This window comes from Nyctibius grandis, chromosome 5, assembly GCF_013368605.1.
Source record: "Nyctibius grandis isolate bNycGra1 chromosome 5, bNycGra1.pri, whole genome shotgun sequence".
Taxonomy (NCBI): domain Eukaryota; kingdom Metazoa; phylum Chordata; class Aves; order Nyctibiiformes; family Nyctibiidae; genus Nyctibius; species Nyctibius grandis.
Window position 1 is genome coordinate 38,180,425 of NC_090662.1, and position 144,179 is coordinate 38,324,603.

The following is a 144,179-nucleotide window of genomic DNA, read 5'->3' on the forward strand; positions in this document are numbered from 1 at the left end:
AAGCCAAATGTGCTCATTACCAGAACTTTGAAAATTTTATTACACACAAATGTAGATCTATCATTATGCCTGTTTAATCTAGTGCTCCTGACATTCATACAAAATTTGGCAGTCCCTGCTTAAATTCCCAACTTTCTCCCAGATCCTAGGTTAGCATCCTAACTTCAGAGTACAAAGCAGAAATGGGAGATCATATTTACCTTTTACTGAGCTGGTTTGTATTAGTGCTTTTAAATCCAATGGCTCTTGAAAGGTTTTCTGAACCCAATACTATCAAGCTGTTGCTCTCTGACTCAGTGGTGATGTCTTACACAAAATGGAGTACCTCCAACATACAGATATACTATCCATAAATTTCCCAGCCTTCACATGCTCCACATCCCGCTTGTTACAGTGCTTGTCTGAACTCAGATCTGTTCTCTTGGGGGGTTGGCCTGATGGAAAGCAGCTCTGCGGAGAAGTACCTGGGAGTTCTGGTGGACAACAAACTCATGATGAGCCAGCAATGTGCGCTTGTGGACAAGAAGGCCAATGGTATCCTAGGGTGCATTAGGAAGAGTGTGGCCAGCAGGTCAAGGGAAGTTATCCTCCCCCTCTACACTGCCCTGGTGAGGCCACATCTGGAGTACTCTGTGCAATTCTGGGCCCCCTGTTCAAGAAAGACATGGAACTACTGGAGAGTCCAGCGGAGGGCTACAATGATGATCAGAGGACTGGAGCATCTCTCTTATGAGGAAATGTTGAGGGTGCTGGGCCTGTTTAGTTTGGAGAAGAGAAGACTGAGGGGGCATCTTAGCAATACTTACAAATACCTTAGGGGTGGGTGTCAAGAGGATGGGGCCAGACTCTTCTCAGTAGCGCCCAGCGACAGGACAAGGGGCAATGGGCACAAACTGAAACATGGGAAGTTCCATCTCAATATGAGGAAAAACTTCTTTACTTTGAGGGTGACAGAGCACTGGAACAGGATGCCCAGGGAGGCTGTGGAGTCTCCTTCTCTGGAAATACTCAAAATCCTCCTGGACGTGACCCTGTGCAACATGCCCTACTCTAGGGGAACCTGCTTCGGCAGGGGGTTGGAGTAGATGATCTCCAGAGGTCCCTTCCAACCCGAACCATTCTGTGATTCTCTTTCCGATTGAGGGTAGGAATCTGAAACTGTTTATTTCATAGGTTAAATTAATACCTTCTCCCAAGTATATAGATATTCTGAGGGTAATGCAGAGAAGAGAGACTTCTCTTACTTCTGCTAGAATTGTTCTTCTCTTTACAAAACCATTCACAGCTTGGCAGTTAGGGTTAGAGGAGTTTAAGATTGAATTCCCCTAAGGTGAACTGAAAACTAAACCTAGGCTGCACAATGCAGGTGGACGTTCTAATATTCCAGCAGAAAGAAATATGTGGCTTTCTCAAGCAGCTTCATCCGGATCTGGTCCCTCTTCTCCTTTGTTTTTTCTTACCTGTGTTCCAAGAAAATTGTTTGTACAAGGCCACACAATACTTGATCTCAAAGTAATTGATTTTTTTTCCATCGGTCTGGGACCTAAAGTGAAAAAAAAAAAGAAACACAAAATACTGGCCTCTCAGAATAAAAATTATTTCTATTGCTTAATTCAGAAGCTAAATTGAAAAATCAATTCTTTGCACAGCCCTAAAACATAATCATTCTCATTGACATAAATGTGCTGAAGTACACAAGTGAATTGAAAACTATATTCCTCTTTTATTGCTGAGATCTGTCACAAGTAATTTTAGAACTGCTTATTGATCTTTCATTATTAAGATTTAGAAAAGCACTCATTTGCTAATCTGGGCACTTCTGACTTCATTCACAATAAAAACATTAACATAACACCACCAAAATGAAACACTCAAACAAACACCAATAAATTACCCCAAATATTAACCCTATATAGAGAGAAATTTTCCTCATCGGAACATTTGTTGGGATTTTTTTGGGGAGGGGGGGGTTGTTTGGGGGTTTTTTGTACTTTTTTTAATCCTGTCTAGCTTCACCCCTTTTGTTCAGGGTATTGACAGGAATATATGATAAAGAACTAAACAAACACAGTTCTCTAAAATGCAAAATTAATTGCATAGTCATATATGCATAACAAAACATGAGCATTGGTTTATGAACAACAAATCAGTCTCATTGTGCTTGCTTAAAACAAATGTCTATAATTTTTTCCATCTTTCTGTCCTTTAAAAATTCTCACTGAGAAATAAATGGAAATTGAATTCATTATATATACATATCCAGTTTGGTCGCCTTTGAAAATCATGCCTTATTTTATTTGGTAATTCTAAATGATCAGTATCACTACAAGAAGACTGGTAGCTAGGGTTTTTTAGTGAATATTACTCCTTTTACCATATTTTTGCAACCATAGTTAGCTAAGTATTTGATGAAGGCTGTAAGAAATAGAGAATATAGCCTTCATATGTGGGAGAAAAAACTCACCAAACACCAATATTTCCTATAAAAGCAGGAAAAAGCTGAGCATCAAATATGTCTACCTGTGACACTTGGCAAAGAGATGTTGCATGCAGGAGAAAAATACGTTCTCCACGAGTATCACAGATCAGCTGCCAGCTATGGGCAGGTCTATGGTAGCTGCATCTCTGGCCTGGGTTCATTAGCCATAGCTTTGGACTTGTCAATGCATAAAACACTCCTGCTCCTGCAGAATTTTATGGGGATTCAAGCCATCTGTAAGTAGATTCTTTATACCTTACACAAAATACGAGAGCAGCAAAATTGTGCTAGTTTTTCACTTCTAATGGATATTACATCTGCACTACAAGTCTATCCAAAGCATACCCCCTCTACTCTGCCCTGGTGAAGCCGCATCTGGAATATTGTGTCCAGTTCTGGGCCCCTCAATTCAAGAAGGACAGGGAACTGCTAGAGAGAGTCCAGCGCAGAGCCACAAAGATGATTAAGGGGGTGGAGCATCTCCCTTATGAGGAGAGGCTGAGGGAGCTGGGACTCTTTAGCTTAGAGAACAGGAGACTGAGGGGTGACCTCACTAATGTTTATAAATATGTAAAGGGCAAGTGTCATGAGGATGGAGCCAGGCTCTTCTCAGTGACATCCCTTGACAGGACAAGGGGCAATGGGTGCAAGCTGGAACACAGGAGGTTCCGCATGAATATGAGGAAAAACTTCTTTACGGTGAGGGTAACTGAACACTGGAACAGGCTGCCCAGAGAGGTTGTGGAGTCTCCTTCTCTGGAGACATTCAAAACCCGCCTGGATGCGTTCCTGTGTGATATGGTCTAGGTAATCCTGCTCCGGCAGGGGGATTCCTTCCAATCCCTAACATTCTGTGATTCTGTGATTCTGTGATTCTGTGATTCTGTGATTGGACTAGATGATCTTTCGAGGTCCCTTCCAATCCCTAACATTCTGTGATTCTGTGATTCTGTGATACTTTCCAAGTAATAGTCCGTACGGAGTACGTAAAAGTAGTTAAAGTATAGTGAACTGACCAATAAAGTTTTAAGTCTTTATGTTTAGGGGCATACACTGATGGGCAGGCAGAATGAGGATGAAATTTCTCTTACGCAAAATCAGGAAAGAAAACACAATCCATGTCTTCTCCATCCTTGTCATTGTTCAGTGTTGGATTCTATAGGAGAAAGTCCATTAGTCTGGATATTATTCATAAGTTCTCTTCCATAACTTAATTGCTTTTTGTTTTTATTTTCTTTGGCTTAAATAACAATGTGCTTATCCAGTGCAGAACTATCAGCCAAAATTGGAAGCCTGTGATAAGTCGTTGTACTACAGGACACAAATAGAGTGGATATAATGAACTAATGAGCAGTCAAAAAACAGCTAAAGGCAGTATGATAAATATGCTTTGAGTCCACTGATCAATTTTTCCCTGAAAAAGGATGGTAATATGCAAACAAGGGAAAAGTTAGGATGGAAGTCTTTTCACTTAACTTTGGATTTTCAAACTGCAGATGTTTATATCTGTTCTAACACCCTGGGTTGTCTTTGTAGTCAACAGAGACAAATGGGCTGTTCCAGAACACAATTCCTCTGACCCATTTTAGATCTTTTCGATGAAATTAACTCTGTCCTTCAGATGCCTACTTCCAGCTACTGAGAATAAGCGTAGCCTAGATGCTTAGCTCTGATGTAGCCACTACATTGCAAAAGTTCCATTTGGTCATATGTATCTCACATAAAGTAACTGAAATTCAAAATGTGCCTGGCAGAGGCCCCCCCCTGAAACTGAACTCTTTAATGTGCAGTGTTTGGGCCTTGCTGACCTTTCCTGTGACCTTCCTGCACACACAGAACACTGCAAGCCCTTTGGAAGGGACTGCTATATCTCACTGTATCTGTCATCACAACTGATGTCTCTTTGAAAGATAAAGCATAGGAACAGTGGGTTGCAATCACAGATGACTGGTCATCTTACCCATTCTTTTGCCCTCAGCCAAGATCAGGCATATTTTCTATGAGATATATCAAAACATATTTTTATATGAAAGTTGTTATCTGGTTTTACGAATTGTTACTGAGAAAAAAATAACGATATTAGGAAATCTAACTCCGTATTATTCAGTTGCCTCAGATTTGTGAAAAGGTAGGCTCTTGAGAATAAAAATCCTGACAAAGCTGTATTCAAAAGCTTTGGCTATTCTAACTGCAGTAATTTTAAAATGTTCCTACATTCCATTTTATGGCCATGCTGATTTTTTATAAAAATTATATCCATTGTTCCAGTGATTTGTCTGAGACAGAAATATCTGTAGATCTATCTGGCTAACGTGAAGGCTAATGGGAGCTACAGGGTAACAGTCTGCCCTTAATTCACTGACTTCTTTCAAAGATTCAGCTCTCGTGCATCTACTAATGAGTCAAACAATTTCTGAAGTATACAGGCACCACTTCCAGACTTGCTTGAATTTGTTTGCATCTCCTTGGTTTTCTTCAATGTCAAAGTGCTATCCACAGCATCAAGCTATTCTATTTTAAGAAGTACTTTGAGAAAGGTTGCCCTTATCAGGAAAGATATTTGCATTTAATAGAAAAAAATATACATAGTACACTGCACACATGACAATGAAAAATAATTCCATTGACATTAAAAAAACATGTAAGGGATTGTTTCATATCTGATACTGTAATTCTATAGCATACTTTCATAATGGAAAATTGAAAAGATTTAGGAGACTGGTTCTGATCACCTGTATCCATGGCTAATCCAACCTACCTGAGTATGTCCTACACAGAATAATGGGAAGGGTCACAGTCAGCTACAGGTTCTCTGCAATGATCTTTTTGTAGTGCATTTCTTCTTTTCCTTTTTGAGCTGTTTAATTGTCTGCTTTTCAATTGCCAGGCCTTTGTGTCAGGATCTGCAACTATTTTGTAAAACATTAATATGCTTTATAAATAGGACAGGAAAAGTAACCTTTCCAGACAGTGGAGATGAACACAACTTACAGATTATATCTGAAAAATGTACTTTCAGAGAGAAACAGGGCTTTCATAAATAGTTTTTGTTTGTCAAAGAACAATTAAAGTACACAAGACAGTATACCATCATGAAGTGTGGGCTAGTTGGGATACTAAAAACAATATACCTGGGCTCACAGATCCTAATTCCCAGCTAAAGAAGGATAGCTAGGATAATCTGCGCATAAACTGAATGCCTGTGAAGTCATGGCCTTTCTTTAATTACTCAGTATATGATGTATTTGAGGGCAAAGTTTGTTTATGATGTATTTGGCGTATATAATTTTTAGAACTAAATATATCTGAAAAGCTAATCTTTTTTAAATACTTTGGTTATGAGAATTCCTATTTGAAAAGTTGCACAAGAAGCTTCAAGGACTTTGTTACCAACTAGCTGTTGTGATTCTTGTCAAAGTATGTAAGGTTCTTATATAGCTTGTTCATTCTGTGTTAGAGCAGCTAATATCTGAGATTTAAGTCCTTTTGGCCTCATCTTCATCTGTTCAGGAACACTGGCTGGCTGCCACTGCTCTGCAGCTGTCTAGGCTCTGTCTCTGTAGCTGTCCTGCGTCAGTAGCCACTCTGTGTAACCTTAGTCCAACCATAACTTGGATTGTGTCCTTTGCTATTGCTTTCTGTTTTTATTTGGTGGTTGAATTCAAACCTTCTCTCTGGTTTATTAGCTACTCATCTTCAGATTAACCCAATGCTCTAAACCAAAACAGGTTGTTGGTGCTATGAGAAGAAAAATCTTTAGGCTAAGGGACAAATTACTTCCCTTCCATGATATATACAATCACTACAAAGGGCATGGAAAGCTATGTTTACAGGAAAGTATTTTATTTACATGGAACAGGTAAGTAAAACACTCAGACACCGAATTTAGAGTAACTTTCTGCATCAACAAACACAGTCTCCCATTATTACGGGCTACTAACTCAAATAATCCTGTTAATAACTTAAATGTATTGAATAAGCCTGAGAGATTCAAGAACTGACATCATTACATTGATACACATTTTCAGGATAAAGGAACACAAAGGTTACCCAAGATTGCTTTTACTTGGCCAAATAAGTGTTACCAGTTTAGAGTATAGAGATATATGATGTGCACAAGTCACAGCAAATGACAAGATTTGACAATTTCATGGAATCCTAATTTATCTTTGGGAGAGACTCATGAAAATTCTTTTTACTATTTGTTGTCAGAAACTTAAATGATTACATCAGAACATTTTTCCAGTTTCTGGGAGTTGCACCCTTTAGAGAACTGCAAGACACAGAAACTGACAGTATGTTTTACAAGATGCCATACTTTTTCTCTGTGTTCAGCTGGAGTCTAGAGATAACCCAGCTCACTCTGAAACATATACAAACCAGTTGTTCAGCTGACAAGGCACTGAGTAGGCTCCACGGATTGCATTGACTCTGCTGTCTAGAGCAGGAATTTACACATATAGTGTTGCCGCTTGTCTGCGGCAAGCTCCGTTCGGTTGCTGGCTGGCCTGAGGCTATTCGCACCCCAGGGCCATTGAGCACTGACACCAATGTGAGGATGCAACAAATGGCGTTTATTTAACTGCGCAACAGCCTTATATAGTCGTCTTGTCCCGTACAAACTCGCACGATACTTGCACTTCCTGCTCCTTTCGCCACGCCTACCTGCCATTACAGCCCGAGATTTTCCGGTCGCCGTACCCTAATCTACCTACATTTCCCCCTCCCCATGCTTTAAGTCATGCGTATCGCTGATTCTGGAGCCTTGCGTCAAAGCGTAAGCGTAGCTGGCGGATACAACATCCCGAGCCCAGGTTCTCCAGTAAGATTCCCCTGCAACTCCTGAGATGCAAAGCAAAAGCAAGCTAATCATAAGCGCATTGTTTAAAGCTTTTGTTTCACTCAGCAACGGTTGCCGTTCCTCATCTTTCTTGGCGCCCCGCCGCTTTACCAGGCTCTCTGTACTGTCATGACTCCTCATGTCTGAAGGTCGAGGCTGGTGCTGTTTCGGCTTCCCCCACAGGTACTTTTGAACCTGGTTCCCTGTGTTTCGCAGAGCCCGGTCAGAGAATCCCAGCCTTGGTTACCCATAAATCCTGCTCTCTGTTGTTGTGCCAAAAAGGCTGTATTGACCATTCGTTGCACAGTTCTCTGCAAACATGCAAACAAACAGGGTAACACAAGTAGGATAATGCCTATTATAAACATTCCCATAAGTAAACTCTATCTACAAAACATGCAGTTTGCTTCAGAACATACTGTTATTCTCTATTATTCTAGCTGAAAGGAAAATTACTGACAGGAAAGCTGATTCTGTTTAAAGGTAACATAGAGCAGGCCTTTTAGAGCCTACTTTGAGGCCTACTCTTGCTAAACCGTTGCTAAACCATCCGGTATCAATTTCCCCCTTTGGAAGTAGTTAGATTTATTATCTCACTACTTCCATATACTATTCTCAATGATTGTCTTAACACTACCCACGCAGATCCCTATGATAACTATAATCACAACTATATAAACTATTCCCTCTAATAATGTGGCTAACCATACTTTTAGAGACAATCCACCGTACTCCTGCGCCTGTAGAGACAGAAGTATAACCTCAACCCATTAGTAATAGTTCCCCTGGTCCCAACCTTTCGTTAGTACCTGGTTCCCTATACCACACTTCGCCTTTGTTTTTCACATAGCTTGCTCCCTGCCAAACTGCCTCCCAATGTATTACAATTGGGGGTCGCTCCTTATCTCCTGCTAAAGTTAAATGGTTAAGTACACAAACAGCTTTTGCAAGTCTCTCAGAAGGTTCAGTCTCCTTTCCCCCTTTTTGTTTTTGCAGAAGCTGTTTCAATGTACTATGAGCATGTTCCACAATCGCCTGACCCGTAGGCGAATGAGGAATCCCAGTGACGTGTAATATCCCATAGTTGACAAAATTGACGAAAAATCTGTGAACAGTATGCTGGTCCATTATCAGTCTTAAGTTGTTGTTTTAGGATGAAAAGGTGGAAAACCCCATTCTATGATTTGCTGTTTAATGTCCGGCACCTGCACAGTCATTGCAGTAGAATTTGAGGGGTCAGAAACCAAAGAGTCCACTCGAGCATTGCCTTCTGCAATAAACCCAGGCAAATTAGTATGATTTCTTACATATAAAACATAAAACAATGCAGTTCGGATTTGAATTTCTTGCCACAGAGCTTGCAGCAATTCAAAAACACACTGATTACATATATGCTCTATAACAGATCTATCCAATTGCTTTATAATGCCAGCTACATATGCTGAATCAGTAATCAAATTAAAGGGAATGGGAAAATTCTGAAATATTTTTAATACAGCTCGTAATTCTACCACCTGAGGTGAACCCTTTTCTTGTACTACCATAGATTCCCCACTTGCCGCCAGAACACCAGACAAGGCCTGCCTTGCCTGTGTTCCCAGATCCATCCGTAAAAATGGTAATTCCATCCACAGGAGTGTCTGCGCACCACACTCCTGTGGCAATTGGAAGTTCTGCACTCAATTTTATAACAGGATGGGAGGGCAAGTGGTAAACAACCTGTCCCGAGAAATTCTCCATAGCTGTTTGCAAAGCAAAGCTATTAGCCATACACCACTCAAAATATTGAGCTGCAATAGGAACGGTTAGTGATGCAGGGATCTCTGGCCACAAGCTCCCAACATCGCATCCGTCCTTTGATGAATAATCTGTGCCAATAGCTCTGTAACGAATCTGATCATTCTGAATTCCATTGACCATTTATTGCATACGGAATTTGCCTATCAAACAAAGCGATAATTTGTATTTCCTCATTCAAATCAATACGATGTACAAATTTGGAATGTAGCCTGCTTTCTACTTCTGTAATCAGTTGCTGTACCTCTGAAGTAGTGTGTCGTGGTGCTGTTAAAGTTGTGTCCCCTGCTAACAATTGGAATAGAGACTGCAATTGTGACGACGTAAGCCCCAAGTACGGCCGCAGCCATAACTTGAGCCTTATGTTCCACAGTACCCACTTTTGCACATGCCTTTATCATAGCATTCAAATCTGTTTTTCCAGGTAAAGCTTCAATGATCTTTTGACAATCAGCATTAGCATTATCCCTGTTTGCCACAGGTCCAAGGCTTGGCAGCCGCGCAGGTTAACCCTGCGTGGAAACACCAGTCCTGCGCTCCCTGCGGTTCGGGCTGCGAGTTAACTGTTTAGGCCTGGAACTGGTTGGGAAGATTCATTTGTGTCAGCACACAGTTCCCCCCCCGTTTTTCTCCAGTTTTCCCTGTACTCTGCAGCTGGTTGTTATCAGCTGACCTTGAGCATTATACTGAGACCTGCACAGCTTCACAAAATGCCCTAGCTTCCCACAGCAATGACACATCAAAACAGTTATCTCTCCCACTCAGCTTCAACTTCTTAAGGCAGTTTTTCTTAAAGTGACCTTCCTGTTCGTATGTATAACAACGATGAACTACCTTAATTGCCGCCGCAAAAGTTTTTGCTAAATACTCCATCTGAAATGTGGTGGTTCCTACTTTCTCACAAGCATCCATTAGCTCAGTTAAGGTGGGGTTACGATTTGCCATCCCCGCAACAACCCCTCTGCAGTCCTCACCTGTGTTGTCCCTCGCCAACTATAGTGGCAATGCTTCTCCCACAACCCTCCAATCCAACAGTTGCCAAATTTTTCCTCCCTCAGGACCCGCACCCACAATCACCGGATATGCCCGTGGAATCACAACTCCTTCTAATAACGCATCTCGAATGACCCCTTTCCATTTCACTCCTCCCTCACCTCCCCCCCCTTCCCCTGTATACGCGGGCGGAAGCTGACCCTCTCCCTCACCTCCCACATTACCAGATGGACTCAAACCTCCCCCCCGGCCCTGATCTAAAGGTGGAGTAGGGAGTTGTAAAGGAGGTTGAGGTGGCCCTAATACTTGTCCCGAACACAGAGGGGGGTTTTGGGGGAGACATAGTCACGTGTCCCGAGGCGTTGGCTGAACGGTGCTGCTGCAATTCCGTCTTTAATTCTTCCAGTCGTCTACCAAGCTCTGTCATGTCAAGTTCGTGTCCATTTCGTGATGGTAACAGTCCTTTAAGTCCTTGTGACTCTGGTACTGCTGACTCCGTAAATGGCGAATCCGGTAAAGGTGGGTACAAAGCATGTTTACCCTCCTTCTTGTCCTCCTGCTCAGCCTCATCCGTAGAGAGATCAATGAGAGGGAGGGGGTTTCGGAGGGGGTTTTGGCCAAGTCTCCTGTTCAGCGTCTGAATCAATTAGTCCAAACTGAGTTCGTGTTTTAGGGCGCACTACCGGTTCTGATGGATCTGTATCTATTTTTCTCGCTCCCCTCTCCTTGGCTTTTTTCGGAGCCGTCCGTACCAACGGTGATAAAGGAGCTGCCACCGGTACAGCCACTGGGGCCGTGGGAGGTTTTGATCCCGCAAACCGTGAGGGGGTAGTAGACATCTGCGGTCCTAAAGCCATAAAAGCTGTATGTGTGACTTCTCTCTCTGCTTTTATTCCTTTTAACGTTTCACTAACCAGCCTCCATGTAGCAGACAATTTAAAGGCTTCCTTATCACCACTTGACACCGCATTCCAGAGAGAGTCACCAATCTTCTCCCATAAAGGCACTTCAAAGACATCATTAAAGGTTGTAAAATGTCCTTTATCTTTTGCCCAAAACAGTAACTGCTTTAATGCAGCTTCGTCATATTTAATTCCTCTCTCAGAGAGTATATGTTGGAGGAGTTTCACCACTGCCACTTCTGTCTTGGTCAGGGTAGACCCCATGTAAACACGTCCGAGCCGCATCCCATGTCGCCCAGTCCTCCCGCGCAGCCCGTAGCAACCGCAAGATAACTCCCCATGTTTTTAATTCTTTGGCAGAACCCGCTGCCATAGCTCGCTCAGCGAGCTTCATCGAGCACTGCTCCCAGGTATTCGGCTGTAAACAATCAGCCGGTCCTGCCACTGCCCCCCCCCTTTAACGAGACGGTCCACACACTGGGCTAGGTCTTTCGATTTCACAGAAATCTTAAATTCCCTGCCCAGTAACGAAATCACCTTTATCAAGGTTTCCATGGTTTGCGAACCCACTCCGACCGCCTGCGGTCCGCCAGTCCAGCAATCACGTCGGGGTCACCATTTGTTGCCGCTTGTCTGCGGCAAGCTCCGTTCGGTTGCTGGCTGGCCTGAGGCTATTCGCACCCCAGGGCCATTGAGCACTGACACCAATGTGAGGATGCAACAAATGGCGTCTATTTAACTGCGCAACAGCCTTATATAGTCGTCTTGTCCCGTACGAACTCGCACGATACTTGCACTTCCTGCTCCTTTCGCCACGCCTACCTTCCGTTACAGCCCGAGATTTTCCGGTCGCCGTACTCTAATCTACCGTCAATATAGCTTACACTTGAGTACTTCCATACAGATGCCTAAGATGTCTTAATCTCCATTGAAGTCTCACCCTAGACCACAATAACTGCTGCAGAATTCAAGCCATTTGATAAGAAGTGGTTATTTCAATACAAGATATCATACTTGTGTATCCAAAGACATTACTGGCAATGAGACAATGACTGACAATAAAATGGAAACATGAAGAAAGAAATTTTTATTACTGACTTTGTGGAATAACCGAAACAGAATAGTGTTATCCCAGGGCAAGAGCAGAAGCTCCAGAAGGCCTAATTGTTACAGGATAAGAGAGTCACCAAAAAGAAGTAAGAATGCAAACACCTGCAAACGCATAGCTGCCATACCACATATCTGTTGGGGAAAACAGGGTTTGGTTTAGCTGTCTGAGGCCTTCTACAAAAAGAGAGTTGACTTCTGCTTCCTCATACTTCCCTGTAGAACCACACGCATAAGTATCATGTGATTTCTTCTTCAAAAATCTCCCAGTGTTGATTTGTGTGTTGGGAGAAGGACCTGTTGGGTATGTAGCCCCCAAAACTTAAACATATCCCTACATTTGAAATCTTTTATAATACCTTTGTCTTGCAAAACCACTTTTTTGACCTAATCAGTAAAGAAAGCAAACACATGACACACTGAGGATTTTTACAGTTTTGAAGCATGCAAAGCACTAGTAATCCAAACACACGTCTATTTCTTAGGTTTTATCCAGTTTGGGAAAATGTGACTATGCCAGAGGACTGTTGCGAAGTAAACCATGATTTTAATAAGACATAATGGCAAGAAGTAAAAGCTCTTCATGTATGATTTTGATCATACAGACCAGTACTTTCAAAACAACAAGTAACAAATGAAAGAACTGAAGATTAATTGTGCATTCAGTATGCTCATGATATTCAAGATGTTCATGATATTCTGTAGACCAACTCAGGAGTTGGGTTTTCATGTTACTCGGAGCGAAGAATATGATCCCATCAGAGTATGCTCACTGATGCTTAAGGTTTCTACAAACCAATCTACTCTCAAGGGCTGTATTCAGACTATTATAGCTGCCAGTGTTGTAACATCTGCCTGGCAGGATGATTCGGATTTAGTCTCTTCGGTATCCCAGCTCTCATACAGTCAGTGGGTTAAGTGCCTCCATGAGGAAATTCAGAAACCTTAAGGAGGAAGCCTTTCCCTTTCCACTGGCGGTACAGCAAGTATCTTTGATATTTGCTGGGAGGCCTACTCAGCCAGCCATCCTCAGTCCAGGAGGTTCCTCCAGTGCATTGATGATAACTTTCTGATGCAAATGGTGGATGAGCCAACTAGGAGAGGAGCGTTGCTGGATCTTATCCTCACTAACAAGGAGGGTCTGGTTGAAGAGGTGAAGGTTGAGGGCAGCCTTGGTTGTAGTGACCATGAGATGGTAGAGTTCAGGATCTCATGTGGCAGAAACAGAATAGCTAGCAGAATCACAACCCTGGACTTCAGGAGGGCCAACTTTGGCCTTTTCAAGCAATTGCTAGGGGAAATCCCATGGGACAGGGTACTAGAAGGTAAGGGGGCCCAAGATAGTTGGTTAGCATTCAAGGACTGCTTCTTCCGAGCTCAAGATCAGAGCATCCCAGCAGGTAGGAAGTCAAGGAAGGGTACCAGGAGACCTGCATGGTTAAACAGGGAACTGCTGGGCAAACTCAAGTGGAAGAAGAGGGTGTACAGATCGTGGAAGGAGGGGCTGGCCACTTGGGAGGAATGTAAGTCTGTTGTCAGAGGATGTAGGGAGGCAACTAGGAAAGCTAAGGCCTCCTTGGAATTAAACCTTGCAAGAGAGGTCAAGGACAACAGAAAGGGCTTCTTCAAATACATTGCAGGTAAAACCAACACTAGAGGCAATGTAGGCCCACTGATGAATGAGGTGGGGGCCCTGGAGACAGAGGATAAAAAGAAGGCGGAGTTACTGAATGCCTTCTTTGCCTCTGTCTATACTGCTGGAGGCTGTCCTGAGGAGCCCCGGACCCCTGAGGCCCCAGAAGAAGTCAGGATAGAGGAGGAATCTGTCTTGGTAGATGAGGGCTGTGTCAGGGACCAATTAAGCAATCTGGATGTCCATAAATCCATGGGCCCTGATGGGATGCACCCGCGGGTGCTGAGGGAGCTGGCGGAAGTCATTGCTAGGCCACTCTCCATCATCTTTGCTAAGTCGTGGGCAACGGGAGAGGTGCCTGAGGACTGGAGGAAAGCGAATGTCACTCCAGTCTTCAAAAAGGGCAAGAAGGAGGACCCGGGTAACTATAGACCGGTCAGCCTCACCTCCATCCCCGGAAAGGTGATGGAACAACTTGTCCTTGGTGCTGTCTCTAGGCACATCAAGGATAGGGGGATCATTAGGGGCACTCAGCATGGCTTCACCAAGGGGAAGTCATGCTTAACCAACTTGATAGCCTTTTATGAGGACGTAACCCGGTGGATAGATGATGGTAAAGCTGTGGATGTGGTCTATCTCGATTTCAGCAAAGCGTTTGACACGGTCTCCCACAGCATCCTCGCAGCTAAACTGAGGAAGCATGGTCTGGATGATCGCGTAGTGAGGTGGATTGTGAACTGGCTGAAGGAAAGAAGCCAGAGAGTGGTGGTCAATGGGACAGAGTCCAGTTGGAGGCCTGTGTCTAGCGGAGTCCCTCAAGGGTCGGTACTGGGACCAGTACTATTCAATATATTCATTAATGACTTGGATGAGGGAATAGAGTGCACTGTCAGCAAGTTCGCTGATGACACAAAACTGGGAGGAATGGCTGACACACCGGAAGGCTGCGCAGCCATTCAGAGAGACCTGGACAGGCTGGAGAGTTGGGCGGGGAGAAATTTAATGAAATATAACAAGGGCAAGTGTAGAGTCCTGCATCCGGGCAAGAACAACCCCATGTACCAGTACAAGTTGGGGGCAGACCTGTTGGAGAGCAGCGTAGGGGAAAGGGACCTGGGGGTCCTAGTGGACAGCAGGATGACCATGAGCCAGCAGTGTGCCCTTGTGGCCAAGAAGGCCAATGGCATCCTGGGGTGTATTAGAAGGGGCGTGGTTAGCAGGTCGAGAGAGGTTCTCCTCCCCCTCTACTCTGCCCTGGTGAGGCTGCATCTGGAATATTGTGTCCAGTTCTGGGCCCCTCAGTTTCAAGAAGGACAGGGAACTGCTAGAGAGAGTCCAGCGCAGAGCCACGAAGATGATTAAGGGAGTGGAACATCTCCCTTATGAGGAGAGGCTGAGGGAGCTGGGTCTCTTTAGCTTAGAGAACAGGAGACTGAGGGGTGACTGTAGAGGTTTGGTTAAGTGAGAAGGGGCACGATCTTGTGCCACTGAGCAGTCTGAGCAACTCAGGCTTTGAGCAAGGGTTAAGCCCAGAGCTAGCGACCTTGGACTCCCCTTGAACGGTGCAAAACAAAGAACCCCGTGGTGCCTGCTTCGGCGGGAAGCAGAGCTGCGTCCGGGAGCGGGGGGGCGGTCACGGCTCTGGGTATGTAAACCTATGGACCAATCACAAGTGCGATCGGGGCGCGTGATTAACATATACATAGTCTATATAACCGCTGCTTTCTTTGTTAATAAACGAGAAGCTTCCATACTCACATTGAGAGTGTGTAGATTACTCCGGACCGTCCCCCAGCACCTGTGAGCGCGCCCCCCGTTTTTCCCCTTACTTCAGGTGACCTCATTAATGTTTATAAATATGTAAAGGGCAAGTGTCATGAGGATGGAGCCAGGCTCTTCTCAGTGACATCCCTTGACAGGACAAGGGGCAATGGGTGCAAGCTGGAACACAGGAGGTTCCGCATGAATATGAGGAAAAACTTCTTTACGGTGAGGGTGACCGAACACTGGAACAGGCTGCCCAGAGAGGTTGTGGAGTCTCCTTCTCTGAAGACATTCAAAACCCGCCTGGATGCGTTCCTGTGTGATATGGTCTAGGTAATCCTGCTCCGGCAGGGGGATTGGACTAGATGATCTTTCGAGGTCCCTTCCAATCCCTAACATTCTGTGATTCTGTGATTCTGTGATTTGGGAATGCTCAATCATGACGTTTGTCTGAACAGTTACCTAACTCATGTACCTACACAGAACAGACACCTTCATCCCCTGAGATTCAGAGCACTTAATTAACTTTTGAGCACAACCAGGTAATGAAGGATGCCTCCTTTTATGCAGAATTAACTAACTTGACCAGAAAGAAAAGCTAAGACCTCCCTCTGTTTACACCTCTTATGGGAGTACCTGAATCTCAGAGGGTATGTAGCCCTAGACTGAGTTGAACTATTTATTCTTCACTTTTGCTATTGAATCTGGATGACAGTGTAGAAAAAGACCAAAACTATCAAAGGATTCATGGGAGAGAGAAAAAAGTTAAAAAAGACATTTTTCTATCCTAATGCTAAGGATGCTTCCCTGGGATAGATGAATCCTTACTTGTCACTGCATATATACCCTATGTATTATTTGCACTGTTTAGGACAACATGTTGTCAATATCTTGTTGGCTAATAATTACTGATATACAGGAATCATATATAAGAATATTTAGGCACATTCTATAATTTTATCTTTTTTTTTCTATTTCTCTTTCATCTTCTTTTAAAACCAAATAAAAATATGTAAGTCAAAAAGAAAATTCTGCTGCTACCTAAAAAATTGTGTAACCTAATGAAGTTAGGCGTATCTTATAACACAATGGTAGTAATTCGCAGTTGTATTACATCTGAACTGAGAAATTGATGTAAAAAAAGGATCTTGACCGGTCCAGGGTCTATCACTAGGATTATACTGGCACAATGGAAAGACAAATCAGGCCTCAAAATAGCATAAGGTCATTTTAAACTTCTAACTGTAAACTTCAAACTTCTAACTTGAAATTTTGGCCTTTTCTTATATTAGCTGCCATAGAATGAGACATGAAAGGAAAAACATCCTCAGCAATCACTACTTAGAGGCAGAATTTACAGAGGCACACAATTAATTCGTGTCCAGTAGCATAGTACAACAAGTATTAAAACAATACACAAAAAATAAAAACATGTATAACAGTTACTGTTTAAGAATTACAGAGAGGACTGTTCAAAGGACGCGCATTATTTATGCAACCAGTGACATGGACACATCTAAATTTTGTTAGTGGGTTTTGTGAACATAATATGTTGCTTTCCTGATTAGGACTTTCTTTAATAGGGGTAGCTAATACTCTAAAAATATCTGATGCATGTGTCTTGGTTTATGCTCTTTCAGTGTAAGTGCACAGAATGATTTACAGCTCTCGTGGTACAGATAGACTTTTTTTTAAAGCATCTTTCAAAGCAAATTGAGCAGCAGAAGCCTTTTTTTTGTCTTTTTCTTGTTGTTCAGCTCCACAAGAATTCACATTTCACTGACATCAGCTACTTTGTATGGTCGACCTGAGTGGGTTAGCAAAATAAAGACAGATGTCAGTGGAGTAACTAGCACTTTGGTGGAAAGATGCCAGTGATAGACTTTTCTGTGCCCACTCTCACAAAAATATCTCCCTACCATTAATATAGTCCTACAACATCTCAGAACCCAGCAAGAAGAGTTATCAAATGGTATCAGTTTCCTTGTATGTTCATGCAAGATTTCACACTTTCCATAGACAGGAATTTGAGAAGTATAAGAGTGACTTGAAGAGAAAGATGTTTTGTAGGACCTTTTTAATATACAGATACTAAGAACAACACTTTCTTTTAGTCATACACATGGGCCTTTCTCCTCTGTGCTCACGGTAAGGAAAACAGAATGGTTCGGTTATTTTAATACAAGTAGAAATCAGAGGCCCATGGTCAGTATGGCAGGAATATTATGTAATGGTTGCACTAGCAGTATACACACAGCAGCATGTAGGATAAGAAGGGGGTGTAACTAGTTTTCTATTCTGGCAACTGTAACTTGATAGAGGGTCATGGTGTCCCTGGGATTTCGGTCAGCTGTCTTTCAGCAGTATGATCCTTCTTCGCTTTACTGCAATAGTGATTTCTATAACTGAGTATGTCAAACTGCATTTCCAACAACATCTTGAATACTACTTCAGGACTGACAGGCACAAACTGCTACTGTATTTTCAGCTGTATTAGACGCAGCACTGGTCTGGGAATTGAGTTCATCAGTGACCTAGCTGAGTTGTTACCTGCGCTCTAGAAGAGAGGTTTATTATCTCTTCCAGGTTTCCAGATTGCTTTTCTATTATCTGTTTATCTTCTACACTTCTACTGACTACCTGCTTCAGCTGATAACTGCCAGCTGCCTCAAATTCTCTGTGATGCCTGATTGATAGATATCTTTTGCAGTTGAGTCTATTACTGTAGTTACAATTTGCTGTGTTCTGTGTCCCCAGGAGCTGTAAAAGAAAAGAATTTTATTGGGCCTGGAAAAGACATGGCTTATAGAGAAAACTGACCTCAATAGAAAGACATGCTTTGGCTATATTCTATCATTGGAATTCTACAGTCTAATCATATTTATATGAATTTTATCACATACACTGAAGTACACATATTTCTTTCACTAACAGAACTAGGATTAAAGTTTTATGCTAGTGACAGAGCTATCTGTGTGTATGAATGAGGGTGGAGTGAGACACTGGCTGACAATGATTAGCTCTTGATACAAAGCTTACAGAAGGTGGCCTATGTGATTTACCAATATAATTCTAACGATAATACCCTATGTATTTGCTGGAGATGAGGAGCATGCACACCACACCAGCCTGCACATAGATATGAGATAAGTTTGAGTTACGTATTTATGGAACAGAAATCAGTCCAGAAAAAAGAAGACGTAATCAGAATGTAATCTTACGGAGGCCAGAATGACACATAATCATAAACATGCACCCTTTAGATCCAGACTCTGCGACTAGAAGACATAACCTGTGATGTAGCAGAGGAACCTAAGCTTAGAAGCAGATCTGTAAAGTTTTGGGTTCAAATGAAACTGCATGACAAGTGGCATGTGGGGGAAATGAACTATTCCATTAGGAAACTTACCCAAACAGTTAGTGGACAGACTCACAGAAAATACCATCAGGCATTCAACATTTGCAGTATTTTATTTTTCTCTGGTGAAAAATAATACATAAAACTTTTTCCATCAATATCACTAAAAAGACCTCAAGCTTTCATCAACTGAAACAGGAGAGTGTATAACATGCAACCTCCCAGAAGTCCTTCTCACTATTGAATGGACACATAATTAATAACCACATGTGTGTCTTCTTTTCACACACACAATAGATAGATAAGTTCGTTTAATTTCTTCTTTACAATTAGATCACTGAAAAACACAGAATGCCACCCTCCCATACACAGACACATACACACACGCTCATCCAACTCTCAACCTTCGCCAGCTTCTTGAAATTCACATGTAAATTATTAATTACTATCACTAATACATTTTTAATTCTTACCCTTAGAGTGTGGATATGAACATTTTTACTTTGCATAGCGGGCTTCCTACATTGAAGGTGCTCCGAGACTGGAAGGATGCAGAATGATGAGCGGATTTTTCTTTAATCTGCAACAGGGAACCGAATCACTTCAGAGCCTTCATTCTGCAGCACTCGCAGAGGAATGCATCCACTTTAAAAACCTGATACCACTGCAATCAAGGTCCATGTAAAAAATAAAATCATACATCAGCTTTTAGTCTGAGGGCTCACAGTAATTTTTGCGACTTCAAGAAGGATGCAGACACTAAGCTGTATCTAAACTTGTGCAGACTGTAGGCCAGAATCACACACTGTTATAACTGCAGCTATCTTATGTTCAGTCTCAGCCTTGGACCAGAAAATGCAAAATGCAATGAAACACACAGCAACAGTAAGTAAATTAAGACGCATACACCTTTCCTAGAGAGGGTGTTCTGAAAAGAGGCATAGAAAGAAACTGCATGAGGCACACATGTATGTACAGAAAATGCATATGTCTATGCAATGGCTAACATATGTTAATATAATCTACTATTTCTATAGAGATATGTTAATATATGCAGTAGTAATATAAATACAAATTTATTATATATATACAGAATACATCCATTTGTACTGTATGTAGCACCATACTATACATAGTGTGCAATATGTACTATGTAGTACAGCAAATACTGTGTATATGACATACCTTATCATATATCACTGTGTAAAATTTATTGTCTGTAATATATATTGCATACATTTATAAAAAAATCAATACTTATATCTATATAACTATATATTTATCCTAGTTAAGGCACATCAGTGGAGGAAATCATAGAATCATAGAATGGTTTGGGTTTGAAGGGACCTTAAAGATCATCTAGTTCCAACCCACCTGCCATGGGCAGGGACACCTTCCACTAGACCATGTTGCTCAAAGCCCCATCCAATCTGGCCTTGAACACTGCCAGGGAGGGGGCATCCACAGCTTCTCTGGGCAACCTGTTCCAGTGTCTCACCACCCTCACAGGAAAGAATTTCTTCCTAATATCTAATCTAAATCTACCCTCTTTCAGTTTAAAACTGTTACCCCTCGTCCTGTCACTACCTGCCCTCGTAAAAAGCCCCTCTCATGCTTGCCTGTAAGCCCCCTTCAGGTACTGGAAGGCTGCTAGAAGGTCCCCCTGGAGTCCTCTCTTCTCCTGGCTGAACAACCCCACCTCTCTCAGCCTGTCTTCACAGGAGTGGTGCTCCAGCCCTCTGATCATCTTTGTGGCCCTCCTCTGGAGAGGCTCCAACAGGTCCATGTCCTTGTTATGTTGGGGGCCCCAGAGCTATAGAACTATGAACAGAACCATGCAATGAAAAACAGGTACCATTTATATCTTCATGTATTTATTTTTCAGCTCCCTTTGAAAATTATTTTCCTAACATTCTATAAAACAGTATGTGAACTTTAATATTTCACTGTAAAAGACAATGTAACCGTGCTCTGCTTTTTACAGGAACTGTCTGAGGTCCTATACGGCCTATGATTTTCCTCAGGGCATACAAAGTGTTTGAATATGGAAGACAGCTTAACATCGCTGTAATACCAACTATACAACTTTGATTTCAGCACTAGCAGCTTCTCAGTGAAAGATCTTACATCACATTTCATCCTGATTTACAAATTTTTGATCCTGTAATTGTGGGCCTGGCTGGAAGCGACAGTGAGTTTGACCATGGGCATCTGTACCCAAGCCTTCTTTGCTTGTATGCCCAAGAGTCATTGCTTAGTGTTTGCTCTTCCCTTCGCTTGGCTTAGCAGGCCCCTCGTGTATGCTTGTCAGTCTTCCAAAGCCTGTAGTGCAGCCTGTTGCCAGGACAGACACTGTGACTGTGGGGATGCTGGTCACAGGCTCCCTTCACACACTTGCACAAGAGACGACTGACACCGCTACCTAAATTAATGCAACTGCGACTTCCACAAGCTGCCTTGGCAGTCACCATGGATGCTTGCTCCTAAAAACGTCCCTGGACTCAGATATGTAACTCAAGTATTACTTCACTTACGTAATGTCACAAAAATGACTGCAAACTGTTCAGTCTGTTTCAGGAATAAAAGTGTTTTCTGTGTCTACCAATGAACTACTTACTGCTTTTTATGACTACAATGCCAGGATCTGCCCAGAGACTGTAGCGACCTGGCTGCTTTACAAACACGTGACAAAGTATTCTCTCTTGAATCTGAAGAACTTGTAGTGGAAGCAGATGATACATAAATTGTAACAGTAATATCCTAAAGAAAGAAGGAATGATAAAATTACTGAGATTTCTGAGTCTGTGTCTTCTGGTTTAATGATTATAGTTTAAAACACAGAATAATTTTTAACACTTCTCACATAAAAGCAGATTCATAAGCAACGAAGCCAAAGAAACCCGATTTCTATGAATTTGTGCTTCAAGATGGCAGTCCTCTGTGGATGGATTCTTTGATGTGTAATAGGTACTGTCACTCATGTTGCAGGTTTTTTTGAGAGGTGCCATGCTCCTTTCCAGTTTATTTTTCAAAAATTTTTGTTCGTTGTGGCCAATGCTTGCTAAAGGATTCAAGTGTTATTAATGGAAAATAAACAGAGAACCCTGTCAAGTCCTTCCCTCCTTCACTAGCAGCTCAGCAAACTGGAATACCCCCAACTACAACCCAAGTTCTCTCTCCTCCTGTCCATGCACACAGCCAGCCTCAGTTCCCAACACGTCTGTGAAGTTCCTATTCATAAAGCTCTCACTAAACAAAGTACATGCAATAAAGTTTAAAAAAACCCTCACATGATAACCACATTTACTTTTGTACATATTTTGCAACATGTCAACAACTGTAATTACTCCAGCCTCCTCACACTACTTTAAATGTTGCACCTAATGTGCAACCTTTACCCATGAGAAGAGGCATTATGGTAAAGGCTTTAATTATGTAATTATGTGATTATGTTCTATCTCTTTCCCTACAGGATTTTAGCCTTAAAGGCAGAAGTTTTGGAGAATTTAGTGGCCACTTTCATAAATATGTTCATGACATACACAAAATAGTTTTTGATTTTTTTTTTTTTAGGAGAGAGAAAAAGGGGGCAAAGGGAGAGGTGACCAAGATTTTAACCGAGAACTCATTGCAGACTAGCCACATTTCAGTTCCTGCTTCAGAAAACTAAGTTCCTACGTTTTGCACAAAAAGATCGCTGCGATGTTTGTTGGTTGTTTTTTCCTAACAAGCAAACTGCTGCGCCTTCTTGTAACCTTCCCGTGGGACAGCGAGTGCAAACAGCCTTATAACGTGAAATACTCGGCACCCTCAGTCCCGAAGAGGAGGAGAACAGGGTGGGGCCGGAGGAGGGGGGGGGGACCAGAAGCGTGGTGAAGAGCGCGACACGCGGTCCGTGCCCTTCTGTTCCCCAGGGAGGTCACGGTGCCCCGCCCGCGCCTCCGACCGAGGAGGTCCCCGCGCTCGGCGGCTCCGGGACCCGCGGCGGCGGCCCCGGGCGGGCAGGTGGGCGGGGAGGCCGCAGGCGGGGAGGGATCACGCCTCACCCCGCCGGGCGCGGTGGCCCAGTGCTGCCTGTCCGCCCGCCCGTGCCCCCCGCCGTAGCCCGGCGCGGTGCGTCCCACCTCCCGCGCTGGCTCCGTCTCCCCGGGCCGGGCGCCGCGCCCCCGCCGAGCCGGGTTGGGCAGCCCGGGAGGCGTCTCCTCCGCAGCCCCCGCCCCCCCGCGCCGGTGCTGAAGCGCCTCGGCCGCTCCCCAGCAGCACCCCCGGGACAGCGGCACCCCGTCGGCCCCGCAGCAGCACCCGGGCCTCCCTCCCTGCCGCCCGGCCCGGGCTCTCCCGCCGCCGCTGCTGCTCTGCTGCCGAGGACACCACATGGGAAATAAATAAATTAATTGCCCCACTCACCCCGCGGCAGGGAGAGGAGCCGGCGGCGGCCGCGGGATTAGATCCAGCCCGAGCTAGAGACCAGGTAACGTAACCTACCCGCCAGGAGGGAGGAGGAGGAGCAGCGAGGCCGCTGAGCTCGCCCCCGCCGGGGAGGGCTCCGGGGGACGGAGAAGGGGCTGCCGCAGCCGGGGCGCGCCGGCGTGGCCCCGGGCTGGCTGCGTGCGGGCGGCTGCCCCCGCGCTGTGCGCGCCGCACTGTCAGTCACACACACACAACGAGCCGCCCCCCATGCAGGGATGGATGGATGGACGGACGGACGGACGAAGCGTGGGGCGCAGCCACTGCCCCCCGTGGGCGCTGCCCCCTCGGTACCAAAGCAGCCACTGCAGGGAGATGCCGCACGCCTCGCCGTGCCACGCCGGCCCTGCAGCGAGCCGCGCCCAGCTGCCATCCGGGCGGCCGGCTCTGACAGCGGGGCAGGGAGGAGGGCGGCGGGGCCGGGCCGAGGCCGCAGCTTCGGGGCGCGCGGAGCGATCCCGCCCCCGCGCCGCTGCGCGCATCCCCGCGGGGCGGTGAGTCGGGGCGCCGAGGCCGCCGCCCACCGCATCCCCGGGCGCTGAGGCACCGCCCGCCCCGAACGGAGCCGCGGCCCGAGGCGCCCCCGCCTCGGGGGCCGCTCCGCTGGAAATGTGGGCGGGGAGCCGCGGCGGCTACAGCAGCAAATAAAAAACCGTGCTGCCGCGCTTGCCGTCATCAGAAACGGGCCTGCAAGAAGCGCTGATGTTACAGCTCTGCGGTCAGGATGACCTGGGGAAGGTGGGTCTGGATGGACCCTCTGCTGCACCATGCCAGCTGCAGCACTGGTTACCCTGCGCTGGGCTGCTCTGAGCCCGACAATGCTGGCGTTATTATCTCCAAACATTGCTGGCCTTAGTTAGTAGTTGTGTACTCAGCTCCCAATGTAACTGGTACCAGAGCCAGGAAAATACTCCTTTTCCATCGTTCTCTTTACTTGACCTCAGTTAGCACACAGTGGACTCAAGGTCCTTGAAGGGAATGGTTTGAAGAGTCTCCCTGCCAAGGGACAATCGTCCTGAGAGAAAGAGAGTTCTCTGTGCCTGCAGAGATCTCTGTGTCCTGGGTTCGTGGTTGTTGAAATGGCCCCTACAAGACACTGAACCCATCTTGGAAAAGACCGAGAAGTTGCCCTGTTCACATTTCAGAGACCAGAGTGTCCCCTGGTGCTACTGGGAGAGCACATTACCTCTCAGTCCTGCAGGGACGCAGAACTGACGTGTTCTCCACTGCTTTTCCAGTCAGGTGGACAGGAAAACAAAACAAAAAAGAATAACGTTTAGAAATAGCTGTATTTTTAGATGCCAGACTGAGCTTTCAGTAGAGGAGCCTTACTGAAATTATTACTGAAAGCTGTTTTGGGAGAAAAAAAAAGAAACTGTAGGAAGCTGCTGCCTCATGGAGGCGTCCATTCTTGTTTCATTGGTCTCTATAATAATCCCTTGTGTTTCCATAGTGACGTCCATCTGTGGCCCCCAAGTTACTTACCAAATAGTAATGAAATAGGTGCTTGCAGCTTCCGTTGCAGGAATGGGGCCATAAACTTAACAGCACACCAATCAAGCCAACAAAATACTACCTCAGCTCTGTCTAGATGAATCATGATATGAAAGTTGGTCTTCAAGCCAGAGGGATGTAGACTGATATTTAAAGGAAGCAGAAAACTGACAAATAGTTCAATAAAAGTGGTAAATGCTTTTATGTACAAGTATTAAATCTGAGAATAATGTATAAGTGATGCCCTCCTTATTTTTAGACAGCTCTCTCCTCTCTCCTTCCTGTATTGTCTGCTAACTTTGAATATCATACTTGAGAATGAGTGCTGAATATCTGCTCCTTCTACACGGTGGAATAAATTCAGAGAAGAAGTTATGCTCCAGATGTTTCTATTATTTGTGCAGTTTATTATAGAACTGGAACTTCATGTATTTGTGAGGGCCCAGCAAGCTTAGCTTGCAGCATACTGTTTACAATGTAAATGACTTCAGAGCAAAACAGCTAATAATTTTGACTAGGCAAACAGTGGCTGGAGGTTATGGATTTTCTTTTATGGCAGCAGTAAGTGATTTTGGTTAATGAAGTCAGCCTTATTTTATTTATATGATGGAGTTGTGGAATAGCCTAAATATCAACTGTGGTCTTCATGAAAGGTCTTTGTGGATGGCAGAAAACTAAATTCACATGTTTTATGGATAGGAAAACTCTTTGGATTACATAGTGATACAACTGATCTGAACAGGTATTTTACATGTAAAGGGGGACACTTTCAAATATTACAAAGGGAAATATCAAAGCAACAGAGTGTAGTTAAACATTGTAGCTCTGCAGCTGTAGTGAAGGGAGGTAGAATTCTGTTTCAGCAATTTGCAGTGTAAATGAATGCATCATTAAGAGTATATAAAGAAAGTCTCCTTCCAGCTCTTTAACCTAATTCCATCTCTCACTTCTCTGGAGTATATGTTGGATTTAAGCTCACTCAGCTCTTGCGATGGCAAAATCCTCATTCTAGAACCTGAGTTTTATGGAGGCAGGAGATCGTTTGGGCAGCCTTAAAGCAAATGATGTTATTTATGGACAGGCAAGTTAAGGGAGAGAAAAGAGCACTTCTCCTTGAGTCACAAGCTGATGTTTTTTAAGATGTTTTTCTTTCATTACTCTTCTTTCTTGGATTTGGTTCACTATGTCATACTTCTTTATTTCTTTTTGTATGTACATATATATATTTCTGGCATCCATTGTTTTTCTTCACTTTAGAAAAAAGTCCTCTTTGGTATCCTTTGTTTCTTAAGTAAATTATATTGTCCTTTTTTTTATGATGAGCAGGTGGTTTTGCTTCCAGTAACTCTGGTTATTATTGGACCCCTTCCAGGTCAAGAAGAGACTACAGCTCACCTGATTTTTTTCCTATTATAACATCACAGGATGCTCTTGAAGAGTTGCATTTTCCTTAAGGAGATGTTTGCCTAAGCAAAGATGGTATCAGAATATAATTCTCAATTAATTGTATCCCTTACACCATTTGCCACGTTAAAGCTGTCCTTTTTCTTATGCGAGGATCAAGAAAAGAAGAATGTTCTTGGGCTATGCTAATAATCTGTGCTGTTAAGTGAATTTTATGTTTCAAGGTCGGTATGATTATGAAAATGTAATTCTCTTTTGATTTTTATTAAAAAAGGGTTAGGTCGTAGCTGTTAATCATTGATAGAGAACGTTACCAGCTTCTGCGTCTGTTCATGTAATATATATGGCCTAATGTTTGCACAGCACCAAGGAGGAGGTTAGATACGAAAACAGGACCTCATTGAACAACTGTTTTATGTATCAAATGAAAGTGAGAAGCAGGCTGCGCCCCACATACGCATCTCAGTCCAAACCTGCATTCCTTGACTTGCATGTATTTGTGAGCTGTTGTGCCAACTTTGATAATTTTATTGTGAATCTTGGAACATTTGAAGCAAAGTTTGCAGTATTCAAACAAAAGTAATTGGGATATAGGAGTAAGGAGATAATAGTCCATGACTTAAGGAATAAAGGATGTTGGACAAACTGACTGGGGAGCTCTATTTGGCTTTACAATCTATCACATATTTCCAGTGTTTCTTATAGCTCATGGTCTTATAGTCAAGCAATCAAAATAATATTAAGCTTTTATTGAAGATCAAATGTCTAGCTAACCAGATCATGGTGGCTGACAAACTAAAAAGAGTCTCAGTTTGTTTTTTTTCCCTTGCAATCTCAAGATTTTTAATTCGTAATACTTGTGGCTGGGGGCGGGGAGGTGATTCTTCACCACCAGCTCGTTCTTTTTTGATTACATTTTTAATTTTAGTTTATGCACTGTCTTTAAGTAGTTCCTTTATTTGTTATTTTCAAGGTTAAGCCCCCAGTTACATGCTAATATTTTTTTATTTTCGGGACATGGTGCTTTCCTGTCTCATGACACTTGCAGCAATATGTAATCAGAGATGTGAATTAAGAGCATTTGCTGATAAAAATTAAATAAGCATTTCCAAAAGGATATTAACAAAACTAGGGCAACTAAAAAAGTTCCCAAAAATGAAGGAGGAAAATTAATGGAAAAGAATGGGGTCTTAGCATGATATGCTCTTTTTCTTTGTGGTTGTGAGACTTAAGAAATGGAATTAATGTTAATTCACAAAATCAAGAAGCACTAGAAAACAAACTTAAGCCTGATTTTTGTTTTTAATTTAGCTGTTGATGCATTTTCTTTTAACTTGGTGTCATAATTATTGAATGTGACGTATTGAATGTCTTTCAGTTCCACTCAACAAGAAATCAGTGCTCTGGATAATAGTGTAAATCATATATAATTGGCTAATAACTTTAGACTGTAGGAAACTTGTATTTTTAAGTCAGCTATTGACAAATTGCAGAAAGCCCAAACATTGTAGAAGTTGGAATATTTAGAATAGGTGGATTTGACATTCTTTTCATATGGTTACTATGAAAGATAATGAAAGCAGAAAACTCCAAGAACTGGAGTTGCCCAAATGTGCAGGATTGTTTAAACAGTGTTCGCTTTCTTCCAGCCTAAATATTTGTACCCTCAAAAGAACACTTTCCAGTTGTTTTGACAGCAAGCTTGGTAGTTATTTCACTGTTATTTCTCTTTAAGGTTTTCCAATGGAGGACTCGGCTGTAGGTGGTGATCAAGGTGCTGTGGGAACATTCAGAAAGCACGTTGCACAGAACACCTCCTGTATTTCATGTCTTTTCTTATCTTTATATATTTTTAAAAGCTCTGGTCCTTTAGAATAGCTCATCTTCCCACACCTGCGAGCAGACTCCTGCTGCAGCTTCAGGCATGTCCATTGTGTAGTGCCCTTCCTATCATATGGTCTCAGTGACAGCAAACTGTTGGCAGCACTCCCAGTTTGGCACTTAGGGATCTCGCATCTGACAAAGAGTTGTAATAGCGTTCAAAATGTGTTTGGCATCAAAGAACTCTAGCCATTTGCTGCCACTGCAGTGGTGGTAATGACAGTGCGATGATGTACGTTGCCTTTTGCATGTGTTCTGTGCAATAGAAATTAGTAAAATCAGTCACAAAACAGCACTACATCATCCCAAAAGATAGAAAAGACTTTTTTTTTTCATAGAAATAGATTAATTAAGATTTTAGCATTCATACTTGCCACTCATCACTTAGACACTCTTGTAATCTATGGTACAAGCAAAAAGGAGACAAAAAAAAAGATGAAACCAATCTGTATTAGTATCAAACTTACAGCGTCAGCTTCAGACTTGTACTTAGTGCTTGTTTTCTGAATTCAAGAAGAACTAGGAACAAATGTGTATTTTACAGTGCTAAAAACATGTGAAGAAACAAGCAAAAAAGAATTTACCATTTCTGTGCTGACAAAAATGGCAAAAGCATACATGCAGAATGCATATTTGATATTTTTAAACATCAATTCCGACTGTAATGTATTTTATTAGTATTGCAGATAGAGAAATGTACTCACTTTCAGCATATGCTTTTGAAATCAATTGTATTAGAAAGTTTTTTTAACATTAGAAATGAAGTGCTTTGTGGCATTTTTTTCAAATCTCTGGGATAATGATATAAATATTTGGCGGTGAAGGTTAGAATTTTTAAAGTGACACAGGACTATGTTCAAACTACCAACTGTAACAACTTGGCTTCTTGGAGACATAGCTGCTTTTCTGTGCTGACCTTATTGGGAGATGGAAATTGGAAAACTTAAAATGCAGGACGTCTCAACAGTTTGCTATGCTATTGAATTAAAAAGCCATAGGAGTTGCGATTACTAAATTGGGCTCCTATAGTTTGCATTCTTAATATGGCCCTCAGGGCAGGTCCAAAAAAGAAAGAAAAAAGAACAATTTAATGATGTGAATAAGCTCCAGAATGTAGGTGTCTGATTTCTTAACAGCTGGAATTTTACGTGTTAAATTCCTTGACGATTCTGCCTTTGGTGAGTACTCTCCACTGAACAAATGTTTTCTAGAAGTTATCTGCTTTTGCATGCTATGCCAGGGATGGTTTGGGGTCTTAAACTGGGTACTGGACCCTGTGTTCTCAGCAATGCCTCCTGGTGATGTTAGAAATGGAACTTGGTGAGCTATAAGCTGCAAACTGTAATTGAACACTGGTTTCAGAGGCAGAGAAAATGTGCCTAGGACAGAGACTCAAGCTGGCTGAGCAGGGGGGTTGCGTCTGGGAGCAGGTGGAGAGAACAAAATAGGCTGCGGAGGGAAATTGGTGCTAGAAGCTGAAGAAGGCAACGGGCCTGTCATCCCATTACCAAACCCTTTTTAAGATGTACATCTTTATAATAATTTGTACATAGTGTTAAACTAAAGGCTTCCTTTCTGCCCTGAGGAATTTATAAGATCTCTGCTCATTGTGTCACACAGGGGTCCTAACTCCCTGTCTTCCCTTAGGCAGCCTCTTTCCCTTCTTCTCACCAATGCTACAAAAGGCGAATCAAGGGACTTAATAGCCCGTGATTAGATGCCACAACACCAGATTTTAGCAAGGAGTGAAAAAAGCTTGTGTATTTTGAGACCTCTGGGCTGTATATTTAAGGAAAATAGGTAGAAAAGAATATGCCATAATAGCCTGTATTTACAGTAAAGCATGAAGTATGCATTGTATTTTTGAAGAATAACAAAAAAGGAGATCCTGTTTTCTTGTTCTTGTGCAGATATAATTATGTTGGCTAGAGGCATAAGGTAGTTTTTGTTCTCATGTTTTTCTGATGTAGTTATCCAAAAAGAGGTGTTTTGATGTAGTTATGCTGGATATGAGGGTGCTTTATTTCAGTTTAGCTTATTTCCTCATTCATATATAACAATACTAGAGCATTATGAGAGCTGTGCGTGGTCTGTCTCAGTTTTAGCTCTATTATAATAGTGAAAGAGGTTTATAAGCAAAGCTAATGAATATAAGGGGCAAACTCACATGAGGCAGAGAAATCCAGGAAGGGCATTTAAAACTGAGACCTAAAAACATTGTGGTATTTTCTCTCAGTCAAATAACATGTCAGTATTGCTTGACTGGCATTTCCTCTGTTTCTGTGACTCCAGGTCCGAACTTGATTTCCCTTCCTCCTGTTCAGTTCACCTGGGTTAAAAAGGGTTACTCGTGGTTTACACCCTGTAGTGCTTGAAGAGACTCTTTCAACTGCTTCTCAAGACTCAGTTAGTTAGTCTTTTGGATCACTTGCTTTGACTTGCCTGATTAGTTTAAATGAAAATTATTTCTCATAATGGTTATCAAAATGATTTTTCTGTTTCCAAACAAATACTTTCATGTGTCTGTCTTCTCTGTCCTTCTCTTCCCCTCCTTCTTTCTGTGAGAGCATTTTCCTTCTCCCCATTTATTAGAATACAAAAACTCAAGGTAAAAGATCAAGTTACTATATTCTGCTCTGCTCATCCTACTAGCATACCAGGTTTTCCACACTAAAACTGGAAACTGTCAGAGACATGCTCACTTGTAGGACAGCTTTCATATGGCATAGATGATGCTCCTCCGTAGTAACCAGTATTTATATTTTATTAATGCTATTTTTATCTTTAGAGTTACAAATGTTTACATTCTTTACCCTTCTGTTTTTTAATTCTGCCTTTCAGGTGTTATGATTAGGGTAAAGGAAAAATGTACCCTTAGAAAAATGACAAATGTAGAAGGTGAAAACAGAGAAGAAGGGAAAGAGACATTAACCTGAGGACATACTATTATTTTGAGGAATTTCACAGAGGCAAATATCTTCAAGCTAGCAGAAATGGAATAATGTGTCATATTTTCAGTCAGAGTGGGTTTAGTTGTATTCATATTTTTTAATTTTTATTTTTTATTTTTGAGAAAGGAGTAGAGAGAATGTTGGCCTTTGCTTTTATTATTTCTGTGTGCTAATTGTAGGCCATAGCAAGGTTTTTGTTGTTCATGAATAGTTGTGTTGTCTGATCACCAAATGGGTGTGCACTCTTGGCAGTGCTGTTGTGTATACCAGTATATCCATCAAACAAGATGTTAATAAAGAAATTAATATGAAATATGAGAAAAAGTTAACAGACAATTGAGCAATACAATTCTCAAACATTAATATTGCAACTTTGAAAATAAAAGGTGAGAGTTGAGTGTTATAGTCATTGTTTAGCCTGGTGGTTGAGGATATCTTGACTTCCAGAAGCACTTTGCAAATAATGTAAAACACATTCAAAACCATTACACTTAACACTGTAAATTTAAATAAAGGCTAGAAATATAATTTAGATTTACTTGTGTAATGATGGCCTGTGACCTCAGCGGGAGCCTATGTGGACTCCACAGTATAGATTTGTTCAGGTGCTTTAGCAGTGGGTGGGCCAAAAGGGGATTGTTCCTACTTACGGCTTGTACAGCACCGGGAAGCCCCATGCCAGCCTGCAGTCTGTTACCGCGTCCCAATATGCATGTTTAAGTTGATCTGCACATGCGCAGGTGACTCCCTCTCATGTGTGCCATGAAAAAGGAGCTCTGACATATGAAATGTGAATATGTCATGTATACATGGCTGTGTCTGCTAGTACCCACAAGCATAAGGGAGTGTTGATCCAGTTTATGGTTTCCAGCTCAGAATTTTTTTTGTGATTAAAAAAATAACAGTGGCTTCCACTGTTATGCTTAATACTAAAGCTGTTTGTTTTATGCAACCTGGAAAATACAGTCATATTGTGTTCATTATGTAATAGGATACAAAATCCTGTCCTTTCCACAATTAAAACATGTTCTTCTTCTGAATGGGATAGCATAGAAAGGTGTTAATGAAACAAGATGTTCTTGTTTAACTAGGTAATCAGTTTGCACTTCTGGATATACTCTAGCATTGCTGAAATATTATATACCTAAAATGATGACTTAAATCATATTGTTCTCAATACAAATGTATTTTAGCTATGAGGCCATAATTTTTTTTCTTGTAGGTATTTCCTGAAAAATTAGCAAAGCTATTGTAGTTGCCATGTTGAAGTTTACTTTTAAAATATTATACTTAAATTACAAGTCTAAGAGAATAAGATTCTTAAAGAATACTGAATGATATGTTTTATTGAGGATCCAGAATATGTTTTTACCCTTAATAAGGTAGTTACAATTTTTTTCTTTTTTTTTTTTTTTCTTTTCCCCCATTTACCAGTTTTATCCCAGGTATATAAATACAACACTTTTTGTATGCAGCACAATAATCTTGTGAAACCTAAATTAGCCACCTAAATTAGGATCTTTACTTTCAGTGTTGCTGGATCCTGGGTAAGTAAGTTGTTATCTCTTAATAACTGAAGCTTAAATCCTACTTTTAAATCAATCCTGTCTTCTAACTAACAGTCATACAGGATGAAATCAGAAGTTATAAATGTATGCTGAACAGCCTTTTTTATAAGTACTTTGAACAGCAGATATAGTTGTTTTACAAGCAGAGGATCTTGCATTCTAGTGTAGTCTCAAAGAAGCATCTACTTGCTTCTCATTATGGCAACTGAATATATGTAAGCAAGGAAATTTCTAATAGAAATAATTGTATGTATATATACAAACACAGAAGCTGATACGCAAAACAGGAAGAAATATGTAACATGCTGCATACTAGGAGACAAAGTGGGGAAAAGAAGGAAGCACTGGAAAAAGAAGTGTGGGTAGATTGGTTTGATGTTTCATAAAGTTCTAGTGTTGCAGTATGGTATTTACAGCCTATATTGATCTGCTATGAGTACCATAGATACATGTGGATGTATCTTCCATACGATCCTTTTGACTCCTTTGCAACACTCCTATGACCAGGTGCATAGAAGGAGTAGTGGATACTGATGGATAAAAAAAGAGGGGTGTTTCATACAAGGAGAACAGTGTAAAAGAAAGCATGGGACTGAAGGAGGGGAACCCGCATGTTGGCAATACAGGAGTGTGAGGAGATGTAGAATCTGGACCCAGTAAGAAAACAAAGGGATCAAATGTTTGGAGAAGGCATTTCACTGCCATTGCTTTGCCTCAGCACATGAACTGTCAGAACTGAACAGATGATTCCTTAGTCAGCATTTAAGAGTAAATTTAGCCCCCTAAAGAATGAAGGACTCCTGTAATCAAGGAAGTTTTTACTCATCCAACCAAAGTAGAGCAGGTTCTGTTTTCCAGTGCCAAGTGGCTAAGGTTGTTTGCTTCATAGCTGTTCTCGCTGCTCCAAAGGCGAGTTTGAACTGTTTGGTCAATCCCTGCTGGGTTCATTAACTTTGTGTGTTTGTTTCTGTTACCCCATTGAGAAGGGAATGGTTTGTATTTGTGTTCCTAAAAGACTGGACCTGAATTATTTAACCAAACCCCACTGAGCATGGAACCTTTTGTATTTGGTTGAACTCGTGCTCCCAGGGTCATTTTCATCTGCTCCTCTGACCTTGCCAGAGGGAATTCCTGTTTATTTCTTCATTTGGTAGAACTGTTTGTCTGGGCCCTGCTGAGGATAGAAAAGGGCTGCCTACTTTCTGCTGCAAACGGGAGCCATGAGAGATTATCACTTGTCCTAAAGAGAGAAGAGCTTATGTGAGACTTTTTTTATTTCTTTTTCTTTTTTTTTTTTTTTCCTTCAGATAATTGGTAATTTCTTGTCTTGGAGGGTGTTACAGTAATTCTTCAAGCAGGAGTAGGAAGGCTGGTGACAGCAGTGAGAAGACACGAGTTCTTGAAGGTAGAGAAAGAAGGAAAGGTACGTGGTATAAGCTGTCAGGCTGCTGGCCTTTATTTCTCAGGCAGTCCAGCAATGCATCGACTTGTTTTCTGCCCTGCTTTTGAGGAAAGCCATAGTAGCGTGAGCTACGTAAAAAAACCCCTCTGTGCCTCAGAGTGGAGGGAATGCACGGTACTGTCGGAGCAGTGGCTTCAATTTCAATCCCAAAATGCAGCAGCATAAGTATTAGAGCAGATTGTGCCATTCTGTTGTGGACCATGGGCTGACTTTTGAGAGGCTGTTTGTGCTACTTCTGGGTTATCATCTTTAAAAAACTACACACATGCACAAAATAGCTGCTGGAGAGCTACAGTGAACCAGTATGTTGATCTGAGTCCTTTACCTGGGGTAGCTAAAAGTGTTATATTTATCTCAAATAGAAGTACTAAGGGTGGCTTGAAAGAAGCCAATTAATTCAGAGAGCAAAAAAGAAAAGTGAGCTGTAAGGGAAAGGTGCTGCTGTTGCAGTATTCAGGCCAGCTGGGAGTTGCATAAAATTTATCTGTCTCCTGAGGAGCCTCAGTTGGCAGGATTTGTGTAGATTTCTGCCCATAAAAATAAACCTGCTTTACCCTGGTAGAAACTACAGCCAAGAGTTGATTCCTCGGGGGTGAAAACTTCTGCCAGCACAGCTGCCCCTCTAGGCAAAGTAGAAGGACATTGTACTACACCCTTTAATCACTATGGGTTATATCTCCTTGTCTTTAAACAAAACTACTTGATCAATTACTAAATATTTTTATCACTATGCTTATATGCTAAAGTAATATATACCCAAGTAAACTGTCATGTTCCCACTGTAATGTACACTTACATTTATTGCTTACTTGTATTAAATGCCTCGCTTAATCATGGTCCAAATTTGTCTGAAAAGCTGAGTGTACTTCCAACAAATATAACACATATTTAGGAATTTATATATCTGTATGTAAGTCATAAACTTTCAATTTGGAGACCATCTTGCATTTTCTTACAGGCTGGAAACAAATATATTTTTCTTAATAATTATGCAACTACAAAGATTTGCTAAGTTAAATCTAAGAGTTACAGGCTTTCACCTGACGTATACCATTAAAAATTAAGATGCCAGTAAAGGCAGTAGTCCCAGTCCCTTCAAGCTCATTTTCCTTTTTTCACTTATATTTTGCAATGTCCTCACTGCATCCTTTCCCCTCTGAAGAACACCATTTATTTTCTAATACTCAGTAAATCTCATGTACACACTCAGTTCCACTGAATTAGGCTCACATACATTATCTGATCTGACTAGAAAAAGGTATTTTTCTACTGTAAGAAATACACTTGCCCACAAATAATTTATGAAAGAGAAAACAAGGGATTTAGTGTAAGAATCTAAAGTGATCTGAGTAAAACAGAAAAATTGCAAACATATATTAGTGATTTGAACATATGTTGTTTTCATGAGCTTCTACAGTGTTTTAAAAAAGTAAGGAAGTTAGTGGCCAACTTTATACTTCTTTATTTAAGACATTAGGTGATATTCAAATAATCACGGCTGAACTCTGCACTGATAGAGTTACAACCATCTGTACCCTTAAAAATTATTTTGAAGGTATTGCATTCTTTTATTTTGTGTATGATTATCTGTACAATCATATAGATATATTTAAATACAAGATAGTGAGGACGACTGAAGGGAAATCAAGGCACCAGGGGAAACATGAAGTATCAGTCTTGTGGTGAACAAGCCTTAAGTCAGTTATGGAGTAGTTTTTCCTTACCTTGGACTTTGTATGCTGGTAAGTTTTTGAGTTACTAGAGCTGTTAGAGCAAGCGAGGTGAGACCGCCAGCCTTTGAGTTTGGAAGATTAGAGAGGAAGAGCAGAGGGAGGGCAGTGAGTGTTCCCATGGAGCAGTGGTCACCATTGGAGTGGGCTGGCAGACTAAGGGGCTGGTGGGGGAGCATGTGTTTTTGACTCTGTGGCATTGCAATGGCACAGGTAGTACAGGTAGTGAGAAGGAAACTACTGACATTTCTCTTTAGCCTGTGCGTTTGCAACTTGTGCACGGGCAGTTTTTAACCCACCAGTGTGTCTGGCTCATTCTAAAGGGTGGTGTACAAGAGGGGAGAGTTATTGCCATTTTGGAGACAGATGAGAAAATTTCTGTTTCACATTGCCCAGGTACAGCAAGTCTGTCTGGTCCTGCTGTTGTCCGTTCATGGTTCCTTATGGTTTTCTCCATTCACTCCTTACTGTCCCTTGAAGCTAACCACTGCAAAAGAGTGCTTACAGAAGAATCAGGCAAGAACCAGCCCAAAAGGCTGCGTGTTCACACAATGTTGGGCAATGTGTCAGCATACCTTTCAGATTTGCATTTTCTTCATACCTAACACACTCAAACTTGTGCACTGTCACACCCCATGGCATATCTTATTACCCAAGCTCTTGTGTATCTGAAGTTATCTAAGCCAACAAAACTTCAGGCCTGAATGATAACACTTTTTAAATAATTCACAGAGAGTAGTTTAAATTAGTATTGTCCTTTTTTACTGCAAACAGATCAACTATGGAATTCTTGAGCTTATTCAAAAAGTCTTGGCAGTATCTCTGGCAAACTGTTACTGTTTTTCTGGTCAGTTCTAAGCAGTCTCTGATGCATATTCAGTATCTGTATCATCAGAGACAGCCCTAGCTATTTTGTTGCCTTGAGTTAAATATATTCCGCTGCCTCTCCTCCAACATTTGCAAGAAATCATATTTAATACCAGGAATTTTTATTGAATTTTAGAATGCCACATATTCAGCTATTATGAAATACAGTCTCACAAAATTCCAGAAAAAATATGAGACAAAGTATTTATGCATTATAAAAATTAATGTCTTATTAGCAATTTAATCAATGCAGTCACAAGTTGGCTCTGAAAATGCTGCCTCTCCAATTCTGCATCTCTGGGCAATTGCCCAGTCTTTGCATAAGGTAAGCTGCCCTCTACATTGTTCTGTAAGGCATTGAACATTGTTTCAAGTTTTAATTGGATCATTTATGCAAAGACTTAGTTGAGTAAATTGTGAATTAAAATTTCACATAAGAAATTTTTCACTGTTTTTTTCTAACAAAACAGAGATTTGCTTTTGCTATATAAGGCTTGACTTGAAGATTTACTTTCAAAAAGGATAGTATTACTTGGCTATGGTATGTACATAAAGCATGAGACAGTTTATCTGCATCTTCCATAAATTTTCTTCTATACAGCCACAATAGCCACAAAAATGTTCATAATGCAACATTCCTGAGTTGCCCATTTTACAAACACAGCAACAAAATATGGGTATTGCAGCACATGCTTTTCAGAGACTCATTACTCAGCCAAACTGAATGTTATTTTTCTCAGCAATACAGAAAAGATTGCAAAATTTCAGATTTCAACACTCTACTGTTAAGCTGTGGATCTACTTCAAAGAAGATGGAAAGAATCCAGAACATATATTTTTCACTTTCTTATTTCGTAACAGTTAAACAAACAAGAAAACCCTCCTCTTATCTACCCCAAAACACTTAATATTTAAAAACATTGAACTGGAAGAAGGAACTGGTTCATTATTTCCAGTCCCTTGCAATACCAAGAAACTGTATTATGAGGTCATAGAGCTGTTTTCATCCAAATGCAGAGTTCAGTAGCATAAATATCTATAATTCAGCTAGTTATCTAGACTCACTTTATATAATAGACAGATATAGGCACTTGTAGGCCACGTATCATTTCATTATAGTTTAGATGTCTAAAACACATCAGTGAGGTATGTCTCAGAAGCTCATTTCTGCCCATTGACTATAAGTGGAACCTAGGTATCCCGATCACATGCACACGTCAGCACTGCTGATGTCTAACTATGGCTGTGATGAATCCCTGCCTTAAATCAAAAAAAGTCACAAATCACGTGTAATATCTTGCAAGTCTTTGTTAAAAACTTAGATCTTTCCTAAAATGTGAAAAGATAAAATTATATACTAGCAGGAGAAACAGGAGAATTGAAGATTGTCACCCAGTATCTGAGGTCTTGCAAGAGATTACACCAAAAGAAAAAATTCATACCAACAGAAAACAGTCTGTGACCAAAACTCCATTATTAGAACAAATAGCTATAAATCTTTAAGTACTATTGCTGCTGCTAATGTAAAGTATTCTTTCAAGGAAACCAACGTCCTTGGATTGTGATTGAAGGAAAAATTGTGCATAATATTAAAGATACCACTTGGCTGTGTGCAAAAGAGATTTTTTTTTAAGTGTCCATCAATAGAGACATTATTCTGGAACAGATGTTAGTGAATAGCAAACCTGACCTGAAGTTCAGATCAGTATTCAGACTAAATGGTTATGGTGAACTTTCTTCAGTTTTACTAGTTTAAGCTTATTATCCCCTCAAAAAACTGCAGCCTCTTTCTGGTCTCTGTCTCTTTTCCAGGGAGCAACAGTTAAATTTAATAAGTATGTGCCTATGTGTGAGTGGGCAGCAAGGTGCAGTAAAGCAACTACGTCTAGGCACCTATCTCACAGGAGCTCTCAAGTAGCTGGATTTGTATTATATTTAAAAACCCACTGCCATTATTCTTCACAAAATACACTGCCAGATTAGTCTCATATGGTGAGTTGAGTAATAGCCCTCTTGGTATCTATATGTTTTTATAGACAATGGTCCGGCAGTATTAACTTTTATTTTTGTCATGTTCAAGCTGACAGTGAACTGCAGGCCAGCTGACTGCCAGTGGCAAGCCCTGTGCCAATTAGCTCTGTCACTCAGAAGCACACTTTAGCATTAGCTCTGACCTTCTACGTCATGCTCAGTTCCCTGAATTTAGAAGATCAGCCTCGGTGCAGGCACAGATTTAAGCCCTTCTGTTTGGTCTCTGAAGTGCATGGACAAAAGGCGGCTATGGTCTGCCACTGTGATGCCAAGCTGGTGCTGTGCTGTGCTTGCTCGTGTTGACCATGCAGTCAGCGTCCCTAGAGGACAGCTGCGGGTTCACCTTCCAGGGGCATCGCAGTGGTACCTGCTGTTAATCTCTTTCTGTGGCTGCTTTTCATGGATGCAGAAATCTTGAGGCCAGAGGTGATTTTCTCTTCCCCTGCCTGGGGTGGGACAGGGATCCTGTGGAAGGAAGGGCCTGCCACTGAAGGGCATGGCAGGGGAAAGCAACTTTGCTGACACAGGTGAGAAGCTGTACCCGGGACTAAAGACAAGTTGTCAAAATCTAACAGAGGGTGTCCAGCACGAACAATGCCTCGCTTCCTATTTCTCTCCAATAATAGGAAACGCAATATCGTTACCACCACAGGGTCTCTGTCAGAGTTCAGCAGCCCATGTTTACTTCCTTTTTGTCCTCTTCTTATGTGCTTGTGTCAGCAAACACATTCCCTTCCTGCCGTTGTCCTCAGTGCTGAGACAAACACCCCTTGCAAGTAGTCCTCCCGGCAGTTTGGCGTTAGAGGCTTACCTATCACTGCCACATATTATCTCCAATATATTTCATCCTTCCCGAAGGAACCATTTCAGATTCAAATTAAAGTTTTAGACAGTACAGAGATCAATTAAATGATAATATTTTCTCATGATTAGGCTGGTCTTTTCCTTTAAGCAACTCTCATATTGGGTGTGCTTCCAGTAGTGCTAGAACTCGCCTCACTTTTCATGCAAGATTGCCACAGGTCTTAGAAATGCAGATCATCATTAGCATCATTATTTTCAGGTAAATTAAGGAATTCATTGAGAGAATTGCTTCTTTCCCTGTGAATATTCAGAGTGGTGGGTAATGAAAGTAACAGCAGTTTTCTCATAAAATTTGTCTCAGAGACTGCTTAAAATTCCCAAACAAAGCAATTCTAAGAGCTTTGAGGCTTTAATATCAGTTGCACAGTGAATATCTAGGACAAGAAAAAGTTTCAATTTTTTTAACCTGAGTCGTCAGAATTTTTCCATTTCATGTCATTGTCCAAGAAGGCCAACAGCATCCTGGCTTGTATCAGAAATAGTGTGGCCAGCAGGACTAGGGAAGTGTTCATCCCCCCCTGCTCGGCACTGGTGGGGCCGCACCTTGAATACTGTGTTCAGTTTTGGGCCCCTCACTACAAGAAAGGCATTGAGGTGCTGGAGCGAGTCCAAAGAAGGGCAACGAAGCTGGTGAAGGGTCTAGAGCACAAGTCTTATGAGGAGTGGCTGAGGGAACTGGGGTTGTTCAGTCTGGAGAAAAGGAGGCTGAGGGGAGACCTTATCTCTCTCTACAACTACCTGAAAGGAGGTTGTAGTGAGGTGGGTGTCGGTCTCTTCTCCCAGGTAACAAGCGATAGGATGAGAGGAAATGGCCTCAAGTTGCACCAGGGGAGGTTTAAATTGGATATTATGAAAAATTTCTTCACTGAAAGGGTTATCAAGCACTGGAACAGGCTGCCCAGGGAAGTTGTGGAGTCACCATCCCTAGAAGTATTTAAACAACGTGTAGATGTGGTGCTTTGGGATATGGTTTAGTGGTGGACTTGGCAGTGTTAGGTTAGCAGTTGGACTTGATGATCTTAAAGGTCTTTTCCAACCAAAACAATTCTATGATTCTATGGTTCTATGATTTGGCCATGCAGTTTCATCCCTTCCAGCATTTACTGAGACAAGGCAAGTATGGTGTGAGAGACTGGTGAAAAATAGCAATTGTAATGACACATACACCTTTTTCTTTGCTTCTCCAACAAAATAGTTAACATATTTTTTGCAATTAAAAAGGAAGTGCTTTTGGTGTGAACTTGTAAAAGCATTTTTTTCAGAATTCTTGAGTGAAGTTATAATCTGATCTAAGGTACAACTTGCCTTTTATGTCTGCATTTATTTTATCATCAGTATTGCAGATTATTTGATATTTTCCCTATATAAAAATGGTGAGTTTTTGTAAAATTGAAGAAATAATGGAAAATAATTTTTGGAGCTCTGAAGCAAATTCTGCATTATCTCCAGCAAAATACAGCTTTTAAAATAATGTAGTGGCTAGCATTGCTTGTTAATACAAAGAAGTTTCTAATTACTTTATAAAGCCAAATGCAATATTTTACTATGCCTGTAAATGGACAGTCTAAAAAGGTCTAAATTAATTGCATATTTACTGTTAATTGCTGGACAATTTTGTTCAAATGAGAAAGAAATTAGACTTTTGCAACATGTTAGCTGCACTGAGTGCCTGCAGTTTTGCTTTTAAGCTTCTGCTGATGATCTTTAGAGCTTTTTTATTACATTTTTAATTTGTTGAACAAAATCATATTAATGCTGATCTTAACTTACTATGTGTTTTAAAAGGCAGACTCAAACCTAGCATCTCAGTACATGCTGAACTCCTGTAGTGTTGGGCACAAACTATGTTCAGTTGTCCCCAGATATTAGTACTCATTTTAAAGGCTATAGCATCTAAATACACTTTTGAATGTACAGAGCATGATAAGGAAAATCCTGCAAGTCAGGCAAAGAAACTGTGAAAGAAACCCTGAACAGACGATGTAATGTTCATAGACCTAGGATGTCCTTCTCTGGAATCATGTTCTGAATATTGGACTTCACCATAACCTCTTGCGCCTCAGTAATTTGAGATGCTTGTTGGTTTGGCAATTGGTCACACAAAATAAACTGTCCAAACATTGTGTGTGATAATCAGCCAATCGGGTTTCCAAAGAGTCTTTAAGTGTTCCAACCGAACAAAGGCTGTGTATCTATCAAGTTCAGATTATTGTCTTGGACAGCAGCTCTCTGCCAGGTAATGTGCTGCTTTTCTATTTCCTTTTAGCTTTACTTAGTGGCAATAGGTAGTTTCAGATTACTGAGGTAATCCATGCAAAACTAATTGACTAATTAAATGCAAGACAAATCAATGTGCCAGCACATGTTGCACAATATTTGCTATTGGCTTTTTAATGATTATCTAGCATATATTGACAAAAGAGTGTGAAGCACTTTGAAGAAGAAATATTCTTACACTGTCTACTCCTAAAAAGTTATAACAAGGATTAATGACTGAATGGTGACACTCCCCAGTCTTGTTAGGCTTTATAGATTTGATTGACATTTTTTTTTCATATGTTTTGCCAACATTTCTGAGAAAATAAAGAGTTCAAAGATGAGTCTTCTAAAGAGAAACTTTAAAGAAAGGGAAGCATCAGTGTAGCTCAGGTCAGATTTCAGAACTAATGGATGTGAAATGTAAATCAGAATTAGAGTGAAGGGTGTGCTGGAAGTGGTTCTGTGGCTATGTGACTTGGAGTGAATTAGAGGAATGATAGCACAGTGATAAAGAGTGCAAGCAAAGTGTTTGTCAGAAACACAGCTTTGAAGAAGCTCAAGCAGCTCACAGCTAATATGGAAAAAGATGAATGTGGGCAGGAGAAGACTTGAAGACAAGTTGGACATAGCTGAAGTAATAGGCAAGTAGATGTTTGCTGTGGCAGCATGTGTGGGAATGAAGGCTAGAGCCTGGGCTGACAGGGAGAATTAACCCCATGTGTTCTGAAGTAACACATAATTTATAAATGCAATATCAATTTTACTTACAAGACAAGTCTTCATGATAAACATCTTATTTTCATAAGGATTTGGGAGGGCAGCAATAACATAATCCCCCTGCATGAAACTGAGTGATGGAATGAAGGCTATTCAGCCTCACTGAGCACTTACACAGTTGGTTCTTTTGCAGTGCCAGAGATTTTTATAATAAAGAATGAGGGGTTGCTTTGAAGCGAGCAATGTGGGTGTGTATTTCACTGACACAAGGAACACTGTCTTTTGCAACCTCAAAGCTCAGTGTCCTGTGCCTAGTTATAGCTGTAGGCACCTAAAAATTATTAGATTCCTTTTACTGAAGCAAGTGCAAAAGTAATTCCCAATTCTTTTTTTCATTTACAACAACCCCTCTAAAACTTCCAACCAACCTAAACAGTTTTGCCAATAGTTAATGCACTAGCAGTTTTACAATGGCTGTTTACACATAATTTTGCAGAAAAGTTTACTGACTTTATTTCATGGAGATAACCTGGTGATTTTTGGTGCTGTTTTTGTCATCCCTATTATCAAAGTTTAAAGCCTCAAGGTCTAATTCTTTGCTTACTGAGCTCAAAACTGAGTGCAAAGCTGTCTTTTATTTCACTAACCCAGGCTGATGGCTTAGAGGCCAGAATTTTGGCTGTTATCTTCACAGTTCTTCTGATGTCAGAAGCACTGTAATAGCTCACCACATAGTAAGGCTATGGACTTAAATGGGTCAAACTGCAAAACAAAAAATGACAAAACTGGTCAATGGTGACAGTTTTCATGCTTATTTCCGATGGGTATTTTTATACATTTCTTTATAGTTTTTTTCATTTGTATTTGCTCATTATATGATTCTCAATCTACATGAAATATTATTCAAAAATTATTTATGCAAAAAAATATTGGGGAGATCAAAAAATAGGTAATATTTTGTTTTTCACCAGTGACTGGGACCCCAGTGTATATTCACATAGTCCCATCCTCATGTAGAACTGATGTACTGTAACTTTCCAGCAGTAAAAAAAGTCACTTGCCTGTTAGTAAAAATAGAAGGAGATAAGAGAAAGGTATTCCTACAGGATAATGGTAGAGAGGTCCTCACATGCTTACATAAAGGAGTCATGTTTGAACAAGTGATTTTTCGTGATGCTGCATGCAACCTTAGTAAAGTTTCAACATGAGGAAAATTCCTTTTGCTTTAACTTACCTCCTAAAAAACTGTTTTTCAGATTGTCACACAAAAGTGATTTACTAGTACAACTCCCTATCCCCTTAAACAGTTAGAAGATGGAAAGAAATTGAGGGAAAAAACCCTAAATCAGCCTGTCTCTTCTCCCCAAAGTCACAGAGAAAGGAAGTGCTGTGCTTGACCCACATAACACAAGAAAGCAGGGGAGTGAAAGATGTGTGTGCAATGTAGTTACAGACATTATAAAACAATCACTGCATGATGTTTAAACTTTGCTTTTTGGTGTTTCCACTGAGATATTCCATTAGTATGTGATGATAATGAATCATGATTGTACTTCACTGAGAGCTCTTGCCATGACTGCATACTTTTCTGTGTTTTTTTTTTCCTGTGGCTTGCACATGGAAACAAGGGAGAGAAATTACTTGAAGGAAATAACCAGAATAGAAGCAGCAAAATTACCATGGTACTTAGAAGTGGACAAAGTTTTCAACACAGTTTTATTTCATTTTATCAATATTATTTTATTCAAGTTAGACGTGCAGCTTTAAATATAGTCCTGTGGGGAATGTGAAAGAATACCTTTAAAAAATGTCCCCGGGCAGTGCATATGTGTTGACAAAAGTGAGGGGTTTTAATTCTTTTTTTTTCCACTTCTGTAGACATACCTTGTCTACAGCAACTAATTTGAAAAATAATATTTTCAGCTAAAGAAAGAGATTGAAACAAGACAAGCGCTTCTTTACTGGTATAGCACTCAACATCTATACAGCATCTCAGTTCAGCTGGCAATGTTTCTCCCAGATTTAACTCCTACACGCTCAGATGGTAAGTCTTTAGAGCAGGGAAAAGTGCCATCTGGTGATTCAAAACAATACAAAACTGATGGAATCAACTTCTTGTAGATGACAAATGGAACTGGTCATCAACCTCAAATAAAATTGTCATATGTGGTGTTTGGTCCTGAAGATGCTGAAAACTGACAAAACACTCAACTATCTCCATCATCAGATTATATATTTAGCAGCAGTAAATCATAATTTATGCATTTCGGTAATCATAAAAATGTCAGTGTATAAGATGTGTGCTGATACAAAAGCTATATATGCCAATTATATGCATAATGAAAATTATAAATGTATACTTATGTTTCTCCTTTTACATTAGATTTTGAACTCTGATATAGGGATTGTGATTTACATGGATATATAGCACATGTGTGTAAAACTGTAACAATAATATCTGATGTGTGAAGAAACTAGAAAAACAATAATAGGTTAGAATAATAATTCTAAATATTTGATAATAAGTTAAAAGAAATTGATAGCTGATAAGCTGATGATGCACCTTTAACTGTAGGCCTTAAATTTAAGAACAGAAAGACCATGAAAAAAGAAAAGGGTAGGCTGTGACTTTGCAGAGAAAGAGAGGACATAAAAATGGCAATATTTTATTCAGCAAGTTCAACTCCTTTTTCTAGGTAGAACTGTGTCTGATTTATGTTCTGGTTTGTGGTGAGGGTGAATTAGTAGATAAGAGAGTAAGGTAAACTCAGTTCTAGCTCACTGCATCTGTTTAAAGGCTCACAACATTTAGTCTGAATATTAATTTTATTTGTATGAGTACTCTGAGTATCCTGTTGTTTTTTTATAGAGCATATTATGCAAAGCTGTGGGTATTTTTCATCAAGGCTCCCTTTGAGAGGCTCATCAGAGTGAAACATAATGCTGTAGGGTCTAGTAAGAATATGCACAAGTACTAAAATGCTGTGTGTAAGCATTCACAAGAATTGCTCCTTTAGTTCGAATACTGAAATATTTGTTGATAATGAGGAAGAAGCTATAAAACATGCATTCCTGTTCTTAGACAGATTTTCTTTGAAGTCAGTAGGCATTTCAAAACGGTCAGACTGTATACGCATTTCTGTAAACTGATCCTTCAGTTTAAAGGAAAAAAGGAAACACATAATGCAAAAAATAGAATTTAATGAATATTAAACTATATCCATTTTTCTAATTTGTAATTTGCATGTTGAAAAAGGTTTTACTACAGAGTTGTGTTTATACATCACTGTTAATACATATCTTTTTTACTTGAAAGCCATTTTAAAAGAGAAAAAAGACATAAAGAAAAAAAATCTTACTGAACGCTTATGGCTCTGTATGGGATTATACAGGTGTCTTTTGCATAAAATTTCTAATAATCTGCCAAGTATGAGCTCAAGGTGTCTTGTCATACCCTGTGAAGTTATAACACTTTTCATATGCAGTGGCACAGACAATAATGCAAAGAAGCAGTATTTCTCAGCCAAATCCTATTTTTTAATCCTCTTTAACTTGCTTGTTACATTTTTTATATTCAGGTATTGGTTCAGCTTTTCCATTAGTTTACATTAGTGCCTTGTAATTTAAACCCTGGTGTGAATCTAGCACTTCAAATGAATACTGACCTTTGACATTGTTTGTATGACATGGTATAGATAACTTTATCCATAATAGACAGTATCTCTCTTTTAAGGAGATAAGACGATTTGGTAATTCTTTATATTGACACACAATCACTAGTTGGATCAGGGTGAGTTTGTGTAGTAGAATGAGCTCCCTACAATTGCGTCCAGTCACCTCGATAATGAGAAATGTCATAAATGTTTACTTTATTCATTTCTTTCCACTCAGAAGGTCAAAATGAACTATTTTCTTAATTTCTGTTTCTATAAGTGTTCAAATGAGTTTTACTTTTTGGTTTTCAAGTAATATTTAATTTGAAATATCAAAAGAACAAAATTACACTCTAGGTGTCTATACAAAGTTAAGAGAATGAATAAAAGATAAATTCAGTTCATTGTAAGTTTCAATAGCAACAGTCTAATTTTAATGCAGCTTAACTACTTTAGAAGTCAATTGATGGTCAAAGCCAATGTTACTGTAAAGCAGAATGAGTGAAAGCAATCATCCTTGTAGTAACTGGGACTTATGATGACCTTTTTTTGCATTTATCATGTGATTAGGAAAGCAAAGAATTTTCTCCTTCAAGGACAAGAAATCTTAAGCTGTCAACAGGTATATCAAGTTCTGTTCACAAAATCGGAGGGTTACAGCATGCTTTCACCTTATCTTAAACAAAAAAGCATTTAAAGATAAGACTAATAAATTTCCAGTGTAAACAACTGATCTGAACTATAAACGTCTGGACTGCTTAAGGAGTATATAGACAATTTAAGAAGTATTTTGAATTGTAGGACTTCACCGTGGCTTAAAGCCAGGCCTCCTTTGGAAAACTGGTGCTGCATTAGCAGCATGTGCTGCAACAGGAGCTCTACCAACCTGCGAGATGGAACAGCATATCCCCATCTGTTGCTGGCCAGCTGCCCTGTACATCCCCCTCCTTTTCATGAGATCAGCCTGACAGCAGTAGTTACGCTCTCGAGCCATCACGCAGCTGAGCTACAAGCAAGAATCAAAAGGGGAAGGGGCACTTCTTTGCAGTCATTTGCCTGACTGGAATTCAGTCCCTGGGTGTGTTGAGCTTTTTAGCTCCCATCCAGAAAAAATACTTTGCATGTGTTTGTGCTGCTGAATTGCTGAAGAGTCTTTTCCTAGAGAGGCATGCAGTCTTTGTTAGGAGAGATAATGAGATTATTGAGGTTTGTTATAGGGAATATTGTTGGAAGAAATGAGTGCTTTCCTGGTAACTAACGGCTTACAGTAGTGAACGAATTATTTTACATTTCATTAAATTTACCATTGCCTTGTGTCAAGTGAGCACTCATCACTGTCTCTAAAGACTAACTCCCACATTTGGGAATAATAATTACTCTCCCTTTTTTCAAAATGGTTCATTTTGCAATATGTTCAGGAAACACTCTGACAAAATGTTGCAGTCCACACAGTGTCTTCTGAAATCTAGACCTGTGGGAGAAAGATAAAACACTAAGAAAACACCTCTTTAATGTTTGTTCTGAGAGAAAGGAATGGTGACATGGCCGTTAGGTCTATTTGAAGAGTAGGTTTTCTAAGGGAAGGGTGGTGGTTTTTTGATTGTTTTTTTTCCCCCTAGGTCTCAGGCAAGGTTCAAAGTTTATTTAGGAAGTAAAATGGGATACAATTCAGTCTTTGTGGATTTACCTTGAAAACATGCATCATTAAAGAAAAGAAGAAACTTAAAATAGATACACACTAAAGGAAGATTTAAAATATTGTAGGAAATTCTTATAAATCATCTTCAAAAAGAAATTGCTGTTAATTTCTGTGTCATTAATTCTTCCCTACAAATCTTTTCAAAGGAGCAGGACTAGTCAATAATGAGTAAGTAGTTAATTATTATCTTTAAAATGTATACCAATGTTATTAAGAGAAATCTTCACTAAAACTCTGATAATTGTATTGGTTACACCATCAAGAATCCTTCACTCTATGGAAGTGTGAATACTTGAAATAGTTTGAGGCTTGTTTCACAGGTCTGACGTGACTTTTTATAGTCTGTGTTCCTTGCAAGAACAGGAAAGCTGACATATGATGTCTCAGTCAGCTCAGCATCCTGTTTCCAAAGGTGTTTAGTTGGATATGCACAGACTGTAAGAAACTGGAAATGTCTAGTATGATATTGTAATAAACACTTGGTGGTTTGATGTTCAGTATGTCCCCTGACAATGAGTTCCCCTCTGTGAAATTGGTGTTTGTATGAAAAAATATTTGGTTTAAATCTACTGATCATTTCTTTGAGTAACTCCTCATTCTTGTATTGTGTGAAATAGCAAGTAGTTGTTACCTACTGTCTTTCTCTATATAATTCAGATTTTACAGTGTCACAGACATAAAGCAGCAAATATATGTGATTAATGTCATTACATCATTTTTAGATTGACCAGCAAGAGCCTTCTCATGTATTGCACTTAATTCCAGGTACCTATTTGTGGTGGCTGTATGAAGTGTTAATTTGTTTTTCCATTCTCTCCATTTGCTATCAGATTCATTAAAGCTGAAGGGCTTGCCCTGGTTGACAGTAAACCAGGTATTTGTGAAAGAGTATTATAGAAATGGATATTGCAAAAAAGGGATACTCATTAGATAACACAGTGTGAATGTTTTTGGCTTGGTCTTTGTGTTTGTTTTGCAGCCTGCACTTCCTTGGGAATGCAGACATGGAGACATGCTGGTGCAGCCTGGGTACCTAGGTTGGTGGTGGAAGGGAAGCCCCTGGCAGGCTGCAGGCAGCAGCCAGTGCTCCCAGAAGAACAGTTAGGAGGTAACTCACACACATGCCTACACTGCTGGTTGGCCCATGCCTGAAGACATCTGAATTAGGGCTCCAGGAGAAGAAAAAGTTAATCTGCATTGTAATGGCAGGTTGATGTAACTTCAGCCTGAGGTCATTATAACTTCAGCTGATGGCCTGATCGTGGTGTGCAACTCAAGCAGTCTGCACTGGTAGTGCGCTAGGTTGAGAGGAGGAGGTAAAAAAGCAAAACTAGAACAGTTGATCTGTGGGAAAGAAAGTCTTTTCAAGCCCCCTAAGTTTTGTCCCTTTGCACAAAGGGAATGATGGCAGCCATGAAGTGAGGAGAGACCTTGAAACATGCAGCAGAAAGGCAAAAGGACTGAGGAGGTATCTGGGATGAAGAGAATATGATGTACGTGACCATACAACATGGAGAAAGCTCCATGAGAGGCAGCCAAAAACCCCTTCCTTTTGGTGTTTTCTGGATTAGGACAGTTGAGATGGGGCTATAAGAAGGAGAACCAGCTCTTTTGGGGCATGGTTATGTGAGCTTAGCTACTCAAATGAGAACGTCTTTAAGCTGTGAGAGGGGAAATCCATCCCCTTCTCCCCAGATATTTTTATGACAACCACTAGTCTTAAGAGTAGAAGTTAACATTTGAAAAGATCTCTTTGAATGAGGGCAAAATTACACCTTCTGCAATTCAGAAGACTAAGCATAGTGTGAGGAGGAAGCAATTTTTCATTTTATGCACATTAGTCCCCACAAAACAGGCAGTTAAATATATTGAATAGTGAAATAAAGAAAAATGGAAAAGGGAGAAGAAATCTCACCTAATGACAAATCAGGAATCTTTAAAAGGTATTTTAACCAAATCTCGCATTGCAGACACTTTAAATCACTAGTCATAAGTAGACCATCACTGTACTAAAATACTGGTATAATGAAACTACCAGTTAAGTGCTTTTGGGTGTCTCTGTATCTTAACTGGCTTGAATTCTTTCTTTATTTATTTTATGCAAGACTTTTCAAAGAGTATGAATTTAGTTTTAGTATTACTATGATACATAAAATTACTGATGTATCCTCAACTTTAAATTCGAAGTGACTTGGAAATCAGAAAAGAGGTAAACAGGAATGTAACTCCATAGATTAGGAATTTTTGCTTTAGTAATGAACTCCCTTCACATATTATTAGCAAACTAATTGATATCAATCAGTATGTAATACACCATTGGAAGAAACATTAAGAGTTTTTGCTTAGTAATTAATCTCTGACTTATGAGGAAGACTTTCTATAATGTATGAAAATATTAAAGAGTTCATTACAGACTATAAAAAAGCTTTGTGGGATGCATTGCATCCTTAACATAAGACACATTGTTTTCTGTCCCTTAGTAAGTACTTTATTTGTTCAAAATGATCCCATGATATTCATTTCTGACTTGGCAAGGATGATACAGATCAACAGTATGTACTAACATGTGGCTGCATAGTGCAGCTGAATTACTCGTGCAATAGCAGTAAGAGAAGAAAATGGCAAGCAAATATACATAATTTTAGGCTCAAGGGCCCAGTATTCTTGTCCAATGCTGGTTAAACAGACTGACAAAGCAGAGACAGTTTGAGATGTGTTAATATGAGAAAATGTAATTAGTTCCAAAATAAAAGTTACTGTAATTCAAGTAGTAGATATAAACTGAGGAAAATAGTGCTAGCCCTGTGTGTAATCAAATCATACTGTAACGCTATAAGGCTGATGACTTGCTGGTTATTGTACAGTTGAAACAGAAGATTTGAAGAGAAGTTACAGAAGCAAATCCTTCACAAATAGAAATATTATACATATCACAATGAAATATATCAGTGACAGAAATGCAGCTTCATTAGTTGTTGCACCTGTCCTATCAGCTGAGTCACAAAATTGCTTCTGAAGACTGGGGTAACCGTTGGTATCTATTCTTGAGGAGCATTTAATTTCTAACAGAGAGGTGTCTGAAGGGCAATTTAACCTTAAGTTTATTGAAAAGTATTAATTTCCATATGTCACTAGGAAAATGTATTCTTTAGCTAAATATAAATTCCTCATCTCTCCTTTCCTGCTAACCAAAATAGTGCAGAAGCTGAAACTGTTTTTCCTTGTCTGCCAATACTTAATGAAGACCAATTAATTTTCTTCTCTCTCAGGTATCACTTTATCCATCCGCCTTTCTTTCCCTCGCTCTTTCTTGCACGTTTTGTTTCTCTATCCCCTTTCTTTCTCTTCTTTCATCTAAATACACACAATTACGTTGTCCTTATCCAACCTAGATACTACTGAAGCTGTTTTTCCATATGCCACACAGCCCAGTGTGTGAGTACCTGGTAATAGAAGCCAGTGTCATGAAGAGATGAACGTATTGGCTTTTTACATGAAACATGAAGTGTCCGCATAAAGTACAGACTGTCTTGATGTCTGTATCCTGATGGCCATATGTATGAGGCATCAGACAAAAAAGCATTGGCTGATGAGTCTGGGAGCAGTTTTAAAATGGTGAGCTAGATCTTGGCCTCTGAGGTGTCTCAATGTGATGTCTCAAAATGGCAGGTGAGAGAGAGGCTTAGTTTCACATGGTGGCTTACTTCCACTATTTCCTCATTTCTTATGAGGACAGCGTCTGAACTTGCTTTCAGAGCATTGCTTGTTTATTTATTCATGGTGAGTACTACAATTTCTGAAACATGTTGACTCTCTAATGAACTGGAAAGAGGATTTTTCTGAACCTGTAGCATGAGTCAGAAGTGCCTAGCTGCTGACATTTAGCCGCTTCTTGATCTTTTCTTTTGTTGCACAGTATGAACAGTACAAACTTGATTCTGCCTACTCAGAACTGAAAAGGTTTATCCAACAGTAGAAGTGCTAGATTTCCAGAAGATCCTCATATCTTCATAGACAATGTTTCTGGGAGGAGATGTCAGGGAAAAAACTGACAGCATTACAAGTTATAAAAATTACTTTAATATTGCCCCAAAGTTACCTGTTGTTATATCAGCACATTTACTCTAAATTTTTTATGCTGAATTTGAACATTTAAACTCCTGTTGTTTTTTTTTAATTATTTTCACCTTGATTTCTCTTTCTTCCATCAAATTCACACAGCTATATATTAATAACCAGAACTGCCTTACCTTTTTAAACAAGTATTGGGATAAAACACAATTGTGTTTCATGGAAATCTCAAAGACACATCCACCTTTCCTGTTTTTGAAAATCCTGACATCTTTATGAATAGTGAACCAACTTTATTTCTTTCCTGTGCCCTGTGAGGATGAAGTCCGTTAAAGATAATTGGTTGATGCTATCATGATATAATAATCAAATATCAATACATTCTTCTAGCCTAAAGCCTGCTTTACAGAATTCTCATTTCAGCATCTAATATTATGTGCATATCTATAATACTAATAAAAATTATTTTATTGCAGAATTAGCGTAACATACAGACTAACAAACAGCCATGGAAATACTTGAAAGATTAGCAGTAGGCCCAGCTTCAGGGAAGCAATTATTTACTGTGACTTTCCTTTCGACTTTTGTCACGTGTGATTTTCACAAGGTTTCTTTTATTACCCTATCTGTGCAGTTGCCATAATAACAGCATGTCTGTTGTTGGAAACCTCAGGCTGTATTTGTCACGGGCATGCCATGCAAGTAGGAAAGTTGTACTTAAGCTCTGACATAGTATGGCATGTCTTTGTTCATTTATCTGGATTCAGCCAGCTGAGGGTGGTTCAGCATGTTACTCTTGTTAGTATAAAATTTACTTCCTTGTCATTTTTGATGGATCATTAATTACCCCTGTCAGGTAGTAGCAAAGGGTTTTGTAGTTTAAGTCCTGCAACAAGTTTTGTAAAATGTAGATTTATTTCTGAGGTGCAGCGTGTGGAATAAAACTAAAATAAGGCTGGTTTTGGTTTGGTTTGGTTTGTTTTTTTTTCCCTTTTGACATAATTTCCAATGTTTGTCACTGTGCTTTAGTTGCCTTGTTGCTCATGTTTCATAAAATATTACGTATCATATGTGACATGCTTAAATTGGTTTTGCTACATATAAACCAATATCTTGGATATGAAATACTCTGATCCTATTCTTCATTTGCATTATCAAGGTGAAATTTCATATATTTCCTCAGAAAGAAAATTTTAGTTTTGTAATTGGTAAGTGAAGTGGGATAATTTGGAGTCCTCATCCTGTTAGTTTAACTCACTGGGAATTTTTCCTTTGGCTTAAGGAAGTACTCTTTGGTTCTGAGAGCTTTAAGGTTTGACAGGATAAACTTTTAAACCTGTGAAAGTGTTGTCTGTTTCTTTTCCTAGATTGTCAGCTGATTGTTCTCAGTCAGTTTCATTCATTGCTAGTACAGCTGAAACTTTTTTTTAACATTTTCAGAAAAATATTTATCATTGGGATTTGGAATGTCTGTGGAAAATATGCTTCATTGCTGTTTAATGAACTCCGACTTAATAGATAATTTCTAAATAAGATTCTTTTGCCTCTTCATAAAAAGAAACCATAAGGAATTTAAACAGATATCAGTTCAAAAACAATTCTTTCTAAATGCTATTTATTTTTTATATGACAAAGTGACGGAGAAAGGATGAATGATAGGAAATGAGATTGTCAAAAGAAAATTAAAACACAAATGATAATATGAAACATATAAATATTATCCAGACTATTAGAATAGAGAGAGGGAGGGTTCATCTATGTATTTCATTACAATTTGGTTATGGCTTTATTGAGTACATCTAGAAGATGTGCAGATCCTTGTTTCTCATCTGGAAACCTTTTCAAGTCAGAATTTTAGGACTTCTGGCAATCATCCAGCAATCTCAGATATGTCTGTTGTGGATGCGGAGTGGTCTCCTGCAGCTTGGTACCTGAGATTTGCTGCTTCTTTTTCATGTAAAACGGATGCTTATATTTCTGCCCAGAAGATCTCAGGCAGAAATATGCCAGGCCTAGGCAGCATTAACCTGAAGTCTGGATATTCAACTCATAAGCAGTCAAAAGTCTTTTTTAAGCCTACAGCTCCTATAGTGTTTGGAATCAGATGCTGGTGGGAGCTATACAGATGCAGCTGTGCTTGCTTTCAAAATACATTGAATTTGGTTGGTTTCTGTATGAGAAACTTGGTCAGTGCCTTGCATACACAGAGCTGGGTTCCTACTACCTTACATCCTAACTATTGTACCGTGTTACTTGGCACAGTGTAAGTTTTCTACAGTTTCTGAAAATGAGTCGTCTTTTTTTTTTTTTGTCACGACATGAATTGATTACTCAGAAACTGAGATTCATGATATAACTGATTAATTTTAAAAATAATCCTCTCTGAGTCCTCATTTAAAGCTTAACTGTTGAGAGCACTCTTTTCTAGAGCAGTTTTTTATTTGCATGCAGAGGTGAGATAGACATGCTTCAAATAGAGCATGAGTCTGGAGAATTAATTCCTATGGTTTTAGAATCATATTGATTTTGTTTGTTTACCTATTTCAATCAATCTGTCTTTCTTCAACTACTTTGGCATCAACATTAACATTTCACATGACTGTTGTCTTAGAGACACGTGCGGGGAAAAACAAACCAAAAACCTCAATTTCATATAGATTTAATTGTTAGAAACTGCTATCAAAGGGATCTGCAAAAAGTTTTACATAATTTTGTTACACTAATAAAGACTGTGTGTCTGCTGGATGCCAGGGAACAAGCTAAAGAGTAAGAAAAGGGTTACAGAGAATAGAAATTATTTTATATTTGCTTCTAAAACTAGTGTTTAATCAGACCACTTGATGAAGAAGGTATAAACTGTTAAATTTCCATGAAATTCTGTGTTGATAAATTCTATCAAATAAAACCCAGCAGTTCGGCCCAGACCTACATTGTTTCCTACATCTGTTGAATGATTTCACAGTTGAAAGCTGTTTGGCATGGTAGTTCTTCTCCAGAAATGCTGTTGCATTTGGCACTGGTCAGCTGAGGCGTGAATGGCTATCGGAAAAAGTGCTGCAGGGTGATAGCAAGCCATAAATAGTTTTTTAAAATACCTGTGACTGTGCTATACTGTACAAAAGAAAGATACCTTAATTATTTGTGTGAAAGCATAGAATTTTTGTCTGACTTGACTAGAAAAGAACAGAAAGGAAGAGGCATCTGAAAGACCACAAAGAGAAGCAAACCCTACTGAGAGGGGGGAGCCGAGTGCTTCTTCTATAACAGGTGCATATGGTTATACACTTTACTGAACCTGCCCACATTTTCTTGCATAATCCTTCCCACCTCCTTGCATGACTTAACTCAGAATACAGTACAGGCAGAGTCAATGAGGGTGAACCAAAACCAACAGTCATGAGGCTAAAAGGTGACCTTGTTCTGCTGTGATGGCAAATATTTCATCTGAAATCTCAGCTGTGTCCTCCTATGATATCCTTGAGAGTTATCACAGATATTAAAATATTGGAGAAATAAAAGACAGTTTAAATAGGATAAATATGATGATAGAAGGCAGAATGGATGACAAATACAATCAAGGCATCAAAAAATATGCATGCCATGCTAATACCCCAGAATGCTTTCCTGTTTTGTTTATGGCAACTTTTTCTTTTTTGTGAGTAAATTCTACTTCGGCACAGAAAATATGCTAATCTGCTTCTCTTCCTCTGTCTTTTAGAAAGCACTTGCTCATGCTGCAAATACAAACAGACAATAGCTTGGCTAGTGCTGAATGTGTTGAATTTGCATATATTCAGCTAAGTGATGTATAACACCAAAGCCAGCATTGGCTTTATTTTTTCCAGTAAATCCTTACATTGGGGTTGAGTACTGGGTCTATTATGGATTGATTTTTTCTTCTGCAACAAGTAAAGGAGGAAGTTACTGCTACATCATGATTTCAAATGTTAAAAATCAAGATGTCATACAAGAACTTAGACTTTGGCTTTCTGCTTGGCCCACTAAAGATGGAATCTGTTGAATTCAGAATTACCAAAAAGATACATTTCTTTGCCTAGGAGAGAGAAATAATGTGGGATGAACTGTAGAGAGACTGTTGCTATCATATAATCTACAAATTAACACTGCTAACAGGCTTCATTCACTCTCAATTAAAAATGTGATTGGCATTGAAATTGCCAAGTTATACTGAAGACAAAGGGGAATATTTTTGCAATGTCTGAAACATTTGCTTTAATCTTTCACGGTTTCTCATATCACTAAAAATTCTCCTAATCTGAAATGTTGACTTTAATGCCTTTTGTCTCTTTTTCAGATAAAAAAAAAGATTTGTTATTGTTCTCCCTGCAAAATATATGCATCCATAAATATTGAATGAGTGTGCTAGACCAAATAAGAAAGTTGCATTTAAAAATCTGTTTTGTTTGTTTTTTTTAAAGGAGACAGTGAGAAAGAATGTTTCTGAAATAACCTTTTTCCCATTGAGTTCAGGGTATTAGCATAAATGAACCTTTGATACTTTTCCATTAATATGGGAAAATAAATAAATAAATAAATGAAAATATAATTTTTTAAAAAAAATTGGGATTCCCCACTACCACTCTCATTTTGGAAAGTTTTGTACAGAGCCTATTTTTTTTCTGTCTCCCTTGATTGTTTCAGAGAAACTTCATGGTATCACAGCACTCCAAACACATAGATTCCACTGCCTACCTGCAGGTAGCCTGCCTGTTTGTACACCACTCTGGGGGCAGCACCACAGCAATAAATCCTTTAAGAATGCAGATAGATTAAATAGGTTTTGACATTGGCTTGTGGAAAAGGCAGTTTTAAAGGGCAAAAGTAATACCGTGTTAAAAGACCTTGCCATTGAGAAGCATACATATTCTCTCACACTGAAGACTGAAAGAGGAAAGAAGCAGCTGATTGATAGACAATATGTTCTACAACAGTCCCACTCATCACTGAATTCCCTTAATGGACCAAATAAAGATAACAAAACTGATCATATATAGGCACTTAAATGGAGAGATTTTCATGGCTGGAGAAAAAGGTCTTGATTGCTGTTTGCAACAGAGACATGTATTTGGCCAGTTCTCATCATCCCTCAATTCACTACAATAAAGTTTGATACAGAAAGGAGTATAAGCTTCATAGGTAAGCTTGATATATAAACTTCATACACACATGATAATAAATATAAGCTTATATATAAACTTCAGTAATCAAAACCCCAAACAGCTGCTGCATGACAGTGAAGGCCCTTAAATTTCTTTTCCTAGTTGATTCAGAGTGCTAACATTCTGTTTCTTAGCATGGTCAGAAATGCCCCAGCCTTGATTGAGCTGGATGCCTTACTCCCATTGGGGTCTGTTAAGTAAATAATATGAGGTCATTTGATAGATCTGGGCTGTTCTACATTTTTAGCTGCTGCCTGGTCAATAGGGTGTCACACTGTTGGTTGTGTTAGGTGACACTGTCACTTCCTTTTAAGGCACTTGCTCAATGATCAGAACATTACCTAACAATGATCAGAACATTACCTAACATTCAAGTTTGTTTTCTATCTAAGAAAATTCTAGCCAACATCTTTTCCGTTTGAAGAGTACTTCAGTTGTGAGACTATTCAGGAGGACATTGTCAGTCCATCTTGATAAAATCATTCTATTTTGGAGGCAATAATCTCATATTCCTTGTCCGCTGAAAATGCAAGTACTAACAGAATTTAGCCTGAGCTGGAGAAATTGCTGCTTTGGAGGTGGATATGTAAACATTAGGTTTTCCTGAAGTGACTGTCTTTCTGCTACAGACATGTTAGACAGCTGTAACCAACAACCGGTTTGCAAAGCTCTTGAGCCTAAATGTTTTGTTTGAAATAAAAATGGATGTATGCATGTTCTTAATCTCTTTGTTGAACTGAGACATAAAAGGCTTGCCTAAAGTTCCCAGAAAAGTTTGATGCAGAATGAGAGAATGGGTCCAGGTCACCTGAAATCTAAGTCATTGCCTTGACTGGAAAAATATGCTTCCATGTCAGGCATGGAGTTAAAAATAGTCAGGTGTATACTTAATATTATTGGTACACTCATATGATAAATACAGATCATGAAAAATTCATCATTAAGGTGAAAGAATAAATGCAGTGTAATCTACTAAAAACAAGAAATTGCAAAAAAGAAGGAATTAAATATGTCAGTCAACTTGACACATACCAGTCAATTCATATTGGAGTGGAAGTATGCTCCAGAGTGAAAGAGCTAATGTACACCTTGAAAGGCTTAATACATCTCTCTGCTTCATGTTTCCTATCCTGGGTACATCAGCCTATTTGTAAAATAAACGTCATACTTCAGAAAGACTGTGTATTTTTCACATTCAGCTACTCAGCATTAATATCCAGAAGAAACAAAAATCTACTACCATTTATTATATTTAAATTTATCTGTATGTCACATTCTTCTGTGAAGTGTAATATCCTGGAATGCACATAATGCTACTATTTTGGGTAGTTGGTGTATATTTGATAAAATATATCTTTCTTTGTAATTGATAGGGATAAAGACTCCATCTCAGATTGTGTAGTAGCCACTTTATGTCAGTCTCGTGGTGCAAATAAGCCCTAGAGTCATCTTTGCTTTGCTTAAATAAGCACTTTATTTCGAGTGCTTTATTGGCAATTAACAATGATTTTGTAGTTACTTGTCAGCAAACGGTAGAGCAACTAAATCAGTGCTTTACTCTGTTAACAGAAAAAGAAATAATTCTCTTAAAGTAAGGTGTAGCTATGCTTATCTTCATTATAAACACTTGTAGATATATAGTGTATGTGAAATATGTAACTTATTTTTTCCTTGTGTAAATATGGAGGAAACAAAAGTACAACCTTATTGTCTAGCTTATGTCAACATCATTAATATTTCTAAGTAATTTTCACAATTTTGAATGATTTTTTGGCATTATGTAATCATTCAGAAGCAATATTGTCCTCTTTAGCTTTCTTAGGTTTTTAGAGAAAGACACTCTTTGTAAAGTTTTTCTTTCAAAAACTGTGATGTTGTACATAATTATACTTTTATTATATTTTTTTAAAAAAACCTAAATAATTCTAGAGTAGCTGTATTAAAGTATTTGTCTAATGATCCTTAGAGGTGTTCCTCATGCAGAAGCCAAAATACAGTGAATTTCAGTGAGTGATATAAAACCTTTGAAGAGGGTGAATGTGGGTGATTCAAGGCTCAGGAAATGATCAGAGTAGCCTTTTACAACACATACTTCGGAGCAACCCATAGCAATGAAATATACAGATAGATATAATATATTCTTCAAGAGGGCTTTTCTTGATCTTTTAAGAAATCAGGATAAACAGGAGCGTTTATAAAAGCACAATTTATATTAAGTGATCCAGCCAGTGGTCTGAAAAACGTGCTATGCATTAAGTAATGAGTAATCACTCAGTCTTATCCTTGAGTCTACCAAAGTATTGCTTTAGTATTTTTTTTACGTGTAATTTTATCCTACACGCTTCAAAGGAGTTGAGTACTTTGGTTTATATGTTCTTTTCTGGATCATAGAAAGCATGCAACTTTATATGACAGGAGTGCTGGTTTGTTTGTTTATGTTTTCTTTTCCTGCAGTGCTTCTGGTCACAATTTTTGGTTGAATTCTCTTAGTAAGAACTATATTGTATCTCTCTGTTTGGCGGCTCTAATAGTACAAATTCAGTATAACTGAACAAGTATTCTGAGTGCAGAGCTTCAATCTATTTATACCTAAGAACAAATCAAAAATTACAGTACCTGTTCTTTTTAAAAGAGGTTTAATCTTTTATTTTTGTGGGACTGATATTTTGTGCCAGCTTTCCAGCTCAGAATTAATTGTCAAATCCAAATGAAGTTTGAGGGAGCTTTTTTTTTATATATATATACTTCAGTGAGGACTCATGCTTAAATTTGTGGGGGATAGATCCATAAAAATCCACTTGCTAGAAACCACCACCTGTATGTTCAAATGTGGGGTGTGAGAAGTGTCAAAAGTATATAAAAGTTTGCTATCATTCAAAATCAGACTTTTGCATTCTATTCTATATCTTTTCTGCTGTTTTACTGAATCGGCAGATTGTAATGTACAGAATTCCCACTCTGTCTCTTCCAGAAATATGACTGGAGTGTACATTAGAAAATATTTTATTCATTTACGTTCAGAATTTGTACATCATCTTTGCATTACTATATTGTTTTCATTTAAATAGTTGTAAAAAATCTATGAACTAGCACATGAAATAATCCTGTAATAGTCCTATTCAGGATGGTTCTAGAAAATTTAAGATTTTCCTTTGATTGATAGAAAATTCAACAGTACTTTGTGTTAATTTACCATTTAAAATATGCAGAGCTATCATAGGTAATGATAACAGCTATTTTGTAACGTATATGTACTGCAAATATATACATGACTTTATATAATGCAGCTAACCCTACAAGGCAGGTTTAGGTCTGATGCATAGCAGATAGAAGCTTGAGCCAACTGAAAAACTCATAAATAGCTAGAGCTAGACATCTCATGTGCTCCTCCTCAAAGTCTTATTTTGTTTTGCAAAGAAGATGAGTCATAGCTTTACTCACATTTTGGAGATGAAAACAACACTACTTGCTTCATCCTTTTGCACTCTGATATTTGCTCAGGAAACCTGAACAGGGACATTCTGTCGCTGTCCTTTTTCACTTCCCCATCGTGTCGGTAAACTAAGGCTCAAAAAATCAAGGTTTATCAGTGCTGTGTCTTTTAATATTCAGTTTGATTCTGCAGGGGCCAACCACACATTTCCCCACAAACAGCAAATGAAAAATTCTGTGCATTTAAATTTAATTTCATAGGTACTACCACCTACATACATTGTACCATTTTCTGAGATGCACAGGCACAAAGACACAACTTAGATATGTTTTTCCATCACATGCTTCTTTTATCATGTAAACAGTACAAAAAATATATGTGGCATTTTACAGACATAGTTTTTGAATCAGTAAATTATGTTAGGGGGAACACAAAGAAACAACAGATGCTCTTTCTGTATATGAAAGCCATACAGATTTATTTGGAGTTAGTTAGGGCAGTTCATTTTACCCAACCTTTGTCTCTTAATATAAACATTTTGTTGACTGAAGACACGAATCTTACCCTACATAAGTTACAGAGGAAAAAAAAAAAGACAAAACCCAAATTCCATGTTTAATATACAAAATGCAAAATATCATGAAAAGGGAATAATAATACTAAAGTTGAACAGAACACAGATTTTATGCTTGATTCAAGTACAACCTCCCCTCGGGAACGCCTGGCAGTACATCCAGCAATATCTTGAGAGATAAGTGAAATATTGAAAAGTGTGTTTGGAGAAGAATCTGTAAAGAAAAAAAAATGTTTACTTAAATGCAGTCATCCCAGAAGGTGGTTGTTGTTTCATCTGCAGCTATTGACTGAGAAAGGATCTAGCTAAGTGACAATTAGAAATACGAATTTGTAGTTCAAATCCATCTAAGCCCCTTTGAAGTCAATTGGGCTGTATGTGAAAGTAAAACTCTGTGTATAGGCAGTCTATGCATAGTCTATGCATACCTGTGCATAGGTAGGATAATAGTTTAAGACTTCAGTAGAAATGAGTAAACGAGATGTCTTTAAAGGTTTTAGAAAAACATATAAACTCCAGAGTTGGGTGTTTTGTACACAAAGAAAAGTATTATTGTCTTGAAGACTGAAAAAGTAATCTTGGGGGGACTATAATGGTTTTAGGCTGTGAATCCCAGCATTGTATTGCTTTCTCAAGGAAAAACCTTGAGATTTACAAAACTCCAGTACTACTTCCTTGTCTTGTTATCAAGAAAAAATGATAATTTGATAAAAATGAATAGATATGTGGAGTGTGGTGTACATGTTTTTACACATCCTGAACATTTTTACATGTAGAAAGTTTGGCTAAACTCTTGGTTTTATGTGTAAGTTGGCCTTCAGTAGAAATCATATGATAACAACCAAATGTGTATATGCATCTGCTTTTCATGAGAAAAAACACAACTCAATTTTTTGCCTGTGAACTGATTAAACTTCTGTCCTGAAAGGGACAACAGAGTCATTGCTTAGACTTATGCACCCATTGCCCTACATTCGATATGTCTTGCTCTTGATTTGTTAAGTTCCCAGGTAAATATGATTTACGTAGTCTCTTCTGTGAATATTTTTACTGTGCCCTTTTGCTATTGGAAGAATGAAAATATCACAGAGATCTTTATATTTCTTGTCTCATTTGCTATATATTTACGTAAACTGTACTGGTCTTTCTATTGCAGCTATTACGGTGAAATTGTGAGGATTTGAATTATTTTGGTCTAGATTCTCAATAACGAGAATAATGAGTTTTGTCATATGCTATCTCAGTTCACAGGAGAACAATCTGAAGTGTAAGAAAGCTTTCCTTGTAATGAAACAGAAATGTAAAAGCCTAGTGCTTGTGAGTCTGTTTACTTCGGTGTGGTTTTGGCAAAGAAGGTTATGTAGAGCAAAACACTTTGGTACATGGTAGAAGTTTTACAGTTAAGAGTCCAGCATACATCAACAAAAGTGTATCTTGTTGTGGATTTATCAGGTTGCTTTTGAGTAATGAAGCAATGCTATCCCATATTCTCCGTCAAAAATGAATAATTTACCAGCTAAAATGGAACTATTGCAATAAGCAAGCTCATATTACATAATTAGCAGGCTGTTGCATTTCAGGACTTCAGCTTTCAGGCCTGCTTTTTGGGTCTGCAACCCAGACAGTGGCCTATTTGGATCTTCCATTTGTACTAAGAAAACAGGTTCCTCTTGTCTTAATATTTGAAATGAGCACTTTTGTAACAGGCTAAGATAATTGGTAAGTTCTGGTCAAAAGGTTTATGTTCCAGAAGGCTTATCGTCCCCACTGTAAGCTGGTGAAATGTCTGTTACATAAGATAAATGCATAGTGCTGGGCTTAAATGGAAAATCTATAATGGAAGATTCAAGTATGAAAAATATGGAAGAAAAAATTGGATTTCTAGATTCTTCAGAAATTCCTGTTGTCAGCATGAGAGGGGAGGGGTATCAGAATTATGTAGCACTTCTCTTGCGTCCTTCAGTGGTTGTCATCTCTTAATCTCTTTGAGTGTAATGACAAGGACGAAACAGCTTTTCAGTGCCACTGTGGCAGAGCAGAACCACAAGCTTCACAGGTATGTTCTGGACGTTCTGTGAGGATTTAGTAAATGGCAGAATAAAAAAGTTGCACCTGATACATGTGTAAACAATATGATCTCTATTATACTCTTGATGAATTCTAAAGCTTGTTGCAAATTAGTCAAAGATTGTTTTAGCTGTAGCCCTGTAGAACTATTCTCTGAGAGATACAGCAGTGTGATGTACTGTTTGAGTGCTGTGTACTGTGTTAGGAAAAAGTATTCTCCATAGTAGACAAGAGAGGTTTTTTGATCTCCCCATGTCCAGTTTCTCACAATGGGTGCAGGAGTACACATCAGAATTTGATTAAACCATCTTGGTCTTTAAAGTTGTTTTGTATATATATCAGTAGGTCACCTCATTAACACTTGGACAAAGTACATAGTAAGTTTGTAATTAAACATCCTCTTCCTTCCCATGGAAATCAAATACAATCATAACTTCTTCCTTCCCTGTATTTGTTTATGCTAAAACATTGCCATTGCCTAAATTATATTAGTTTTGGTACATACTTCAAATGAATTTTTTATCATCATGTTCCAGACTGGACAAATAATCATCATACATGTGCATATTTTATGTAGCACAATGCCATGATACCTGAGTAGAGTTAAGTTGCCTCGATGGAGTACTGAGCTAACATAGCTATTCTGCTCCTACTAGCCATGTTTAGCCATCAAGGGATAGCATGAGTATCTGCGTAGTACTACATTGTCACATGTAAATATATACTTCCCCATTTGTTTAGCTGCCTGCTCAAAGTTATGGGCTATCAAATAAGAACAGACTTTCTTTTACAATCTTTTACCAGTATAAATACCAGCACAGGAAAGACTGAAAGTTGAGTGCACTGGACATAGCTGTCTATTCTAATGCTAGGTGGTTAGAGATGTTACCTTCCCCTGCACAGTCCTCAAGGTACTATTAAAATCTGATTTCTGTACTTAAGAAATGGCAAGTGCGTCTTCAAGGATGGTCCCTGCATGGCCCCAAACATGAGGACTGTGTTAGCATATCTGCATGATTATCTGTCTATCTGCCTGGAATCAGAGACAGCTGGAGTGAGGAGCATATTTTGCTGTCATGTTTTGCTTTTTCAGAGCCATGGGTATCACTGGTCGTGAGATTAATAAAATGGTAATTAATGTTTCCAGCTTGAGAAAACTCTCAGGTAGACTATTTCTGTGAGAAAAATGTTGACATTTTTAGAATTCTTCCACTTTGTTTTATGAAGCCACACTGATTCAGTTCTTAAAATGTTTTTTTATAACTGTATAAAGTTTTCACCTCTGCTAAATTCTGTTAAGGTGGATGAAGTTCTTTTTCTTTCTTTCGTTCTTTCTTTCGTTCTTTCTTTCTTTCTTTCTTTCTTTTTCTTTCTTTTTTCTTTCTTTCGTTCTTTCTTTCATTCGTTCTTTCGTTCTTTCTTTCGTTCTTTCTTTCTTTTTCTTTTTTTCTATCATTCCTGGAAGGACCTCTCGTTAATTTATCTTTTGGCTATATTGTGCTTGGAATCAGTGGCTCACGTTTTAACTTTCAGTGATGGAAAGAGCTCACACATCAAGCCTTTATGGGCATAGCTGTACGACTGGATTTTTCAGTTTGAATTATCTGTATATTTTTAATTTTATTTCATACAAATAGATGGCTTACTTTCTCTACACTCACACAGCTTTTAAAATCTACATTAGCCGAATAGCTTCTTACTTATGACCTAAATCCTGGGGAGTTCTTTAGACTGTTTTCTTTTTTAATCTACAATTGTAGAAATTATTCTGGCTTTTCCAAGATACAATGGTTCACAAGTAATTTCTTTTAAAAGCTATTTTCCTCATTGTAAGATTTTGTGGTTCTGCCCATTTCCTTTTCGCCTTATTTATGTAATTTTCTATATACTACATAAATTAACTGTAGCTTTTCTAACAGATAATTCATAATTAATTAGGTTTTCCAATTCACACTTCTAAAAGTCTCTATGTCATCAGAAGTGTTCCTAACTTTTTCCATTTTATTAATAATATAGAAAATATTTCTTAAACTAGTAACAGTTTCCAAACTGGCAGGAATAAATGAAATGTGAACCCTGTATAAGCTTTTGCAGTCTGGAGCTATTTTCCAGCCTTGGCCTGCTATGTGTTTCCAGTCATATGCTCTTAGGAACAGAATCCAGATCAATTTACTTCCTATTACATAATCTCAGTAGCTGTCCCTGAGACTTAAGCATTAGTAACTATTTCCACCCACAGGAATCATGTGCTGCACAAGCATAGAAGAAAAATATTTTCTCAGTATGTGTGAGATGATGCTTCCAGGACAGGATTTGGGTGAGTGGTAGGACATATCCAGAAAGTACACTGGGCCATAATATTTAAGTAGAGAAGACAGCCAGGGATTGGATTCTAATCTCAAGAGCACAGAGTAACTTTGATAAAGTTTACAGAAATGATGTCAGCAGAATTTGAATCGGAATCTATTGCATCTTCATAACATCAAATATTAAGCTGATAGATGGATGTCAGTATTATTTTCAGCAATAAATGAATTAAATATTGCCACTTCCAAATTATATGTTTATGTTAGAAGATACGAATTTTGATTTTGAAAACCTTAACTAATAGCACAGCCTAAGAATAGACTAGCTTTTCCCATCATTGATATTTTTTTTATGCAGCTTAGCATTGAGAGAATGATAATAAAATGAATATCTGTTATTATTGATAATGGAAAATCTGCTGCTTTGGAAAGATTATGCTATTTATTTTTCAAGCAATGTGCAGCAGGTGTGCAGACAACTCCATTAACACTGACTTGAAACCTTAGTTCTTCCATTTATAAAATATTACAAATAGGTGAAAATATAACTCCCCATCTTCCAGACATCAGGACTCTTAAAAATATGTATCTAACATACAGCTCCAGATTTATATGACTTCCGTTATTCTGGGTATTCTTCGTTTTTTATAACATTTACTCAATGTGCATTTTAAAGATGAGTGTGCTGATGTACTGAAAAGGCTTATATTACCAAAAATGGTTCAAAATTGGTCTACACAGTTAAAATAATAAGCTTATACAACAGGTTGTGCAGCTAGTAGCTAGCATAGTTAAATACGAGGGAGTAGAACTAGAATTTAAAGGATGGTACGAGTGATTAGAAATTACTTAATAAGTGGATCAATATTGTTGCAGTGTGGGGAACCAACATTTTGAGCTGTAAAGGATGGGTTTAGCTGAGCTTATTAAGAGTAGTTCTTTAATGGCACAACAAAGTTTTGGTTTTGGTTTTTTTTGAAAGATTGGTTAGTTTGACGGTTTATTTTTTTCATGTATGCAGAATTTTTCATCAACCTCAATCAACTTCTTGTTAAAACTGATTAATTCTTCAGACTAGATCACTGGCATTTTCAATTTAGCCATCACCATTTCACTTCAGTGCACTTCAATTTGGGTGGAGTGCCAACCTCTTTAGGCTAGATATTCTATTGACTGCTTTTTTGAAGTAATTAAAACAGAATTGCAATCATTTTGGTTGGAATTCATTTCACTTAACTTTAGTCATCTAGGCATTTAGTCATCCAGAGTAAGCCAGTCATTTAGATTTCCCTTAAAGTCAATGGAAAAAGGTAATAACTGAAGACATGATGAATGGAAGTCCAACCTATGACTGTGATTGTGAATACAGATCATGCTTTCCCAGGAGAATGTGGCAGCACAACATGAGATGTTAAAAAAAAAAAAAAAAAATGGCCCCCCAACAAAACTCCAATGAATTATAAATGCTGCATAAATATTAGTTTTGACAAATTATGTTAGTCATCTCACTACTGACTCAGCAGTGCTCAAAATCTGATTTCAGTGATGTAACAATTCCAATATAGTTTAGATATAATTTTTTCAGATGTGGATTCCAGTTCTGCAAAAACCTGACTTTAGTGGCTGACTTCTTAGTAATAGCTTATTGCCTCAGCCTCTGTTTGAACTGTGATGAAATAGGGCCTTAGTGCAAATGAGATTTTAATTGCACTCTTGCAGTATAATTTATACAATTTTGCTTTTTATAGGGCAATACAGGGCTCACTTCTGCCTCAGTAATCCTATTTTGAGTCCTCAAACAGGAAGAAGAAATTACATGACATATGCCTTTATTCCAGTCTTCTTGGTAAAAGTGAATTACACCCTTCATTATTCCCACAGCCATCAGGAACTCACATCTATAATCATCCTTGTTTAACTCCGCAAACAGTTTCTGCTTTTACATCCAATTATCTGCTCAGCTGATGCTATTACTAAGAATTAGCCCATGACAAAACCAAACCCTAAGAAGAAAGGAAGTTATTGGGATTGTTCATTTATTTTTATCTTACATGTGCCTTTCCCTCCCTTCTGCTTCCCTCCAAAGAGCCTGCCTCTGCTAACCTCCGAGGCATTTGGAAGAATGATATTAATATGCCTGCTTTGGATGTGCGAAGGGCTATTACTTTCCCACACTGTCTTCAAGCACATACTTGTCTTGTTACTGCTTCAGTGGGATGACAAGTATACTACAATATTGATTCTTAACTGTAAATTATGGATAGCTTGAATAACTCCATGTTTGTTTCATAGATGTGAATACTTAGAAGTAGTTCTTTCATCCTCTCTTCAAAAAAAAAAAAAAGTAGTTTGTCTTTTCTCAATAAAATATAGCTTTATACTTAAAATACCTGTAGTAATATATTTTAATATTGTTTGATATTGTGCTTTTAAAGACTGAAGTGAAATAGGCTTTAAAATTAAGCAAGACTGGTGATTTTTTGGGTTTTTTTTAAGATTTGGTTAGACTTCTAGCAAAAATAGTAAATCCTAACATAAGCCCCATAAATACAATTTAATATAATATACTATGTATATAATACATTTTATTGTCACATAAAAGTCTGAAAAGCATTCACAGACACGCCCCCTTGATTCAAGCGTGTTGGAGAAACTTTACAAAAACCAGCAGCTTTCTAATATGCTAGATAGCCTGAGCACATTTTAGCAGTTTTGGTCTCACACAGGGTGTATTTGTCCTGCATGTTAGACCCTAGTGGAAAAAAGGTAGTAAAGTCAGATTCTGAGTGAATCTTTCATTTACCCAAGTTTCATTTATCACATACCCCTCAGTCTCTGAATACAGATATTCAGACAAAATATGGACTTATTTTCCTCTTTCAGGACGATTAGCCAGATCTCTAAGGCTGGCTACTGCAGCTCATTAGGAGCTACTTTGCCTCCAGAACCGAGTAGTTAGAGCTAAAAGCAGAGAACAAGCTCTCTTGATCCCTTCAGTCAGACTCTTTCTGCATCCTCCCTTTCTCCACAAAATCCCATGTCAGAGCAAAACCATCTCACAAAACTAGCAAGATATTTTTTTATTCAGATACTGAATATTGCTTACAAGATAATGACAATACCTTGTAGAAGTTGGTGAGGCAATACCATTTGATGAGATGATACCCACTATCTTGCCATCCTGCTTGGAACTCGTTAAACAGCTGTTAATAAAAATAAGAAAACTGAAATTTTTGCAGCTTTTAAGCAAGGACCTTTTATCACAGTATAATTCCTGTATAGCTCATTGTTTTGCTAATGCTACCACAAAGTCATTTATTTCAAATACAGCAATGTAATCAACATACGATAGGGGTAAGTTAGAGCAGCAGACTGTTCAAACCTATGAAGCAAACATTGTACCCCACCTGTGCTCCTAACTCAAGTATTAAGCAGCACAATTAATCTGCATTTGCTACTTAATGAGCTTCTAAAACACACATGTACTTAAAAATCCCAGTCATAACTCACAGCTTACTTGGACATTAGTCCACATCCCAGCTCTGCCACTGATTTGGGACAAGACTTAGTCAGGTTATTTAGCCTGTTATTACGTTTGTTTCCCATGTCTGAAAGTGGATGATACTTCTGAATCGCCCCACAAGGATGTTATAGACTGAATTTGCTCAAGTTTGCAAAGCTTTTTGCCATCCTTTGCTTACTGTGTGGAACTGGAATGCACTGCACAAGTGCCAAATATTCCTACTATCCTACAGCAACTGGGGACAGATTTTTCACACGCCAGCTCTTTTACTCTGGGACAAATGGCTGCTGAGTCAGGTGGTGATTGGGCGCGTTGAGGACAAGGCAGACAAAGTGCAAGTAGAAAAGAAAACGCTTACCCTAATGTTGCAGAAAAACAAAACTAAAACTCCCAGTAAAATCAGAGTCTCTGTAAACAAGTGAACAACATAACCCCTTCTCAGAAGGGTCTTTGACAAGCTATTGTATTGATAGCTGATTCTGGCAGCTGGCAACTGCAGAATATTAATGAACCATTGGTACAAGAGCAGTCTGAACAGGTTGATCATGACTGACTGAAGTCTACGGTGCATGATATCAAGATACATTATTTGTCTGTAGCATTTGCTCTTAGTTTGACCTTGTTGCTTGCTTGCTGCTTTCTCTCTTTCTTTTTCTCACCTTTTTTTTTCTTTTTTCCCTTCTTCCTCCCTTCCTCTTTTCCTTCTTCTATCCGTTTCTCTTTCTCTCTTTCATTTTCTAGTTCTCATTTGCCCAATTAAGTTCAAATGTGCTGAGACCTATAGAATAAATGTTGCATATCAGATATTTTAAAAGTGTCCTCTTGCCCTGTTTCTCTCCTATTATCTGTTAGTAGACACATGCAGCTCTTATTACAGTAAGCTATGTTCTTGTTCACTGCTTACATAAATGGGATTTATACAGGGGAACTAGAAGGAGCTGAGGAGAAAATCCTTGTGCACAGTCTAACTTAGGGTATGGAAAGGCTGAGCAACCTCTGTGTCTGACAGAGAGAAGGGAGATCGATGGCTTCACTCAGGATGTGCTTCAGTCACTATTCCCCTGCTGCTTCCTTGGGCAGAGGGCAGGCAGCATTCCTCACACACTGCTTGCCTATAAAAGCATAGGTATGAGCAGTGCTCGTTCGTTAGCTTTAAGCACATGATGGAATTCACATGACTAACTAAAAACACTGGTGGTGACCTTTATTTACTCAAGTACTGCTTTTTTTTTTTTTTTTTTTTTGTCTAGTACCACATCCTTCACATGAACATCATCACACATGCCAGTTTTTATGCTTTCTACCATATTTCTTTTTATTCTTCACAGTCCATAATAAGCTGAGAGCTCTGAAAAGGTATTTTGCTCATCACTGCTTCATTCGTCCCTCTTCTGCCTCTTCCCTTGTCAGCATTTATATCCACTCATCTAAAAAACTGTTTTGTTTTGTTTGCTAATGGATTTTGCACTTGTCCTATACTACCTATACTACCCAAATCTTACCACTTAGGCTTAGATTACAGCTAGGTATATTAATGTGCTAGACTGCTTTAGGACGAGTTCAGTTTCAGGGTATTAAGTGCACATTTTACAAGAGAAAGTGGCTTTAGCTCCTGAACAGGTATGGAATGTCTGAGGTGTTGGATTTAACGTTTCTGACAAAATAAATACTTTTTTCCTCTTGGTGCAAACATGTATTTACTATTTTTTTCCTTTTCACCTTGTATTAACTGGAGCTAAAATTGGCTATCACGATCATAAAGGAACACCAGGGAAGCTATTATTAACCCTACTCTGTGGGATAGACAGGAGGTGTGAGATACAATGATCCAGACTCTTCTTTGTGACAGTGTAATGTGTAATGTACTGTAGCAGTCAGCCTTTTACTGCAGCAGTGCTACATGCTGGCCTTTCAGTGGGCTTTGCAGCAGTTTGCCTCTAGGCAGACTCATAGGAGCAGCCAATGCCCCTTTGCTCTTCTCCCTAATGCCCTGTTAGTTTACTGTGAAGCTTTTGAAGGGAAGAAAGCACTGAACTGTCAGAGCCTGTTCTGCTGCCCTAAAGGAGTGGATATAATGGGACCTTTCCTTAGTGACATTCAGGAATCTTCAGCATTCTTCTGACTAGTGTGGTGGCAGTAATTTTTCAAAGTGGTTGTGTATAATTTTTAGGAAAAGGAGTGCTTCCTCAATAAACTGATAATCCCTTTCCATTTTTATGGAAAGCAATGTCTTGATGTTGTGTGGCATTACTAAAATTTATAATAGAGATAGAAGTGTTGTCATGTGAATATGAAATATGAAAACAAATATGCTCAAACCTTTGAAGTGTAAGAAAACAATAGTTAACCTTTTTTTAGAAAATAACCAAAAGTTTTCTCAGACGAGCAGAACAACAGCTTTCTGGGACAGATAGCAAACTCTGTTGTTTACTGTCACTCAATTCACAGAAATAGAGTTCTGCTTTTCATGTCAATTTGAGTTGTTGTGCTTTTGAAGGCAATTGATCACCACTATGTGTGTTGTAAGTTACAATGGGCTTTTTGAGATACTCTTCCTTCTAATGGGTCTTGACTCAGCAAAAACAAACTGGTATTTAACTGCTTTGCCAAAGTTAAGACTCAGCAACCAGAGTTGTCTCTACTTGTCCAACTTCCTCTAGTGGCAGGCCCAGGTTTTCCTCGCTGATATATGTCAGTGGACTAATACTAAGCTGAGACTAGGATAAGCAGAAACAAAGTACATGCCAGAGGTTCTTTCTGGATATGTGTATAAAAAGATTTATATGCTTTGTGAACAGAGCAATAGATATCTATTGGTGCCAGCAGCAAATCTGTATGATATGATGCAGAATCCAAACTGTCTGGGCTTTTGCAACCTTGCATAGAAGCCAGATCACAGAATCACAGAATCACAGAATGTTAGGGATTGTAAGGGACCTCGAAAGATCATCTAGTCCAATCCCCCTGCCGGAGCAGGATTACCTAGACCATATCACACAGGAACGCATCCAGGCGGGTTTTGAATGTCTCCAGAGAAGGAGACTCCACAACCTCTCTGGGCAGCCTGTTCCAGTGTTCGGTCACCCTCACCATAAAGAAGTTTTTCCTCATATTTATGCGGAACCTCCTGTGTTCCAGCTTACATCCGTTGCCCCTTGTCCTGTCAAGGGATGTCACTGAGAAGAGCCTGGCTCCATCCTCATGACACTTGCCCTTTACATATTTATAAACATTAATGAGGTCCCCCCTCAGTCTCCTCCAAGCTAAAGAGACCCAGCTCCCTCAGCCTCTCCTCATAAGGGAGATGTTCCATCCCCTTAATCATCTTCATGGCTCTGCGCTGGACTCTCTCTAGCAGTTCACTGTCCTTCTTGAACTGAGGGCCCAGAACTGGACACAATATTCCAGATGCGGCCTCACCAGGGCAGAGTAGAGGGGGAGGAGAACCTCTCTTGACCTACTAATCACACCCCTTCTAATCCACCCCAGGATGCCATTGGCCTTCTTGGCCACAAGGGCACACTGCTGGCTCATGGTCATCCTGTTGTCTACTAGGACCCCCAGGTCCCTTTCCCCTATGCTGCTCTCCAACAGGTCTGTCCCCAACTTGTACAACAGATCTTTTAGCGTTTGATTTAACTTCCCCCCAGAGGTCTTCCAGTATCAGGCTGATGTCTACAATCAGCTTCAGTAAAGTGGAGATTCAGAACTACAGTGGGTTTCTATCACAGGGCTAGCCTAGTGATAGATAATCTTAAAAGCAACACTTTGTTAGTTTTGTGGCATATATTGCATGCAGTACTACATGGCATTTACCCTGAAAGTACTCCAGGCACTATCCCGAGAGATTAATATAAGCTGACACAGTTCGTTTTTAAGTTTTTGTTAAGGTAATCATATCACTCCTACTGCTAATGCAGTTTGCTGCGAGAAATTGGAATACGCCGTAAGCGGCAAGGAAGAAATCACATAGAGACTTGTTGGTAATCAGAAGCATAACAGCAACCCACACACTGTTATCATCCACAGCTTTCAGTACTGGTATGGCAGGAGACCAATCAAGAGTAATAAGTTGCCTAAATGCCCAAGAAAGAAACAGGGAGGAAGGAGGAATTTTCAGTTCATGCTGTCTGTGTAGGCTGGATTACACAGAAGAAAACACAGTGGACTCCAGCTTTGTGTTTAATAATAAAGGGACTGGATAGTGGAAAAAGCTCAGAATTACAAAATGAATTCTCACTACTATGTGTTTTCTAAAGAGGTTGTGCAGAATGTAGAAAGCTTAAGTTTTTAGATGTCAGGGTGATAATAACAGTAGGAAATCTATTTCAAGCCATAGGAGTTTTATGTGGATTACCTATGATTTCTTGCGCTGCCTGAATATGTTGGTTGCACCTCTCAGAACCTCTATAAGATATCACTCTGGTGGCATCTATTATGGTAATTTCTATATTAGAGAATAGCTGTGGAAAGTTCGTGAAGTTATTAGTGAAAGACTTCCTGATGTCTTCTGACATGTGGAAACAGAGCAAAAATAGTACCATCAAGCTCCACCTTGTTCCTGCAAGTAATAGCAACATCAGCTAATATGAAGATGAAAATTTTAAAAATAAGAGTACAATATGGAATTGTAATATTTTGTGTTTATTTTATGGATACACAGGGAATTTTAAATCTCTGCTTAGAACCTGCTTTTTAGATGTTCTCATGAGATAAGCAAGATATATCAACAATGGTCAAAAATTGGATAATGAGAGCATATGATAAAAAACTGTGTAATTAATTTATTCCTTGATGACGTTTATTCCTTGATGACGGTGCTGATGATTTTGTTGAGGTACCAGTAAAGCTTGCTAACACAATGGCATTTAGTGATAATTTACTGTAACTTTTTTCCATTGTTTCCTATAAGTCCAGTTTCCAGGTTTCTTTTTCTGTTTCATTCCTTTGCTAAATCCACACTGTAGATAGTAGAGCTACATAAATTAACCCATACAAACACATCACTTTCCAATAAGTGACCAATTGCAAATGTAACCTCAGTGACTGGGATTGATGATTTCTAACAGTTGCCACATACGGAATAGGATATTGCAAATATTCTTGCCACAAGTTTTTTTGCAGAATAGATTTTGCTTCTTAAAACAGGTACTCCATGGTCCCATGAAAGCTGGAAATTAGTCTCTGCTCTGAGGATTCTTTATAATCCCTGCAGATGATGATTGAATACTGCAGTTTGATAAAGAGAAAAGGAAAAATGTTTGAAACCTTGTTTCTTCTCTTCTTTTTCAGCCTAGTTGGAGAAGAGACAGAGACCAAAAATGCCACCAGCAACAGCAGCGCCACAGTACCCACCTCCAGATGGAGGATGGGGATGGGTTGTGGTCTTTGGGGCTTTTATCTCCATTGGATTTTCCTATGCATTCCCCAAAGCCATCACGGTATTCTTCAAAGAAATACAAGAAATCTTCCACACATCATATAGTGAGATAGCTTGGATATCATCGATAATGTTGGCTGTCATGTATGCAGGAGGTAAGACATTTGTGAAATTTGCAAATATCATCTTTGGGTTTTTTTTCCTATGGTCTTAAAGCATTTAAAGTTAATTACTGCCTGATTTTATCATTATTACCTGAAGAATTTACCAAAATATGTGCTTCTTTTTGTATCATACTTTATCAGAGAATACTGGTAGCCACATCATCATTAAGGCACTGTTTACTTTCTCTTTTAAAACATTTTATATTCTCTTCCTTTCTGTTTTCCCCTTATGGCCTTTTGTTTGTTCCTCTACCTAATTCTATTTTGCAATTTTGCCCTAAATTCGCAGTTTCTGAGAGTCACATTTTCCAACAAAGCAATGCACAAGTAATTTCTCCCGGGACTGGATGTACATTTGCTCAGTTTCCACTGCCTCGGTGAGATCTCTCAGTAGGTCAGATGATGGAGCTTAAACACAGAAAATTATTATGGCAATGAGGGTTCATTAGTCAGGCACAGGTATTCCTCTGTAGACAGGGGCTTTATATCTTGTCCCTACTTGTCCTAAAATAAAACCCTAGTTTCCATTTGGGCCAAGAGCCATGTTTCATACATGCCATCTGTATGACAGCTAAGATACAGACAATCTTATTCTTGGGACTGAAATAAACAGTGAACATACATAAATTCTATGATATCCTTTTTTTCTTGTGAGCAAGCAAGTAAAGAACAAGACAGATGAAAAAGGATGGTAAAGTATAAAGCCATGTTTAAGTCCTAAGAGTCAAACCTGCTTTGGCAGGTTTTGTGTCTATCAGCCTCAAAGACTGTTAAATTCTGCTTGATTTCATAGAATAATAGAATCATAGAATTCTTTTGGTTGGAAAGGACCTTTTAGATCAACAAGGACAACTGTTAACCTAGCACTGCCAAGTCCACCACTAAACCATGTCCCTAAGCACCACACCTATACATCTTTTAAATACCTGCAGGGATGGTGACTCCACCACTTTCCTGGGCAGCCTGTTCCAATGTTTGACAACCCTTTCAGTGAAGAAATTTTTCCTGATATCCACTCTGAACTTCCCCTGGTTCATCTTCAGGCCATTTCCTCTTGTCCTGTTGCTTGTTACGTGGGAGAAGAGACTGACACCATTTCTTCATTCTTTCAGAATTTTTTTTTTAAGTATTGGTGGGACCTAGCTGCTACTTAGGCAAAACACTTCTTCAGGCAGTCCAGAGGTCTGAGTAAGAGGTCTATTTCAGGCAATAGATCTGGCATTGCCCTTTCTTTGGATGTTACGAGGTAACCACTTGGAACATCTCAAACTATTTGCAATGATGGAGCAATTAAATGCATACATTTGTATATATATGTGTGTGTATGTATAAATGTATATACATAGAAACTGAAAACATTGTGCCAACAGCACATCGAGATTCAATATCTTTAATCATTGAAGAGCATCACTCCAATATTTTTCGGAAGTGGTATCTGTGTGATAATAAAGTACAGTATTATCAGGTCCAGTAAACAACCTTTTGAAGGAAGCATGAAGTCTTGTTTTTTAGCAAGGTAATTTTTTATTGCTGATTGCAACCTACCTAAGTTTCAATATCTGAATGACCCTAGCTCCTTCAGCAGTCAGAGAAGAGAGAATTCAGGCTACCTGAGTTGCACTCTCTAAGTACCTGGTTTTGCCCTCTGACTATCAAAATGAACCTGCAGCCTGCATACACAGAATCACAGAATGTTAGGGATTGGAAGGGACCTCGAAAGATCATCTAGTCCAATCCCCCTGCCGGAAGCAGGATTATCCTAGACCATATCACACAGGAACGCATCCAGGCGGGTTTTGAATGTCTCCAGAGAAGGAGACTCCACAACCTCTCTGGGCAGCCTGTTCCAGTGTTCGGTCACCCTCACCGTAAAGAAGTTTTTCCTCATATTTATGTGGAACCTCCTGTGTTCCAGCTTGCACCCGTTGCCCCTTGTCCTGTCAAGGGATGTCACTGAGAAGAGCCTGGCTCCATCCTCATGACACTTGCCCTTTACATATTTATAAACATTAATGAGGTCCCCCCTCAGTCTCCTCTTCTCTAAGCTAAAGAGACCCAGCTCCCTCAGCCTCTCCCCCTCAGTCTCCTCTTCTCTAAGCTAAAGAGACCCAGCTCCCTCAGCCTCTCCTCATAAGGGAGACGTTCCACTCCCTTAATCATCTTCGTGGCTCTGCGCTGGACTCTCTCTAGCAGTTCCCTGTCCTTCTTGAACTGAGGGGCCCAGAACTGGACACAATATTCCAGATGCGGCCTCACCAGGGCAGAGTAGAGGGGGAGGAGAACCTCTCTTGACCTACTAATCACACCCCTTCTAATCCACCCCAGGATGCCATTGGCCTTCTTGGCCACAAGTGCACATTGCTGGCTCATGGTCATCCTGCTGTCCACTAGGACCCCCAGGTCCCTTTCCCCTATGCTGCTCTCCAACAGGTCTGTCCCCAACTTGCACTCATACATGGGGTTGTTCTTGCCCGGATGCAGGACTCTACACTTGCCCTTGTTATATTTCATTAAATATAAAACTCTCCAGCCTGTCTAGGTCTCTCTGAATGGCAGCACAGCCTTCTGGTGTGTCAGCCACTCCTCCGAGTTTGGTGTCATCAGCGAACTTGCTGACAGTGCACTCTATTCCCTCATCTAAGTCATTAATGAATATATTGAATAGTACTGGTCCCAGTACCGACCCTTGAGGGACTCCGCTAGACACAGGCCTCCAACTGGACTCTGTCCCATTGACCACCACTCTCTGGCTTCTTTCCTTCAGCCAGTTCACAATCCACCTCACTACCCGATCATCCAGACCACACTTCCTCAGTTTAGCTGCGAGGATGCTGTGGGAGACCGTGTCAAATGCTTTACTGAAATCGAGATAGACCACATCCACAGCTTTACCATCATCTCTCCACCGGGTTATGTCCTCATAAAAGGCTATCAAGTTGGTTAAGCATGACTTCCCCTTGGTGAAGCCATGTTGACTGCCCCTAATGATCCTCCTATCCTTGATATGCCTAGAGACAGCACCAAGGACAAGTTGTTCCATCAGCTTTCCGGGGATGGAGGTCAGGCTGACTGGTCAATAGTTACCCGGGTCCTCTTTCTTGCCCTTTTTGAAGACTGGAGTGACATTTGCTTTCCTCCAGTCCTCAGGCACCCCTCCTGTTCCCCACGACTTAGCAAAGATGATGGAGAGTGGCCTAGCATTAGCTTAAGCATCTCAGGTAAATATTTTTCAGTTAATGGGGTGGAAAAACGGATCCTTTTTGCAAACGCTGGCAGAGACATAGACCTTGGAAAGACATCGTGAGAAGTGGTGTCAATATCAACAAAAGCTTGCTCTTCAGATATTTTGATCCCATTTTTATTCATATACTAGTAGAGAATCATAAATTATTCATATACTAGTCATAAAATCATAAAGGATTTTATAGGACCAACAATAATAACAAAGTCATTCACCAAAATTCACCAGGTGAAGAAGTAACTTGAACTAATGCAATCAAGAGTAGAGTAAAAGAGCAGGTATGTGCCATCACATTCGGGTCCCCTCTGATGTAGTTGTTTCTGAAGGATGTATCAGCACTTGCACTATGGGGTGTACATGTGTAGCTCCGGAGGCCCCTGAACGAGTGCCAGACCCATCTGGAGCATGGGAAGAGCACAGGTGTTGAAAAGCTGGAGTTTGTTTCTTCTTTCCCTGGGCTGTCACTTCTGACCTGGACTCTTTTTCACCACATTTTGTAATCAGAGCTAAATTTTCTAAGGGCAGATTTGCTTTATAGCGCAGGTGCTGTTCTTTTGTTTTAATAACATTTAATTTATGCCTTTTCTGTCATCTCAAAGTTTACCCAAGTTTTATTAACAGTACAGATGCAAATCACAGGACGTTTAGCTGTGGTCTTTTTTATCTGTGAGGTTCAATATGCACAACTTTTCATGTAAAATAAAAAGCATGCAGTACTTCTGCCTTTTCTCTAATACTTCTTTTGCTGTTCTGAGTACCAGCATACTAACTTCACCTGTACATTGATATTAAAAATTACAAAATGGTTTACTATTCATTCTACTAACACCTACCTCAGTCACTATGAAGATTATCAGCACAGGAACAGTAGGCAAAGTTGTTTGGATATCTTGTTACAGACTCGTGGTTTTAAAATGCTGAGAATGACGACCCTGCCTGATATAAACACTCTTTGAAGCCACAGCTTCTCTAGAACCACTTCCTAAAAAAATAGGCCATTTAGACAATCACTGGCAGAATATGAAATAGCAATCAGGAAAAACACTTCTGAAGGAAATCACTCCATTGTTTTTACTGTCTGAAGGCGATTTCATTCCTTAGCATTTGATGTGCTGTAATGTGAAATACACATTCAGACCATGAGTACAAGTTGTATTGTTTACTATGAAGTGTGATACGTACGTCTGCGATGAACACTCTGTTCATCATACTACTAATTAAGGTAACCTGAAAACATCTAAGATCTGTCATCCTCATTAGAGCTTAGCATTCACCCTATTAATCATCACAGTGGGGTCAGTGAATAAGTTAGAGTCTGTGCAGACGCTCTTTGCTTTGGAGGCTGCAACCTCTTGCAGTAATTAGCTGGCATCTGTGTTTCAGTAACAAGGTATTAACTTACCTTTCAATGCCTGAGAAAAAAAAAATAAGAAACTAATAAAAGGCATCCAGTAAGGAGCTAAAATTATGTTTATCACTTACTTCATACTTAGAATAAATGGCATTAAATTATAGCAGACCATCTGGCAATCCATATGGTCTCCTCCAGTCCTGGTTAATTCCAGCAAATAGGTCAAGCACAGAATTCACCCTGTTAGAAAAGCACTAAGCAGAGGTGACAAATCTGATAAATCAAATCAATATGAAACTCTTTTTCCCTCTCTATCTGGCATAATATGCACTTTCATACTGGTTTTTGTTGTTTTTTGTGGGTTTTGTTTGTTTGTTTGTTCTCTTAAGGTCTCTTTTTTTCCCTCCTCATCTCCTGGATGTCTGTTAGAGTCTACTAAAAAGCCATACCAAAAAGCAAGATCCTGTGATGTGATCAAGATTACAGGTATTGCACAGCCTCTACTGTTCAGCCCATGCTTGAGAAAAGCATCCTCTGGAGAAGAGCAATAGTTCAGTCTCCATGGTAACTCCTCCTTCTGCCTCTCTTGAGCAGAGACTGTCAGTTGTATTAAAGAAAGGGTGATGGTTTTGTGATGGACTCCTACACCCAAGGGACTGTGACTGAAACCACCAAGCTTTTGTTACTGGAGGACAGAAGCTGGGATAAAATGGAATTAGTTGAGTTATCCTGACAGGACAACCTGTGTTTCTGTATGTGTATGAAGACATATGTATATAAAATGTGTGTGCATGTATGTATACTTATATACATAAACTATATGTGTATTCATATACTTGTAGAGCCATCTTTATGCTCTAACACACACAAGCACTAAGGAATTCAAGAAAAAGATCAAATACATTTGACCTCAAGTTCTCTCAGTTCATTCTTCTCTTTTTCAAAACTTCACCTCTCACTTCACACAGAATTGACAGCCAAAGGTGATCAGAGAGCTTCTTATCGGAGCTCGATCTGTTTCCAGTAAAAATGTTTTCATTGCTTTCAGTGTAGGTTTCATAGGAGCCTTAGTGGCAGCTATGAAAGCCATGTGACAAGTCTGGTGATTTCAGACACATCTGACCTTGAGTTTTAGATTTCCTTAGGGAAAAAGCAATTGGTTTACTCACTTGTCTTTAACTCTTTTTCCATCATTTTTCCAAGGACAATTCCAGTTTGGGTTTTTTGTTTCTTTGTTTTGTTTGGGATTTTTTTCCAAAATAACTTCTTCAGTGTGGCACTCGGTTACAGAGATTAGTTCAAGAGCTGATAAATCCTTCAAGCCATACCCAGTTGTGAAATGTGGGATAGTGTTGCTGGTCTGAAGTTCAAAAAACAAAGGCCCATTAAATTCAAGATATTTCTAAGTAAATAATTTAAAAACCGCCTTTGGACCCCTTTTGAAGAAACACGCTATATAAATGTAAGTAGTGGTCATTACCATTTTTCAAAACACACTTATAATTAAAAAATGCAGCATTTAATAGCTTCCTCTCTCTTCTTCTGTATTTCTTAAGTTATTCAGGTTTGAGGTTAAGTATTTCCAAACAGTATCAAACCCTTAAAGGGTTTTTTCAGATGACAACACAAAAGTAACCTATAGACAAGTTCTCATTTTGACTTTGTGAAATATTAATTTGGAAAATGACATATCATATTGTATGTTCAAAATATTTGTGATTTTATCTCAGTGGGTGTTTTGATGATATTTCTGTGAAGATGAAATGGCGTGCACAGTGGAGATGACAGTTGTGAAATCCATGTAACACAAACAACAGATGGTTATGGATTTTTGCTTTTGGACAGGACCTGGGCTCGTACACTTTTCTTCCTCCCTGGAAAATTTTCTTATTTTGGTTTTACAAATACTGGCACAAGGAATTCAGTGGCCATGCATAAGGAGATTGAGAAGCTTTCTTAAATTGACCTGTGTCCTTTGTTGTCAGGGACAAGCGTTTTTCTCCATCAGAGTATGCAAAGTGTTGAATTTTAATAAGCTCATTTAGAGTGTCCTTGAAAGCAGCACTTATCAACTTTCCAAATGCCTCATGGGCATGAGGGAATACTTCACATTTAGCCTAAAATATATGTAAAACATCTATGTCAAGTTAATTTGAGACTCACAGATAAAGGAAAAGAAATCATAATGAGGTGACGAAAGAACAGAGAATTTTGAATCTTACTAGCAAATGAAGATAAGTACAAAAAAAAAGTATCAAGAGTAACAAAAATATTATATATTATAAATTTACAGTAGTTCAGTTTTTTAAAAAGAAGACTTGAATGCTAAGAAAGCCTGATAAAGCCTCTGAAGGGTAATACAGTCACTTCTTACGTTTCTTGAAGGGCTTTGCATTTTAGTGAAACTGTACCTTGTAGGGCAGCGTTCTGCCATAGCAATGGCTGTTTTAAACAGAGGCCCTCCCTAATGTTTATAAAACAGTCTTTAAAAGTCATGGGAAGAAAGATGAAAAAAAGCAGGTCTGTTGTAGATGGTTTTATACATTTTTTTCAAACAGGTTTGTTGTCCTATCTACAGGAGCAAGCTGTTTTTTTACTCTGCAACTTGTTATGTTTGGCTGAGCAGATAAGATCTAATAGTTAAATATTCAGTGCCTTTTGGGGATCCAATTTTGTCAAGTTTTCATGAAACATAGTTTTTACTGGGATCAACTGAGCCACACTCAGGAAGCCAATCTCAAAGTTAAGGTCATGCTGCCACTGAGAGAAATAAGGTTTTTTTGTCTTTTATTGTACACTTATATTAATCTTGAAAAATTGTCAGAAAGACATTATGTGACAGAGTTCCCACTGTGCTTCTAGCGAGCTCTTTCAGTATCCAAACCATAGGTTATTAGTAACAATTTGATGCATAGCATAGAAATATTTGTGGTAACTTAAATTTAATTAACTAAAGCACTTTACTAAAACAGTTCTCATTTACATACAAGTAGGCAGTATGGATTACATAATGAATGTTAGTTAAGCACTCTTTTCCTATTTAAGGCTTTGATTTGTCTTGATCTTCCTTCGGTTTTATAGCCAGGGATTTCTATAACTAAAGTAATAAATATTGACAGCTTTTTTATCTGCAAAGATTCTTTTTTTTTCTTTCCCACTTAGTTTCAAGTAATGGGTCAAAGTCAAACAATAATAAATAATATGCATCATAAAATACATTTTCTAAGGGGCTAAAACTTTGGGTTTGTTTAAGAAAGATATCAAGGGACAAACTTAGGCCTTTGATATGTTCAATAAGCTTGTAAAACTTAGACGAAAGAATGCTTATTTTGTGTGTACTAATAACGTTGGATAAGTTCCCATATAGTTTTTCATATCACTGGATCATACAATGGTTTTATTTGTGATGTGTGTCACATAATTCAAAGGTAATGAAACAATGGTCTAGCACAATTGGGAATCGTGAGATATTTAAACAGATACCAGAGAAGTACTGTGGGGCAGGAAAAGTCTGTGTATACCATTGTAGTCACACCAGCACTTCAAATGAAATAATAAACCCAGCACTTTAAAAAGAACTTATTATAGAATTTTACTGGTCCATTGTTTTGGAATGTCTAAGAACTATTCCCTTGTTTATTTTGAAGGGTATATTTGAGGGAAACAGAGTTGTACTGATATGTTTAGAAGATATTCTAAGCCAATATCAAATGGCAACAGCTGAGATTTTTACTGTGATTCATAAAGATATATAGATCTATAGTGGTTAACAGAGGTAACTGAACCAGGGACTTAGTGACAGGTTTATGCTGATGCCAGGTGAACTACAGAAATCAGAGAATGATGTGGTTTTAAATTGTCTTTTATGATTACTTTAAACACACTTTTAATTGATTAACTGGTATTGAATATTTTTGCAGATATCACATATGACACATGTAGATAAACATATATACCATACGGAGAGTCTTTGATCAGGCAGAATCTTTTCATCTAACAGTGATATTCTATTAAGATTACGTATGTCAAAGAGCACAAATAGTTGCAGCTTTCGTAGGTAATATATGTTTCGTTGGTGCATACAAACAAAATAAAAGCTTACCTTTCTTTTCCACAAATTTTGGCAGGTTTTTTTTTAATTGTCAAGAAACAATTAAGCATTTTCACTGCAGTTTTACCTGACTTTCGTTCGGATAAATATGTACTATGACTAGACAACCAAATGAAAGAATGTGATTAAAGTAGGAGACTGTATTGTGAAATAAGACGTTGATTTCCTCATCTAGTTCAAACACTTCTTGCAACACTTTCCCACTGATGATGGGAACGTGTGCCCTGTTTGGTTTTCTATGTATACTGCTTTGAAATACTTATCATTAAGTGCTTTGACTTTTAGAAAATTTTGAAGGAAGTAGTGCTACCCTTACAGCTTTTTAACAATAGTAACTAGACATTATATGGATAGGATTCATGTGTTTAGTCTTCCTCAACATAGGCACCTACATCTGATCCAGTTGTCTAGACATCTTCTGTTGTCAGTCAGTAAAAATGGGAATTTCTGATTCATCCCTTCCTAAGTTAAATGTCCAAAACATATCAAATGAATTATGTTTAAGAAGGACTTCTCTGTCTTTTGAGTGCTAATTGAATCTAGAGGAAGAGTTCAGATGTCCGTTTTGCTCAAATCTGAGGTGATGCCACCCTACATGATTGTTGCCCTATACTAATACTTTATATTTCACTCCATAGAGACCTTGAAATCTAAGAACATTCCTGTTAGAGACATGCATCCATGGTTAGTGATTTTGAGCTTGTTCTGGCTAAACTTTGATTTTCTTCTTTAATCTTCCTCTTGTATGTTTCACGAGTTGTAATTCTCCCATGCTTCAGTGACACTGACTCAGTTGTACTAGTTTTGATTTTATTAAAAATACCTGGTAATTTTAAGATTACCTATTAGCTTGTAAATCTTCTCTAATCTTGCAATGACTTTCCTCATACCCATAATTCCCTTTCTTCCATCACCAGCTAAGAAACAAATACAATGGGAGAATAGCTGGTTTGTCTAATAATTGACCAAGTTTACATTCTTTTGTAGCTGATTATAAGCTGATAGAAATCTATGGATCTGTTATATTGTCCTCTGTTCTGTGAATGATTTGAAAGTTGAGTACACTTCAACTTCTTTGTAACAAGATCCCCAAACACTTCCCTATCAGTATCAGCTGGCAGTACCAATTTTGTCATGGTACAAACCTTACTCATACTGCTCTCCTATGGAGGACTCCTTTACTTTTCCAAGAACAGAACTTACTTGACTGAAATTTTTTCTTCTTTTACAAGAATGAGCTTCTCTGTCCCGCACATGCTGTTTCCAGATTTGCAGATGTGTCCTACGTTTTATCTTCTTGTTGTTTTCTACATTGTAGAATGTAACTTAATGTCAGGACTTCCCAAGGACAGTGCAATAGCTTTCAGGGTAGGACTGGCAAAAGAGAAGAAAGCGGGTGTCCTGTTTGGCCTGCCCTAGAAGGTGGAGTAATCTTCTGTCCTTGGTAGTCAAATTTCACTCAGAAAATCTTCAAAAGCAGTTCTATTCTAATTTGTTTGAATTATTGGCATATACTCAAATGGCAGAATTAATCCCTCCTTATTGTGACATTACTAAGCTTTGAGAGTGTGTCATTTAAGTAGCTGAATCTGTTTGTTACTTGCCTAATGAGAATAGCTGTAATTTCCAGAGCAGGAAGTAAATAAACAAAGTGCAGGAGGTTTTACTTCTGGATATTCTACTTAAAGACAGTCTTTGCAGGAACAATTCAATCCATAAGAAACCAAGACTCTATAACTGTTACCATGAAACCTTTAATTAAGGAACATAAAGTTTTAAAGCTGGTGAGAAGCAGCATGACATTACTTATGGTGAAATAATAATTTTTAGTTAGTTAGTTAGTTAGTTAGTTAGTTTACCTGGACATCTGCCCAGCAAAATGCAGTAAAATAAAATAATTAAAGTAAAATAGCTACATTATTGATAAAGAACTTTAGGTCATGTGCTACATATGGTGAATCTGCAAGTCGTCTTTGAATTTATAGCCGAATATTCTAGAGTCACAGTTTTGCTAGTGAGAATGGAAAAAATAAAAGATGACAGTAGGAAAGCATACAACAGATCCATTGATATCCATAGTGATGACTGACAGTTTTCACTGATGATGTTATGCTCTTATCAGAGACATGTAAAATAACTGCCTGGGACTCTATCCCAAATATGGGCACCATGGTGCTAATCCTGCAATATGTGCTTAATTTTAAATACCTTAGTGATCTCATGAAGTTCAAAGTTAAAATAAATTTCTCACCTACTTAAAGTCAACAAATAAACGTGTTTATATATTTATGCAAATATGTTTATCCATAGGTGTTTATAACATCAAGATGTCTTGATAGTGTACCTTCAATGACTTAAGTACTCCCAGAGGCACTCATTAAAATCTCATTTTTATTTATATCATCAACCTTAAAAAGACATTATCCATAAATGATTCATATCTTTTCCACAAAATAAAATATAAATAAAATATAGAAGATTAGCTTTGAGGATTTACAGTATTTGAGCAAAACTGGCAGTATTCACTTCATTAAAGTAATCATTTGATTAAACTTTTGACTTATTTGTCAGTAAGCTTATCTCTGCTTCATAAATAAAAAAAAAAACTCCAAGGACACAGTACAATTTGACCTTAAGTATGAGTCTCCTAACTTCAATTTTAATTTATTGGTTTCCATAGAGTTCCAGTGCTGCAAAGCGCACTGAGGAGTGGAGAATCAGGCACCGTGACTGTAAGGATTGTTCTGATTATTCATTGAAGCAACAAACCATGTAACAAAACACTTTCAGGTAGTGACCTGAAATTGTATGATTCTCACGTGAGAAGAGAATGTAGTCAACGTTAGAGATGGTTGTAAGGGGCTAATGTCTTGAATAATCATTTTCGATTAACGATTTTTATTGTCATAGAAAGTTACAGAGAATCTAAAAAAGGAAAAGTGAATTGACAAAAAAAAAAAAACACAAATGCCTTTCTCCTATGGGCTGGACTTGAAGAAGGACTGCACCTCCCAGAATGTGATGGGGCAATTCATCTCAGAGCGAGATCCAATGTGTGTTATGTGACTGCATATGCAATAATGAGCAACACAGTCCAGCGGTTGGGCTTATACTAAATTAACAAACTGTAAAGCTGCAAATTTTTTAAGATGGTTTGGTAATGAAATGCAATATAGTACCAAATGACCTGAAACAAAATGTTTGCAATTATTTTGAAAAGCTAAGAGGAAGAATTAGATCATGGCAATGCCAGATAGTTACATTTCTAATTTGTTTATTTGTACGACAGAAGACATTTGAGATATTTCAGAGTGACTTATTTGAAGAGTTTTAATTCAGCTGAAAATTCTGAGGATTGAAAATTTTATTTCAGCTTGGGAATAAAATGGATGTTAAAGCATAAGGGTGTTTCATGCAGTGCTAGATCTAATTTTATGTATCATTCCTTAAAAATCAAATAGCATGTCACAAAGATAGTGCATGTGGGAGTGATTCTCTTGTCTTTCACACAGTGCCATAGTTTATACCTGTGCAAAGGGTGTGCGAGGTTATATAAACCATTGCCATTGTGATTTAGAAGCTTTTTGTATTTACTTACTCAAATGTAAACAGTAACCTGAGTGCAAAGCACTTGACCCTATGCTCAGAGAAACAGAGCTGAAGTGGCATATGGGATTAAGACAGGAACAAATTTGTATCATAGAATTTCTTCTGGATCATTTCTCCTGATGCTATAAAAAAATTTACCTGACAAGGTGTTCAGATATACATATTGCCTAGATCAGTCAACTTTCTAACCAATTGCTTTTCAGTAAGGTGTATTAAAACTTACTAAAGAAACAGTTTCTCCTGTGGGAAGAAAATAATTCTTTCGTTAGTAAACCTAAGTAATATTCTCCTCACAGGCACACATGTTAAATCCTTGCAGAAGCAGGTATATTTCATCGCATTATTTTAATATGTTCTGGCTGAAGAATATTAAAATAACTCCTTAGATGAAAGAGGGCTCCAGGAATGCATGATGTTCAGGCAGCATCTGTAATACAAATCATGAGAAGCCTGTATTTTAATGGGCACTAATTTATTTTGAATTTATGATGCATCACTATCATTAGAAGTAAGCTGCTTGACATTACTTGGTGGAGAATAAGGTTTCTGCCAGTGGTGGGTTGTTTTATTTCTTCACACTAGGTGAGAAAATATGCCTGGTTCAAAAGCCACACAAATATTATCTTCAAGTGCAATAAGATGGCAATAGGTCACCAAGCCACTTCATGTTGCTTTTTGCAGCAGAGCTCAAATACTCCCTGTTCATGTAAGCAGACCCTATCTAGACTTCCCCCACCCCTCCACCCCACCATTTTCAGAAAGCCTTGTCTATGGAGATGTATCCTCTGCCACTACAAGGGAAAAGACTGTGTAGAGAACATTATAAATGTTGTTTCCTTTCTAGTCCCAGCAAAGCACAAGTGCCATTAAGACCTTTGCCCAACTCCCGCATAATATATTTGTCTTTCACTGCTCAAGTCCCAGGCTTTCTCTACTAATTTTCATGATTCTTTCACTCCTTGGTCATATTTTATGAAATATTTTTTTCATAGGGGAAGGCATACTTTCCCCCTCATTAAAGTAAGTCATCATATTTTGGTTGATTACAGTCCTGGAAAGTGTATTTGTTGATCCAGTGCACAAAAGAAATGGCATGTGACTATACACAGGAAACATCTAAAAATTTGAAAAACCCATCAGGTAAAGCTCTTTCCATTGTAGATGGAAATCTAAAAGTGTCAACTTGATATATGCAAAGATAAACTAACATCAGCTCAGATAATGCATAAATTGAAAAAATATATCTGTTTTCTCTTTCTCTGTTGGATAGAGTGTTATTCTCAGGCATGTGTATTTTGCTGTAAAAGGCTAGGGAGAAGCAAGGAAAAAAGAATGACGAGAGAAGAGATGAGAACTCATTAATAAATTATAGATTAATCAGTAAATGTTTGCCTGAAGATTATTATTTTTAAAAAGCAGTTAAATGTTAGTTGTCTAAAGTTTAAGTAAATTGGAAAATGTTCTGACCTGAACCTGTGGGACACTTTCAGAATTCTGAACCTGTTCACTAAGTTGTCTCCAAAGGTTCTGCTTCCTCTAGGATGTGATAGAGGCTACTGATTCAGGCACAGCTGAAATAAAGAAATGCATCAAAAGATGGAAAACATTGCATAAATCTTGTTACTATTGTTGATCAATAGGATAATCTTTTGATATCTTTTGGCTTTTCATTATTCTAGTTTTGATATTTTTTTTCATGTTTCTAGCCATTTAACAGTTTATATTGCTTTTAGTCTTTTTGACCTGGAAGACAAAATATTCAGTGTTACCTTTACGTACCGTTCTATAATTAAAGAGATTTTATCAATATTTATACATGTTATTTTTTCACTTGTCTGAAAACAGGAAAAGAAAAAAACAAAAAACCCCCCCAAAGATTCTCACTTTTAACTGACAACTGAATGTACTCCCCCCACCCCAGTTTCTCAGTCTCCCCTTTTGCAAAATACTGGGAAAAATGCAAATTCTGTGTCTGGTGTGATCCCATTAATATACTACCATTGTCTGCACTTATACTCTAAATAATGCCTTAGGTGCCAAAACGCAATGAGAATGCTCAGTTCCCATTTTGTGTATCTTTGAAACACAAATAAATACCCTTTCCCTTTCCCTTTCCCTTTCCCTTTCCCTTTCCCTTTCCCTTTCCCTTTCCCTTTCCCTTTCCCTTTCCCTTTCCCTTTCCTTTTCCCTTCCCCTTCCCGTTTCCCTCCCTCTTCCCTCTTCCCCCGTCCCTCTTCTCTTCCCTGCCTCTTCCTGTTCACCCAGTATCTTGTGAGCTAAATATTATTCACATATTTTTACCTTACACAATTCTTCAGACATGATTTAATTTATGGGCTGTAAAGCAATTTTACACTCTTAAGCTTCTAATTGTTAACACTGAAAGTCACCATATGCATTTTATTGGATATTATTAAAATACAATTATAATGAAAATAATGATACAATGTTTTAGAAAGATTTTTCTGTAAAGTACATTTTAAACTTCATGATATATATGTGTTAAATAACAAATTCATGTGGAAGTAATCTTACAATGTTATTGACAATGACCTAAATATGATGACTTCTCAGGACACTTCCAAGTTATAAGGACACTTCCAAGTTATAAATACATCCAGATTTATACTTCTCATTACATATATTCTGAATATGTAGATGGGATTTAATGATCCACTCATGAATTCATAATTCACAGTAAGTGGTCCACGGAAACATAGGTAGTAGATTGACTATTTTCAATTTGAAGTTTAATTATACAGTGCAAAATTGAGACCAGAAAGGAATATAATAAAGGAGCAACTAGGAAGAAGCATGTATCTTGTGCTTTCTTTGAAATGACATATTATTGCCTGTAACAATATATAAGGAATCACTTCCAAGTTGAGTTAGTTATAATACTATTCTGGAAGAAAACAAACTGTAGGATGATGTGCAGGGTAAAAATGCAATATTGTAGGAACATTAATATGATGGGCAATTTGTAGAAGACAGAGAAATCTAAATGACAATATTAAATCTTAACTGAAGTTGGCTGAATTTTTCACAGTCAATGCATTATCTGAAAAACATAATGGTTTGAGTTGCGGAGAATATACCCTACGTTCATAAGAACTACTAAATAGCCTGTGCAAGGTCTTCTGAAAGTGTTTGCTATGACTTTTTGCTCTCTGCAATGTCTACTAGGCTTTCAACTGATGAAGTATTGTTCTGATTCTAGGAAAAGTAGCAGATTTTTTAAGAAGGTGTATAAAAATCATGAATGAAAATAGGGAATAAGAAATAGGAAGTGGTGAGTAATAAACATTTACGAATATTGTGTTCACATGTACATACACAAATTTATAGAAAAGACAGTTATTCCTCAGAGAGGAAGAAAGAAAAAAATGAAATATTTGTAACTAGCTAATAACATGGTTTAGGAAAATGTCTATGAAGAATTAAAATAGATATTTGCAAGCACTGTTTGGCTTTTTTTTTTTAAAATTCCCAACAATTAGCTCTGAGATTAACAACATCTCTCTTATTTTCATGTTCCTGTAGTTGTGACAATGGTATACTCTAACCTCTGTCTTTTTTTTCAGTTTTATGTTCTCCAACAGTACAGAAAATCATCCTCGCTTTGTAACAGCAGAATATACAGAACTTGTTTGGCAGTCTGGTTCACACAGTTTGCAAGCTGTAGAGACAAGTTTTATAGCTGAAAATTGTAATCTGCTTTGGCAAGGCACAAAGTACTAAACACTAAGTCTTTTTCAGTTACAAATTTTCAAGTTCTTTGAACTTGACAGAGTGAGTTCAGAAGTTTCCAGGTGAAAAATACTTATAAATGGGATAAGTACTTTCTATAATCCCAGGAAAAAACAACTCATTTATATCATTAGGAGTCCAACAATCAGCTGAGGAAAAGTGGTGTTTTTTTTTTAATTTTTTTGTGTGTGTGTGTTTGTGTCAATATGTAGCCCCTGTGTCTGGGCATAGAAGTTTTTTAGTAAGATTATTTTTGAGATAGAAAAACTTATAGAAGTACTGGATAGCTATAAATGAACTTCTAGTTTTGGATTAGTATTAATTTTCCTTTGTTCCCTGAAAGCAGACATATTAGGTAGGATTTATTTTAATCTTTTCAGAAATGTGATACTTCTTTCAGTACAAGTGCTCAAACAGATATTACCAAATTGAACTAAGTCTTTCACTTGCAACCATCCACAGAGAAAGAAGGAGCAGCCACTGAGATGAATGGATAATATTTCAAGGATGAGACCTCTGGAAGAAAATCACTAAATATTTTTATTGGAGCATTTCTGTACTTAGAGTTATGCCTCCTGAAATGCCTGGCGAAACCCTGAAAAGGATATACATTTACTGAAGTTTATTATTAATACCTTCATATTAACTACTTCTATAGAGAATTATTTTTACTAATATTTATGTATTAGTAGTATTATTTTTACTGTATTTCCGGAGAGGAAAAATGAGTAAGTCCTTGTTTGGTTTTTCATTTGAAGAAGAAGTAACTTTTAATGCACAAGTTCATTGTGCATGTCAACAGTAATGTTATTTAAGAGAAATCCCCAACACATTTTTTGGGTCTGAAAAGCTGTTTTAAATTTAGATTCATGCAAGCCTATGAAGTCCCAAGGAATTAATTGCAGTTAAATACTAAGCTTTAAAAATTCATTGTTTTTTCTTCTGCATGAAACTTACATTAGTTCTTCCAAATACCTCATATTTGCCAATGAATTTTCTAATGTTAGTGTTGATATACTACATGACATTTACTGCTTAACTTACAAGCTGGTTGCATTGGTTTTGTGAGAAGAAAAGAACATTTTTCTGAGAAGACCATTTGTGATGCACATATTGTGCTGATGCTATTTCCAGCTATCCCCGTTACAAAGGCATGAATGCTACTTTGTGAAATATATGTGCCTGGTGTTGCAATGTCTGTATTTATATGCATCTCTCGTATAGGTGCTTTGGTTCCATCTCATCATTAACTTGTTCCCTCCTTTCTTCTTCTTCTTTCTTGCCTTTTTCCAAGTTGAAATACTAGTTTTTGCAAATACGTATGGATGGGCTTCACTTTACTCACTGATGCTGAAGGTTACAGGAATACAAATATAAGGAAAGTTTTAAAAATGCTGACGTATTTTGCTGCATCTGACTTCATTTCACAATAAATGTGTCAATGTGAAATTTGGGCAATTAATTTTGGGACAGAACTTTTTTTTTGTAGTTGGTGACCATAAATGTTTCTGAAAACTGCTGAGTCTTCAGCAGCTCATAGAATTACACTCATTTCCTATTAAATATTATGAAGTTTCATATTGCTGATTTCAAAAGAAACGTCATAATTCATCTTAAAGTCTTCTACTTTGTGATCAAGTGTTTTAGCCTTTCATGAAAAAAATTCTATAGCAGAGCATGCAAAAGATAATTAATATAAAGCATCAGTATGTATCCAAGTAAATAATAATCAGCATGGCTACTCCTTGATTAAAAACTAGGCAATTTTCCAGCTTCTTTAAATTCATAGATACAGAGTAATTTGCTAACTTGGAGATGTTTTCTAAACTACATGGTCCATAACTCCATACACATTCACACCCTAGCAAACAAGAAAAAAACCTGTAAGCCAAACAACAGCTTTAATCAAAATACAGAATTCCATTGGTTCATGTCTCTGATGTATCACTGGAAAAAAAAACAAAACAAATACTAAAACAGATCAAGGATCTGTAATTTCTACATAAAAGCAATACATTTAGATCAAGCACCAGCACCACTGATCACTTATTTTGTTTCTTCTGAACATTTCAGGAAAAAGACAGCTCATATTTGCAGCCAGACATATGAGTTCCTGACTTGAGCACATCAGTTCAAGATTATCAGTTGTAACCTTTTGGGAGGAGGAACATGAAGAAGCAATCAGTGTGTTTAAGGTGCTCTACCATCAGCCACGCTCCTATGGGTTACTGTATTTCTTATAAAAGTCTTAAAGAATATCTGAAGGTCAAATTAATCCTCATTAGTAATCAAAAGATAGAAACAACAGAATTCAAGGATCTTTCAGGACACAAATGACAAAGTTGCATTCAGGTTAATGACACTGAGGAAATGTAGTTAGAGGAGAGGAAGTGGTGAGCAAAGTGTGATGGATGGTTGAAGGACTGACTGCTTACTCCCCGGCATGCTGTGCTTTTAGCTGCTGAGCTATCTAAACTCATAGTTTAGCGACCCTAAGTCAGTGTTAGCCGTTTCTTTTTGGTGATATTTATTGCAAGAGCATTTTTTTTCTCTTTGCTTTTTGTCAAGGTTACTATATTATCTAGGTTTAGGGAATCAGTGCAGCCAGTTGTAAATGTTATATGAAATGGAAAAAAAATACTGCCAAATGCACAGAGGAACTACAGAGAAAGCTTTCCAACGATTGCTGATCTACATTACCTTCATTGCTGTTACAGAAACACATAGGATATGTCAGAAATGCAGGTTACCATTCCCAGAAATGTGATAAAGAATCTAACACAAAAATAGTTGCATGACATTTTAGTATTTTCAAATTCATTGATACTTTTTTGGATTTTTTTCCTTCTGCCTTCTCTAAATGCCTGTCCAAGAGTACTAAAAGTATTTAGCCCAAGGTTTTTGACGTAGACATGACTGCCACAGAATGCTCAGCATTTTGACTTAGAATGCTCAGTATTTTGACTTAGTCCTGCTTGAGAAAAGCAGCATATTTTTAAAGCATTTTTCAACTTAATGAACAGGTTTTAAACATGATCAGAATCAATTTTGAGTTGCTTTTCATCTGGATGCTAGAGATGATGTTCCAATAGCAGTACTAAGTACTTGCTTAAAGCATTTGTGGTTGAAAGGAGTTGTTTTAAAGTGAAAGATAAAGCTCTAATTTAGCAAAATATTGGGGATTCTTTGCCAAACAAAGCAGATCAGCTCTTGCAAGTGGATTTTGTATTTTGAAAAAAAAAAAAAAAAAAAGGAAAAGAAAAAAGAAAAAGTTAAAGAAAAAAAAGAAAAAAGAAAAAAGTCTGACTGATATTAGCAAGTAGTTTATCCTAATGTTAATTTTTGGATAATATTAATTCTTTTCCAGACGTGTAGGAAACAGAAACAAAAAGTAAAGCTGGACTGGAAAGATAGCTGCATTGACTGCAGAGCAGATGGCTGAAAATGTACTTGTGTTTAAATCACTTGACTTGACAGGATGCAATCTACAATATTGCATTAGTGCAACTTGAAATATTATTATTGCATTTATTTTCAACTTCTTTCAGCAATTCACTTTATTTAAATAAATGTCATATTGTTCAGACTGAGTCATTTCAGGTTGCTTTGGATCAATGACACTACGAACACTGTATGACATTGTCAATATAAGTTTAAAAAATTAGGCTAATCACTGGCTGCATGTGAAACAAATTACAGATATGAATAATCTTTAATTACATCACTGTATTATAGCAGTGAGAAATCAAACCAGGACAAATAAATTAAATACTAAAACCTAGATTATATACTTGTTAAAGAAACTTGCATTCCTATAGTGAATATAAATATAGAATAGACCCAAAGATGATCTCATTATGGACAGAAAAGACAATTATGGCAGCTTGATCCTGCTACAAACCAATCCCTACTATTGTAACCATTCTGACTAGTTATTATACATTTAAGTTGCAGAACGTTTTTTCATCCCTCACAGAAAGTGGTGTCTATTTACAGAACTGTCTAAAGTAAATATAATTTTTTGAATTTTGGTAAGAAAAATTGATGGAAAAGAGAAAAGGCAGCAAGAATTCTAGTGTCCTAGGTTCTTTTCCTCTTATAAATTAATGGAATGTACCTAATGCATTTGGACTCATAGATGTTATTCTACCTGAGAGCTGAGCAAGATATAGATTCTATGCCGAATAAATCTTCCTATATTCATGGCCTTAAAACTGATCTGCCTGTACTATTACCTCAAGGTATTATGAAATGGAAATATTGTTGTCTGGTTTGCATCCTTTAAGCTTTTAGAGATACTAGATACAAAGTTGTTGCATTGTCTCCAGAGTCAATTCATTTTTTGAAGTGTATATTTTCTTAGGGCTGGAAAAAGTGAATAAATGGATAGATGTGTGTGCATAAATGTGTTTGCATCTCTGAGAATATAACTATATGGGAAAGAATATTAAATTGATAGTGCATAGTTTGAGCCCTCTATTCATTTCCACAAAAACAGCAAGCAGTACATTTCTTTAAAAAGAAACTTTAATGTTCGAGTTATGTTTAAACCATATTAGCAAAATAAGCATCTTTTAAGGGGAAAAAAAGTGATTGTTTCTTCAAACATCTGCTTTTTAAATCACTTATTATTCAGTTATGTAGCCTTTTTTATTGCTTTTCATTTGCAGCAGTATGGCTTAGCAGAAGAAGGAAGATTTAAAAGGTAATTGAAAAGTTAAACTAAGAAGTGAGAAGAAAATATGGATTACTGCTACCTTTGTTATTATAAGAAATAATTAATTTCACTTGTAAGCAATATAGGTCTTCCAAGAGGTCTTGGTATTCACTGAAGACTAGCGAAAGCAGCTTTGTCCTCACATTTTGTACAATACAGATGTGCGAGTGAATGTTCTGCTGAGCCATCAAAACAGAACATTGGTGTCACATTATTATAGACTTTGTATAAAGCATCACAAACAGCTCGGAAATGCATGAGCCAGTCTCTGCTCACATAGCTGAAATGACTTTTGCCATATTTCCCTTGACATATGATGAAGAATGTGAAAAGCTATTTTTTCTTGTCTTCTAAAGCATTTGTGTCCTGCTGCACAGCCCTTCCTGAAACTGTTCTTCAGTGGCACCGGTTACAGTTACTATCTTATTCCTTCTCACAGTCTGGTCATTTGCCTCAAAGAGAAAGATGTAAAACAAAAATACAGCCAGGAGACTGTTAGCATATTATGATAATGATCTTAAATTCAGTTTAGGGAGTGTATAGTCTTTTGTGTCTGATGGTTTGTAGGTGCTAAGGGAGAGATCAGAGTAAATATTCTTGTGGGCTTCCTGACTTAACATCTGTTATGTAGTTGTTACTTTAGGCTTCAGGAAAGCAGACTCAGAGATCCAGCAGTCCTTTAGTGCATTAACGTGCATTAATGTATAGCATGATTTTGGCAGCGTTACAGTACTTAAACAGCTTAATCTCCCTTCTGTTAAAAAGAAAAAATATGCAAGGAATATAGATACATGCTGGCATGTGAGCATTGCTTAAATAATTGTAGAAGCTGTTAGATGTGAAATGAAATTTGTGCATGGCTATAAAACGTATGATGGCAGGCAAACAGCAGGAATTTACGTAGATTCATATACATTAAGGTATGGATATGCATCATTTTATGAGACTTCAAAACCAAGTATATACACAGTTGTCACAAGAAAATGTTTAACCTACTCATCAGATATATTGAAAGGGTTCCCAGATAACTTAGGGAGTAATCCTAAAATAACTTGATGACTTATAGAACAATTAATATTTCTCACATGAACAAATTTTAAACCAAAACACTGGAATACACTAAAAGAAAACCCAAAATTAAATGGAGCTGTGGTGGTAAATACACATCATTAACTTAAGGAAAAAGTCTCAAAGAGAATATTATGTTTAAAGGAATTTGAAATTCATAATACATTTCAGATTTAGGTCATTTGAAAGTACAGAGCTCAGACCTATCAGACAGCTTTGTCTTTCCTCTGATGTCTTCATCCACTGCCCACCTAAGTTTATACATCCATATTTGACCTCTAGCTAACAGGTCTTGTAGATAAGGCTAACATTGCATGCTTTGGTCTGAAAAGCTGCACTTACAGTCCTGGCCTAACTAACTGCCACAGTTAAGATCCACAGAGGACCAGTTTTCTTGTTCCTAATAAAGATCTGTTCGCAAAATGATCCCCCTCAAAGGACTGTACTATGAAACTTGCCATTTCTGGACACCTCCCAAAAAACCCAACCAACCAAACACTAAAAACAAACCTCTTCCCCAAACCCCTAAACAAACAAGAATCTGGCTCATTTTCCTGTTCTACAGGAGAAGGAAGGAAGGATTGATGGAACAGTATTAAAGAATATGATTATTATAGTCAGTACTCTTCTGGGGTGATTATTACAGCAGAGCTCATCTTTGTCCTTAATTATGGTTGGAAAACTTTGTCAAATGCTGTCTTTTTGATCCATAGTTTTATTTAAAATGCTAACAATATAGCAATATTGCACAACAATCATATTTAATGCTGTTCCTCTCTTTCCAAGACTTGATAGTCTGCTGTGTGTGGGTTTACCTCATGTTTTTCATTTGGTCTCACACGTGTTCTTCTGGCTTTTCATTCTGTCTTCGTTTAATGAGAAAAGAAACAGATTGCTAACAGGTCAATCTACATCATAATAGAAATGTTTATGTAAGGCTACAATTCAAGGTGCTATCTGTAGTGAATAAATCTCTAAATAGTATGGTCGAATATATACCTGCAATGATGCTTCTTTCCTACATTTTATTCTAAGGATCAGCAAAGGAACATTTTAAGTATGACTACAGCAAGGCAACGTTTATTACAGCAGTAATTTTGGGGGAGGTCAGAATGTTAACAAGTAATACACAAATTTTTCATTTACAATTTTGTAAATACTTCCATCTCACCACAGGAAAAAGAACTTGAAAATTATTTTTTAAGTTATTATTTTGGTATCTTTGAAGTGAAATACTGTTATTTTGTTTAGCAATGATAACAGTTAAGACTTCATTTTTTTTTCAGAAAATTGCCTTTAATTTAATTTAATTTCAAGAAGATAAATATTAATTGATACAAGGATGAAACTTTTTGCTTTGCGGTAAACAAATAGTTCAAGTTAAAAGGTGCTTTTTGGACCTAGAGGAAATATTTGTATTGTTCGCATATTTCAAAAGGGCTTTATTTCTCATTCAAACATGAGCCAAACTACTGATTGTCCAAACATAGCTCTATAAATAAAAAAATTGTGATTGAAGTTATGCTTCAGCATAGTTATGAGAGCACAAGTTTATTAAGACAGCAGAAGTAAGCGTGATATATTTGAGAAGTTTGGAGCATAATTTGTCCGTCCTTCATGTTTCACTGCTTTCTCCCTGTGGCCTCAAAGGAGAAACCCCATCTCATCACTGTTCTGCTCAGTGGTTCCCCCCAAATGGAAATAAAGAACTGTTAAGTATCTCATACTATAAGCTGTCAGCGAAATGTTTTAATGCTTCTTATGTGATTTAAAGTCTTTTAATAAATCTGTGGGCTATTGTATGTTTGGTGAGCCATTCCATGCTGTGGATTTTCAAGTCTCTTGGTTTCAATATACAGTTATGCTTAAACTGCAGTTCAGTGCGCAGCAGAGCCTGGTCTCCTATGTTTATGTGTCTGTAAGATGAGCCCTAATGCCTTCAGTCTGAGCATCCTTTACCTTCCCACTAAAATAGCCACCCGGTTTATCCTCTGTGCCCCTACCTACCTTGAACGCTACAGCTGCCTGGGCAAGAAGATAGATTGCTTTTACTGGTGGAAAGCTGAGTGTATTGCACAGTGTCTGTGCTGCCTGGACAGGGACCTCCTTTTTTAAACAGATGCTCCCGTAAACTCTTTGTGATCCAAGCTATTTAAAGAATGCACAAACTGTAAGATCTAAACATCACTCAAATCTTTGCTTTTCAGTCAAGTTAATTTTAAACTGACCTCTGGATTCACAAGCTATTAGAAAAGACGGGAAGGCGCAGGGCAACACTATTGTAGAAGCTTATTTCCATAAGGAAGTAAGCTAAAAAATTGATCATTTGGCATATGCTTGAGAGTTCTGTTGTTGATATGCAAGTAGTAGTTAACATTGACAGTATATCCATAGTAATACTTTAATACGTTTAAGGTAATTCAAACAGTGGAGTCTAAAATAACACTGTACCTATGAAAATACACTTTTAAATTTGGTTGGATTTGGCTTTTTAACATCCTGGAGTTTCTGGCATTTATTCCTTTAGATATTTATAAAGAGAGACTTAAAACTGTTACCAGTACAATGTGTGATTTGCCATGAAATCAGATGCAGAGCTTGGCATTCCACTTTATGCCAGTGCCTGCTTTATCTTGAGTTTGAAATTTATTGCTTTTTATTATGTTGGGGTTTTTTTATTTTTGAATTGGATGAGTTTAGTTACTGCAAAAACAAGACTATTCGTAATGGTTTGGACCAAATATAGTGCAGTCAGATGGTATGCAGGTTTACCTAAAGAGCTTTGACAACCTCTTAATCTTGATATGTAGCATACCATCTATTCTAGTCACGGCCGTTTAAAAAACGTATAATGCATGTCATGCTAAATTGCACACTAGCTGTTTGTTTAGTATGGATGTAATTACACCATAAACTGAACTGCATTTGAAACTGAAAAATGGACCTGTAATAATATTTTCAAAGTTTATAGGTCTTTATGCTAAACCACATCTTAGATTTTCCCAGACAACCTATAGTCATACTGCCCATTGACACTCCTTTCTGGATGAGGTAAGGGAAAATGAGCCTCGGGGGCCAGAGATGTACATTCTGATTTGACAATATTTTTAAGTCTGTGTGTAGTTTTAAGTAGAGGTCTAAGACATGCTACAGTATTAAGATCAGTTATTAATTTGCTTGCCTGGACATTCCTCCTGCTCTGTGAAGTGGAGTTTTGATATCTGTCTCATACTTGAAATTCTTCAGTCTTTGCACTTTCAAAACATCCATTGACTGATCTCAGTATTGATTGCTTGTGAACTGTAACAATCTCTCTTGCTTGTCTGATGTCTTTAATCTTTTGATCCACCTCCATGATTAATCAATATTTATATCGTCATGGAGGCAATATATCCACATCCAGGCTCATGTGTCTGCAAACTCACAGAGTGTGCTTGTGAGACAAATCAGTATAGAAACAGCTAAACATTTTCTGGGATGGAAGAGTAAGGCATTCCAACATATCCTAATCACAGAGATATCTATGATGGAGCTACCTGTTCCCTGTTAATGTATTTTCTTTCTACCAACAGGTCCCATAAGCAGCATTTTGGTGAATAAGTATGGTAGCCGGCCTGTGATGATAGCAGGAGGTATCCTGTGTTCATTTGGTATGATTGCTTCTTCTTTCTGCAATAGCGTCCTGGAACTTTATCTATGTATTGGTGTTGTTGGAGGTAAGAGACCTGTTTAAAAGGGATTTTTATATTTTAGTATATCATATTATATTATATTATATTATATTATATTATATTATATTATATTATTTCTAATACTGTTCTACTAATGCACCTCACTGATCAAGAACCCACTGTGCAAGGCATTGTACAAAAGCGAACCAAGAAGGTAGCAAGATCGGTTCATTTCAGCTATCTGAACTATCTAAACCTTTAAATTAGCTGGTGTGATGTTAAATTATTTCTTAGGATATTTCAGGAACAACTGATGATTTTATTCAGTAAATGCTGTATTTATGTACTGTTCCACACTGCACTGTAATTACAGTATAAAAATTGATTGGCTCGTGACAGCACTTATTACAGTCATTTGTGTAGAATTTCACATTCATCCTTTTAGCTTTCAATCATGTTGCACTTCAAATGGGGTGGCAGAGGCTAGCAGAATTCTAGTAAAAATGTGAAAGCTAGTGCCAACTTTCTGTAGGTTTGTGCATACATATACTCTCACAGACAAGTAAAACAACTTTCAGTTCAATAACTTTCTGTTTACAATCCCTCAGGGTCAATCACCAAATAAATTTATTCATATATCATCAAAGGCCTGGATATTGCCTAAGGCAATGAACTAAAGTGATCATAAAACCAATAAATTAAATAACCTCTTTATCAAAAGTTGTGGGTTTTTTTTTTTAAACTGCCTCCTCAGAATAAGGAAGGCAAGTGAGGTGAAATATTGGCAGGTAATAAATGAATGAGATAATATTTGTTCCTGTATTCAAGCTCATCTTTCTGTATGTTGGGAGTAAGAGAGTCCTTCTTTGACCAGTGATTATTTATTAAAGCTCTTATTTTTTACATCCTGAACTTGGGGCTCACTGAAAGAATAAAGTCAGGGTCTAGGAATGGGCCTGTCAGAGAAGAAAACTTCTCTCCTATGCCATCCAGCAACTGCATAGCTGCTTAGACCTTATTGCCTAGATGTCTTAATACAGAGAGAAGGCCTAGAGGTTAAGCTTTATACACAGCTGATGTGGATGGGTGCTCTGCTCCCATGCATGTCCTCTACAACTCTTCCACTTTTAGTAGTGACATCCATACCTGGGGAAGTGGAGCTGACTGTGCTCCAAAATAATAAGCCATTTTAAGATCCACTTTTGTACACAAGTTTGATCTTAAATAGAGCTGGAAATAAGAAATGAGGAGATTTATGCATTTAAATACAGCCTGCGTTCATTGTAGCTTAGGTGACATTTAATAACTTTTGTGAAATGAGCCAAGAGAGAATTGCTTTATAGCTTAGTGAATATAAAAATGGTGAGTCAAGGCGCTGATACCATCAGTCCTCTGTGATTCCCCTATCTCTATCATTGCTGAAACACAACAAGGAGTTTTGGCTTTTATTGCAGTGCTACAGGGGGAAATGGCAGAATGCCACCATGACATAGTGTTGGCATGAACACACATGAACAGCAATGAAGCTGTATTTTGTTCTCTGATGCTAGTTGGTTTCTATCTTCATTGGGAATCACTGGATTCGATACTGGTCATTTTAAAAATAACTTGAAAGAGGCGTGATATGGTTTTTAATGCATGGCCTTCAATAATGCTGTCTTTTATGTGTTGTTTAGGTCTGGGTTTAGCATTCAACTTACAGCCTGCCTTGACCATGATTGGCAAGTATTTCTATAAGAAGCGTCCCATTGCTAATGGATTGGCCATGGCTGGAAGTCCAGTGTTTCTGAGCACATTGGCACCTCTCAATCAATTCCTCTTTAATGCGTTTGGCTGGAAAGGAAGCTTTCTCATTCTGGGAGGACTTCTTTTGAACTGCTGTGTGGCTGGGTCACTTATGAGACCTGTTGGACCGAAACCAGTCCCTCCTGTGAAAAAAGATGTTGAAAAAGGCACAGGAGATTCTACCTTGCACAAAAACAACAAGAAGTCTTTTTGGCAAACTATAAATACATATCTAGATCTGTCCCTCTTCAAACACAGAGGGTTTCTGATCTATTTGTCAGGAAATGTTATTATGTTTATCGGTTTCTTCGCTCCAATAGTATTCTTGGCTCCTTATGCCAAGCATAAGGGAATTGATGAATATTCTGCTGCTTTTTTGCTATCTATCTTAGCGTTTGTAGACATGTTTGCTAGGCCTTCAATGGGACTCGTAGCAAACTCCAAGTTTATCCGGCCAAAGATTCAGTACTTTTTTAGTTTTGCTGTCTTGTACAATGGCGTCTGTCATATCTTGTGCCCTCTGGCGACAAATTACACTGGTTTGGTGATATATGCTGTATTTTTTGGGTTTGCATTTGGAATGGTTAGCAGTGTTCTTTTTGAGACATTGATGGACCTCGTTGGGGCTGCCAGATTTTCCAGTGCAGTTGGACTTGTCACCATTGTGGAATGTTGCCCTGTGCTCATAGGCCCTCCTCTAGGAGGTAAGAATCTCTTTTATTCCATTTTTTCAGACATTACAGCATAATCTTGCCATTTAGTATTTAATTAATATAAACATTATTCTTAATGTTATTTAATGTTTTCTGTGTGACTAGGAATGTACTGTAGCAGCAGTACCCTGCATAATTATCTTTGCACTTTACCACTGCAGATCCACATGAGAATCTAAAGGCGTACATTGCGTGCACGTGCAATAGATATATTAAGAGCATAACTCTACTGGCCCATAAATCCATGTGATAAATGTATGTTTTCCTGATAGCATGTAGTGCTAACTTTGCATTTACGTGCATTCAGCTCCAATTGGCTTTTTACCAGCACAGTTCTTAGTCTCTTGAATTGGTCAAATTCACCCATCAGTTTTTGTGAAGATCTCACAGTGACTTATAGTTTCTCTAACCTAATGGCAGCTAGAGGAGCACCAGTGTAAATTTAAAATAGCAACTTTAGTTTGCCTAAACAGAGAGGACTGACATTTCTAGAGAGAAGAAACCAGTAGGGAGGTGCCAGAAAGGACCGGAGCATGCTCAGCAGGCTAGGCAAGGTGCGTGCTGATGGAATTCCGGCACAGTGACATAGAGCGTTGCGCCCTGGCATGGTTTCACACCACAGCCTCACTATCAACCAGTCCTTCAGCCTGTTTCTATCGGCAACAGATATGTGTATGGCAATTCAGAGTTGGACGGGGAGAAATTTAATGAAATATAACAAGGGCAATGTAGAGTCCTGCATCTGGGCAAGAACAACCCCATGTACCAGTATAAGCTGGGGACAGACCTGTTGGAGAGCAGCGTAAGGGAAAGGGACCCGGGGGTCCTAGTGGACAGCAGGATGACCATGAACCAGCAATGTGCACTTGTGGCCAAGAAGGCCAATGGCATCCTGGGGTGTATTAGAAGGGGTGTGGTTAGTAGGTCAAGAGAGGTTCTCCTCCCCCTCTACTCTGCCCTGGTGAGGCCGCATCTGGAATATTGTGTCCAGTTCTGGGCCCCTCAGTTCAAGAAGGACAGGGAACTGCTAGAGAGAGTCCAGCGCAGAGCCACAAAGATGATTAAGGGAGTGGAGGAGAGGCTGAGGGAGCTGGGTCTCTTTAGCTTGGAGGAGACTGAGGGGGGACCTCATTAATATTTATAAATATGTAAAGGGCAAGTGTCATGAGGATGGAGCCAGGCTCTTCTCAGTGACATCCCTTGACAGGACAAGGGGCAACGGGTGCAAGCTGGAACACAGGAGGTTCCACATAAATATGAGAAAAAGCTTCTTTACAGTGCGGGTAACTGAACACCGGAACAGGCTGCCCAGAGAGGTTGTGGAGTCTCCTTCTCTGGAGACATTCAAAACCCGCCTGGACGCGTTCCTGTGTGATATGGTCTAGGCAATCCTGCTCCGGCAGGGGGATTGGACTAGATGATCTTTCGAGGTCCCCTCCAATCCCTAACATTCTTTGATTCTGTGATTCTGTGTGAGACGTCCTACATTGACTGAAAGATGGTAATGTTACCAACTTCTCCCTTGAGTGTAAGAGGAGCTTGAAGGGAGCCTAGATGTATAGCCTGGACTATTTTCATAACTTTTGGGCTTCTAGCACCAAAAATGATAAAGAGTCTTATCTAAAGTGTTTTCTGTTTGCTAGGTTTTTAATCTGTATTTAGTAATGCTGTTAGTAAATTTTATAATCTGAAGGTTTCTGATGATATAAGAGGCTAAAGAAATAGATGCTCAAATCTTATTGAAAAGTATGTTAAATGTGCGTGTGTGTTGCAGTGTAAGCCCAACAATACGAAAATATAAAGATATTGAGATTATGAGCCTTGTTAACGTACACTATACCCGCATAAGCAGAGACACAAAAGTCAGCAAGATTTTCTGTGCCTAAAACCATTTATAATTGTCAAAGTATTTTAAAGATTACTCTTGCTATTTGTATGAAAATAGCATTGTTGACTGAAATTTTAAATATGCCAAAAGAATTCCACTCACTTCAGTACAATAGTATTTGTACATATAAATGTTTAATAGTCCTCAAGATACTCCATATTTCCCTCATCTTTTAACATACAAATTCATTTTGGTAATGATAGAATGAAACATGTTCTTCTCACACAGGCTCTTCCTATGCCACCTTGTGGGGGCACTGAGCCTGTGACCCCTGGAGTCCAGCCTTTTCAGTCGGGTTCTGAAATGAATATTAATATTAACTCTAAAGATATTAAATCTAATATTTATGGTGCAATAGCATATGCAACTATTTATTTTTCAGTATATTAGCTTTGCAGAAGTTTTGAAAAGCATGTGTTTGTGTGCTAACTGTATGAATAATTGATTTATCTTGTTAAATAGAGATAACAAAGGGGATGAGCACATGGAAAAGCTAAATTCCAGTTTTGACTAGTTCATATCCTTTAAAATATTATGCTGAAGTAAAGTTAATGCAGAATTTCATTTTTAATCATCAGTTTTATGAGGATGCTCATCGATAAAAAACAGTAAATTGTATTATTTACACTAATAGGTGAATTATACAGTTGCAGTGCTATTTGAATTTTTCCTAATACTAGGCTTGTGAAATAAAGAAAAGACTAAAATAATTTCATGGCTTGTAAATGTGTATCAGGTGAACAGGCTGGCATTATGGCTTCAACCGAGTAAAAGCATCTAAATACATACTAAACTGAAGTGCTCGGGTTATCCTGTGAATTTGAATGATAGTGTAGCAAAGTTCAGAGCTGAACAGTTGGATATATACAAATGTTGATTTGACAGTTGGGAAAATTTAGAAAGAATGGCTCATAAAGTGGAAAAACAGTTATATTTTACTTCAGTTGTTATAACCAAATCAATCTCAGAGGTGTGGATGTAATTTTTAGGTACAGGCTTCAGAGTTCAAAACTCAGCAGCTGAGCATGATAGCTGAAGGAACAAGCCTTTCTATCTCTTTCACCAGTCACAGGAAAGTAAAAATGAAAAGCAAGCAGCTGTTGCATAGTGACAGCAGCCTAAAAAGGCACATACCTCTTCATCCTGTTGTCTGTATGCAGCCTCCATGAGAGTCAGACAGTCACTCCAAAACAACAGGAAACAGAATTAGGAGGTGAATAAAATAATAAGACAATGAAAGAATGAAAATGAAAGAACTAAATAACTGTCTGTCATTATTCATGAAGCTTTACTTACTTTATTCTTCAATATTTTATGATTGTCAGTGATTCCAATGGCAATTTCTAGCTTGACAAATACAGGTTTCGTTAGAGTTCCGCTATATATGTTAGACCAGTTAAACATGTTGAAAATAGTTTTCTGCTCCAACTTCAAAACCAGGCAATATATAGGTATTCCTCCTAGGGAAAGATCTGGATCGTATTGGGTATTCCATTCTAAAGACTTTTTTTCTCTCTGCTTGTCTTTGTTTTTCAGGTTGGTTAGTGGATGTTACTGGTGAATACCAGTACATGTATTTTGTCTGCGGAGTGATTGTGATTGTGGCCAGTATCTGGTTGTTCATTGGTAATGCCATTAACTACAGGCTTTTGGCAAAAGAAAAGAAGTTAGAAGATGAGAAGCAGAAAGCACAGAAGAACACTGACCCGAAGGAAGCAGAACCATTAACAAACAATGAGAATGAAGATGCTGCCAACAGAGCTGATAAAGCTCTTGAAGATCCTTCAGAAAGAGAAACCAATATTTAATCTGCAATATAGCTCAGAAGGCAACATTTATGACTTCCATTAGAAATATGTCTTCAAGACACAGGTCAGGTTTTGTGGTAATAATGATCAGTCACAATATTGGATGGGAACAGATTTTTACCCTGTGGCAAGACTCTAAGTTAAATTACTATTTAGAGTTTATTTATTTCAGTCATACAAAATTGAGATTACAGAGGTAGTGACTCCATGCAAATGAGTCCATCAGACTGTGACTCTGGACAATCAAGAGTAAGGTAAACCAGGCTACATATAAAGCCTTCCAGTGACACTTTTGTTTTAAAAGTGTATCTAATGCAAAAGTATCTCTTACTCTTATTTGGGAAGATACTTTGTGTTCATCTTTAGATTATTGTTAAAATCTGTTAATAATCTACCCAAACTGTACTTACCACTAATATTAAAAAGAATATAAGCTCAAAGATTTGTTTCAAAAGACAGAGTACCTGAGTGAAGCACACTGAAACTTTTTTCTCTTTTGTATGCCCACTAGATCAAAAAGATACTTTATGTCTGTATAAACAATTATAACATGAATGTAAAAGTTGAAGCTAGAAGATGAACAGTTGGTGGGCACCATCTCTAAAATACAATAAACAGTTGGATTACAATATATTCCAGAAGTTGTTTCCTCCTGTGATAGCTGACTACGTTGTACTTCAACATACACATTTGAACACAAAGTACGTTCAGACCTCACTAATTCAAACTAAGCTAAAATCTGCCAGTACATAAAAGGATTTAAAACCAAGATTTACATTGCTAACAAGAGTGACAATTAATGTGTTCGGTTATGTATTCCTGTACAGCTGAAGGAACTGGATTGGACTGTGAAGCCTTCTTCCTAAAGAGACTAGATACAGAACATGCTGATGTTAAAAGGATACTTACCCTTGGCTTTCATGGCCTGAATCAGCTTCACAGCAGTGACTTCAAAGTAGATGCTTGGGTTTATTGGCAAGTCATTAGTTGTTTGATGGTCTACCGATAGGAGATTTAAGGTCTAACTTCAGGTCTTTGCAGACAGGTAACTTTATACCAGTTCTCACCTCCCTTTCCGATGTTTTCAGTGAAAAGCTACTTCTTTTTTGTAATGCCAGTTAGGGCAAAAATGCTGCAAGGCACATTGACAGTGCCAGTCTGGAAGCTTTGTGTTGATGTATCATTTTTGTGCGGGGTATTTGGTCTTGTGTCTACAATTTCAGAGAGGCACTCATATCAATAAAAATGTACACGTTGTTCCTCTTCCTTTAGCAAAAGAAAGCATAAGTCTACAATTTTACTTTACAGAAATTAGCATTGCACTTGAAAGCTAAAGTGCAAGCTTCCAAAGGTATTAAGTGAAAATATTTCTGTCCTATTTGTAGGTGACGAAAGGTGCTATTCGTTTGGGAGCGATGCATATAAATGTCTCAGAAATTGTGAAAATCAAGAGTCTGATTCATAAAACATTTATGCACTGTTTATGCAGAATACACATGCATTCAATTCAGGGGAAAGAATATTATTCATTGTTGCCCTCTTTTAGATCTCAAAAAGTTGCAAATATATTGGACAGACAGCTAGCTGTGTTAAACCTACTTTGAAGTGCCAATAACAAAAGAAAAAATTAATAGTGAAAACTAGCAAATATGAGAGTGCTTTTAAGAAAGAGTAGTATTCAATATTATTATTTTCATTCTTTTAAAAATTTTGGTAGTGCTTGCTTCTGTTTTTCTGGGTTATCATCTTATATACTATGAACTTCCACAGTAATGCTGAACTTTTTCATTATCTCAGCACAGTTATGGGAGAGAAGCATCATGAATCTACTTGCAGCATGGTACAGAAATTAATACCTACTTTTTACCTAATTACATGCAGGAAAACCAAACACCTTATACAAGTCCTGTAATTTTATAGGCACATCAGCAGCGAAATATGTGCATTTCAGAGTTTTGGGAGAAAGTATGTATTACATGCTCAGATTTGAGCAGTGAACTGTGTAAAGGAGAATGATTTAGTCCCAGTAAAATTACAGTTCCTCTCCCAGCCCCCAGCTTCAAAGAAGAAATAAATACATTGCACCTCCTTCTGAACCATAGCCCTGCCAGCACCCCATAAGGTAAAAGCATTGCTCTGGTTTTGGCTATACAAACATACAGGGTGAATTCCAGGATCTGTGAAGGCCCTATGTGTCCAGAGCCAGAAAGTGATGAGGAGTTTCGTAGACACTAAGCTTTCATACAGTTAGGAATATCAGTTATAAATGCTGGATTTTGAAAGATGAACTGAAATTTTAGCTAAAGAGTAGTAATCAGGAACATCACTCTGCTCTTGACAGCAAGTGATAGAAAGGCAGAGATTATTTGAAAGGAGATGAATATAGAGGCTGAACCAAAATGACTTGAGGCAAAATTCTAGGTGCTTATTATCTCTTTGCAAAAAACAGCGTGATTAAGAATATAGGGTAGAAGACAACAAGTGTCAAGTTTTGACTTAAGTCTGTTAAAAGTTGCTGTTGATTAAATAAGGAACTTACTTAGAAGATGATAAAAAAGACTCTCAGGAAACATGCAGGCAATTTACCTGTTCTCTGCAGGATCACAGAATACGATGCAACATGGCATAGGAAATAAGGGAAAAACAAGGTTCATTGAGCCATAGTAACAATTTGTTACTGACCACCAGTAACAAAAATTATGTTACTATCTCAGAGGAAATAAAAATTTATATAAACACAACCCTTTGCAGAGTTACTTCTCTTTCATTGCTGGTCAATTATGTTAAAAAATAATAGGAATGAAAGAGCTGCTTTACCACCACTCACCAATGTGCAATTTTTAATCCCGTAGGATAAAATGTGAATTACCACCAGGCACCTGGAGCAATATAAAATATGAACTTAGTCAAGTGAAGCATTTCCTTACACCTCTCTCATTATTTTTCCTAATAATACTAGCAACAATATAAAAACATCAGATTACTCTTGATGTCACTGAGTATTGAGGAAGTTAAAATCCAGATATGAATGAAGAAAATTGGAACCATATCTACACAAAAACTGCCTGGAATTAAAACTGTGCCTTCCAAATAACATCCTAAAGGGGCAATTGCCTTGTATATGTAGCTCTTATTTCTAAAAGTAGAAATAATAATAAATTACCTTCAATCAATTCTATACTGAGCAGCAAAGTAGCAAAATGAGTATAACTGGCCTCCAGAATCCTGTATATCACTCTTACTTGCAGTGAGCTGTAATTTGTACTGCAAATCATCTCATCGTCACATTTCTGCTTTCAGGATAAGACCTGGGTATATACGATCTCTCTAAACCCCCCTGGTTTCTTTTGATTGCCTCGCCCCCAGTCTGGACCACTGCAGGGTTGAGACTAAGAGATGCCCCTGCCCTATAATCAAGAAATGTACTCAAGCTTCTGTTATGCACTATGGAGTCTGCAGTCTCTGTCAGTCAGTGCAAGCAAATCCTTAATTGCTCTTGATCTCATTTATATTCATGTCTACTTCATCCTCTTCATTTCTCTGCCACAATATCACTGAGCCTAATTATCATCTTGCTCTTATTTGATCAATCAAGAAAAATAATGCCAAAATTTTAAAATTAGTCAGAAAGGGGATAACATCAATAAGATTTTTCCTATTTAACATCAAGGTTAAATTTCAAGTAGTTTCAGAGTAGACATCCAGATGCTTTTATCTCTTTAGGTTTTTTTGACATTGTACTCTGTAGTAGCTGGAGGGTTCTTCTGTATTGCCCTTTCCAATGCCAGAGAAAGACTTGCCACCAATAATAGTACTTTTTCAAGAACATATCTAAAGTTCAGCCCTCCCACCTCTCACCATTGAACTGTGGTTACAAATGTTGTCAGTTCTGTATTTCCATTAAGTTCACAAAAGCATCTTTTTATATCAAATCCTGTAGCATAAGTAGTCAGACTACAATCCTTTCATTTCAGGAGTGTGATTTGTGAACTGTTTTGACAGAGTAAGGGAAAGTCTTATTTTATCTTCAAATACATTTTTTTTAAATGATACTGTCCTTATGAGAGGAATTTCAGCTTTACTTACTGCTGAAGTGAATGGCAGCAATTTCACTGACATCATGATTCAAAATTCACATGAATTTTAATGGTCTTTTTGCATACCTGTATCCAGTGTGCTTAAAAAACATTTGGCAGTGTGTACATAATTGTTCTTCCCAGAGAACTCTTGTTCCTCTTGAAGGTTCCCCACCCCCCACCCTGTTCTCCGTTTTGATGTAACACAAAGAATTTGAGCCTGATATGTAGTGACTTTTCTTAAATGCTTTCCTGTCGTTCTCTTTCCTCGAATGCCTAAGTAACAATTTCACTTGCTACTTTCAGGCCTGGAAGGTTGTGAGTCTTAGCGGGGAAGTATTATTTCACAGAATCACAGAATCAACCAGGTTGGAAGAGACCTCAGGGATCATCGAGTCCAACTGCTGCCCCTACACCACCCTGTCAACTAGACCATGGCACTAAGTGCCATGTCCAGTCTTTTCTTAAACACATCCAGAGATGGTGACTCCACCACCTCCCTGGGCAGCCCATTCCAATGTCTAATAACCCTTTCTGAAAAGAAATGCTTTCTAATGTCCAACCTGAACCTCCCCTGGCGAAGCTTGAGTCTATGTCCTCTTGTCTTATCGCTAGTTGCCTGGGAGAAGAGGCCAACTCCCACTTCACTACAACCTCCCTTCAGGTAGTTGTAGACTGCAATAAGGTCACCTCGGAGCCTCCTCTTCTCCAGGCTAAACAACCCCAGATCCCTCAGCCGTTCCTCGTAGGTCAGACCCTCCAGACCCTTCACCAGCTTGGTCGCCCTCCTCTGGACTCGCTCCAACACCTCAACATCTTTCTTGAAGTGCAGGGCCCAGAACTGAACACAGTACTCAAGATGCGGCCTCACCAGTGCCGAGTAGAGAGGGACGATCACTTCCTTATTTCGATACATAATAAGCTACAGATACCACATACAGACAGATTTGGGACAGCCATCAGGATTTCACTAAACAAAGCCAGTGACCACTTTTATAGATGAACATGCTGTAACTGATACTGACAATTTCGCCTATAAAAATTTGAATCGAGGCAACTTTTGTTAGTTTCTCTATAGATAACTATTTTTCTACTCATAGAGAGGAATATAAAGGGAACTTTTAAATAATTATTTTCTGAGATGACATGTCAATCTTAACAAGGCTCTTTGAATTTCTTTGGGGGTGGGTGCTTTTCTGATATTTGTGCATATATATATATATATAGAAAGTGTTTGCATGTATTATCACCTTTTTGATCACATTTGCATAAGAATTGCTATGTAATTTCAACATAATTTGCATGTTGGTATTTTGCAGTTCAGGTTTTTCTCATCATCTACCTCTCAATTGAAGTTTGGAGACTTGCACGATCCTGGAAGAATACAGTTAACAAAAAGCATAATGATAAAACCTGTACAGTCTATTAGAAAGTCTCCCAAATATCTGAAGCTACTTTCAGTTCTATTTTTAAGGCAGTGCATATTTATGACCAAATTCTTGTATCAATTGGCATAGCTTTATTAAATCGAAAGATTTAATCCATACTGGTGTAGTTTTTACATCACTGAACTGGTATAAAAGCTGAACGTGTCATTTAGATATCCAAAGTCTACTGCCCTTTCTGTGAGATGCTGGGCCTCCTTTTTTTTTTGTTTTCTTTCTATATCTGAGTTAGTCGAAATAATTAAATGGAAACATTACATAGTTAATACACCCAAACAGTTTTAAAAAGTATTACAGAATACTTTGCATTTTGCATCCCTGAAAAAAAAGTTTCTTTGGTTTAGAAATAATACAGAATTTTAGCTTGCCCTCCGTTTTGTGGGGCAGTTGAGGGAGATGGTCACAAAATGTTGGACTGGGGCCAAGGCATAATGATTGTTCTTCAATATGCTCTTTACAAAAACAGATATGATATTGATTGTTTCTTCAAAGATATTCATCTTTTTAGTCTGCAAACCATTCTTGCCTTCTAGGACCTAGTACAAAGTCCACTGAAGCCAGCATAAAAAAACCTTTCAAAGTCAAAGAGCTTTATCAGACATTGGAGGTGATGTGGCTTCAGTGGAGGCTTCAGCCTTATTTTTCTCCCTATCAAATCTCAGGAGTATCAAATATAACACAGCAAATGCAGGATTTGTTGCAACTGGCAAATTTAGCTATGCCTGCATAATATTCCTAGTGAATCAGTTCCCAAATTAATGCACAATATGTATTATTTTAATAACCTATGTAAATAAAAAAAGTAAACCATAAACTCTGAACGTAGATTATAAAGTATAGAGAATCTATCTAAATAAATATCTGAACAAATATGTTTAACCTCAAAGGAAATTATCTTTCAATTTCAAAAAAATATCATTTCCTTTCAAGCCTTCCTTCAGCAGTTATAATCTTCATTTTTGTTATTTACAGAGAAAATGGTTTAAGTCTTTTGGGAATGTATATAGAGATTTATATATAAGGGAATATATATGTGTATATATTTATTCCCCTATATATATAACTAATTTATATATATTATATATATTTCTGTATATATAAAATATATATAATGTCTTAGAGTAAGTTGCATACTGTGCCTGATAAATGAAGCATATTTGTAAGCAGATAAAAGACTTCAGCAAATGACAAAAAAATTTAAAGGTATTCTACAAGACTAAATTCTACAAGAGCATACTCTACAAGAGTATTATTTTTCAGTTTCTGCTGGTTTTATTTATATTAGAAATTAATTCATAAAAAAGTAATATTGCATAACACTGGTATTTCAACTATGACTGAGTCCAAAGTGGCCTAAGATCACTGAGGATTTTCATTGTTGTTAGAATGTAAAACCTACGTTGTTGGTGGAGGGGTTGGTTGGTTGTTTTTGCTGTGGAAGTATTAACTAGATGATCTCTGAACAGACTGCAACACGTAGACTGAGTTTTCATCTGTTGTAGTATGTATGACAGGATCATACAAGGTATTGAGGGACATGATATTCTTGTAAAAAGTATGGAGAATGAGGATACTCAAGGACCTGCAAACAATATTCCTGTTAAATTATTATGGGAAACTCTCCAGAACACTAGGCTCTAAAAACATCGTCAATTTTTCATACCTTTTCCAGGTTTTGCTTTTTTCATTTTGTGTGCAAGTAGGCAAGCCAGTGAAAAGTCTGCATTTGTCTCTGACTCTTTAGAAGTTCTACCTTACAGTTATTGAGGGTTTTTTTTTTTGAGTGGTACATAAAGCACTTATATAAATACCCTTCCTGAAGTGTGACATAGGTGCATTTTCCACTTATAGCCTACTTCGAAAGTTCATCATGTCTGCAGTCTACCAACAGAACTTGGTATTGCTATGCAATCAAACATGCAGTAGCCATTGTTGTTGACTAACAAATTTTTTTCTTCCTTTTTGTATTTTTCAATACTGTACGGTTTTTACTTGAACACATTGGCTAGATTTTTTTTTTTTTTTGACAAACATTTATTAGCTAGAGGTGCTATTTATGTTCCAAAGAGATCTGGGTGAATGATAACATTCGCTTTCTAGATGCCAAATCCTTTTTTTGACATGATAAAATTCATCGTTCATAATGTATATTAACCCTGTAAAATGCTTATGCAGTTCATTACATTGTATTTAAATGCATACTTGCTCATTAAATTCTATTCCAGGCTTGTACTAGTGTCGAATATGTCAAGTTTGTCCATATATGTTTGTGGAAAATTACAATGAAAAATGTGTATGGTAAACAATTGAAAAAAAGAAAAATGAAAATAAAATTTCCATGTAAAGTTTCTGAAAGGATGTAAATGCTTTTTTTTAGACTCTTTAATAGTAAGTTATTTACACTTTTAAAGTGTGCAAATATTCATAGATATATTAATTGATCCACTATTCAAATGTAGCTAAGATCTCAAAAACACTTCTCCTTGCCTGCAGAAGCAGAACTGGGAGATTTCCTGTGTAGGAAAGATACTACCAACAGCAGAACATGCTACCACACCCTTGCTATTCCTAATTCCACCATAAATATAATTTAATCTCATACATTACTCAGATACCATCTGGACACCCAGGATTTTTCCCGATTACTCTGATTGGGACGTTCTTCTATATTCCATGTACATTTATTCATATTCATTTGTCACTAATACTCATTTTCATGCAGAAGAGGAATTTATCCATACGGTTTGAAATAGTGATGTAGATAACTGTTTCTTCTCATCTTTCTAAGCGTTCCCAGGTGCTATGTATTTGTCAGCTGACAACGTTATGATTGCTTGCCCCAGTTAAATTGGTGTTTGTTTATAGAATGTCATTGGACATTTAAAATCAGAGATATTAAGGCAGTATTAGAGATAATATTTAAATATTAGAGATACTAACATCCTTTGCATGCTGTCTACACACCGTTTATGCAGAAGCTACTATGAAACAAAAGTGTAAAAGATGAACTATTGAATAAGAAAGAAATAAGTTTGTCTGTGGAAGCAAGTGGTCTTTATTTTTAGATTTCTAGTAACTGTAAAATCTATTTTCAAGGAATGTTATCTATAATCTTCTTGATATGAAAGTGTTGATTCAGGTACCAGAGTATATTTAGATTTTGTTTACATTCTAGCCCCTTGCAATATTTGCATATTTGACTATTTGTAATATTCATAAATAATCCATTTTCAGGCAATGATCAAGCAAAAAATAAAAATAAAGTTAAAAATGCATAGTGGTAAAATTGTCCCTTTGGCACAATGAACCAGGTATGATATTTAACCCTGCTCAAATATTGATATCACTTGCATGCCTAAAGATATGTTGCCTCACTGAATCTGGTTGCATGACTAAAATACATTACTGATTAATAGACACTGAATTCAGAAAAATCATACCTATTCCTGAGGTTTTGTATTTTGATAGTTCAGTGGCAAGATAGATGGAGACCTCAATCTGTAGTTTGTCTTTAAGGTCAGCTGTTATTATGTTTTCCTACAAATGGTATTTTATTCTAGTAATGAGCCCTTTTAACTCTACTGGTTATCCCAAATTGACTTAAAGGTTACATTTGCCACTGCAACTCATCAGTAATCACTTCCACAGTTTTATTCCTCTGATCAACACTTAAAAGCATTGCAGTTCAATAAAGGTCCTGATACATAATATACATATACTATAATAGATATAATTATATCCTTAACAGTATGTGTGTGAACATTTATTTTTCCTCATGCCTCCTCTTCATATGCCCGGCATGCATGCATTTGCCATAGCACATTACGCTTCAGTTAGTCTTCTTAAACTGAGATAAAACAATCCCCTAAAGATCAGAGATACCAAGTTTATTGTTTAAATATAAAATCAGAATCATAAGCCAATGAAAAATAAATGGTACATATAGTGCATTAAGAAGAGACACATAATTGGTAATTTACATTCACTAGTTGAATAAGTAGTTCAATCTTCATTAAGCGACTTCTAATTTCCACCAGTGACACCAAACTGTAAGTATATCCCATGAGGTAACAAATAATTGGTTAGAATATATCCACACCTTTCAACAACTGTTTTTCTCGTAAAAAGTTCCTACAGGATCCTATTGTATAACGTAGTGATGTTTTCACCTCAAAATGGAGATGTACAGACATGATTCTGCTGTTTCTTCAACTAGCATGAGACCTCAGTCTTGTAGTCTTTTCTGTACAAAGGAACTCTTGAGCTAATCCACAGTCCACTGTTTTTCTCACAAGAAATAAAAAAGATGATTTACCCAGAGAAAATCTAGAAACATTCAGGCAGAATGATATTTTAAGGACACTTAACTGACTTTTTGTCCATTAGTGCAGATGGATCTTAAAACATCTGGAACTGTTCTTTCTTCAATTCAGTTTAAAATTTTAGAATTGCAGACTCCAGGTATTATTTGCAAATTACCTCAAATCAATATTGCAGATTAGTGTATCTGAAATAAAAGTAAGTTGTAAAAACTAATATTCATATTAAATGATTTTCTTATTAGCAATTTGTCAAAATTTAGATTAAATGGGCCTGAAAGGTAATTAAGTTACTTCCCCTTATGCTCTTCTCCTCCTAACTTTTTCACTCTTACTGACCATGCTCAAAAAATATCCATCAAGTAAAGTAATATATTTTAGCTGCTAGACATGGATCTTCTTTTAAAAAAATTACATCTAAACAACAACAGTAAGTAAATAAAAATTTAGAAAAAAAAGTTATTTTCCAGCCATTTGGAAAAGCAAAAACTCTCAGATCTTATGTGATAAAAAGCGTCTCTGAGAAATATCTTGGAAATGACCAAGTCTCCATAAAGAAAACACTGAATAAAAATGCATGACTGGAGGAGATACTGTTCAGCATTTGTAGATACCATCCTAAAATCTTGCAAATATTATTTCAATTAAGCATAAAATTAGATGGTAACGTCTGGAAATTGTCGATTTTAATTTGGGTGCTTTTAAGCAATAATATCTGTGCAAGGGTTTCTTTTGTTTTGTTACAAAAGCTATGAATCTTCTTTCTTTTGATATGTCTATTTTTTTCTCAAATGAATTTTTTTTTTTCCCCCTGGCAATTATGTAACTGTAGTTAATCAAGTAATATATATTTTCTGTATAAAACTGTTGCAGATTTATTGTGACAGCAGAAGAGTTTTGTTTCCTTCTATATTGACTATATACAGTCCCAGTCAAGTCTTACAGCTGTTCCCCTTCTTTCCCTTCATATCATTTTTCTTAAGCTGGAAGCTTGCAGAATCTGTTTGAACCCATTTAATGTCTATGAAATTGGAATGGGAAATTTGCTAATGTCACTTTCCTTGTTGCTTAATTTAACACAGGCAGAAGTTCATCATCACAATCTATTTTGGTTTTATTGTCCTCATCAAAGTTCATGGAGACCTACAAAAACCACAAGCATTTAATAAAACTCTTTATATGGCATTTGAATTCTGACCACAAAAGCCATGTGAAATATTTAGGAAAATGTGCTATTCAAACATCTTAAAACTCTCAAAAGTTTCTGTTAAAATAAGTTTAATCTGAATACTAATAGAAAAAGTTTATAATCTGGTTCAGATGTCTGTAGTTTATATGTGCTTGTATTTTCCACAAAATAATTATTTGCAGAAATGGTCCTGTAGAACCCTAAAGCTGTAGCTAGGTACTAAAAGAAAAGGTAAAATTTTCTGAAGTGTCACACATGTATGTGTTTTCACTGACAAAGAGTTTATTTTGAAGGAACAGTGATTCATTTTGCCAACCATCATAATATACTCTGATTAATAACTGCAATTCCAGTTTGGCCTGAATGATAGATGAGTAGCAGTTAGGCGCTGTAATTATTCAGTTCAGTCACTGAACTGAATAATTGCGGAAAAATGGTTGAGGTTGAACTGAAGGGGGTTTTTTCCTCTCATAGAAAAAGTGTTTCTTTGCCTTAATTACAAAACAAAGCTTTTTGATTCCATTTTGGACCTTCTGAATGGAAATAAAGGTGGAGTTGGATACCATTTATAAAACAACAGGATTCAGCAGTGAACACATTATTCATCAGACATGCAAAGAGACGGATTCAGTTCGTTCTTCTGCCTGACACAAATGAACCCATGATTCCCTCTTCTAAAGCTGGTGGGGATTCAGGAGTGAGTTGCTGTCCTGCTGATAACTTGCTGCTGCAGAGACTGGCAATCTTTTGTTCCATTTCGCATGGCGGCTCTCTAACACCTGGACTGTATGTATTCCAACAGCAAATATTTTATGCAAAGTGAAGGAGCACCAATAGAAGAAATTGCTGATATCTGCACACCAGAAAAATCCTATGGAATTATGTTTGGGGAATATCATAGGAAATACATTGGTTTGAAAAGATACAGTATCCATAGCTTTTGAAAGACTGAAATAAAGTAGCTTGGCATTGATAATCTCTTTCTTTTTACTCGGCTGATGTCCACTGCAAATAAAAGGTTTTATTGCTGTTTTGTGTTTACGTGGACACTGCATTTGTTGTATCAGAGGTACAGTCTGAATTGATTGAAAATTATTGCCTCATAGAATTAGATATTTATCTTCCCACCCTCAAACCCAGAGGCGTGGAAGTTCAATCTGGATACAAAAAGTAACTGAAAATGGGAAATAATGCCCCAAAGTAGCAATTATTTTCCAGGAGGGTTAATCTTTCTAGCAATATTTTTCCCACAAGTAATAATGTCACTAAATGGTCTTAATTCTAGGTTCCACTCAGGTTTATTAAAGCAATATTATGTCTTAAAATTAATCAAGTGAAAAGATATTAAAAACTCATTCTTAAACTCTGCCTTAACAACAGCAGCAGCAGGAGCAACCTGGAGATTCAAGGCAGTTGGCAAAGGGTGGCAAGTGGGCTGTTAACGGAAATATATAGTCCCAGGGGCTCAGAAGTGTGACACAACTGCCCTCAAGAATTTGAGATTAACAGGAGCTTGCAGCCAGAGGACTGCTTTAAGTTCTGCAGTTGGTGTAGGGCATCAACAACAAGCAAGAAATACCTTGGAACCATTTACAACTCCATTTTGTGTATCAGTTAATAACTTATTCCCACATCTGTGTCATCAAACTTGGCAATGTGTTTTCTGTTTACCGAAGCAACAGTCACTGAGAGGCCTCCACGATAACCTTTCTCTCACCTTCCTCTGAGTGCTGACCAGACAGTTGACTGTAGAGCCTGGGGTGGAAATTGCTTGCCTCACACTTTTTGCACATTTTCCAGGTTACAGCTAAGCATCCACAATACACAACAACTAAGCAACTCCTAGCTTCGGCACTGGAAGGTGCTCAGTTCTTCCAGATTCTTCCTCGCTCTGTCCCAAACCATATCAAGGGATGACCACAAATCTTTTAGGCTGAACAGTTTGTGTGGTTCTTTCTGTGGCAGTTGTAAGCATCAGTGTGCATGAATATAATCCACAGGTAAAATGTAAAGATTTTAATTTAGGGACTTCTCTTTCTGATGGATTTTGCCGAAAACCTTAAGAATCTCACATGGAACCAACAAAAAAGCTTTATGAACAGATTTTTCCACTTCAGGATGCCTGTCCTTAGGAGGGTTTCTCTGTCAAGAAATTTTCAGTCATTGTATGGAGAAATACATTCTGGGATAATTCTTTTGACCAAACACATGTGACTGTGAAAATTATAAGCAGTCCCATGCTGGAAGTATCTTTGGGTGGATGGAAGGAACACAAAAAACCTTCCAATATAAGAAGACTCAGAAATACCACATTCAGGAGCCTTTCTTCCACTCCTGAAAAACTTTTCGCTTTTGATAAAAACTTTATGGGAAAGTTTGTATACTTAGAAAGTTTTCCCTGTAAAACAGGGTCATAGTATAAACAAAAAGAAAATAAATTGCAAGATAACTGGAACTTGTTTCATATCTGTCGTATGGATTATTTTCGGAAATTTCCAAGCAACTTTCTGGACTTGATTTGTCTCTGTTTTCCTACATTTCTAAGCATACAAGAAATTATGTCTAGAGACCCTTGCAAAGAAAGGTGAGACCTGTGAATTCAAGGTGTAATATCAGTGATTACTGATATTTTTATCTTCTCAGAACACATACTGTTTTCCTTGTCACCTTTGTAGCAACTGAAGAACCACTTCCCCTGTTACAGAACTGCAGGCAGTAAATTCTCAGCATGAGGTTGCTAGCATCCCTGAAGAAATAATACCACACAGATACTCACTTTCTAGCACCTCTGGCCTAGAAATAACTTCATAGTTCAGCAAAACTCAAGGCCACATATTAAATTAAAGGCAACTGTTTCTCTACTCAACTGCTTATTTCTAAGTGGTGTTTATTACCATAGGAAAGAATAGATATGGACATTTGTAACAGTGCTAAAGGATTAGATGCTAAAGAATGTATAAATCTCTATGAAGATAAAAATATAAATCAAGCACCAGAGTTTCAGGAACAGTATCTAATCTGTATGAAAAGTCATCTTGCCCACAGTCACCATATCTCCTTTTCTACTATGAAAACAAGCATCTGTAAGTCCCATCTGGTTACCCCTAAATTGTATTAATTGGTTAACGTTATACAGCTTTGTGGACCAGCAGAGGATGTGGAGCAAAGGGAAGGCCTGTACACCCTCCTACTCCCTTGAGCATCCCTAGGTGCTGTGGTCAAACACAGACAGCTCCTTTTTGTCACCAGTGGTTGAACAGAAGGTCGTATGCTGCTAAGCTGAAATAATGTGTTCTTTTCCCACTACATCTTTTCCTCCATTTCACGAGATAAGGCATGCTCTCCCATAGTTCCCAGTCTGGAGACGGGGTGCAACAAAGGGGAAAGGCTCTGTTTTCCCAGTAACATGTGAGTAGCACCTACCCTAAAAGCTAGTAAGTGGAGTCTAGGTGCTGGTCCTTATCTGGATAGCTCTTCTCTCACTTTTTCCTTTCACAGGTGCTTTCCAAATGCATTGTTGTGTCTCTCAAAATGCTCTCTAACTGAAAATAAATGTGATTGCTGCTGAGTAGAAATAATCTTACTGCAATATGTTCTGCTACAGCATGACAGGTTGTGACATATTATATTGTAGCAATTCAGTGAAACATCTACGTCACCGCAGCCACTTGCTTCAAGATGAAGAAGTAGATCACTTACATCTCTGCTAAGATACCATCCACATAATCTCTGTTGATTCTGCTGTCCTTAAGCTTGGCTGATTCACATCACCAAACAAATAGCTCTCTGAACCACATCATATTTTGCTGTTTCCATCCGCCTGAAAGCAACAACTTCCCATAGAAAGGTGAGCAACTTTGAAGAGGGTGTGTGTGAAGAGTCCTCACAGGCAGCATGTGGACCGATGAGCAGCACTTCAAACTAGCTTTGAACTCTTCATTACTAAGGCTACAAGGTGAGAGGAGAGAATGGGGAGGTCTTCTAGTGCCACATGCTGTGATTGCTTCAGCTTTACCAACCCACATATGTCTGTACATGTGGCTGTGAGACAGTCATAAATGAGTTGCCTGTTGGGACTCTACAATGAAGAAGACAGTGTATTCTCAGGATCAGGAAATAAATTTTTTTCCAAAGCCTTCATTTCAACAGTACAAAGACAAGGATAAGGGAGGAAGGAAACAATGAGCACAATCCACAAAGGACATGGTCAGCTCTGTTTGTTTCTTAGTTGTCTGATTTATGAAGTTCAAAGTGTAGTAGTCTCTTCACTTCAGTTAACAATAGTGTTTCTGAAACTCTTTGTGAACTGATGAAAATCACAATCAGCCTCCTGCCTTCATTTGCATTACATGACAGTGACTCACAGGTGCAATGTAGAGTTTCGGCCTGCTGCAATGTAATTCTGAATGGCACTTTTTATTTAAAACTTATTTTGCATTACATTATAGAAGAGTTGAAACAAACAAACCTCTAAGAAGCTAGTTTATGGCCTTCTATAGTTAACCTTTTAATACAGAGCAAGAATGAACATGCCCATTCTGATGTGCATCCAAACCTAGCATAGGATTTACAACTGAATTCTGAATATGTCTGAAGACCTCGAGTCCTCATGGAGCTCTGCAAACTTCAGTCTTGTCCAACAGTTTTGTTGCTTGATTGCAACCTGTTTTAGATGAGTTTGTGATTCTCAGCTGGAGATGCCAGTAGCAGTTTTGAAAATACCAGCCATATGTTTCATTGGGCAAATCCCACCATTAAAATCTACCAGTTGGATAGGCAGGTAACAGTTCTGGAAACTGACTGTGACTGCAGTGAACTGCAATTTTGAATTAATCCCTCAGAATTTATATATATATATATATATAATTTATGTTAGAAATAGAAAAAATATGCATACATTTATAAAAGTTGCTTTATCACATTTGTATACACATTTTATTTGATGTTCAATTTCTTGTAAATGTCCCTAAAGACAAAAGAAAGAAAATATTTTGCTTCAGAAAGCAGATACTTCTCAGAACTATTTACTTGGTCTCTTTTAGGTTTAATGAAAATAGGGTTATAGAAAAGGTCAGACAAGTTTTCACTCAGCACTAAAAAATTTTCTCATCTTAATCAAATCATTTAAAATCCCAGTACTGAATACAGCTTTTATATCTATCTCTTCACTTTCATTTTCGCTAGCATGTGTGCATGAAGGTCCACAGGAATCTGCTGTACTGAGTATACATGTCCTGCGGAGCTCTCCAGGTAACTTTCAGCTGAATTTCCATTTGATTCATTTCAATTTTAAAATATTAATTATTAAAAATGTTTCATATTTCAACTTTTAAACTTTCCTGCTCATAGCGAACAATCTTCATTTAATTCAGGCAGTTTCTTTATATTCATAATTAACTGTCTATTTTATATTTAATCTCCTTAAGCTCTTCTGTTAGGAAGATTATTTAAAAAAGTAGTATTTGCGAAAGTGTCAGAAAATTAAACTGCTTGCACTGATCAGTAAATGAGGTCTATCCTTATAATCTGAGTCATCAAGAGAATCTTCTCAGAAGATTAAAGGAATGGTCCTGAAACGTTCTGGTAATCAAAGTCGCGTAAAGTCAAAAAGCATACTTGCAGCTCTGTTAATGAAATCCATACTTTAACGAAAGAAATGAAAGGCATCACTGGCCTTCTTAAACTTCAAGACTGCAGCTTAGAATTGAGCAGAGGAGAATAAAAATTTAGGTTTAAGCCTTTAAAGAGTGTTTCAAGTCTTCCTGTAAGAAATCCAGCTGGGGCTCTACATCTTTTAAAACAGTTTGAAAAGGCACACTTAAGTACAATCAATTGTACCCACTACAAAAAAAATCATATTTAAAGCTCATCAAAGGCCAGGTTAATGTGCTGAAACAACTCTTTATGCAGTCATCTGAGAATTTTCAATTTTATGGCCATCTACAGCTTTCTGACTTTTCAGCATGTTTCGGTTAACCTGATCTTCCAGTGTGCTGCCCATTCCATTGCAGTGAATACCTCTGCAAAGTCAGTAATCCTCCAGTTCTGATTCTTTTGTTTCCATGGCATTATGGAAAACGTCTCCATCATGACTCTCATCTAGCAATAGCTTCCTTGCACCCCAGTGGCATATGCTTTTCCATGAAATTTCTTGGCTTATTTCTGCTAAATATTTGTATTCAACACTGTGAGGGGAAAATAAATTGTTGACAGAATGTGAGAAATAGTTTAAAAAATAAGATTACCTTCCTAGAATTAAATGAGATTTGACTGGTATATAAAAGAGATATGTCACCTGATATTTGATTATTTGAGGAACTCACCATGTAAGTCATACATCATGTAGAGCTTTCCAAGCCTGGTGCTAAGAGCTGTGAATTTGTCACAAATAATTTGGGGGAAAATGAGAGGATTTGATGTGTCACATGTCTAAACTGTGAAACTGATTGAATACATACAGAAAAATGAAAGCATGTGTTAAGCAAAAATAGATCCAAGTAAAACTATATCCATAGCACTTGATTAAATAATGCTCTTTGAGAACCCAGATCCTTGTCTGATGTAAATCAGCACTATTACTATAATTTTGCATAGCACAAGCATAGCGTATTTTTCTTTCCAAAAGAGTTTCTTCCTACATAATAATTGCACTCAACTAATAAGAAAAAGAGCAAAGGTTACACTGCATGTTTTATATAGAACCAGTGAAGCTTGATGAAGGAATATTTTTCAGTCATAGTAGAAAGCATTCCAAGAAAATAAATTGAGTTCTTAGTCTCCATAAGCTCAATAACTAAATCCAACATTTTCACTAGAAATGCATTAGCTACATGACAGATCTGATTTTGTATCCCTACTCACAATAAGCCTAACAGTTATTTATGCATGTATTGTGTTATTGAACTACTTTTACACTATTCGAAAATAACTCTGTACCAGTATGTAGCTAGTATTTGATACCTCAGTCATTTGATACATCAGGTCACTTTTCCCCTTCTTTTCATTAATTCTAGAGGGGGACTTCTGCTGTCCTCAGATCTCTAAATAAGGTGAGGTTACTTTTTAGAGATGCCTGTCTCTTCCTGCACACTGCAGCTGTGGAATCCCTCTCCCCTTCCCTCTCTCTCTCCCTGCCCCCCCACTCCCCCCCTCCCCCTCCTCCTCGCTCTCCTTCTCCTTCTTCCCCTCCCTCTCCCTCTTCTTCACTCCTTTTCTCCTTGTAAAATTTAATTTTTCTTCACACTTCAGCTTTCACTGAAAAAATACAAAAAATTGTTTTAATTCATAAGAAAAATCATTCAACAGAAAAATCAACAAAAGCCTTATCAAAGTGTAAAATCCTGTAAGAACTATATTTTTAGCAAGCAGTAAAATCCAGTATTATCGTAAACGTGGTTCATCCCTGGGATATGGCTGGATCAGGCTGAGGTTCATAAATTTATTATGAACTATTTTCCTGAACTCATCGCAAATGGTGTGATGAATTTCAGAGTATGGTGATCACCAGCACCAATGAGATAGCAGAAGTCTGGTCTAAGGGTCTTTTTCCCTATAACATTAGTGGCAAGCAGAGGAAATTATGTAATAACCTTCACATTGCTTCTGTATCTTTTAAAGATCATCATGTTTCAACTCTCAGTTTTTTCTTAGCCTAAACTAGATTCAGTATTAATATTCAGCAGTCTGAGAGGAAGTTATGATACGATATGCTGACTCATTCCTACTGAAATATTAAACTGAGGCCCTACTATTTGTTTGCAAGTTTACTATTCCCCATAACTTCAGCAGGGAAAGGGATGGCTGTAGATTACTTACCTTATTACAAATAATTCTAAAATCCCAGACAAGATATAAATATGACTGCTGAAGAGTAATGACTACTGCATTTGCTTCTGTATTTTCACATTAATTAAAGTACATATCTTCTTATATAACACAATATTGAAAGTAAAAATGTAGAAATTAAAAACTTTCTAAAAAATAAATCAAGCTGAAATTCATTCATCACTCTTATGTAGTAAGAGAAAAATACGTACATTTTCTGACAGCGTTGCTGACCATATCTTAAATAAACAATACACTGTTTACAGAGAAAATTTCTGTTGATAATGTCAATTAAAGCAACCACAATTAGGAACATTTAGACCTGGACTTTGAGCTGCCACTCCACTTCACTGACTATGTCTTTGTCCTCTTTATGTTTTTTAAACTCGTCAACAGAAGATACAGCTGGACAGTCAGCCCACATATTCCAGCTAGGCTGGGAATGCTAATCAGGTTCCTAACATTTTTAAAAACTGAAGTAGCTGTAATTGAGCTAATACATTGATAATCTACAGACAAAGCCATTAGCACAGCTGTCCAAGGGTCAACAAATGATAACTGCTGCATCCTGTGTGTTTTGAAACTAATCTGCCTAATTGGCTCATGGAGTCTCACTTCAAAGATGTACTTTTTTGTGATTAAAGACACATAATTACTAAGTGTGAGATTGTGTCAGCCTTGGTGAGGAACACAAAGAAAAACAAAACTGCTTGGCACCTTATCTAGTCTGTGTCACTAAAGAGATTGCTGAAATCCATGTGACTATTTCAATCTTTTCCAATTTGTAAATATTCTTCCTTCTCTACTAGTCATGTTGCTAAACTTGCCTGTCTTTTTTTTGCTTTATTTTTGGACTTCATCTTGCCAACTCGACAAGCGTGTGCTGTTCGTTAGTACAATATCTCAGAGATGAAAGGAAAATAATGGTAATTATTGTTTCCTCCTGGTCATCAGTAAGAGTAAGATTCTGATGAACCAAGTGTAAGTCAGTAGCCAAAACAATCTAAAATAATGCAGGAACCAACTCATATTTATGTCTTCAAATCAGAATCAGACTTAAGATCTTTAATTTTCTAGTTGCAAATTTTTTTCCAGTAACTAATTTTCTTCTCAGTTTATTCTTATGCATCGTCTACTCCAGAGTTCTTTCCAGATCTATCCCACTGAAAACATTTTCTCAGTAATCAGTGATGTTTTATCGGGTGTGGAGATACTGGGATTATTTTTTGTTTATTTGTTTGTTCTTCTTTTCCTTGAGCTAGGAAAATAAAATGGATGAACGGTAACTGTACCAGAGGTTTGGTGGAAACAAATATCCTATCATGAAGCAAAATGGCATATATCTCCCTCAGAGATATAGGCTATGCCTTGTGGAAGCACCATTCTTGGGCAGTAGAACATAGATACAGGATAAGATAATGCTGACAGCAGGAAGACTGAAGTGCTGGTTGATTTGTTGAACTTACATTCAATAACAGGTGTTTAAATTTGTCCATTATTTCGTTTGAGAAGAATGACATACCTAGGCCAGATTAAAGCATCACTTTGAATGGGACTTCATAAGAGCCAAATCACAGAATTCACTTAAGCCATTTTTGCTTATTCAAAGGGATTAAAAAAGCTTTTATTTTCACTTGTTCCTAATTCTTTCTCACTTGTCACTCACACACGTAAATGACTGCAGAGTAGGCGAGGATTGAGGGGTTTGAGAAGACAGAGCAAGGATAACTCCCGTCCCTGTACTGCGCTCGAAACTCTACATCAATAGTCGCAGACCTCTTTCCCACCACTGGCCTTTGAGTCACCCCTCAATTTCTCCAATTCAAAACCAAAAATAAGTCATAAATAAATCCTTACATCTCTTAAGGGAATATGTGCTTACAAAATAAAATTTACTGTCCTTTTGTAATAATCAGAAAGAAGTAAACCTGGAATTACTACAGAATAGCACGTGAATGTATTATACTGCTTATTTAAAAAGATGTAAGTCTTTGTAAATAACCCTGTTGGAGCTAACTTTTATTTTTGATTAGTATGAATAATGGAACACTATCTTGGATGGGATTCTCAATAAAATCCTAAGGATTTTATTATCTAATTAATGAATAAGGGAACGACCAACTCAAATGTGATGTGACTTCTTTAATTTTAGTGAACAAAATTTGTAGCTATACAAAGATGACTATTGCTTTATGCTTCATCTTCTCTCACCTATTTGCTTAATTTTAAGTCTATAATTATATTTGAAGATATTTTTTCTTTTTACTTCTTTTGTGGAGTTTTCCACCTTTTTTTAAAATTATTATTATTGACTCTAATCAACCTCTCAAACTTTTGATATAATGGAATCTGAAAGCTTTTGCCTTTAATTGTTAGTAAGAACAGAATACACTCACAGAAAAAATAATGCCATACAAGTAAATATGTAACCAGAAGTGAAAATTTTATTATGAAAATTTCTATAAACTTAAAAAAAAGCAAATACTGAAAAAAAAATAAGACCTAGCTAGAAAAACTATAGAGAATATCTGTTCTTACCTGACACTTCAAGGAATGGGCAAATGTGAATAGACAAAAAAAGAATGTTAATATTTCTAGGAGCATTCTTTTATGTCCCGGGGGGGTTCCACGTGGACTCTCAAATATAAGATCTTCATTTACTTTTGGAAATGCAGTCTCATCAATTGCATTTGATGGGGTTGAGAAAATCACTTTCAGGACAGGACAAGAATATTACATTTGCAAACTGTATTTCTTCTTTTAACCAATCTAAGAAAACTTTGACTAGAGTGTAAGGCACAGATACTTCTGAACTTGTTAGCCAGCTTAATTTGTGGAATGATAAAAAGATCTCAAATCTGTTAAAAAAGGGAGTCCTATATGAGACCTTTACAGGTTCACATATACTTGGAATTTTCTCAGTTTAGAAGAGTAGAAGAAAAATTGAGGTTTCATGCCACCATGCTTCAGATGCTTCTGCAGACCTTGCCTGTGTTATCCACAGTCTGATCTCACTGGGGTGCTGAAAGACTCATCCTCATGGCCAAGAAGGAGCACAGAGGTGTGATGGAAGCAGGGGGGACCGCAATGCCCCAGTCAGAGACAGGAGCCCCTGTCCTGGCCCCAGGGCTGTCCCAGGGCAGCCCCAGCTCTGTGTGCCAGGGGACAGCCAGCACCAGCAGTCAGTGAGGAGGCTCTCTGGGTGGTCTCCCCTCAGATTGGGGACACCGCCCAGGGGTACAGGGCTTGCTGTGGGGTACAGGGAAGAGCATTTCAGGAATGCACAGGACTTACTATAGGAGGTTTAGGGGAAGTAATGAAGGCAGGGAAAGGGATGGATCACAGTGGTTTGGGAAGGAACAAGTGTGGGAAAACAGGGAGAAGGGGAGAAAAGGAGCCAGTCCTGTGTAAACAGGTGCTGGGATGGATGTCTGTCTGACCATGTCTGCACCTGACCAGCGCAATCTGTCCCAGCTTCTCACTGAACATCACTGAGCTTCTGAAGGAAATCTCGCGGAAGAAAGAAATTTACAGTTCGTGGAAGAAGGGTCTTGTCACTTGGGAGAACAATAGGGAAGTTGTCAGGACGTATAGGAAGGCAACAGGAAAGGCCAAAGCCCTCTTACAACTAAAACTGTCAAAGGAAATAAAAGAGAACAAAAAGGGCTTCTTCAAATATATCAGTAGCAAAAGGAAGAACAGGGAAAGTGTGGGCACTCTGCTGAATGAGGCGGCAGCCCTGATAACCGAGGATGCAGAGAAGGCAGAGTTGCTGAATACCTTCTTTGCCTCGGTCTTTAGTCCTAAGACCAGCACTTCTGATCTTCAGACCCTGGATGTAGGAGAGGAAGCCTGGAGGAGGGAAGACTCTCCACTAGTCAGTGAAGACTGGGTTAGTGATCAGTTGTATCACTAACAGATAGAAAGTATTGAGTTGGACAGAATGTATTGAGTTCTGTCCAGGGGCGGATCAGGAGCGAGTTGAGAGTTTGTGGGTGCGAATTAAGGGGCAGGCTGGCAGGGGTGATACTGTTGTGGGTGTCTATTACAGGCCACCGGATCAGGATGAGGACGGTGATGAGGCCTTCTACAGGCAGCTGAGAGCAGTCTCGCAATTACAGGGCCTGGTTGTCGTGGGGGATTTCAACTACCCTGATATTTGCTGGGAGGCCTACTCAGCCAGCCATCCTCAGTCCAGGAGGTTCCTCCAGTGCATTGATGATAACTTTCTGATGCAAATGGTGGATGAGCCAACTAGGAGAGGAGCGCTGCTGGATCTTATCCTCACTAACAAGGAGGGTCTGGTTGAAGAGGTGAAGGTTGAGGGCAGCCTTGGTTGTAGTGACCATGAGATGGTAGAGTTCAGGATCTCATGTGGCAGGAACAGAATAGCTAGCAGAATCACAACCCTGGACTTCAGGAGGGCCAACTTTGGCCTTTTCAAGGAATTGCTAGGGGAAATCCCATGGGACAGGGTACTAGAAGGTAAGGGGGCCCAAGATAGTTGGTTAGCATTCAAGGACTGCTTCTTCCGAGCTCAAGATCAGAGCATCCCAACAAGTAGGAAGTCAAGGAAGGGTACCAGGAGACCTGCATGGTTAAACAGGGAACTGCTGGGCAAACTCAAGTGGAAGAAGAGGGTGTACAGATCGTGGAAGGAGGGGCTGGCCACTTGGGAGGAATATAAGTCTGTTGTCAGAGGATGTAGGGAGGCAACTAGGAAAGCTAAGGCCTCCTTGGAATTAAACCTTGCAAGAGAGGTCAAGGACAACAGAAAGGGCTTCTTCAAATACATTGCAGGTAAAGCCAACACTAGAGGCAATGTAGGCCCACTGATGAATGAGGTGGGGCCCTGGAGACAGAGGATAAAAAGAAGGCGGAGTTACTGAATGCCTTCTTTGCCTCTGTCTATACTGTTGGAGGCTGTCCTGAGGAACCCCGGACCCCTGAGGCCCCAGAAGAAGTCAGGATAGAGGAGGAATCTGTCTTGGTAGATGAGGGCTGGGTCAGGGACCAATTAAGCAATCTGGACGTCCATAAATCCATGGCCCCTGATGGGATGCACCCGCAGGTGCTGAGGGAGCTGGCGGAAGTCATTGCTAGGCCACTCTCCATCATCTTTGCTAAGTCGTGGGTGATGGGAGAGGTGCCTGAGGACTGGAGGAAAGCGAATGTCACTCCAGTCTTCAAAAAGGGCAAGAAGGAGGACCCGGGGAACTATAGACCGGTCAGCCTCACCTCCATCCCCGGAAAGCTGATGGAACAAATTGTCCTTGGTGCTGTCTCTAGGCACATCAAGGACAGGGGGATCATCAGGGGCACTCAGCATGGCTTCACCAAAGGGAAGTCATGCTTAACCAACTTGATAGCCTTTTATGAGGATGTTACCCGGTGGATAGATGATGGTAAAGCTGTGGATGTGGTCTATCTCGATTTTAGTAAAGCGTTTGACACGGTCTCCCACAGCATCCTCGCAGCTAAACTGAGGAAGCATGGTCTGGATGATCGGATGGTAGTGAGGTGGATTGTGAACTAGCTGAAGGAAAGAAGCCAGAGAGTGGTGGTGAATGGGACAGAGTCCAGTTGGAGGCCTGTGTCTAGCGGAGTCCCTCAAGGGTCGGTACTGGGACCAGTACTATTCAATATATTCATTAATGACTTAGATGAGGGAATAGAGTGCACTGTCAGCAAGTTCACTGATGACACAAAACTGGGAGGAGTGGCTGACACGCCAGAAGGCTGCGCAGCCATTCAGAGGGACCTGGACAGGCTGGAGAGTTGGGCGGGGAGAAATTTAATGAAATATAACAAGGGCAAGTGTAGAGTCCTGCATCCGGGCAAGAACAACCCCATGTACCAGTACAAGTTGGGGGCAGAGCTGTTGGAGAGCAGTGTAGGGGAAAGGGACCTGGGGGTCCTAGTGGACAACAGGATGACCATGAGCCAGCAGTGTGCCCTTGTGGCCAAGAAGGCCAATGGCATCCTGGGGTGTATTAGAAGGGGTGTGGTTAGCAGGTCGAGAGAGGTTCTCCTCCCCCTCTACTCTGCCCTGGTGAGGCCGCATCTGGAATACTGTGTCCAGTTCTGGGCCCCTCAGTTCAAGAAGGACAGGGAGCTGCTAGAAAGAGTCCAGCACAGAGCCACGAAGATGATTAAGGGAGTGGAACATCTCCCATATGAGGAGAGGCTGAGGGAGCTGGGTCTCTTTAGCTTAGAGAAGAGGAGACTGAGGGGTGACCTCATTAATGTTTATAAATATGTAAAGGGCAAGTGTCATGAGGATGGAGCCAGGCTCTTCTCAGTGACATCCCTTGACAGGACAAGGGACAATGGGTGCAAGCTGGAACACAGGAGGTTCCACATAATTATGAGGAAAAACTTCTTTACGGTGAGGGTGACCGAACACTGGAACAGGCTGCCCAGAGAGGTTGTGGAGTCTCCTTCTCTGGAGATATTCAAAACTCGCCTGGACACGTTCCTGTGTGATATGGTCTAGGCAATCCTGCTCCGGCAGGGGCATTGGACTAGATGATCTTTCGAGGTCCTTTCCAATCCCTAACATTCTGTGATTCTGTGATTCTGTGATTCTGTGATCAGTTACGGAAATTGAATAGACACAAGTCCATGGGCCCTGATGAGATGCACCCAAGAGTTTTGAGAGAACTGGCTGATGTTGTTGCTCTACCGCTCTCCACCATTTTCACAAGATGGTGGCAAACAGGAGAGGTGCCTGAGGACTGGAGGAAAGCCAGTGTCACTCCAGTCTTCAAAAAAGGCAAGAAGGAAGATCCAGCAAACTACAGACCAGTCAGCCTCACCTCCATCCCTGGAAAAATGATGGAACGGCTTATTCTGGAGGTCATCTCTAAGCACATGGAAGAGAAGAAGGTTATCAGGAGTAGTCAGCATGGATTTACCAAGGGGAAATCATACTTGAATAACCTGATAGCATTCTATGATGTCGTGACTGAATGGGTAGATGCAGGGAGACCAGTGGATGTAGTCTACCTTGACCTTAGCAAGGCATTTGACACAGTTTCCCATGACATCCTCGTGAGCAAACTCAGGAAGTGTGAGGTAGAAGAAGAGACAGTGAGATGGATTAAGAACTGGCTACACAATAGAGCCCAAAGAGTGGTAATCAATGGTGCCCAGTCCAGCTGGAGACCTGTAACTAGTGGTGTCCCCCAAGGATCAGTGCTGGATCCAGTCCTGTTCAACATCTTCATCAACAACCTTGATGAAGGGACAGAGTGTCTTCTCAGCAAGTTTGCTGATGATACAAAGCTGGGAGGTTTGGCTGATACACCTGAAGGCTGTGCGGCCATTCAGCATCATTTGGACAGACTGGAGAGCTGGGCAAAGAGGAATCTAATGAGGTTCAACAAGAATAAGTGCAGAGTCCTGCACCTGGGAAGGAGTGATAAAATGCACCAGTACAGGTTAGGAGGCGATCTGCTGGAGAGCAGCTCCGTGGAGAAGGACCTTGGAGTCCTGGTGGACAACAAGTTATCCATGGGACAGCAATGTGCCCTTGTGGCCAAGAAGGCCAATGGTATCCTGGGGTGCATTAAGAAGAGTGTGTCCAGCAGACCGAGGGAGGTCCTCCTCCCCCTCTACTCTACCCTGAGGAAAGGTTGAGAGACCTGGGGCTTTTTAGTCTGGAGAACAGAAGACTGAGAGGGGATCTGATTACTGTGTATAAATATATGAGGGCTGGGTGTCAAGAGGAAAGGTGCAACCTCTTTTCACTTGTGCCCTGCGATAGGACAAGGGGCAATGGATGCAAGCTAGAGCACAGGAAGTTCAACCCCAACATGAGGAAGAACTTCTTTACTGTAAGGGTTACAGAGCACTGGAACAAGCTCCCCGGAGAGGTTGTGGAGTCTCCTTCTCTGGAGACCTTCAAGACCTGTCTGGATGTGATCCTGTGTAACCTGCCCTAGATTGGTCCTGCTCTGGCAGTGGGGTGGTCTCGATGATCTCCAGAGGTCCTTTCCAACCCCTAACATTCTATGATTCTATGATTCTATGATTCTATGTCTAGTGATTTTCCTGGGTGCAGGGTTCTCTGGGCTGTGTGCCTGCTTGTGGGGAGGAGCTGAATGCCAGTGCCAGGGATGCACTACTAAGCTGTGGTGCCAGCACCGGCAAGGCTGTTGTGTATGTACACACTGTGTGAGGGTGCGTATATCGGGTGCGTATGGCAGCTGGAAATCAGAGTGATCACTGGTCTAGGCTGGATACTGGAAGGACAAGGAGTTTGTGCCATGGCTACTGGACCAACTGTGAGGTCCAAGCCAGCTTCTGGAGAGGCCGTGGGGTCTGAAGTTTGACTGAGAGACATGTTTGCCTCTGTGTGTGTGTGTGCATGTGCACATGTGCTGGAGGCGGTGCAGGAGGCAACTGGGGAGAGTGAGGATGCAGGCCCAGCTACTGGACAGGCTGAGCGTCTGAGCCCATAGCTGGGGGATTCACAGTGTGTGTGTGTGTGTGTGTGTCTGTACCAGCAGCTGTAGTAGGACTGTGGCCCTGGGAGTTCATCTGTCCCAGGGGCTAGCTGGGCCCATTATTGGGCAGATTGGGTGTCTGAGCCCAGCTTCTGGAGGGGCCTGTTTTGTATAACATCAATGTGTTTCACAGTGATGGACCTTAATCCTGATCAGACAGAGAGGGGAACAGGATGAGGCCATTGGTGCTGTCTGTGTTTACGTGAGTTCTGAGTGTGTCTGTCTGTGCTGATCTATGTGGTTGGCCATTTGTGAATGTATGCATGTTCTATACGTGTGTGTGTGTGCATGTGCCTGTTGAGAGTACACACTTATCTTTACTACCTGCTGGATCTGCAGGCATGGGGCTGTGGCAGCCTCTTCTCTATCAGGCCACTGGATTTCACAACCCTCTAACACTGCACACTCCCAGTCTGCTCCAACACTGCTCCCAGTCTGACTGATCAGTGATTTGACTTGCACATTCTTGGCTTCAGCAAAAAAATATTTTAATCTTTGATGGAAATTAGGAGTTTCTTTTAAGGGATATATTCTTAGACATGTCTGCTATTACGAGAATCTTTTATGACAATTTTTCAGCTACACCTTAGGAGTGAATTCACCTTTAATAAAAACAATAGCTGTGCACAAGTTTTCCCTGTACAAAGCATGTATGTCTCATCTTCCTCTCACTAGATGTTCCATGTAGATGAAAATGAAATTTCAGCAAACTTCACAGAAGGAAAGTCAAGTTCAAGCACCTTTACATGGAAGCAGCTACTGTATACAGTTTCATTTCAGTGGTAATTTTGGACTTGGGTAAGTCATCTAACTAATCTTTTTGTTCCTTTTCTATAAGGATTAATATTATGTACATGTCAAGTAGATGCCCTGCTATCACCACAGGGTCATCCTTTCTTTTTTCTTTTCTTCTTTTTTTAGGTAAAGACCTCGGATTGGATGCATAAATTGCAATTCACCTGCTTAAAAGTTACACTTTAAAGCTGAAAGGAAAACAAAACAAATCCTGGAATTTTCATCTTAGTAATTGTGGTTTTCAATAATTTAGAAAATTGTGGTAAGTATTCCCTTACTACTGTTTGTAGATTGCAGGTTACTGTTAATCCCATATAACAGTTGTTTTCTTTTTATTTCAAAAGTTTTATATAGAATTCATTCTGCATTTTTTCATCAACTTAATTTGACATCAGAAATTGTAAAGTGTAGATGGTCAGGATCAGCGCTGAAAGTTAAATCTGTCATTTTTTGTTAATTAGACAGGCTTCTGAAACAGTGTGGGTATTCAAAACTATTATTCAGCCAAAGCATATAAATCCTTTTTGTGAGCAGCTTTCTTTTAATTGGACCTTAGACCCTAGCACTTTTAATCAGAATATTTTACAAGATACAGCTTTGTAGATTACTAAGCAGGAAAATAAGAGTTTCTAACTGGCAAAAAAATAGCTCCTCACAAAGGCAACAGCAGCACAAAGCTCTCAGTATAAAGCGGGGGGATCACGAGGGTCTCGCTCTCTTTCTGCTATGGCCGGTGTCCAAGGAGGACTCCGTCTGTTTTCCTGCTGCCCCCGATCCCGATCCGTGCGTTCCTGAATCCAGCTCTCGACCGTCGCTGGGCCCAGCCTGGGCCTCTTCCCGGAGCCTGCCCTGCAGTGCCGGTGGTGACGTGGCTGACTTCAGGGGAGCTCAATCTTGGTTTTGTATATATATTTGTATATATTTGATTATTTCTATTATTATTATTATTATACTCTTTTTCATTATTTTAGTTTATTAAAACTGTTTTAACTTTCCAACCCGGAAGTCTCTCTCCCTTTTCCCTTTCCCTTTCCCTTTGGGGGGAGGGGGGCGCATAACAGAGAGCATCTGCCGCAGGTTTAATAGCCGGCTCAGCTTTAAACCATGACACCCTCCCTGTCCATTCGACCGTGTAGCCATGCCTAAATATTTGTAGGGCCAGCATGACCAATAGGGCTTTATAAAGCAGTTTGTTTAACGGAAGACTAAAAAATGTAAAAAAGGGTTATGTGCACTTCGTGCATATAGAGTAAAAAAGTCATTCTCAAGAAAAGTGGATATTAGTCACAAATGTTCCTTGTTGATAAGCACCTCAAGGAAAAAGAAATACTTTGAGCGAGCAAAAACTGTTAAAGAAAGTAAACACATCTCCTGTCAATTAGACTCACAGACTTCCTTGTAAAATTGATTGTAAGCGTACAACATGTAAATCAACAACTTGGCAATGCAGTTAACAGCCATTCAGCCTCTAGCAAGTTACTCTGCAGTCACCACTGAATTCCCACTTCTTCCTGAAAAAGCTTCCCTTTTCACACCTGCCACCACCATGTTCTTCCCTGTAAAATGAAGTAATATTTTGCTTTCAAAGTATCCCCATGCTTCTGACTGAAATTATGGGAGCACCTAAAATATTCTGCTGAAACAACAGATTTTTTTGCATATATCTTACTAAACATTTTTTGTGAACATATCCAAACTTTATTCAAGTACCTTAAGACAGAGATTACACCAAAAAAATGAGAAAAAGAAAATATCTCAAATATTAGCAAACAACAGAGACTTCATTTCCTCTCCTCCAGTGACACGAGGACATCATACTGACTCAACCATACATCTAAAGCCTCTTGTTGATATAAAAAATGAAGGAAATGACTGTATTTTCTTTTTACAAAGGGTTATTATTCTGACTTTCTTTCCTCTCATTATAGCATCAGGCAGATAATGTAACACAAATTTATACGCAAAATGATACAATCATTTTCCCAATTTGGTTACTATATCTGCCAGTGTAAATCCAAGGTATATTAAATGACTGAGTTTCTCTGTGTTTCAGCCAGTGAAAAGGGATCAGTTACAATAGGTTGGGTGGGTTTTAATGATTTGGAATGCATTAACATCTTTTATATTGCTGATTCTCTTATGTTTCTCTATGAAACTGAATGGTATGGATAATTTCACATGAGAAACAAACAGAAATACAGGAACAGCTGCTGTACTCAGACCACATGTCCTATTTCCCAATATTCTTTCTGACCATTGTCAAATGTATATTTTCAGCTAGCTTTCTCAGTATAGGAGTCAGATTTATTGAACTGTAATTTCTGAGAAGCCCCTTGAATGCTTTTAGAATCAGCATCACTTTTTATTGACTGCCATTCTTTCAAACTGAAGCCAACTTAATGAACTGAGTACACACACCACTAACTACAAAATGACTGTTAGTAGTTTGACAATGAATTCTTTTAGCTTTTTGTGGCAAAAATATCTGGTTATAGTCATTGCTGTTAATGCTACTGGTTTCTTTTAAAATGATACATATTACAATTTGAAATAGATCCTCCACTCACCATATAAAAATATACTCCATGAAGGAAAATTTTTGAATGTCTTCATAAAAAACACTGGTGCAAAATATATACCTTTTTGTTTTATCCTTATTTTCCCTGAACAGTCTTTGTTTTCCTGAGTACTGTATCTTGATCATCTATTGGCTCTTCAGTCTCTGTTGTGAGACTCTTCTAATGTCTTTCAAAAAATTTTTACTTGCGTTTGATGTCATTACTAAATTGTTCATAAATAGCCTTTTAAATTCATGTATTATGTTTTTCGTTTAACTTTTTATAATCTGTGTACTTTTATAGTTCTAGACAGAAATTCCAGTCTTTGTAGGCAGTCATTTTAGTTTTAGGATCCTCATTTACACTTCTTTTTACACATGCTGTCTTTATTTGTGGTCTTGTTAAAGACAGTTTAGATTATGTTTGGAGAGTTTGGTGTCATTAAGCATTCTCAGTGTTGCATATAAACACTTTACTCGTTTTGATGCTCCTTTAAAACTCTTCCTCATTTTCCCATAAGTCGTTTCTGAGAAGTTAATTGATAATATAGTGGATGTTTTTGTTTGCTTTTCAGTTTTATGCAGCTAACTGAATTTTGTAAATTGTGCTCACTAAATGGTTATAAACCAGTTTTCAACCAGTTTCAGTGCATAGATTTGGGCTTTGTGCTTAATTGCTTCAAGCAACATCTAAAATTTTATTGCTGAACTAACTTTTAAGTTATTTATCCATATGAGTAATTAGATCTTCGACTTATTATGAGGAATTTTGTACTTTAAGCTTGCCAGATGCACCATCACTTGGCTAATACTTAATATTAAATTTCCTACTTATCTTTGGAAATGTACTTCATGCTAGGTTTTAATACAAATATAACACAAATATAAAGTGTTCATTATATTTGACTAAGGTCTCTAAGCAGCAGCACTGCTTCTTCACTACTAGGTCTGTTGCGTTTTTTCTATGCATTTTTTGCAGTGGCAGTATGACATTTTCCCATTTGTGTTACCGCCATTTAAATAGGTTATGGTAAATATATCCTGCTTAAAGTGACTTCATTTGCTGAGCTGTTCTTTGATTATTAAAAGTTACAAAATTCAGTCTTTAAACATTTCTTTTTCTTTTTTGTTTGTTTGCATCTCATTTTAGGAAAAAGAGATTTTATGGTTCCATTCCCAAGGTCATATGATCATATAATAACTCAGCTTGAAGGGCGGTAGTCCAATCTCCCGCTCAAAGCAGGGTTGGTGTCCGGTCCCTGAGGGCACCCACAGCCCTGACTACCCCTGCCCAGCCCCTGGGGCTCCTTCCATCCTGCACATGTCCCAGGACACCATTGCAACCCCTTGGGGCCGTCCGTGCCTGCTCCAGGGATGTTGCAGCAGGGCTGGTCTCCAGCTCCCCACAGCCCTGACGTGCTGGGCCATAGAACCACAGAATCACAGAATGGTTAGCGTTTGAAAGGACCTCTGAAGATCATCTAGTCCAACCCCCTGCCAAAGCAGACTCATCTAGAACATGTTGCACAGAGTCATGTCCAGGGGGGTTTTGAATATCTCCAGAGAAGAAGACTCCACAGTCTTCCTGGGCAGCCTGTTCCAGTGCTCTGTCACCCTCAAAGTAAAGAAGTTTTTCCACATATTCAGATGGAACTTCCCATATTTCACTTTGTGCCCATTGCCCCTTGTCCTGTCGCTGGGCACCACTGAGAAGAGTCTGTCCCCGTCCTCTTGACACCCGCCCCTAAGTTGTTTGTAAGTATTGATAAGATCCCCCCTCAGTCTTTTCTTCTCTAGGCTAAACAGACCCAGCTCCCTCAGCTTCTCCTTGTAAGAGACATGCTCCAGTCCTCTACTCATCTTCGTAGCCGTCCACTGGACTCTCTCCAGTAGCTCCTTGTCTCACAGGCCCAGCTGAGCTGGGCTCACTCGTGAACCCACATCCTGGCCAATTCTTGGCCCATTCCCATCCCCAAGAAGGTGCCCAGTGCCCAGGGCTGAGGCTGCCCCAGCTCCCACCAGCTGCCCTGCTCCTGGCTGGCATGGTGGGACAGGCTCTGGCTGTTGGCCCCATGCCCTGCTGCCGCCATGGGCAGCCCCTGCCACTCCTAGCCCATGGGAGCAACTGGCTTTGTGGCACTGTGACCATCAGCTCTAGAGTAAGATCAGGTTGCTCAAGGCTTTATCCAGTCAGGCTATGAAAACTTCAGAGACCTCACAGCCTGCTCAGACCACTGGCTTTATTGTCTGCCTGTTCTCACAGTGAAAAATGCTTTCCTGTGTCCAGTCCCAAGCTCTCCTCTTTCAACTTGTGCTCATTGTCCCTCGTTGTCCTGCCATGCACCACTGTGAAGAAAACTCCATCTCCTTCAACATCTCCTTATAGGCTCTAGGGGTACTGCTAGGTCCCCTCAAAACCTCCTCCAGGCTGAATGTCCTGGTTTGGCCTAAACCAGGCCAATTTTCCTTTCAGTGATTTTTACTTTCAGCTAAGTCCCTTCTAAGTGACTGCACTTTCTGAAACTAACTGCATGTTTTGCAAACAGTGTCTGCTTCCAGGACTGATAACACTCGAAGTCTGTAGGTATCACTGAGGTACCGGTAGGGATGTTATGCAGAAAGGCTCTTTCTGTACTTATTCTTAGAGAAACCAAGGTCACTGCTAAATTCCTCACTGATTACGAGTGAAGAGCCGAAGGGGGATCGCACCTGCAGGGAGGAGCGGACAGGATAGGTGACTCAAAATTGACCAACAAAGGTATTCCATCGCATACACGTCATTCTCAGTATAAAGCTGGGGGATCACGAGGGTCTTGGCCCTTCTTCTTCTGTTTTTGGGGGCCTCTGCCTGCTTGGGCTGCTTCTGCTGCTTTGGGCTGCTTCTGCAGCTTGAGCCTTTGGCCAGTGTCCAAGGATGACCCTGTCCGTTTTCCTGCTGCCCCCGATCCCGATCCGTGCATCCCTGAATCCAGTTCTCGACCGCCGCTGGGTCCAGCCTGGGCCTTCCCGGAGCCTGCCCTGCAGTGCCGGTGGTGACGTGACTGACATTGGGGGAGCACGATCTTGGTTTTGTATATATATATTTGTATATATTTTATTATTCCAATATTATTATTATACTCTTTTTCATTATTATAGTTTATTAAAACTGTTTTACCTTTCCAACCCATAAGTCTCTCTCTCTTTTCCCTTTCTCTTTCCTTTCAGGTGGGGGGAGGGTTAACAGAGAGCGTCTGCCACAGGTTTAATAGCTGGCCCAGCTTTAAACGGTGACACTGAACAGGTCTGGTCCCCTCAGCAGTAAGGTGACATATTATACTGATCCGTCACTTCTCCACCACACTTTACTTTCCAGTTCCCTATAAAATTTTAAAAGTTTAAGCATCAGAAGGTATACTCTGTTTTGGTTTATCTGAATCCAGTCCTTCCTAGATAGGCTCAGTCTACTTCAAGATTTTCCCCATTATCTAATAAACCTTCATAAACAGTTGGAAATCACTTTATAAAAGGAAATACAGCAAGACAGTGTTAATCACCATTTATAATTTTGTCACATAGATTCAAATCTGAAATGTAAAATTCCCTATTTTGGTAATTTCTATTTCATTGAGTAATATTACCATAGATGAGTCAAGGGTGTATACCAAAAATATGAGTTACATACACAGTGCCAATGGTGCTTGGTGAGCTGTTTCTTGTCTAGTGAGTCACACACTGTGCATCTCCCAGTCATGGGCTTAGACATTCAGCCTGTCCAGTAGCTGGACCTGGACCTTTGCTCTCCCCAGGTGCCTCTTGCACCATCTCCAGCACATGCTCGCCCTAGTAGCTTTTGTGTCCCAGTGCCCCACTCCCAGAGACAACCCCCAGTCCCCAGGCCAAAGGTCCCACTTGCAGGCTGGTTCAGTTTGCTGCTGGCAAGAGTCATGCACTGACAGTGCATCATGCTGACACAATGGAAACACGTGAATCCCACCCCTGGTCCATTTCTGGCACTCAGGTGCCTCCATATACACATGTACACAGCCCAGAGAGCCCTGCACCCAGGAAAATAACTAGACATGGAGTGAGAAGCCAGGACAGACTGCACTGGTCAGGTGCAGGCATGGTCAGACAGACATCCATCCCAGCACCTGTTTACACAGAACTGGCTCCTTTTCTCCCCTTCTCCCTCTGTTTTCCTACACTTGTTCCTTCCCAAACCACTGTGATCCATCCCTTTCCCCGCCTTCATTACTTCCCTTAAACCTCCTATAGTAAGTCCTGTGCATTCCTGAAATGCTCTTCCCTGCACCCCACAGCAAGCCCTGTACCCCTGGGCGGTGTCCCCAATCTGAGGGGAGACCACCCAGAGAGCCTCCTCACTGACTGCTGGTGCTGGCTGTCCCCTGGCACACAGAGCTGGGGCTGCCCTGGGACAGCCCTGGGGCCAGGACAGGGGCTCCTGTCTCTGACTGGGGCATTGCGGTCCCCCCTGCTTCCATCACATCTCTGTGCTCCTTTGTGGCCGTGGAGATGAGCCTTTCATGGGCTGATGGATCTTGTGGGGCACTTAGAGGAACTGGGCAGGGTGATACTGGGATTCCCCCAGTTGTGGTGTTCCTCTGCACTCCCTTGTGTGTGTGGGCCAGCTTTTGTCACAATACCTAGTAGAGGACACTTTGTGATAAGGATGGACAGCACTAGATGCATGCACTTCTCAGCACAGAATTGTGTGATAGTATTGTCACAAATATATGACAGGAAAAATCCTGTTGTCACATAGAGCTATGAAAGTCAAACTTTCTTGAGTTAATTTGCCAGCGATTGAATGATGCAACAGTGTTCTAACTCCATTGATTTACATATTTTTACTGTAAAACTGCATTTTTCTAGGCAGAAATATATTCTTCAAATCCAGACATGTGCAATGCTGGGGACTAATGACACTGTCAGTCAATACAACTTATTTAATCTCTGACAGCCTTTGTTCACATGCTGTCTTAGTTTACAAGTGAAATTGAGAGAGATTGGTGTTTCCAACTTAATCATTCCTCACAGCTACATCAAAAGACCCTGAGAAGACTGTTAACCTTTTACTGTGTGTCCCAAAGATGAATCATACCCCAGTTCCCATGGCAGAGTCCTGTGGTTACCTTCAGCAGTGCTTGCACTGTGTGGCAATGTGCATTGCCAAACTTGTTGAAATTCAATTTTATTTCCAGGAAAACTAAATACACTGACATTATAAGTTATAATAGTAAAATAGTACAACTTCTTCTTTCTGCAGCCTCACTTCATTAAAAACTAATATTTTCTTGATGAAATGTGATTAAAAGTGGCTTAATGCCTTGCTGTGGAATTTTAAGAGATACAGACTATGCCAAAGAGAAAAGTTCCTGAGAGTCATGGCACTGAAGTCGAATAAGCGAAGTTATTTTATCGAGAAATGGTAGCTTGACATGTCTATAAAATTTATAGGAATGGAATCATCTTCAAAACCTCCCAGGAGTTGGAGAAGGAAATTGCATTTGATATAATAGGAAATATTTGCAATTTTTTAATGCAAGGCAATGTATTCCACATGCTTGCTATCAAGAAACTTTTTCCATCTTCTCCTGCCTTTGGGATGACGCTTCTGATGACTTTTAAAATGAGAGAAGAAGGCTTACTCTATATTGGGGACATTGGAAATACTTGTATGCTTGTGATGGAAATCTGCTGTCTGTTATGAAGTTCTAGTGGGAAAGTCATTAGAAAGTTTCCGTACATATAAACTGTTTTACACAGTTAAAGAAAACAATTTGATTTTGTTTAAATCACATTTATATGTATTTATTGCATATATCAACTTGTTTTTCTCGGTTTTTTTTTGTTTGTGGGCTACCTCAAAGTTTTAACACCATGGAAATAATTAAGATATCATTATGTATTAACATTTTACTGTTCATTTTTTCCTTCCCTCCTCAAAAGCTTTTGAAATTTCACTGGTGCTTCATTCTATAGCAAAACGTAGGTTAAAGACCTAGAAAAAAAAATAGGGTAATCTTTTCCATTTAGCACCAAAGGGGGGGAAAAAATCACCTTCTGAGCACACCGCACAGATTTAAACACCTGAAAAAAACCACCTGCTGTTCTTAAATTTTGAATGCCAACAGATCCAAACCTGACTAATATTTGGAGACAGTTATGAGAAGAGTTCCCATCATTAACATTTAATAAACTCAAAATAAATCATACTAAATAAAAATAATACCACAAGATACTGGTGGATGAGGGAGTTTACCCTACCATATCGAGGTACTAAAAGGACTATAAATAAAAAACAATTTATTTTTATGACATTCTCTATTAATTCACCATTAAATATTTTTTGTCTCATAAAATTAAGTCTACCCTAAATTGCTAGAGATTTTTTTTGTGAACTTAAAAAAAAAAGATAAAAATCTGTGAAAAGGGAATTGGAATAATCCTTTTTTTTTTCTCTCATGAAATAAATCAGGGCCAGGGCTAAGAGCCAGGTCTGCTCATGGCAGGCTCTGAGAGTTTTCGTTTAGAGAGAGAGAGGCTCCCTGTATTGTGTAGGGATGAAAATAAAAGATTCAGAACTTCAGTCATCACCATCTGAGCAACTCATGAGGATTGCTTCTTGTGAACTACTAGGGAATGGAGTGAACTATTAATGTATGAAAATATTCAGATTCATGCCCTTCTCCATGGCACAGGCAGCTTTGAGAAGGGCCTTTGCTGACTGCTTGCCAAATTCTGTGTGGGCTTGCCCTTTGAGGGGCAGAGTTTAGACTTTCCCCAATTCTTCGTTACATTTGCTGCTTATTTGACTGATGCTTCTGATTTTTCCGCTTTGACTCCTTTAAGCACTGCAGACAGGGGACCAGTTCCATGTTGGCCAGAGGCTTACAGAAAAACAGGTGTTAAAAACTCTTGGAAATACTACATTTAATTTTCCACTAGGTCATTGCACTATCAGTCCTATCTCGCAGTTGTGAGAATTTTAATATACCTGCACAGACTTCTGGAATATTCCATTTCTTTCCACTCTTGGGTTATTTAATTACCTCAGTTACTAAAAGAACACCATCTGCAGCTTTTTTTTGTCCATTTCTTCATCCCAATGACAAGGCTGTTCAGCTCTGA

The 144,179-nt window shown here is 38.7% G+C and overlaps 1 protein-coding gene and 1 long non-coding RNA gene across 4 annotated transcripts; one reads left to right on the forward strand and one right to left on the reverse strand.

Annotated features, from left to right (window-relative positions):
* Positions 1–18,967: 18,967 nt before the first annotated feature.
* On the reverse strand, positions 18,968–23,763 carry LOC137663363 (uncharacterized). 2 transcript variants are annotated; one of them, XR_011048179.1, is made up of 4 exons: positions 23,359–23,763; positions 21,491–21,633; positions 20,493–20,694; positions 18,968–19,537 (listed from the first exon to the last, which is right to left on the reverse strand). It is a non-coding gene; the product is annotated as an uncharacterized lncRNA (long non-coding RNA). The 2 variants fall into 2 exon arrangements; XR_011048178.1 differs by having other exon boundaries at positions 23,281–23,763.
* Positions 23,114–106,963, forward strand: SLC16A7 (solute carrier family 16 member 7). Of its 2 annotated transcripts, none has more exons than XM_068400523.1 (5): positions 23,114–23,344; positions 74,367–74,609; positions 100,038–100,181; positions 101,813–102,625; positions 106,059–106,963. In XM_068400523.1, exons 2-5 carry the CDS (start codon positions 74,396–74,398, stop codon positions 106,328–106,330), a joined length of 1,443 nt encoding a protein of 480 aa, XP_068256624.1. In that variant the 5' UTR covers positions 23,114–23,344; positions 74,367–74,395; the 3' UTR covers positions 106,331–106,963. The 2 variants fall into 2 exon arrangements, with proteins under 2 accessions (XP_068256624.1, XP_068256625.1); XM_068400524.1 differs by lacking the exon at positions 23,114–23,344 and adding an exon at positions 33,958–34,061.
* Positions 106,964–144,179: the final 37,216 nt, after the last annotated feature.

Coding starts and splice junctions, on each gene's coding strand:
- SLC16A7 (XM_068400523.1), top strand. CDS start 74,396: ATGCCACCAGCAACAGCAGCGCCACAGTACCCACCTCCAGATGGAGGA. Junction 74,610..100,037: donor GGCTGTCATGTATGCAGGAG/GTAAGACATTTG, acceptor TTCTACCAACAG/GTCCCATAAGCAGCATTTTG. Junction 100,182..101,812: donor ATGTATTGGTGTTGTTGGAG/GTAAGAGACCTG, acceptor TGTGTTGTTTAG/GTCTGGGTTTAGCATTCAAC.